General features: G+C 44.1%; 2 protein-coding genes across 3 annotated transcripts; one reads left to right on the top strand and one right to left on the bottom strand.

Moving 5' to 3' along the window:
* Window positions 1–68,940: 68,940 nt before the first annotated feature.
* Window positions 68,941–122,533, top strand: kug (FAT atypical cadherin kugelei). 2 transcript variants are annotated; one of them, XM_076116391.1, is made up of 31 exons: window positions 68,941–69,373; window positions 84,595–84,703; window positions 84,843–87,907; window positions 87,993–88,067; window positions 88,455–88,977; window positions 89,119–89,327; window positions 89,544–89,684; window positions 90,544–90,705; window positions 90,779–90,983; window positions 91,083–91,222; window positions 91,430–91,710; window positions 91,803–92,457; window positions 92,579–92,911; window positions 92,991–93,515; window positions 95,326–95,604; window positions 95,680–96,037; window positions 97,155–97,178; window positions 97,725–97,961; window positions 108,875–109,485; window positions 109,592–110,048; window positions 110,248–110,562; window positions 110,636–110,794; window positions 110,875–111,426; window positions 112,162–112,331; window positions 112,402–112,623; window positions 115,249–117,705; window positions 119,422–120,028; window positions 120,103–120,600; window positions 120,676–121,002; window positions 121,083–121,184; window positions 121,265–122,533. In XM_076116391.1, the coding sequence occupies exons 3-31, from the start codon at window positions 84,863–84,865 to the stop codon at window positions 121,396–121,398; spliced, it is 13,803 nt and encodes a 4,600-aa protein (XP_075972506.1). In that variant the 5' UTR covers window positions 68,941–69,373; window positions 84,595–84,703; window positions 84,843–84,862; the 3' UTR covers window positions 121,399–122,533. The 2 variants fall into 2 exon arrangements, with proteins under 2 accessions (XP_075972506.1, XP_075972507.1); XM_076116392.1 differs by lacking the exon at window positions 97,155–97,178.
* Window positions 122,534–140,672: 18,139 nt separating this feature from the next.
* Window positions 140,673–142,316, bottom strand: LOC142974177 (uncharacterized). Its single transcript, XM_076116339.1, has one exon. The coding sequence runs from the start codon at window positions 142,314–142,316 to the stop codon at window positions 140,673–140,675; it is 1,644 nt and encodes a 547-aa protein (XP_075972454.1).
* Between the last annotated feature and the right edge of the window lie 1,863 nt (window positions 142,317–144,179).

The following is a 144,179-nucleotide window of genomic DNA, read 5'->3' as shown; positions in this document are numbered from 1 at the left end:
ACAATTTGGACAGGGTTTTAATCGACGTATGGCTGTTCTCAAAGTCTACACTAGACAGTTTTTTTTTTTTTTTTTTTATTTATTTAATGAGTTTAATAGCTTAGCGATTTAGACAGTACTTGGATACTTAACCTTATTAAAAGCGATCATTCCTTCGCTACAAAGTTGCGTTTATGTCGAGATGGACTTTCCAATGCTCAAAGCATAAAGATCTTAAACACGTCGGCGCCAATCATGTTCAGAACGACCGCGCTAACTGTGCTCTATACATGATTGCTTACTGAGATAAGAGAAAACTAGTTATAAGTAATGGGTAGACGATTCTTTAACATTAATTTGTTATAACAGAACTCCAGAGAGCTGTTCTACAGTTAGTACTATTTTCTAGTAATATTCGTCAATTTAAAACTTTCACGACTTGTACATACCTATAATACAACTGATCTTAGACGATGACTGTCGGTCAGTCCGAGACCACAGTCACTGCAATTCGACCAAACAAATAAGTTATCCTAACCTTTAATATTCGATCGCGTTTAAGACCCGTTACGTTACAGGTAAGAAGCATTTGACATTTAAAAAACTTCCGAGAAAATAGTTCTTGCGAAATATGTTAGGGGCGCTGATTGATTCTTCATACAATTTTTATCTTCATTATTCATTTTGGGTACTAAATCGGTCTACTGTGTCGAGTATCATCAAGTAAGCAGTTTTCCCAAGAGTATTAGGGTCACATGTCAGTCTCACCGGATAGCTCTCATTACTGTATGTTTACACGCGGCTCCTGCCCCACCTCGTCTCTCACGTCAACACCTAACTAGGATACCAGCTAATGGGCCATTTGTTATAGCAGTTTAATACACTAGTTTCTATAAACTGTGCCTTATAACCCATGTGACATTTGACAACGCCCAGAAAAGCTCGTTGGAGTAGTCACCACACGACACGTGCACTCGGAAGTCATTAGTTACGTTTTCATACGGAAACATTATTCTATAATACACCAATTGTTGTTTCCCCAGTTGTAGCTACTCTATCGGCACCAGAATGATTTTTACCCCCATTTCTTAGGTTTCAAGTTGTTCTGTGTCATTTCCATTTTGATAACAGTAATCTTTAAGGTAATATTTACTAAGTTCCGAAAGAAGAAGTAATTATGTTCCTTTAAAAGTTTGTATCCATCGTTATGTTCGTACTGAGAATCAGAGCTAAAAATAATAAACATTAGCATATTCAAATGAGCGAAGTGAAAATTGTTGGTAGTTTGAAACTGGAGTCGTTGAGACGACCCCCGCACTCGGCCTCGCTCGAGCTGATAGCAAAAACCAAATTTTAATGTGAAATATTATACAAAACTAACTGGGTATTGGTGATACTTTAAAACGTGAAACCAATCTAAGGTTAAATAAATTTAAGAGGGTTGAATCAGAAATTTGTTCTCTAAAAGACAGAGGAACTGACTGGGACTGAGGTCTGAAGTAAACTTTTTCGAGAGAGTTAAATAAAGGGCTAACCTATTACCTCGATTTGCCACTGTAAGGTAGGATTAAAAATATATATATATACCACTCTGAAGTTAAAATATCGCTATTTCAAATTCCTTATGAGGCATTTCTTATTGCTTTAGTATAAACACTATATTATTTTTTCCCAAAGTTTTCTCAGATACTTCTAACTCCCAGATAATAATACTAAGAAAGCAAGTGACATTGTTTGCTGCGAGTCGTGGAATAGTGCCAAAGGCTTTTGTGCCTTCAGCGATTCTCACTACGAGTAGAAGTGTTTCTACGTACAACAATATGAAACAAGTATTTTGTTTGCAAATATCTTCTTATTTATTAGGTACGGCATTTCAAGGAATGGAATTGGAAGGTCTATACTAGGTGACCTCCGAAATTACTAGCTCTAAGGTTATCCTTCGTTGAAGATATTGTTGACTATGTCAATATATATTTGAAATCTCTATATTGGCATAATGTTTAATTTTTTCATAAGATTCATAAACGATGCCCAACAATCGATGACGTCACGGCCCCAATTAATACCACTAACTTACTTAGTACTTCCAAGTTCAAGATACTGGACACAGACGAACGTCTGAGACGAGGCGAGATCACAAGGGAGGTGGAATTAGTTGCAGGTGTAGCCGATGTAGGTCAGCCAGCTGTAATAAATCTCGCTCAAATATTCTTTGAACGCCAGTCTCTCATAACGATTTTAAAATCTTGCGATTTGTACACATAATATTATAATATTAGGTCAGGGAAAAAGTCTTTTCGCATTATAGACTTCAAGAATCACAAATGAGTACACAGTTTATTAGGTTTCTTTCAGTGAGCTCGTGAGGTTCCCAAATCTCGATTTTATTACAAGTTCATACATACTATAATGCGAAAAGACGTTGAGGTCACGGGCTGACCGAAACGTATCTTATCTTTAACTTTCAATCGCGTGTAAGATCCTTTACATTATAAATATTAATTTCTTTATAACGTTGTGTAATGTTAACTGCGAGCTCTTCACCACTCGCAGCTCTTCGCAGACAACTTGTAGGTCCTGCTGCTTCTGCGCTAGACATACTAATAATGTTATAAAACTTTGCACTGCTTGTCAGTCAAACAATAAACTCTTGAATACAGTTTATGAAAATATCTTGCATCCTGGCTTAACTACTCCATAAAATTTCTTGAGATTTTGTGAGCTTCAGAATATAACCAGTATATGTACATATGTATGTATGTCAATCACACACAGGTGTCAGTAAGTAAAATATGCTTTCGCGTAGTGATAGTTGTACAGTATATACATATACAACCTATTTAAATACACAAGTCATAAAAACAGAGACTTGAATCAATTTGAGCTACATAGCACATGTGACGCCAGTGGCGGTGGCTAGTTTATCACTATGAGCGTTAACAACATTGAAGTAAACAATAGTGTGTCTCGGGGACAATGCGACAAGTTGCGATGTGTAGCAATATGTTGCACCAATAACAATTATACGGCATAATTGCCTCGCCCGGGAATACTTCCACGCAACATACGAAGCCGCTGCGCGCTGTGTTCGTGTGTGTTCGTGAATGGCTTGTATGATTCAGTGCTGGAATATTGGCTTGCTAGGATATTGTCAATAATGACATTTAAGTGAATCAGTTAGTTGCTTTGTTATTTTTTTTGCGGTTCGTGGCAGACAATGTACGCGGGATTTTATTCTATTTCGTTTTATCGTATGGTTAGTGGACAACCTAGTACGTCTTAAAGACTGTTAACTTAATTAACAACAACCGAGACCGACTTTTAACGTGTCGTCCAGAACACGGAAACGCTCAGTTTAAACTCCACTATGCGGTCACCCCTCTATAGATTGACCGCGCCGAGAGTTACTTAACCCACAGATCGTTTTCAGACCAGTGAGCAACTGACTATGATTTTCTAGTAGGTGTGAATAATTCCTTATCATTGTCATTTCTTTTCAGTAGGTGACTACAACTTAAAACAATACTTTGCAATTATACCATCCTTAAAAAAAGATTAAAAAATTCGTTGAAAAAGTGTTAAGTGTAAAGCATTTAGTTTGAAATTGTGGTATTAATAGTACAATTATAGTACATAGCTGTTTATAGTACTGGTAGTTAGCGTCTGGTCTCGTCTCGTGGCGTCTCGTCGCGTCGTTGTCTGCGACAGATAGAAGCGACAATTAAGTCATACATCATTCTTTATCTGCGCGTTCATTATCTCTGTAATAGGCGTATTGTTTGCGCTTATATACCTACTGTTGTGGATATAGTTAGCTGTGTTGGTTGGTTGAGGGGTGCTTGGCACGGGAAGAATATCTTGGTCATATTATTTTAATTGGGGTTTTTAAATTATAACTAGTATTAATGGCATTTACAGGAGGCATTGGCAGGCGATTAAACTAACTTATCAAAATCAGAAACTTAATGTTGTTTAACTACAATATGTACTATACTATAATACTTTCCGTAAGTAACGGTATAGTAAAGATGATATATTTTTCAAACAAACTCAGAACAACACTGAATGCTATCGTTTATCTTTTTCTTTTATTATTGCAGATATAAGGTTCGAATCACTTGAATCTCACATGTAATTAACAAGATAAGCAAGGTGAATGACATTATTTTTATCTTCTTCCAAGATAATCACAAACGGTCAAATTCGGTCAAAAAAACAAATACGCTGTACCTATCGACTATCAACAATCAAGCAGCGAACGAGTTTTATGGACATTTATCGGTAGCGCGATTCTCTACAGTATCTAAGTACCATCGAGCATCGAGAGTTTGACATTTAAAAAGTACTACAAAAATAGTTCTTACGGAGCCCGTCAGAGGCGCTGACCAGATTATCATACAAAATTTCTCGATGACAAGCCGGTTGTCGATAGTGGTAGAGAATATAGCTTCAGTGCTCCTAGCGTATTTTACAAGATCTATATTTTATGAGCTAATAATAAAATCGTATCACAGGTTTATGATCTACTCCCTGGCGGTGTACTATCATTGGAGTAAACACCAGTAATGAGCTCAGATAGACAGCTGTTGATGGATGGTGACACTCGCAATAAACATATTACTTCATTATCCCTCATAATAACTGTTATCTATCGCTCGTCGTATGACATTGTGCAGTAGAGCAATTCTCTACAGTTCGCACTGTCGAGTATCGAGAGTTTGACATTTAAAATGTACTACCAAAATAGTTCCTACCGAACTCGCTAGAGGCGCTGATCAGATTTTCGTGCAGAATTTTTCGACAGCTAGCCGGTTGTCGATAGTGGTAGAGAATCGAAATACAGGTCAATGCACATGCATTGTAGGGAGAAAAAATGCCTAGCGTAAACTTGCGGACCACTGTTGGAGTCATTCTAAAATTTCCATACTTTTACCTTCGTTAACTACTTAACAATATTATCTTTGATCTTTCACCTTACTTTTCGCTAATCGTGTTATACCGCCCTACATGTTTGTTAGAGTGATGAAAAATATAGAGCGTACCAATGTATTGTGCACTAAAACGCGCAGTTGGCTAGTTTTGATGGAACTGACCGTTAGAGCTCAATATCGGCTTGCAGGATACTACTTGGGAACTTGACTTTAGTGTACCTAAGTAAATATGTTAATTATAATTATAATTGATCAATGCGCTGTCAATCCATCAATCTCGTTGAGCCGCCTTGATTACTTGACGTAATCATACTAATTATATTAATCGAATGTCAGTTGCACTTGAATTATTAGGCGTTATGATTGGGCTAGTTTTACTAAAGGTCATAGTGCCGATAAATACCTAAAAGATTTTTCTTATCACTTACAATATTATCTAATTGTCCGATACTAATTAATACGTTGTGCAATTTTGAAAAGCCACATCTCACGTTACAATGACTCCATATGGGTCCTTTTTAAAATTGCATATTCCAATGCTCTTTTACTTAAGTTAACATATCTAAGTAAGTGCAGCAGGCTGCGTGTCCGGCGCGGGCGCCGCCTGACTCAGCGCAACTCAACGGAACTTAGCATTCCCGAGTAATTCCTCACACACCAACATATTGCACATTCCTCACTAAACATACTACTCAGTAAGTTTACACTCAACTTGCAACCATTTCCGTTTTATTTGATAACGATCTTAAATGTCAAAGTTAAGACAAACGTACCCTCTGAGATGCTAAACAAAGTAAAAAATGTCTGATATTTTATTGATTCGGTTTCAATAATGAGTCAAGGACTTAAGGATGCAACAAAGTAATCCATTCGTCCTATACCTTTTTTTTAAGTGTATTATAAAAAAGAATATGAGAATAATCATGAACACGCATTTCACCTAAAAATGTCTGACCTTTCCCCGCAGTTTACTGCCTACTGGTCGTGGTCGCAGGCTGACTCTGAGAAATAATTTATTTAAGTGACAAAAATCAAATCTGTCAATGACAAAATGTTAAACTTGATTGTATGAACCACGTCCAAGATTTTCTGAAGCTTACTTTCGCATGTAACGGGCAGCTATAAAGAATATTTCAACATTACAATAAAAATCTTTAAATCGTATTCGATATGAATATTAATATGTAATATACATGAGATACTTAATAGCTTTTTCGTGTTTGTCTGGAGGCTTCGTCCTTGAGTGTACACTTATAATGGAGCTAGGAGATTGTAGGTCGATCCCAGGATTAAGGCGAACCTAACGATCTCGATCACACCGATCCTTCAATGAGGTCTTACGAGATGATATAGGAGCTTCATGTTATTTGATGAAGCTGATAAAAATCTATACATATATAGAGGGCTACAAACAACTTCACAGGACTATATTAACTAACATCATAAGCAACAACTTTTGTTCTACGGGTTCTCACATAACTTAAAACATGAAAAGAAACGATTCTTTAAGTTAAGGTCGTAACATAATGTAAGGATGTGTTTCTTTTTATTTGTATATTCATTTCTTACTTGTATTAAGTATAAAGGTTGTTAGTATTTTACAAATCACCCTGTATACTTGCTGGTATAAAAATATACGTAAATACGCATGTAGTTCTGTCTGTGTCTGTTTGTTTGTCTTCTACGCTTTCACTAAATGGTTGACCCGATTTAAATGAAGTCTATTTACATTTTACATCCTCGTGAGAACAGCCGTGAGAAAAAGTTATATATAAATTAAGTATGTACGTACGTATGTATATTGCTTAAAAGTACACAACATAATAGCAACCGTAGCACACCGAGACTCAGTTCCAAGCAACAATTGGAAGAAAGTAGTTTGTTTGTTGTCCATCAATTTCAGTGCTTTAGCGAAATTATCTGTGCTTTTCTTTCAGACATATCAAATATAAGTTCAATAGAAACTACTAACTCTATGACATGAAATAAAACATAGTGTAAGGAAGAAATACATCTCAAACAAACTGTTGTACAAAATAAACCGTTATGTTATTTTTACGTCACAATTTCCTTTGCAATTTGAACGTGAACCTTAAAATTTTTATTATTTCAACATCGTGTTTTTACTACACAGTCGACGAGTGACGATTTTTTGATAGACGCTCTAACTTCTTTTAGTGAATTCATAAAAAAACTGTGATAATACACGAACGCTTTAACTAAGCGATTACTGAGTTAAGTACTTGAGAACTTAAACGTTTTTCGAAAGCATTTATCTCACAAAATGAATTACGTGATGCTAAAAGTAAAATGTGAAAAGTATTCAAAGAGTACTTTACGAATTTCGTTTGCTTTATTGACCCGATATGATTGCTGAATTGTACTAGAGCGTAGAGCGTAGTTTAGAAGTGAAAAGGGGACATTGGTCACGCGTGGAGGGGGGGGGGGGGGTACTATTAGAAGCCACACATAAATAATGATTGTGCATTACACGTACGCATCGTAAACCATAGCTTGTCTCATAAATTAAGCGAAAATCTGAGCTTAATACCGCCGCCAAATTACCCATATTGAATAATATTATTGAAAATGACTTCATTCACTAACCTCCGGTTTCTGAGGTACATTTAGCGGTAAGTTATCTAGTCAATAGCGTTTAAGCTCATATAAAAATGTAAGTTTGAACAGATAAACTACCAATAAATGTACCTCAGAAACTGGGCATAAGTCACCATATTGAATTTCTTTTCTCGCGACTATTAAGAATACTGTCAATAAGCGAGGAGGCCGGGGGAGGGGCGCGGGGAGACGCGTCGCTAGAACTCCGCCAATTATGTTAATTGATCGAGGCTCGTAATTAGTTGCACCTAGCAGCTGCGCCGCGGATCTCGCCGACCATCATTCTTCAAATATTTTATGCCACTGTCACACTAAACTTAATGATTAATGATGCCTAAGAGGAGGTTGAAATATTTATATTTTACCAGAAGTCACGAAAAGCAATGATTAGATAAAAGGAAGACATGTAAGAAATACTATTCTGTTTCTTCATTTATGTGTAGAAAAAGGGATGGTCCCTGCACAATCTGTAAGATAACAGGTCACCATATAAACAAAACAAAAACAGTTAAATTGCTTTGCTTGGTTAAAGTCTTACATAATTTCATTAGCCTTGACCACAGCTACAAAGGCGCCTATGTTTATTCAAAGCCAGTTGATCCGCGAGTGTAGTGTTCAAAGCGAGAGACGTGCAAGGCCGGTACTAATGGCGGCTGCATCTCGGCCGGGCCTGCGCCAAGGACAAGTGAGCCAACTATACACTCCGACGCCTCGGGGGACGCCGAAATAGATCACTTTTGACACCTCTCCAGGGAAACCTTGTATACTGTGCACTTATTAAGAGAATAGGCTAACTGGAGAAAGTGATACGAAGGGTTAAGATGTGTTATCTGCTGCAAGAATGGTTCGTAAAAACGTAATATTGTCGCAGAGCTATAAACTGACTACGGCAACTTTTTTTTTCAGACACTTACGTCATACAAAAAATCACAAGCTTCACTTAATTTACTAATCGTGTGCCCCGATTTTACAGCTAAACTGTTTAAAGCTTGCATACCATAAAATATGAATTTGTGTCAAAGCCAAACCACATCCAATGGATAAGAAAGACATAACGTAATATTAATTAACTTCCATAATGTGAGTCAGTAAACGGGTGAAAGAGTAGTAAATAAAGTCCTTCAAACATGATAGTTGGTGGCAATCTGATTAAAAGCAAAACACTCGCGCTAGTTAACAAACTAAAACTGTAATCAAAACTTTGAGTAGCAAAACATTAGCACGACATTAAAAATTCTCAGCTAAAAATACGTAGGAAACAAGTTGGTGAAAGTTAAATGAATTTAAACGCTTATTACAAGGGTTGAGCCAAGTTTCACAACTCTTGAAGGCTTTCACCTGAACTAAGAAGATGCACGGGTTTGTGTGTTCATAGGAATTAAGTTAAGATTACTATAAGTTTCTTTTTGCTGATGAAATTCTTCTACTATAATTTTATAAATTAACGATTATTGTTACGAGTATAGTAAGAATCAAAGTTAAGTTGTTGGCGTCTTTATGTTACCCCGTTACAATTATGTTGCGTTTGGCAAAAACTATGCATTTAGAAAAATCTGTTTCGCCCACATACAAGTTAGACACTAAGCTAAAGTATTACTAATTAAGCACCTAGATGCTTTTTCATTTTGATGGAGTACTTTTGTGATTCTACATTATCTGGTTCACCGTCACGTGATCCATCACGGGTGTAACATCAGCCTATTCACTCTCATCGCAGTTCATAGTAGTTCGTATTAAAGCATTAGTGCGGTGCGAGTGGCAAAGTCGCGATACATTCGGCGCGGCCTCTCGCAGCGTGCCCTAATTAGTGCGGGCCAAGGCTTGCTTCCTAGAAATGCTGTTATATCTAGATTATTCCGCGGTTATCTGATACTCTAGCACTCGTTTATCTTATCAAATGTATTTATTACATTTGTACGAATGGTAATCTAGTCTATACTATTATTTTTGTTGAGATAAGTAATAGAATTAGGCGCCATGTTTAAAAACAAACAAGTAACTAAAAATATTTTTTCAGTAGTTCGATTCTCTTCTACTATAAACTACCGACAACGGGCTAGTCATAAAGAAATTTTGTACGAAAATCTAATCAGCTCCTCTGACGGGCGTCGCGTCGTAGGGTGTATTTTGGCAGTACACTTTAAATGTAAAACTTTCGGTACTCGATAATACCGACTGTAGAAAATCGCGCTACTAGTAGTGTGGTAAATGACAACTGTTGCACCATTGTTTAGAAAATAAACTCAAATATTTCTGAAGTCTCCCAAATTCTTTCCCTCCTTGCGTTTTACACAGCGTACCTTTTGGGAAATCATTCATTGGGTTATCATTTCCCTAATATAACTATAACTTAAGCCCAACATAAAACAAAAATAAAGAAACATAATATAAGAAGCTTAATGTATCGTATGTTTACCAACAAAGTAAGAGCAAAACGAAATCAAATCATTGTGCAGAGTCGACAGATGTTCGACACATTAACATTACCGACGTCGCATCTGTCCACGACTTCACGACGTTTACGACCAATGTCAACAGCAGGAACGATCCGAGCAGTACTTATGCCAGCTAATTACATTCCAACATATTAATGTCTCGGCTTAGTGTAGTTGTACGTCCACATGTGGCTCCAATACTTACTTGATACGCGTGATCTGATTACATGAGGAAAGATTTTGTGGTGATTGATGAGTTGTCTCATTGAAAATTAAGTGATGTTTATTCTTTCTTGTTTTAGTAAAGTTATTACTTATGCTGTCTTTATTACTTTGAAATTAACACTGAATAACTATTTATATGCATACATAACATCACGCCTTTTTCCCATAGGGATAGGCAGAGAGCAAAGAACGCCATTGCGTACGATCCTTACAAACTTCCCTCGCCGCATTCATATCCATACCTCTTGTCATACAAGAATAAATAACCATTTAATCATTACAAATCTAAAAAACCATCTTCAGTTACATGATTTATTTAGGTATACGGTGTAAGTGAAATAAAACAGAACAGTGAGTTTCTGATAAAAATTGTCTTTAAAACGTAGTTTTCTGCTCGACTTGTGATATTTGTATTGTTAAACTGTAGCTCTAACAGAAGCTCGGTACAATTCCATCCCGACATGTTGCTTTTCAATTCTACAAACGTCAAATTACCAAAGCGCCTTTTGTATAGTTTCGTTGTGAGCGAAGTAGTTTGTTCTAAAGCCGGGCGCACGACGCTTGTTATCCTCACTCTCGACCCGAACTCACTCCGTCTTCACGACTACTCGATTTAAATTCAAATCCTGAGTGTATTTGAAAATGTTTCTTTAAGAATATCATTCTCGCTGGCGGATTGAAAGAATACAGCTATGAGAGACTTACTACGAGTATAATCTTGTACCTATTCTTTGTAATAATGTCTATGAAAAGTCATTGTTACCTAAACTGTGTAATCAATATATACAAAGCTACGTTTTATTTATTTAGAATTTCTTCTTCCTCTAACCTTATGCATCGATGACACCTCCATTCCATAACTATATTTAGTATAGGATAAATTACGCCACATAATTTAAGTAGTTGTTGAGTAAATCTACCGTTGTGAACAGCTAAAGAAATACCACTTAATTCAATTTCAACAGGAACTCGATAACCACAAATAAGAGTTGTAATGAATGTGCAAAGTTCTCGGCGCGGTGGTCGAGCAATGCGCATGTAACTCGATACTATTGTAAATAACGCTGACGACTCGATCGTATCGCCACTCCGAGCAACATCGGTCGAGTGCCGACGTCGGCGTCGTGCGACAACGCGCATAAAACTTATACAACCTGTATTTACAATTTATTGTTTGATGACAAATTATGGCTTTTATTAATCAGATGGTTCAGTTATCTTGTTGACAAACATGTATCTTATGTAATTAATATCTGTCTGATAAAATATTGTATTCAGAATAAACGTTATCGCAAGATGACAAGACTGTTTACGTGTATATTATTTTGATCAGTTATCACCGAAAGGTAATAGTAGAAGTAGCTATGTAGAGATAACGCCTCATAGATCCATGGTTTTAACTGATTATCCGTGAACATCAAAAGCGTAGTTTAAAGCTTACGACAGTATCTTTCATAAAAATACACCTACGTATATAGTAATAACAGATTAACCTATTTCTTCTTATCTTCTTATCGTTTGGTTAGTGGTCAACCTAGTGTCAAAGTTGTTCAAGCCGCCCAAAGGCTTTTGACATGGCTTAACGACTGTTATCTTAATCGACAACAACCGGGACCGACTTTTTACGTGCCTTCCGAAGCACGGAGACGCCCAGTTCAAATACCACTATGCGGTCACCCATCTATGGAATGACCGCGCTACGGTTGCTTCACCCACAGATTGTTTACCGACCGGTGACCGCAACTGGCTATGGGCGCCTCATTAACCTACTACTATCCTACTACCAACCTAAAGATGTAACATTAACACGCAGTCTTAACAATATATGTAAGTTTTTAAAAAGCGAGAATATTGCTTTAGTTCCTAGCCCTACATCTTTTTACCAGGAAAAGTATAATATATTTAGGTATAGTTCAGTACTAAACTGCTGACATCATAACAGAATATCATCAAAGAAGATCCTTGAATACAAAGTTCCCTGAGTGGCGCTGGTGTAATGAAATTCAATAAGAAAACTTAAAAGAAGCCCTCACTGGCCGCGGTAATTAATTATATTTATTAACGTACTTCTATTACGCCCCGGAGGTTCGAGGAAAGCCTAGTTTTTAAGAAGTGACTAGAATAAATCTATTCCCACTTGTACTGAACGTGGGAAGTAAATCTGTCTCTTTGTTACACGCCTACGACTGACTGCTACATTGATTTGAACGTTCATATCAATTTTAACGAACTTATATAATAGTGTAGAGGATCATTCTTAATTTTCTTAATTAGCCGTGTATTCAGTAGTGGGTTTTGAAGCTTTTGATTGAAGAATTTGTGTGTTGTTACGTTATTAAGTTAACATAAACATATTAAATCCGGTATAATGACTTCTACAAAATTCTGCTTCTCGGAATCTTATATTTTTAGTATGGAAATAATACTCACGTATGGAATAGTACTAAGACCCTATTATCGACGACAAACGACATACGTAGGTTGTAGAGAAAGTAGTGGCAAGTTCCATTATATTTGTTATAAAAGTGGCCATTACACGTCTAAGATTGGATGCTATTCATCGGCGACACTACTTATCTGAAACACTGGCAATAGAACTAATACGAGTAGGAGCCTAGTGTTGTGTGATGTAGGTTTGTTAGCAACAGAGCTTTACACCCCTCGATACGTGGACAGTTATAGAAAAACTTCCGCGCTGCGGTAACGTCACACTTTAGTATTAGACCTCTCTAACACTCTGATGGATATCATGCTATGGCGTCCGATTCACTTTTCGTATCGAGTTCAATTTACTTTTATTTCAACGAACTCAAGGCTCGAAAGTAGAAGCCACACGTATTGAAGACGCGATGAATTAGAAATATTTAAATGGGTTAAACAAATTCTACAACTTACAGCAAATCACTGAAGCTACTACGCTATTTAGACAATTACTTCTGCTCAACTGAACGCTATAGCCGCCCAGGCGCCCGCAGTTCTCTAGTTTTAGATCCAAAATCGAATTTCCGAGGCAATAGTTTCAAATTCTTGTCTACGAACGAGGCTTGAAATTCCGAAACATGGGTGATTTCCCCGAGCTCCGGGCAGATCCGCTCCCGACGCACCTACTGTTAGTTCCGGGTTAACAGCTCCCGCCACTCCCCACCACTCGCCTGCACTCATCTGTACTGTGCCGTATTAGCACATTTATGTACCAAATATAATTCTCATTTATCCTCTAACAACTAGAGAAACGGAATTCCAATTTGGGAACTGCTAGCTGTGAAACTTTGCATGCGAATATCTGACTTAGCTAGATATACATAAGTCGAGAAGCTAGAAAAATCGGTAGAGAAGATACGATGTTCCAATGGATTTAAGTAATAAAATAAATCCATATTTACATCCGCGTCTTTTTCCTACGACTGCTTACCATAGTTGGAGAACTCTATAAACTTCTTGCTGTCTTTCGCGTGCACTCCATTCCATTCCTCTTCTTTTAACACAATCTATAATCTAATCTAAGTTCAACACATAAGCATTTGTATTATTCAGATCTAAATTGTAGCTTCATCACTTTCCAACTGCACCTATGCGCTTTGTAGCATTATCTTGAAGTCATATCCACACAATCCTTCAGTGGAACAACACACGTATTGTTATTATTACAGTACTCAGTATTACTAGTGTACGTGTATTGTGTATTGTGTAGTTGTGTAGTGTAATAGTCAATTATAGCGAGCTCTGCAGCCTCCGATACAGTCTCGCGGTTCACTGCTAATTGTAATTGTTGAGATTGATACGAGATCGCTGCTGCTACGAGCTCGCTTATTAATATTGAACACGACCCACTCACACTATTGTTGTTGCCACCAAATGTGGATTCATGAAATTGTCGACATGAATAACTTTACATCTTTTGTTTTTGTAGCTGAAAATTGTTTTATTTATGTTCTGTGTGCAGTTAAGAGATCGTTGCGTATATCAACTGACTGTTATTTATATAATCAGTATAAAGTAATTCAAAATGATAAACGTGTCGTGATGGTGGAGAGTCCCGCACACTCAGTGCTCACTCTCACGGCGCGCGGCGACAAATCTTGTTTGCGAACTTTAGATGGAGCTCGTCGCGAACCCTTCCAACTTAACAAATTAACAGTAATCCCCGACATACGCACTTCACTAAATAATTCACCCCGAGCCGGCGGAACCTTATCTTACAACTTTTTTGCGGAACTTGAGCGCTCTCCAATTTAAATTCAATTTCACACTAACTGGTCGAGTTTCACAAGTTTTTATTAAAGATTTACAGTTCATTCCAGAACTTTCGAGTCGCGAGCGTCCGCACCCCACCTGCCCCGCCCGCCCCCTCGCCTCACCTCACCTCGCCTCGCTCAGCTCCGCTCCGCACGCGTCCTCGCACACATTTCTTTCCAGTATTGTTATTCGGCTTAGAATTATTAATTCCCCGCTCGCACAAAATGAATTTCTTTTTTATACGCCATTCAACGTGGAGCGAATGAAAGATGTTTCAGATTACATCATGAGAAGTAACATTTTGCGTGGGAGGATGTTTTATTTTCGGTTTATTTTTACAATTATTACATTGTACCGTTGTAGGGCGAGTACACATCTGCGCCGAGAGCGGAGGCCGAGATAACCGTCTGGATACGTGTAATGAAATCAACGAGAACGACCTCTCTTAGTGAATTCATTGTACAAGTCCTGGAACAAATTACGAAACAGTCGCGGACAAAAAGTCTGCGATCAATTATTGATGGTGTATCGTGGATCGCGCGCACTTCGCTCCGACTTCGTTAATACTTTTGGTTAATTAATCTACGCGCAGTGAGCGCGGCTCCACGCGGCGCGGCACGGAGCGGCGGCGCGGCGCGGGGCGATGCCACTCGATGTTATTTATTCACGCACGTCAATCGTGAACAAATAACGAACGTTCAACGCCGTCACTACTTCAGTCTGTTAATCACGCGTTTGTATAAATGTACACAACAACACACTTTCAAAACATCATAGTCTATCTAAACCACAAGAAAAACCGCCATCATTTTAGCAGCACTTTCCATGTTAACATAGCAATTTCGATATCGTTTAAAAACCATAAATTGTAAAAAAAGGTATTCACACTATACAACATAGATTGTAGTTTTGTTTTGTGTGTAGATTGCGGCGCAGCTTCGTGTAAAATAGAAATTGGATCCATCGAGTGAAGAGTTGCACACACTCCAACGTCCCCCTGCCCTCTATTCCACCTGTATGATATGTACTCATCCACGGATATATGGAGATTTATAATCAAACTATCTGTTGCCTGTTGATCGACGTTATATGATGATGAGTTTTGATAACGATTTGATTTGAGTTTTAAAGAAGTTGTGTACCATCGCAAGACTGATTAGAGATTATGATATTATGAATCTATATGTTTGTTGATTGGTTTTGACACTGTATAGAAATCAATTTACTCTGATCTTCCTCATTCCATATAAAATTTTGGTCTGTTATAAAAATATGTAACACAATTTTCAGTAGGCTACCGGGCTAGAAACTTTCCGCAGAATAAAGCTGACCGCGCGTGAGTTTCCTCCACTCAGCGATATTGAATAGGTTTAGAGTCGCGTGCATTATTCCAAGCTCCGGCTCGTACGGTCTCGTACAGTCGCGTGCAGTTTATACAGACGTGGAGCACGAAATCGCAAAGGCATTCACTCGCTGCGAGCGCCTCGCGCATCAATTGTTCACAAATCGAACGTCCTTTCTGAGAGATACCGCCGCCGGTAAATCCTTGTGCACACTGCGACGAACAGACACTAGGACGGCACCTACCAGTATTCACGTTTCAACTTTATGAATTCCCTAGCTTTCGATTCCATTTGATGGAAAAACCTGGAGATAACTGCTTCACTTTGATGTTTTAGGAAATGGATCACACTTTTCTTCATGCATGCAACAAACTTATGGCTCTATCTTAAAAGGTAGACAATATTTTTCTCCACAATTTGTAATTGCAAGTTTAGGTCTAATTTATATTTTTGTCTACGAGTATAATTTTATAAGTAAAGTGCATATAACGTGCTATTGGGGTGCACGGCTGGAGCGGCTGGAATGGCGGGTTTGGCTGGCTCCGACAAACAGACGCAAATAACGAGTCGCGTGACGTTCTCAACTGAGCGACAAGTTTGCACAAACTCTTCCTTACATTGTGATGCACACTACTGCAGCGCGGGACTGTACACTCACCTACATTATAGCGCCCTACACTGAGCGTTTGGAAAATATAGATAACCTGCGTCAAATGGCTTTGGACTGGGCTATTGGATAGATATGGAAGTGAAATAGATTTTGGACCATATAAAAGAGTGAAGTGGTAATAAATATATTATGGCTTGTCAAAAAGATTTAAAATATGGTAGAGTCGTATATTTTGGGAGGTTTTCTATGTATAAAGTTATCATTCTTGTTAGTTTCCTATCCCACCTATATTTAGCAATGTTTGTGTACAGAATACACATAAGATTAAAAATATCAAAATATACTTTGCTTTATGATTTTTTACAAATATATCAACAACCAATTTTATTAAAAACCGATAATATAATCGATCTCTATCATGATATTGGTGGTGAGTGTACATCGGAGTGTTTTTCTGTCCGCGTGGCAGCAAGTTAGTGAACAACGAGGGACGACGCGGCGAGTTGCCGCCATTATACGTGTTAACTACACAGATGCACTTACAGTTCCGACAGCGAGAGAATACTTGCACCACGCTTACTGTGCACGACATTAGTAAGAACTGCATTGACTATAGTATTATTTTTAGGGTATTTTTTGTTTACTGTATAATGATAAAGTAAATTTAACTTACGAACCAGGGTGCTTCAGTGAACCGAGTAATATTATCGTTTTGGTGGAATTTGAATATGCATTTACCAAACAACTTGCTACGCTTCTAAGACATGGGATCCACAAATATACAAAACCAAATACATACATATTATTATGTAATAATGTCTTCCTAGCCAATTTTCAACTACAGCGGCCAGTTTCATTCAAATAATTTGGAAATATAATCATTAAGATCATTAATAAGACTTCTAAATCTTACCAGTTTTCACGTACACAAATAATAGCCGTATATGTTCAATGCAAGTTGGATTATTGAACGATTGTACATGGCGAGTAAACGGCAACTAGTGCTCCATTTCAGCGTGCACCCGCGACGCAGTTTTATCCCTGACTCGACACTCGACACTCGACACTCGACGTACACTCGCACTAACAATCACCCACGGTATTGATGCAAAACGTGTTCCATTCAAATAGCTGGCTTTTAGGTTTTAGCTCGCTAGTAGAACTAAAATATTACGCAGTTTTCGTTATGATATCGAACTCGAGTTAGATAATAGACTTTCTGAACGGTGAGAGGTTTATTCATCGTCGTATTTTTAATACCCTCTTTATGAGTTTTGTTCTACAGACTCTGGAAGTAAAGCAATCAAATTTCACATATTGCTGTCTCTTATAATCAAGAGATCCTTGTATTTTTAGTTGGCGCACTCAAGTTAAACTAGACCTAAAAATATCTGCTAAAATATTGGTCACACTAAAGTTGATCCCACATCAAAATTCGTTTGCTATTTTTGATTCCAAAGCGTAACAGTCATACAAACAGGCAGTTAAGTCGCCTGTATTTCTCCCCTACATTGGTTCCTGGCTAGTATCTACAAACACTGGTAACCCATTACACCGGCGTGTTATTACCGCGTACCGCGTGGGAACAAACTACTGTTTTTCCTTCAACTTAACACTTAGTTTCTATTGTATCATTTGTTCCAGCAAATGTGTGTTAATGAGCTTCTTGTACCAATCACGAGGCTGGCGTATTGTTTGTTTTTTTTTTTATTAGGTTTAGCGCTTGAACAAATTTGAATGCAGATTGACTTTGTATCAAAGATGCAAAGGTGAAAGGGTTGCTATTCCCATTACATCATTTAAATTCCCACTGAACAATGTTTCGTCAATGAGACAAAGAATTGAAATGCGTAAGTAGTCTTATTTTACTGACTAAATCGTTTCAGGATGCACTTTTATGCACCAGGAATCGTTATTCGTGTAGAGTAACTTAATCTCTTCTATCATTAGTTCATACAAATAGCATTGCATCAGTGGACTCATAACCACTTGTTGTTCGACGGACTTGCGATGATGGAGAGAGGAGCTCGAGAGGTGATCTCTCACCGCATATTGCTTCCCACGTTCACGTGAACGTTCCCACGTGCACGACATTCCCTGTAACACTAACTGTGCCTCATATACCTTGTTCTGAAAACTTCGTTGAACAAAATAGTTATGGTTGTACCCACACTGCTCTTATAGCCTAAGGGATCGTGGTTGTTATACTTATGTGAAATAAATATTTTTGTGACAGACAAATGTGTTTACCCCTTATAGTTTTGCCTTATATATTTGGTGTCCTAAAAATGTGTTTATTGAATACCTTGTAACACTACAGGAACAGTTATTACTGCGTCTAGTAAAATGTTAAAATCCCATACAAATTTTTGTCTTGACCGCCATATAGAAAGCTCTTGACACATTAGTAGTCATATGAGAAAAATAGTTTCGTTAGCTATACTTCAGGTAATGTCTCGGTGACGGTAAGTCGGTTGCGCTTGGAGTGAGTGGTGTGGAGGCTCGAGGCGCGGTTACGTAAGCGCGGCGTTTGGCGGCGCTCGGCGGCTGTAGCGGCGGTGTACTCTGAATACACGTCATAAAATCGATACACCTCACCGCTACACTGCCCTTACACTCGCCCACTCCGGCTTTATTCACTCGCAGCCTTTATGGGGCCTATGGGCTTTCCATTCATACTTCAAGCTGATTAGGTACGCGTAAAAACAATGTTGTTAGCAATGACATCCTACGCTTTCATGGCTGGATGGAGATTAGCAGGAAGAAAGCACAGGTACAACATTGCGTTTAAATGCTAGTGTCTATAGCTACGAGATCATTATAACATTTTCGCATACCTGGGAGCTGTACATACAATTATTGTTCAACGTTAGTTTTTATTACCTAAAACTATAATGCAAATCGGATTTCCAAATGACGCTCAAATACATTATTATATTTTTTTGAGAAAATCTTTTCCACGCAGACGGGTTAGCGGGTTAAAGTTAGTCAATAAATAAATCGCGTCATTTTAGTTAAATACATTGTAAACGATAAGCTCCTTGTATTACAAGCAGTGGCTGGTAGTCATAAAGTGCACAACACGCGGCCGCTACTTTCATTCACTGACAACTGACTTTCAAGCGGAGACTGAATATTGTGAATAACTTTCACTGCATTACGCATTTCTTACGCCAATTTGTGATTTTTGTTTATCGACGGTAGTTACGTGTTTATAAACGGCCTATTTGAGGAAACGACGCACGATAGCACGATTTTCTACATTGAGAATCGAGGGATTGACGTTCAAAAAAAGGCGCTGATCGGATAGTCATACAAAATTTGTCGTCGCGGTATAGTAGCACGATTCTCTACAATTAGAAACATCGAGTATCGAGAGTTTGTCATTCAAAATGTACTGCAAAAATAGTCTCTACGACACCCGATAGAGGCGCTGATCAGATAGTCAATCAATTCTTTTTTTATAGCTAGCCGGTTTTCGGTAGTCGATAGAGGTAAAGAATCGCGGTAAACATGTAATAATATACACATAACATGCGTAGTAAAGGTCAAGTATGACGACAACAAGTCAGTTTACACGCTGGAGGCGTCGATTAGGTTGCCGAAAACAAACATTTTACTGTGATTGATGACGTCTTGCGAGGACTAAATATTATTTGAGGATTAGTAAATGACAAGTTAGTCGGTTTTCTATGCACCATACTTTATTTATTCAATCGACTTTAACGTTGAATCGGCAAAGGTAATTTTCGCAAATATCATGCTGTTTCAGTGTCGACCCATAACCAATTTCATAAAATGTAAGTAAAGATATAGCGCGTGCATCAATCTCATTTCAGATAACTGTCATTTTCAGTATCAGTTTTCAGAAATAAAAACTCTTTTTTGCTTGAGCAACATAAACAACACAATAACAAGCATATGAATGAAAGTACAGCCTATTATGGCAGTGGGTCACTAGTGCAGTATTTGTGAGGTGGTGGAGAGGAGCAGGTTGAATGTTAGCACAGAGAGTAGGTACAGTGACCAGAGCCGGGGCTCGGGGCTCGAGGTGGCTCGAGGCGGATTAGTGGCGGCTAACTGTCCGCGCTCTACCACCACTTGACTAACATCACACACTGAATTTAGCATCTCAATTGACACACGGTTCCTACATGTTTTACTTTTTATTCGGGATACTTTGTATAGCCTTCGCTTGCTTTATAAATTGTAAAGAGTTCTTGCTTTTTTTGAAAGACTTCTTATTGATTTGTTTTTTTTAATACTAGGGATGAACTTATTGTGAAAAGTTGTGAATTTGTTGAGATGAAAGTTTTACCAGCTTACGTAGGATCTGTGCCCGGGCCACAATACGCCCATAAAACAGTTAGTATCAAGTCTATTCGAGTCTCTATATTACTTGAATAGTATCGTTGTAGCGTCGTGTGTAATGGTCTCAATGGTGGACATAATCAGATGCTCAGCTCCGGCCGCACGCCGACGGGCGCGCCCTCATTGTACATTACATCTATTGTATAGCACAGTATAACAGCTGACTGTGTTATGTGTGTGGTTATGACGTGGATTTTACAGGAACTTGTAAATAGGTATTGAATCAGGTTGATGAATGATTTCAAACAGATATTATATTTAACAAATTATGTATTTTGTTTAATGAAATATTTAAAAATAAAAGACCTAAGACCTAAAATTAACATTGGACATTTGATTCTAGAGAGCAGTTAAGTTTGGACAGTAGCGCAGGAGAAAAAAATAGCCTTTAGGTAGTTACCTAATACCGATACCTTCGATTCCACGTATCTATTTCAGATACAAATATTGTTCTTAAATTTGTACCTTCAATACAAGTTGCGTGTAATTATGTACGGTGACCTTTGTGTGACCTTTACGTACAACATTTTTATATAAATACCAAAGAAGGAACACCTGCGGCCATGCGCGTAATGTCTTTATTTATTTTGTAATTATAACACAATTATTTGTATGTTTGTTACCGCCAGCTTTCCATTAATATACTCATTAGATTACCTTAAACAGAACAGATTGGTAAAGGTCAGTTGTGTAGGATGAATGGTAAAGTTTTGGCATGATCCTATAATTCGAAGTTTGGATTATTTTAAAATGAAGCAGTGAAAATTTTACATGGAGCGACTACCTATCAGACTTTCAAAACCCAGTTACTTGGTTTACAACACTATAAAAGCTTACAAAACCTTAATTTCAAAGCACGAAGCTTTTACGTTTAGTCATCCTGGACATATGACATCGTGCGCCGCATGCGTCTATAAAACGCAATGTTTTTATATACTTTCTGTGAGTCGCGTGTTCATTAGAGCTCATTAGTTGCGTTATGTTGTTACTTGTTTAATTATCGTCGACGGCGGCTGTCTTTAACTCTCCCCCGTACATTATGTACGCAAGCTTAAAGGTTAGTGCGTGTTCTTAGTTGCTTACATACATATCTAATGAGTAGAACTAAATAACTAATATTATATACTAACTTATAAACTAACCATCACTTGACTTTCTGGTGATTTTAAACAAGTAAAAGGAACTTTTCCAAACATAAATATCCGGTATAAATCTCTATCGACACTATTACTTGACTTGCTAACAGTAACCACTAATCAACCTTAAGATTGAAATATGCCCATTTTTTACCACCGCTGGTACTCTACCATCGAGATAATTACAAAGTCCCCGGCTGTGAATATTATGTTTTACTGAAAATGTAAACAACGAATGCACCTTGTGAAGTTAATGTTAGTATTAGGTCACAATAGTAGCGCGGTTACATTCATTACGTCCTCGTAACAAGGGCAGCTGTGGGTCCGCTGAGCCTCTGCTCCGCGGGACCGTGGATGTTCCCCCGCCGGGAGAAGGGCAAGGTCCCGTACGTTTCAATCCGACGGCTTATCTCCGCGAGGTGAACAGGTATAAGTTCTAGCTATCTTCCTATATAATTATCCTCTTATTCAGCTTTACCATTCTGAGAATAAAATCGTCATGAGTTTATTTATGTAGCAGAATAATCGTAAAGGAATTGTAACATGACGATGGCCTGTTTTCATCCATATAACAAACAGTGATAATACCAGTATAAACTTATAATACATGACTACGCTTCACACTTTTAACATTTCTATTAATCATCGTATAAAATGTGACAGTTAAAATAGTGAATGTACATCAAACTCAGCATTAACATTCAAGAACCACCCTTCTGATTTGGACACACGTGTTTATGAGCTACAACTTGTCGTGAGTCGTAAAACATTATCGTGATTATCAAACATTAACGCAGTGCGTGTTCTCGCCGCTCGATCAAAAACTTTGCTCAAAGTGACGTGGCTCAACGTGGCTCCATGCTCCGAGTGGCTCAGTCTCAGGCGACTGGCCGCCGGTCGATACGCCACTGTTAATCATTCATGTTTATTGCACAGATTAAACTCCAAAACTCTCGCTTTATAAACTTCCCTCAACTTCTTGTTCCTTATGATTTTCAGATATTTACATTCTCAACGTCTTTCTAAGAAATAAATTCAATTTTAGCAAATAGAAAAGTTTAAGTTCTAATTTACGTCGGAGAAAACTGACAAATATAAACTGAAAAACTTGATTTTTGGGAAATTTACACAAACTTAAACTATTAGTTTTATTTTTCTGTTATTTTAGTGATATAATTACGTATTATTTTTGTATATCAAATCATCAAAGACTAAATACTGTTCTCAGTATGGTCACGGTTACTACATGCCTTTACCTTCATGCACAACAAAATGTTCTCTGCTAAAAAACCAGCTATCTGAAACAATATTCGCATCACTGAACTTTATAATTACTTGATGAAAATGTAACTGAGACCGACAAAAAACTCCAATCCCGCGCGGGTTCATACACACTGCCACACTGCACGCACGCTCGTGTGTCGTGCGGGCTCGTGCGTCTGTGCGGCGCGGGCCTCACTCGATACATTTAATATTAACTCGTCGCAATACAACGCATCGCTGCGGCTCTCATCGCTTACAAATAATACAGCGGACCTGCAATGTCCCTTGTATTAAACATTCACTACTATCGGACGGTACGTAGCAACACACATCTGAATAGAACGGTTTTTTTCGCCTTGTCTGAGAGGTTCGGTTCGCTTTTATTTGGCTTTTAGTGTAACTAGATAACACTGCTCTTAGGTTTGTTCACTATAGTCGCTTTTATTCTAATTCTTGTTATTGAAGGCTTTTGTGTGGATGTCTGGCTGACCATCGTTTCATTAGTTTGCTTGTTTTGTCAAAATGAGGAATGTAGAGGTAATTGTAATGGAACAACTCTTTGGTTTCACGTGATGTAACCTATCCATAATGAAATAATATCCGTTTCTATTTAGTCCTGTCTATTCGCTCTACGTCACCAAAAAACAAAGTTCTCTGTAAAATGTATTCGATATTGTAAAACGCCACGTCAGGCTCTGTGTCCCGGCTATCGGCTGTGTCCTTGATCATCCCTCGCTAATATTAAGTATAATGTGCGCCCGACTGTGCTCCGGAATTACAAACTGCTCAGAGGGTCACTCCGAGGGGGAAGCAAAACAATCAGTGGCCCAACTCTTGTATGAATCTGGACGTCAAACTGAGTGCTCTCATAGAATAGGAAAATATTATTGAGTGTCAGAACAAAGACGCGTCAGTCACAAACGAATTACTTACTATCAACCGTAAACAGAAAGTTATAGACAGGATCACCATGAAAACTGATTTTATATTCTCTTTAAGTGTCAGTATTTGACCTACATAAGTGAATAAGAGTTTTGTTCAAAACTCGCATTCAAATAAAATGCAAAAAGTTACATTACAATAAATCGTTATCTTCTTAAAGAATTGACTCGTGATTGAAGATTCACAACGATTTCACTTGGAATAAGCTAACACGGATTGTCGAGGTACCGTGTCGCCTGTGTCGCCTGTGTCGCGGTCTCGTGCGGCGGTGAATTAAACCGAAAGCCGAACACTCGGAATTACAAGTCCTCGTCGTGCATATTTAAAGCGACGCTTGTTGCCGTCTTACCAAATTATTGTCAAGTTTATTTTTCAAGTTTGTTCAGCTTTGAGTGTACTTTTTGGGGAGTGGACTTATGGTTGTAGCGGGAAGGCCGGGGGGCTCGGCACAGTTGGAAAGTTCGCCAGTTTCGTCCGGTCACGCCGCCCGCGCCCGCGCCCGCCCGCTACGTTCTACACCGACTTGTATAAACAGTCAGACTGTTTACAAACCGACTGAATCCGTCTCAAACGGCTGGAATAAAATACTTGCTAATATTAAAAGGGGAACGCAAGTTTGTTCCGCTTTTACAACACCTGACTTTCGTAGCATTTTACTGGCAGCCTGCAATATTTTGAAAAGAAGTTATTTTTTATAAGACGAAATTTTAAACTTTGTTTCAAGAGATCTTGATAAGCGAAAACCGGTCGTAATATTTTTCTGGTGCATTGATAGTAGGAAACAATGTTCTCCACACGCCATCAAATATAATAACATATTTATCAACAGGAGTCAAGCCGCTATATTATTATAGTTAAAGGGCGCGCATGGCGGGGGAGCGTTCGGGAATTCATTCACATTCATGAACTAACAATGCAATTACATTGTTTGTATGAGCTCCATACAAACACACACATGTGTAAGTGGAGAGAGGGGTCTCTTGTACGGGACAGTTGAAGGATACATTCTCTAGTAAAATCACCGACTGTAAGAGAAATAAGAAAAATATCTAGCTGCTTCGTAGTACACAATTTATGCTTAAGGTGAACTTCTCAAGACGTTACAAATTAATACCATTATCATCATCCACGGGAATATTTTACTCACTTCAAACTATGAGCTTCCTTTCATTTACGCTATATGCCACCAAATAGGTACCGCTTGCTGCCAAAGATAACAACCGATAATAAACCAAGTCAAAATTTTCATTCCACTTGAAATATTTGCCTTGACCTCCTGAACGCACGTCATATTTGGTCCAAACCATCACAATAGAGGGAACGATGGCAACAAGTAGTACAGTCACCGACACAAGTCACACGACGGAGCGACTAGTGACACGGAGGTCAACGGATCAGCTGCTTGTTTTAGACGATAGAACTTTGTCACTTGAACAGTAACGGATCAGCGTTTCCATATTATGTGTGAGGATCACTTAAGCGTAGAGGCGTGATGTCAATAGTGTTGTGATTAGCTAGAAACCCATTATCAATGATTATGACGTAATATCTGTAATAAAATTATTGCATAAAGCTTCCACGAACAAGCTCTTCTCATTGACTCTTCTTTCAAATTAACTGTAAATATAATATGAATCGTAACATTGACTTCGTTTTGACCTAATAAATATGAATAAGATACAATAAAATATGTTTAATGAGGTTCTTTACAATTGTATGTATTCTTCGCTAATTCACAAACACGTGGTTTAAGAAAATAGACCAGGAAAATTGTATCTAATTGGGTTTTTCCATAAGGAAACTTTTTTGTAGCAGCCCGATAATGCTTCGTTTGGTTCGTAAAATGTGGTTATTTAATATTCCCCACTGTCTTTCCTTCTGGGTTATATATAAACAAGGCTTTTGTGACTCAAGAATTGCAGTGGCAATAATTGTCTCAACCACTGCGCTATCCATTGGAGTCGAGTGAGGAACGCCAGAAATGTAATAGTAGAATATCGATTTATAGATAGCTACTAAAAATAAAATCCATCGAAGATCACAATACTCGGGGCGCCAGGTGTAGTCTCACATTATCTTGTAAATCCTTCAGTCTCTCGCCGACGGAGATGAATGAGCTTCTATATTTAGAGCAGTACCTGCGTCTAGCTGCAACTAGCGGCGCCCCGCCACTCGCGGCCACTCGGCCACTCAACACAAACACAACACTGTGTTTACAGCAGAGAGTAAACATGAACATTCACCTGAAACTCCTGAACAACTATATTTAGCCGCGTTTGAGTAATGTTTCAGTTTACGCGCTCAATGCCAGCTGCACTCGCCGGTACATGGCTGAGGTAAGCTATTTTACTTCACTGCGAAGCTGTTTTTGAAGTTACCGTTTCAATACTTTGAAAGGTAAAAGTCGAGTTTGATAATTAGGATTTATTGTCTACTGTTTAGGCATCTAAGTAAAAAAAATATACTGTTTGTTAATTTTATATCAAGAAGTCTTAATATGTTATTAAAACCTACTTATTCTGGTAATAGCTAATGTCTTTCCGATATCAATTACTTTGCGAATAGAAATCGAATTACTAAACAAATTCCATCCTTTCCACGAAGTATTGTTATTTGAAACTTGAGCCTCGTACACACTGCAGTGGTTGAGTGAGTGCAGGTGCGCGCAGGTGTACGCACTGCTACGACTTCAAATCCCGGCACAATATCGCATTACGCACTGACGCGTATTATAAGCACTGCGTTTACATTCACGCTTAGAGGCTGATTTACATGAAGCCATCTGTGTCATTAGTGTATCAGGGGAGCTCAGATACAGCTCGGTGATCAGGATAAACATGCCTTCACTTAATAGCACCTCTTTTTATGAAATGTGTTGAAAAAGTTTTCGAAAAAAGCCTCTAGTAGCCAGTCACTGTGACCGGGCAGTCGAACGCAACTGGCTTCGTGTAAATAAGCCCTAACTGACGTCGTAACGTCGGCTATTCTTCACACAAGCTCTGACAAATTGTATCGAGATCGCATCTGAACGGAAACAAATGATCTCATAACACAAATGTGCCGTGTCTGACGACTTCGCCCGAACTCCGCCGAAGGTGGCCGAACTGGCCGGACTGGCCGGACTGGCCGGCGCTGATTCATGATCACCAAATCCGCTGCAGGAATTTATTGACTAATAAATGTACGTGAATGTTGATTGTATGTGGGTTCATTAAAAGGGTTGTTGAATGGCGGCGGTTACGGGTGATTAATCGAGTGCATGTTCAGGCGAGGCGGCGATCAATCAGTGATGACGTCACGCCATTGTTGCTTTATTGCTGGAGGGCCCTTGTCTTATAGGACGCTCACTCAACATGTATTAGGGTCACGGACTGTTACATTCAATCATCGCTCGATAGGGTTCAATAACTTTGACACACTCTACTCAGTTTGGTACAAATTAAGCTCGACACTATTTTTGAGCCATTAAGGCGAGTGTTGTTTGAGAACTGAACTTGAAACTTGTACGTGAGATTCGATTATAGTACTCGGCTGTTACTGTTATTAGCGCAACAATTTCAAGGTAATGTTATGACCTAGCTCTCAGATATAAAGGCTAATACGATTGGTTCAGGTGGCTTCAGCAATTTTATTAAAACTTTAACCATTTGGCGTAAACACGAAATGAAACAGAATTAAAACTTAGCTACAAACTGTAGGCTTATTTAACGGTACACTTAACTAGATTTAACAATCGTTACTGGGATACACGCGTGTATGACGAGCCGCATAAAACATCTCCGCAGGGGTGCCGGCGGGGTGGGGCGGGGTGAGGGGGGAGTGGGGGGTAGCACCACTTACTTACATTAAGTGGGCCATTTGGTTAGACGCGAGCGGCGCGCATAAATGCCCGAGTTATGGCCCACCAGCGCTGTAAGTGCTGTAACACGCGTACACACGCGTACAGCGGCGTGCGACGCAGGGAACTGCTCCACGCACATAAACAACAGCTATTGGCTTTTGATACAGCTTGGAGGATATAATGGCGAGGGTACTACACTTTCAATGTATCACGTATTAAAGCGTTTTGTAGCGGTTTACTCTGACACGCCGCGCTCTCAAGTGTATATATAGCTCGGGCAGTTTCGTTACTAAAGATATTAATTTCCCTGCTTTGTAGAGGTACAAATTTGGTAATTTCGGATTAAAACCCGATCTATTAACTTGATTACTTTTACGAAAACACACAACATTCCGCAATAATTTTACGAGTAACGACGATTGCATCTTTTAATTGCGCGTTTATTGCGACCACTTTATAATGAAATAAATGTTGTTTGAATATTACGTATTCATAATATAAATGATATTTGGTGGTATTATCGAGAGCTCGTGAAAACGTTTTGCGGTTAAAGATAGTGTTACAATCATATCATTTGCATACAAATTAAAACTATCATTATTGAAATATAACTGCTTCACAATATCGATTGAAATATAACATCACGCTCGGTATTCCGCGAAATGGTAAGCAGAAATGTATTAATATGTTTCAATTGACCGCCCCCATGTCCGCCAATGCGTGCGTGAATGTTCAAAATACACACACAATGACAGGTCGAAGTTTTAAATGTAGTTTTACTTAGCTTCTACTTATTTTTACTAAAGTTTCTCACGGTATAAGAAACAAAAAAGTAATATCTAATCGGATTCCATTAAGTAAATCGTCATTGCCTTTCTACTAAACAGATTGCTAAAAAACCTAATTACACATTTCCCCAGCCGGGTATCGAACCCCAATAAACTACCTCTTGCACTACAAGACAGTCACGAGCCCCTATCAATAAAACGAAATGAATGGCTGAACTAGTGTTAAAGGCTCAGCGCTTGGTGAAGGGTTGGATTTCATCCCCTAACTATTGGACATAGTAGTTTGGGACCACACGGGTATGGGAGACTAAGTTTAATTTTATTTTGTTCATGTATATGTTTTATATTAGGCTTCTATCAAAATGTATTTTTGAAATGTAATATTTCAGTAATTAAACATACAATTTTTTTCTCATTCTATATGCTCCTCATATGCTAATGCCCAACTAACTTATGTTTGTAGCTGTCACTACATAACAAACTAAAATAAAAAAAAATAATAAAATATATATCGTATTTCTCATTACCGCGAAACAAAATAAAAGTAACATAATTAGGTTGTGCACAAAACATGAGTATATATTTCCAACGATCGATCATTAAGTTAAACGTGGGGTGTCGCCGAGTGCCGTCAAGTATCGTGACGGAAACGCGCCACTTAACTGAGGAATCACTTTTTCTAATGAACATACATTTGTCATAGCGGTGCGGGGCGCCACCGTCCACCAACTCTTGAGGATTTTATTTTTATTTGTGGCCAGTCTCGCGCGCTAATAAAATAAACTTTTTTAACATACTGAATTTTCGTGGAAAAAGTTTCTGCGTTATTCTGCATATTTGCCGTAATTGAAAGTATCAAAATGACAGCAATACTGTAACAGTTTTTAAGGGACAAGATTTTTACAACGTCGGGTAGTATTAGAAATTACTGAGCAATAGATACGTGCAATGTAGTAGACGGACTTGTACCAGCAAGCAAACGTCATGAGCCAAGAATTTCGCAATAAAATCGTTACAAAAATCTGTTGAATTTTCCGCAACACTGAGAGAAAACAAGGCAATAATTCAGTAGAATGAATGTATCCCGTCCTCAGCGATCGTCGGAGGGGAGTTTAATAGAAACATTATGTGCGCATTAACGAATAGATGCGTCCCTCTGGCCGCCGCCACCGCACCGCGCTCGCCGGCCTACATACATTCCCGCAACATACCTAGCTTATAATGAGCAAATATGTTTATAACACAACCAATACAAATATTTTGAAGACGTCGTTTTGGATATGTCAGCAAATTTTCCGTCACGATGCCTCTGTTCTTCTATATTTACGTAGCTTGTAAGAAAATTAAGTATCAACACTACGTATCTAACCTGGTGCCTTATTTAACAGTCGTTGGGACTGTCGTGATAACTGGCAGACAGTAGGCACCAACGCATCCGTACAACATTTTCATAACAGAACCGACAACCGACCGGTAAGTGCGCTTCCTCTAAATCGTTCAAATGTCCAAAGTCTCCAACAAACGGTACCAGTTGCCAACTCAAATAAAACTACTAAACATGAAACATCCAAACTCAATAAGACAATCGTCTGGCTTTAAAAATATCTGTAAGACGACGCAGCCAGTGTTCAGACAACATAAATATTCAAGTAGTTTTAACACCTAATAGCGTTTGCTTCCAAATGCAATCACTTATTCATGTACACAGATGCTCCGCGCGCTCGCACACAAACACACGGCAACAGAGAAAGACTCGACAAGTGCAGCACTCGAGCACATACATACATACATACATAAATACACAACACATACACAACTACATACTACTCCACCGTGCGAAATTTAATCTTGAATCCTTTGAAAGTTTAAGCCAAGTTACTCTGCTTGCCTGATACATTCTCAGGATTAAATCACTAGCACAATTTGATAAATCTGAATAGGTACATACAAACATAATTTTTAAAACACTATTTCTAATTAATAAAAGTATATTGCCGTAAAAAGTTACGGCAATATACTTTTATTCATTAAAAATATAATAAGAATTGAAGTTAACATTTACAAAGCACATTCTTTACTGTTTATGAGAATAAAAAACAGAAAATAAACAAGTATCAAACGAGAACATAAACCTATTTTTCAAAAACCAACGCAAACTTGAAGCATGAAGTATGGAAAATGGTATTTTCTCAGTGATTCCATATCCACACGGAGTCGCGAGCAAAAGCTTCAGCGGCAAAATAAAAGAGCTCAGTAATACAGTTGCTTTGAGCCAAGAAAGTTCGTGCGTTGCATCGGTATCGCTTGTTGCGAAATATTTGCGGCCGCTGCGTTACTTGAATTAAAAACTATATTTACAGCGCGCTGTTTACGTCTGTTGTTTACTAAAACGATGTTTTTCCTTTGAGAACTATTTTCTAGGAATTCTTGAGACTATGACGTCGGTGCTGCTCTAGTGTAGTTTGACGATTGACTAGTTGTTACTTATCATAACAATTGGAATGTTTCTGGAATATTTTTAGCTTTTATTAGAAGAAACCGTTAGTAATGTTATACAAAAATGATCTCACAGAACATTTTTCTTGATAACAATTTGTGGAACTACCAGAAAAACTTTTCAACCCCTAGAAATATGTCACTCCCACACTTATTAATTCATTTCTGAGTATCCATTATTATTCACCAATATTAGGTATCTCCTCTTTGTTCATTCAAGTTCATTATTATTATAACCTCCATCTATTATATCTTAAGTAAATGTTTTATGTTTTTTTTAGTGTTGGCAGGCCCCCCACAAGATGGACCGACGACCTGGTAAGGGTTGCCGGAGTCCGATGGATGAGGGCGGCTCAGGACCGGTCCTATTGGCGCTCGATGGGGGAGGCCTTTGTCCAGCAGTGGACGATTCCCGGCTGAGATGATGATGATGATGATGAAATGTTTTATAAAGACTTGTCACCTTTCCATAATCTGAACTATGCAGAAGGTCAGTGAACATGAACAGTTTGTGATTGACCTATCGCGGCCATCTTAAATGTCATCTTGTTGTTTAAAGCTGTCATGATAATGTCTACGCTATCTAGACATTGTTAGACCTGTATTAATAGAGTATTTATTTGAAGAAAGATAACTTTATATTTCAGACATTGAGGGTTGCAAACTTGCACGTGTCTTGCAAATTGCTCTGAAATAATATTGGAATCATGTTTAATATGAAAACATCGTGATGAAACCTTGCACGCCTAAAATTTGTTTTATACATTGATTGAGGGCATGCCGCACTTAGCCAAGTGTGGTGGACTCAAGGCCTAACCCTCGTTTCTGCACTGTAGGGGGACAGTAAGGGGTTAAAAATAATTACTGTAATAGTATCGCAGTATAACACTGCAATTCTCTCTGCGCAAGCGCACGCGCAGTCACATTGACAGTCGGCGTGACATCGTGACGTCACGACTGCTCACAAGCGGCGCGGGCCCGACCACGCTGACACAACTGTATATTCTCACAGGTTGTACGAAGGACACACGACTTTTACTAGAGATTATGTTTCATGGGAATGCCGAAATACCGTACTAATCGTGCAACCAAAGATGATCTGATAAGAAACTTTTAATGTTGCCTTATAACTATGGAACTTTTTGTGTTTGATTATCTTAACCATCTTCTTCTTGTCTTGTACGGTTTGTAGTTAACATAGCCTGAAATTGAGTGCGCCTGATATACTCGTAGAGGTATCTGGAAACAAAATGTTAGGTTTGCAAGTTATTCGTACTAAAGAGAACAGAGTACATAGTTGCAACTAGTAAATATCAAAAACTTTATCTATACGACAGAATAACGTTAAAAGCGACCATAAACGTCCTTTCAGTTGGAAATTGTCGGAAACAGTTGCGACGGTAACTAAACTGACATAAAAAGCGTCATAGCGTTCATAGCGAGTCGACAACTATCGTATATTCGTTCATAAAGCGTTCACGGAATTTTGTTTGAAGCGAGTCATAAAATAGTGCGCGTCGCTTCATTCGGCGGACGGAAGCGATCGCCAAAGGAACCGAGACTAAATATTGAACTGCTATCGACAAACACACAAACATAACGGACGGCTACTGAAGTACAGGCGGCGTCGTCAAACGATCGCTGAAAAACAAGCGATACTTCCTTAATTGGGCGTCGCGCTGATGTTGCCAACTATCTCCTGATTGAGCTCCTCTGTGCAAATTGTGAGACGAATTATTTCCTCCAATAGGTATTTTATCAAGACTGTGTAAACTGTCTTAAATATATTTGTTTGTATTTTGTCTGCAGGAGCTAAAATGTTATTAGAGTAGAGTCTATTCCTATATCTGATAGTCATGTCTCAAAAATTTTAAGTCTTCGCTACATAATTTAGTTTATTAGATAAATCCCTTTTTTACAAGAAACAAAACAGATCAGTGAGGATAATTTATAACGCCTAGAACACCCACATCAAACAATAGCCGATACAAAATGTAATCACGCGAAATAATATCTTCGAGCAATATTACATTATACACTATCTATGTATAAGAGAGGAGACGCTTCACCTCAGTACTCAGAAATGATTGGAGTCGAGTGTACAGATTACAGGCGTAATTGAACAGTGAGTACACTCGGTACACTCGCGCGCACTATTACTTGTGTAACTAGCTATTACGGAGCCGGGATTACCTACAGGGGAAAAAGGATATCACGGGCTATGTATACGTTGTACGGGCACGTGTACGTGCGTGCGTGTGTGTGTGTGTGTGTGAATACGAAATTGGAATGTGGTGTACATTCAATATTTTATTGGAAAACTGTATTTGAGATCGAATATCGAAAGGTCTATTATGTTACTGGAAAAGTTGTTTTTGAAATGTCTGGCCATTTAGTATTAGTAGGTACTTACTCAAATGAAGTAAATTGCCAGGTTTTGTGTAAAGCGAGATAATATATTTTTGTTCAATTAACTAAAATATCGAAGTATTTTCAGGCGGGCCAACTATTGTATAATCACACTAAATTTTCCGTTTCGCAACTGCAAAAGCTGCAGGCAAACCATATATATATCTGTAGGCCTATACTAAGTATCTATGCATGAATATGAGGCACATGCCACTTGTGCGGCTCTAAACAAATAAGTAGGGGCGTGAGATTGGTTCCGTCGGCGCGTTAGGGTCGGCGTTATCGCACTAATCGACTCTCTGCGAGCTACATTACAGCCTTCACTAACGCATTAATTGAATACCAACCCCCTCCCTTCACCCCCCAGCCCCGGAGCTGTCCCCCCACGGTCCCACAGTACGGCTGCTGTCGGCTACATGTTCCCGTCATCACAATACTTAGCTCTTTAATACATTCGCGGAGATAAATTCAAGCAATGATTAAAAGATAACATCTCGTAATTTAAGGAAATGTAGCCGAGACGCCGGAGATGTAACAAATGAGGTTTTACGAAGTGCCGCGACAAAAATTCTACGACGTGATGAATTTCAACACTTTGTGACTGTTATTTTACTTTTACGTTCTGTTGATATACGTACTCGTATATAGCTCGTACATTTACATAGAACGCTGTACGAGTATGTACGAGTCTTCTGATCAAAGGTTTTGATATCATGCCTGAATGTGTCGTCATTGTATTGAACAGAAAGAGAACCTCGAGTAACATGCCGAGGCTGTAAATATGCTGTAAATGAAAAAAGGTTCACCAGTTATTACATTACAACTGCATAGTTTAACAAAATGCAGGTTCTGTATAGTAAGTTCGACGTTATTTCAAAGATAATCGGTGATTATACTCTGCATGCACAATGTTCGGCGCGCGGCGAGTCTTGACGTCGAACTGTTTGTACGTTTGAACACGACATTCGCGAGCTTCGATCACGATAGCATGCAAATTACCAAGTTCCCAACAATACCAGTTTAAAACACACGCCAAATTGTTCCTTCAATATATTGTTCGATAATTACGTAAATTGCACTTTAATTTGAGAACACAACCATACTGGGTAAAGACATAAATCGAAGTTCGAAGTAGTACAAAAACATTATTGCACGAAATGTTTGAGAAATTTTCTTAATTTTTTATGGTTATTTTAAGCCATAGCGACAAGATACTTGAAAACTTGTCAAAATACTTCACTACCGAAAGGAAAGTGTAAAGTAAATCAATGATTGAAGTGTCATGGGAACTATTCCCACCGGACACAAACAGTTTGTTCCTAGTGGGCGTACTTTGTGTACACTAAGTTTATTTTTAGTGCGGAAGTTTTTGTTGAACACTCTATTAATAGAGTCCTGTATACATTAGATAAGGGCTTTAGTGGACATCTTTTGGCTGACATAACGACGACATGTTTCCTTTAAACAATCCATGTGAAAGTGAGTGCTCACCTTTATGTCTAGAGAGTGTCGCTGGGTGTCATAGTCCAGTCATTTAAGCTTAGATTAGGTAAGAATCTCGGAATTCGAGATACCCAGCTGTAAGTCTGTAAATATTTGTATATTGACACCCTAAAAGTTGTCCATAAGAAAGAATGAGTGAGCATTTTCCCCGTTTTTGTAACATTTTTTATTGCTACTCTGCTCCTATTGGTCGTAGCGTGATGATATATAACCTATAGCCTTTCTCGATAAATGGTCTATCTAACACTGAAATAATTTTTCAAATCAGACCAGTAGTTCCTGAGATTAGCGCGTTCAAACAAACAAACAACTCTTGAGCTTTATAATATTAGTATAGATTTAAACCTAATTAATATTAATAACCTCTTACATAATAAAAAGAAGCAAATAAATTATGAATTAATATTTTTATTAAAAAATATCATTCAAAAAAACATTAAAACATTTCTTTTATAGAAAGTAGTGGAAGAATTTTAAAATTTACAGATTTTCATGAAGATGCACTTAATTATTTTCTATTTAAAATATCATTAGTGTAAATAGAAATAAACTTATAATATGATTTAAGTTTCTACTTTAATTAATTTTTAATTTTAGGAAACGGTTATCAGTATTATTGAATAGATATAGATTTAATATATGAAGAAAATGATAAAATGCAATATAATAGTAAATAGAAATTGACAAATATTTATAATCATTGATTCATCAATAGTTCATCAACTATATAGGTATGGCGCATTTTCGACCGGAGGCACCGGTTGATCTGAAATGATCCTGTGACCGCGCGCTCTCCGCCCTATATCTCGAAAACGGTTCACCGTAAAAAAAAATTTTTTAAACAGAATTTGTAGAGAATTTTATACTGTACAATATTGATAGGAATACAAATAGCAAAAACCCCATAGGAAATGAGATATTTACAAAAAAAGCGCAAAAAACCGGTTTTTGTGACTTTTGACCTTGAAATTTTATAGTTGCGTACACCCTACCATATGTAGGTTTTGAGACAACTTTTAGGGTGTCAATATACAAGTATTTACAGACTTACAGCTGGGTATCTCGAATTCCGAGGTGAACTTACTATAATGACTGGACTAGTCAGTCAAGTGTCGAGGTGTCGCGACACAAAATGTCGCGCGACGTCGCGGTTTCATTACCGCTTGTATCTTGATGCCTTGCGGTGCGCCTCGTTCTTGTGACGTCACCGATAGTCAACAGTGAACAGTCTCCCACACTGCCTAACCTAGGTAGTTACCTAGTGTAGTACTAACGTTAGCTTTAAGAACTTACCCGTCATATATTTTTAGAAAGTACCTGCAAATATTGTACAACAAATGTAATTAAGCATTGCATTGCAAAATATACGTAAGTTACTGTAAAGTACGAAACATTATGAAAGACAAAGATTAAAATATTTGTTGTGAGCACGTGATTATTATTATTATCGTATTCAATAAATTGTTGACTATAAATAGAGCAAGAGTATTAACCCCAAGTCAGTTTGAGACAGACAGTTCACCACAACACAAGTTGTTTACATCATTAGTGATTATTTCATACAAGTACGAATTTACAAAGAAAAAGACTTGAAACTATCTGTATAATAATAACTGTTCAGCAATGAGTAATGTCTTACCCACGCGCTACGAACAACGCCTCCGATAGGCTACAGCGTCGTAGCGCTACGACGCGTAGCACGCTACGAGATCTACACTCAAATAGTAAATAGATTGACTTTAATTTTATTCTTAGAATTGTTTGTATTTATTTTTAAAAAATATTTGTGGGGTGGAGAGAACTGTTCCAATTGTGTAGAATTCTTTTTCTGTGTGTTCAAACGTAGGCAGAATCGCGGTTTAAAGTAAACACTTAATATTCGTGTTATTCCATTGATAGTATAATAGTATATGTATTATGATGATCACGTTGTCTCGTCGTAGTCGCGAGTTAATTACGGTGAACTCGTGCGCGATACATATCTGATTAATATTCGCTCATAACGCAATACTAATCATTGTCTTCCGCCGCGGTCCTCCGCGACCCGCCCGATACATGCTCGTTAACTAACTACAGACATAACAATTAAATCAACACTATTACAATAATTATGTAAATATCTACCTTTTATGAGACATCATTCAGTTCGTGTAGCAAAGAGAAAACACATCTCCATCTCAATAAGAATGAATGATAAATACAGATATAATAAATGTTATGTCGGAAATGCTGAGTTTATAACAACCTTGTTCTAGAACCTGCGTTGATTAAACTTACATTAGAGGCGCATTTGTACAATAATCTATACTAATATTATAAAGCTGAAGAGTTTGTTTGTTTGATTGTCAAATGAAGTTGCGCGGGACAGCTAGTAATAGAGAAAACTGTAGCAGATTCAATGGATTTCAAATCACAAACTTGAATTTAAAGACCAGTAAACACAACCCCGATTCATAAAATGTAGAATGCACCTCACAACAGGATATGACACAAAAAGCTCGTACAGTGGTGAACTAATCAGGCGCACGCCCTCACACCTCGGCTGCAGTCCTCGGGGACGCAGTACAACGCTGGCATTACAAACAGACACCAGATGAGCAAAAAACACACCTTCATTATCACGAGGTCATCACTGTTGTGGTAATGTGCAGCTATAGAGAATGTACATTCTTATTTCACATTTTGGGAACACGTTTTTCAAAACAAGATTGTTATAACTTTAAGAAATCTACCAATACTGTAGTGATTTGAAACAAATAAATACGTGTTTTGATTTAGCGCCAGTATCACTATTATCCTGTGTTTATACTATCATAAATATCAATATCAATAACAGTATCCAATCTTAGCTCAATTCTCACTTAATCATCAATAATTTAACTTGCATTGAAATACACCTGAAATACCTCTTAACTCGGACACTCATATTATATAGACATACTATATCACCAAATCTACATGAATAGTGACGTCACACCTAACGTCATATTCGTCAAATGACATTCGCCGGCGCCGCCGATTGTACAAGTAATTAATGTTGTGTACACACGTCGCGACAGCGCGCTGCGACCGGCGACACTCGGCGACATTCGGCGACATTCAGCGACACACGGCGACACCAGGCGACGTGTGACAAGTGCGTTACGCGACATAAAGTTATAATCAATATACGATCAAGTTATCGAGTCCCGTCACGTGCCAGTACGACACCAAGGTGACCGTTACATCATATTAAACGTTAAAGCAATGGCGGTTTAATACTAATCAAGGAACAGGCAGGCACTTGCCAGGAATGTTAATACTCGTTTAACGAATAATGAAAGCGATTCGGTTGTACCAAACCAAGAGTTTTAATTGATATTTATTGAGGCAATTTTTCAATTGAACTTCAATGCTTATCGTAACGTCAAGATGATTACGATCACAAGAGGAATTAAAATGAAAGCACGCTATTTTTGTCAATAGAGTAACAGTCTTCATAATTTTTGAAATACATATAGTTAGGAACATATAGTTAAAAAAGCAGTGATAGCCGAGTGGTTTAAGTTGGCACCTCCCACGCAAGTGGTCGCAGGTTCGAATCCGAGGCAACACACCAATGACTTTTCGAAGTTATGTGTGTATTAGAAATAATTATCACTTGCTCTAACGGTGAAGGAAAACATCGTGAGGAAACCTTGCATGCCTAAAATTTGTTTAATACATTTATTGAGGGCATGCAAAGTCCCCAACCCGCACTTGGCCAGCGTGGTGGACTCAAGGCCTAACCCCTCCCCCTCGTTCGGGAGGAGACCCTTGCCCTGCAGTGGGACAGATATGGGTTATTAAAAAAAAAAAAAAAAAAAATATAGTTAGGAACATTATCTCGTAGCATGTCATGTGTTTCGGAATAGGAACATTAGCGGTCTATTAGGAGTGTTGTGCGCAGACACGTCGTCGGCGCTCGGCGGCAGGTGGTCGCTGAGCCGCAGTTCCGTGTAATGTAAACATCGTAAGCAGTTAGCGGTCACATTGAGAGGCCCTCCCGCGCGCTCCGCACATTATCGGAATGTGTTTAAGAACGTTACCACCCGCACGCCGCCGCACGCCGCCGCACGCCGCCGCACGCCGCCGCACGCCGCCGCACCCCATCGCATCGCGCCGCAACGCATCGCCTGCCAAATGAACCAACATTAACTTGGGCGATATTTGCACACATTCACTGAACTTTATGTGCATGTCGTTTATCTTGTACATACTGCATTATTACAAGCAACAACATCTATTTAGAAACAAGCTTTTTTAATATTTAAAACCTTTGCAATCATAAAATAAATAACTCTTCTTAGTTTAAAAACATTTCAGTGAAAGTCAGAATTGTAAAGCGTCCAATAAGTCCAGATACTTTTCTCATTCCATTTGTTTAAAGAGTCGTCTTTGAAATATCAAAAAAAGAAACTTAAGACGCAACACCGGTTCATTGTCCTTGGAGTCATAAATATTGTCAAATATTAAAACGTCGCTTCACGGCTGCTTTATAAAGGAAATGAATGTTGTAGTAGCGAAAATAACTGAGTGTTTTGTACCGGAACATCTATATTGTCTGGCGAATGTCTTCAAGAGCCCCAAAACGAGTGTAACGTACGAAGTTGGAGTAAATGTGTAGTGTAGAGAAGTGTGAGGAAGTGGAGGGAAGTGGCAAGTTGGTCGGCTGCTAGTTTTAATTACAGGATTGAGTTGAACGCCAAGTTAATGTTCGTGGCAATGGCGTGTGATTCTCTCTGATACAAGTGTTTACACACTACTCTGTGTCACACACGATACTACTTGTGCTAACTGAATTACACAACTTGTAGGTTTTGAAGTTGATGGTTGGAATTTAGAAATCATTACTTTTCTCTTTGAACTCTACTTTTTGATGGTAGTAAGTCGATAATTATAATCGACTTTGTCAATCAGTGTCACCGTTTGACCTAAATTAATAAATGGTTAAATTTTTCTCAAAATTTAGGAAATTTCCATATTGTAATTGATGAGTCTTTTAGCTAGAAATTAACTATTGTTAATACTTTCGCACGTATTCATAGAGTTGATAATGCCTTAGCGGAACGTATTTTAATTATGAGGGAAAATTCCATTCCTTGCTTACTACTCTTACTACTGAGAATTACCCACCATCCAGGAATTGATTTCGAGAGGAATCCTACTTGTTTTCTCGTATTAGTACACTATGTGAACCACGCGGCTCCACTTGCCTACAAAGCTTTTTCCACTATTTCAACCAATAAAGGTAGAATACTATTAAAAATGTTTAGCTTATGTTTCACCTCGGGTCTTCAACGTTCGCGTGAAAGAACAACAACCAGTCGTTCAACCTAACAAACTTTCGCTTTTATAATATTAGAAGTACTGAGCCTGTCTGCCTCAGTGGCGCAGTCGGTAGTGTATGCAACTGCCGCGCAAGATGTCTCGTGTTCGAATCCCGAGTAGAGCCAAAAATATGTTTCCTGAGTTTTCTGTAAGAAAATCTCAGAAAATTGCCCGGAGTTAGAATCTTGATGTCGTAGACCTCCGTGCTTCGAAGAGCACGTCCCGCGTCTGACCTTTCACAGGTCTTGTTAGTTTGCCATCCCTCCAGACGAAGGGATTAAAAGAATAGAGGGTGTACCTGTGTATTGTGCACAAAATTGACCACTACCTCTATAAACAAAGTCCTGCACAGTTGACTGGTTTCAATAAAACTGGCCGCTGTATCCGAATATCGGTCAGGAAGACATTATTATTATCAGTGCTGAGCCTACTGGAGCATTTCTAAAACACAACCTTCACTAATTGATTGGTACCGCGAACTAACTAAATCTGACGTAGAAACATTCTTAGTACAAAACCGTTGTTGTCAAGCTGTTCTCTGTCGTATGTTGTCTGTGAGTGTGTTACAAACAGTTACAGGGGAAACATGATTAATGTTCGCTTCGTAGAAGTAATAATTATACAAGCTTCATGTGACAAATAAATACTAGCATTAATTTGCCTGTACGTATCCAGGCGAAGCGAAGCGAAGATTTGAAGCAATTCGTAATCGTTTAGACTTGCTACACACATATTAGGTTCGGTATTAATCGTCCTATCCTGGTGGAAAAACCAAATATGTGTAGTTGAACCCGATCGGCACAAACCGGACAAATGAGTCGAGTCGGTTTTGTTATTCGCTAAATACTAGTATTGCCGAACCGAATAAGTGCGTAGCAAACCTTACTGTCTGAATACAGTTACTGATTTTCTCTAGCTTTACTTATCAACTTCTTAAATATTATAACTAGTACATGATAGTTGTTAATGTAACCTGAATAAATGAATGTTTTATTATGCATGCAGGTCTCCGACAACATTCTTTCCTTGGAGTAGAGAGCTCTTTTTACTGAAAATGGTAAATTGTTTGTATTTTCCGATCTGTCTTCTAAGCCTTTAGCAATCCAGCGATCATATTCTTCATTTATAAGCTATATTTAAAACGTAATACGTGTAAAAAGTATGTGTATTGATATGATAGGAGCTCCCTCACCACGTCGCGTCGCGGTGGCGGGGTGCGCCCCCGCGCTGTGGGGCGACAAGTGTGTCAATGTGTCTGTGAGACAGCTCGCTCGCATCACCGCATCACCGGCGAGACTACTCTCCCTACACTCAGCCGCCGGCTGCTATCATTACCTACTACTATCAAAGTATGCGCTATTATAACGTTATGTATTAATGCTGTATGAACGCCTAAAAGCTTTTAGTTTTCTGCTAGAGTGTTATTGAAACGTATCTACCGCAGTGTAAGAAAACCTCATCATTATGAAGTAAATAAGTAGTAATAATGTAATATACTGTTAGCTTGGAAATCTAAATTCACCTAAAAATAGAGGCTCTACTGCATCAATATGTTTAAAGGAGAGCAGTCGAAAAGTTAATACGCGTTCGTTGAGATACTAGACAATATAGTCACTGCATCGTACAATGTGATCAGCAGATTGATTGTATGCACAGTACAAGCTGCAGTACGGCGCGGCGTCCCCCGGGATACGCGCGCCAATCTAACGCTTCCGCGCCGCGACTGTATGACGCGACGCCGCACCTACCAGACGGGAGACTACACCAAACTCGTACGTAGTGCAATGAGTACATATTAATAGTTACTATTGATTATAACAATAACAGTGGCCACCATGATGGCTGTCGAGGTTTTGATTTCCACAGAAACAACAACGTCTTTCAAACAAAACATAACTTCAGTTCCAAGTTCGTCGATTCTTTAAATTAAATTAAATTAAATTTATTCAAATAAATTAATACATAAAGTTTAATATAAGTCTTATAGTTAGAATATTAGGTAGGTACATAATAAAAACATAGGGAGCCTGTATTAGGATAAATAAATCCTGTATCACAGGCTCTTAGATACGGCGAGCGTTATTGATAAAAAACAAAAATTTACTTATATAATATTTAGATATTAAATAATAATAGTTAAAATTTCTGGCAAAGTAAAGTTTAGATAGCACTACAGAACTGTATCATACTCCAGACCAACAGGACATTATTCCCCAGCTCCCGTGCTAGGTTTGTACCTGTGTTACGGTGAGACAGAGAACAAGGCCGTCAGAGTCTTTGATAACACAATTATTGAAGTACTATGTTAATATAAAGATTATAATGGACCTATACACTATCATTATATAAAAATGACAAAATATGCTAATATGTAACTTAAGTAACGAAACATGTATATTGAAACAAAAATAAAAATCTAGGTCAAGCATTTAATGACGCAGTTCAGAAATTTGCTAACTAAGGAATCGAGTGTAAGTGGGTCAGTAGTGTTTGATGGAATGTTTACATTGATGAAAAATGAAGTAATATAATAACTGCCTCCGTGGCGCAGTGGTTTAGGTCGCCACGCCGATACCACGGCAACGGGAGGTCGTGGGTTCGATTCCCACACGGGACAATTATTTGTGCGATCCACAAATAATTGTTTCGGGTCTGGTTGTGCTTTGTGTCCGTTGTTTGTATGTTTGTAAAAGTCCCCGCGACACAAGAGCAATTCTTAGTGCGGGAGTTGTCTTTTTAAAAAAAAAAATAATAATAATAATAATGAAGTACAAAGTTCACACACATAATTATTACGAAAAATAACTTAATTAAACGCCTATGCACCCTCATAATCAACAGAGTTGATGTATCTCTGTTCAGCAGCTTTTCTAGCGGGACACTGCTATTCCTGTTTGGTGTTTATTGGGCTTATTGTAACGTGTGCAAGTAGCGCATTTAGGCTCCATGGTATGCTTCATTATACAAGCGTCTATTTTATGTCCCGTAGCCGCACAGTGTCCACAATTAATGTTGTGACTTTCACGGCAAGATTTTGCCGCATGCCCGTACTGCTGGCACTTGTAGCATCTAGTTACAAGTGTGAAGTCCCTAACAGGACAAGAGGTCCAGTTTATGAATATACGAGTCTGAGTGATGAGAGCCTTGCGAATATTAGCAGGGAAAAAAATTCAGAATGTAGTAAGAATTATTAATAGCACGTAGTACATTAACAGCTGTGGCACACCGATCCTATAAAATACTTAAATGTTTAAAGCTCTAAAATAACAAACAATTAAGTGTTTAAGAAGTATTTGAACACTCTCACATGTTCTGTTAAACGGCAACTAATTTACGTAAATTATTCCTCACTGAAGTTTCCAGACGTCGGCATTTGGAATCAACGCATTCTCGAGCAGTAACGTTCTCCATAAAGTATCAATAATGTGGTGCATACTTGTGACGTCGCCCTCCACGTTCACGTTTACAGTTAAAATAACACGAGCCCTCCCGAAGAATGGAATTTACTTGTCATTTAAAATTCCCTAGAGCTGGGAACGCCACGAATGAGCGGCGAGCGGTCGCGGGATCAACGGGAATGTACCGCGAGTGGGACTAGCGACCATGTTATAATTTCATTCGTAAACGATTGTAGGTACTACTAATTTCACGTGAAATACCTTAGAGATGTAGAGTAGAGGATACACTACCGGGTCTTTCCATTGATTGGAATAAATGCTGGGAAATATTGTAATAGAAAATTGGAAGCTCTTTTTGCTTTGATGACGTTTTAACAGAGCAGTTCGGCAACATGACAAAGAGTTTAGTTTAATTTGACCTATTTAGTAAATATAAACAGGAGCATCGTAGTTATAGAGTGAGTTAAATCAGCGCTAGCGTCGGCGCCGGCGCGCCTCGTCACACGGCACGCGACACTTGGTGTGCTTCCTCACACCTGTGCGCTGCACTCTCTGTGTCATGCACTACACTGTGCCAGTATGACAGCAACACCAATACTACTATTTGTTTTATTTTATTTGAACACTCGTTCAGTCGCAAGGCTTCACTTCGTCTTTGCAGGTGTGCTGCATTGGTTAAATCGTCGTCTCGTATTATGATAATACCTCTAAACGTGACGAATCGCGGTTCAGAGCCGACACTTTGCCTCATTCAAGAAGTATGGTTGACACTGCTGAAGACTGCAAAATACGAAGGAATCACCCATTCTGAATATAACTTTATCCTTTCGTGACAAAAATGTATACAAAGTAACCCGTTCAACAGTAATAAGGAGTAGTAAAGATGCGTGTCGGCACTTATTACCATTCCTCATTGAGTGGAACAGCTCTGAGCGAGTGCGCGCCGTCCCCGCGCGGACGAGAGCGCGCGTGAGTCATGTGTCGCGAAGTATCGAGAACACGCACCGAGTCACCGTGGTGAGACTGATGAGCGTGCGACGCGAGGGGACGCCGCGCATACCCTCATAGACTAGCACTGACATCTAGAATGAGTATCAACTATTATTTACATACTTTCAGTCTGTTGCAGTCGCTACAATATAGATATACTCGTATTCTGGAACAGGTGTTCAGGATGTTGAAAAGTTTATAACGAGTATTAAGCGTTGTGTTCCCGAGACGTAAATACATTTTGTCAGCAACCTATAATCATGTCCTTTTCTGACTGTGGAATGAGAAAGCTAGATATTCAGTCAGAATATTATAAAGTGATTGGTTATAGATAAAACTACCGCATTTGCGCCATAGAAGTGTGACTTCTTAACCATGATTCAAGTATTGGTGAGAATTTAAATGCTTGTGTCAAAAACCTTTAAGTGATACCCAAATATATTTTCTTAGAGAACGGTTAGCACATATTAGCCGCTAATATAAACTACAGCGGAAACCTTTCAAACAAAATCTGTTCAGAACTATAAATGTTCTCAAACATGGGGCTCGGTGTCTCGCATTAGTTTCTAATAATGTTACGGATACATTTCAACGTGTGAAGTGTAAACATCGCGCGTGCACGCCGCAGGGAGGGCAGCGAGGGGCAGGAGGGGGGGGGAGAGCAGGACGATGATATAAATAGAAGAGTTCATCGGCTTCAGCGGCTTCCTGAAGATTGCCCTTTGATGTGACGCGCCGCTGGAAATATACCAGTCGGATGTCAGGAACAGGACACGAATGATACTTGTACTACATCACCGAAACTAAACAACCATTATCCTCATCATTTTAGCTATTTACCAATTTAAAAGAAATACTAATCACGCTAAAGAAAGCCCACGTCCAAGCGTTGGTGTTACTTGGAAATTGGAATCGCATTAGTACACCTGCTCCGTAAGTTGTACTCTAACTAAGAATTACTCTCGTAGTAGAGAGCGTGTTCATTAATGAAAGATAAGTAATACGAACTATAGATCCTCGTGAGTGTGAGCACAAGTCTCTCGTACATCACATCTCGCAGAGCTGAGAACGTAAAGCTCACGAAGTAATTAATGAACCAGCAACCACAAACACTACGTGTTCCAGTACTTCACGTGATTAATCACTTTCTGATTGATTTTCAATACACTCACATGTGACTGTCAGTACTCACTCGCTGTTTGTACGGAAACTACTATGACGTATGCATAGATTGAGTTAGATGACTATTAAAATACTTTCCACTTGAAGCGATATTTCTTAGAATTTTGTGACGATTCTAAATGTGATTATTTCACTTTAAAGATCAGTTATGATAGAACTAAGAATATGTTGAAGTTCCAAGGTCAATTTTCTGCAAACCTCGACCTTGAAGCTTCACTCAGACAGTCCTAGACACATTTAGTAATGCTTTGTTAGTTTTAATTAGTTCATATGCAGTTTGTAGCGCGACCTCGCTGTGAGCCAATTTAAAAGCAATTATATTCCTCTGTCTTAGTTTACATTTGATTGAAATCATTTGTGTAAGTAAGACGGTTTGAACTTTGACCTTCACCTTCACCTTACAAGTGGAGACATCACACATAAGACGTATCATTGGGGATTAGATTAGTGCAGTGTTACAATGTCTTATTCTGGTACACCATCGTGTTTTAGATCTGAGGGGCTATTTCCAACTACTATCGACAACAATTTGCAAGCCATTGAAAAATCTTCATAAAAATGTTATCAACGCCTCTAGGGGCGCCGTTGTTTCTTTTTTTATAATACTATTTAAAAAGTCAAACTTTCGATTGTAGATAGTATCGTCAGCAGAGAATCATGCTACAGACATTTATTGACAAGGGCTCTGAGACAATTTAGCTTTTCTTTAATAAACTTTACGATAGAAGTATTATTAGTTGGACAGTATGTCGTGTCGTTTACAATTACTATCAGCCAGATGTTCGACGGTTGCACTAGAGTGGTGTAATTGTACAATTGTTACAATTAAAGTTATCGCCGTGAGACAGCGGCGGCCACTTCTAAACAACGCTCTCTATTCTTAGACACATTACGCATAGTCCACTGAATACGGGAAACGATGTTTTTAAACACAAAAACAGTGAGTCACTTATTTGAACTATAGAAACTTAAAGTCTTAACGACTAGTTGCCAGTGCGTGATAGGTTTTAAGTTGCAAGAACATATTATTTGTTGTTATTCTCCAAAAATACAGTTATATTGTATGCCACAATAATATTAGTACGAATATTGAGCTTATTGTTCGAGACTAATGAGAGAGCTACCGAGTGTCGGCGTCGCATCTACGACGCGAGCACGAGTGTCAGACACCTTTGACACTCGACACTCGCTCTCAGCTCACGTGTCACAGTTCCTCGAGTAGATCACAATATTGTGCCAATTACTAACTGAGAGTTGCACCGTTGCTTCTAAACTTACATTGTTATGCGCTTTTTGACAGAAATATTCTCTTTTTGGTTTATTATTTTGCACGTTGATAAGAGTCTAATAAACTAGAGTTGTCTCTCACTATTCAACTACTTTTGAAATTATTCAATGATACTGTTTTAGTTAGCGACATGGCACGTGAGAAAAGCCCATTAGCATAATACGTAGTCACCACAATATCTCCAATAACCGCTTACTCTACTAATCGTTAAGTGTTGTGTTCACCTGACTATAACATTATATTGAACAACATGATAGGAAATAAAAGTTTATAGCGCGTTAGTGATGTCGCAAGTGTTCTAACTGTACGAGTATGTGCAGCGCGACACGTAGCGAGCAGTATCGATAACGATCTGTATCACACGCGACGCCACGTACAACGCTAGTTCAGCGCCACTACCATGCCTACTGATACCATCCACACTTTCTACCAGCTGTGGAGTAAGGCAACATATTTTATATTTAATAATATTATATCTTCAATCTCTGAAATAAAAGTTTATAATAGCGCAAATTATAGTCAGTAGTCTTGTATACTGAAAGCAATTCTACAATCCTACTTCAGATAAAATAACACTAGGTCCCGCATGTTGAAATAAAAAAAAATAAACCTACAAATAGCCAGCTACTAACACTCAGTGAAGGCCCCATGTTGTTACCTTGTCCATGACCGAGGCGCAGTTATTTTTACCTCTCCATTGATTCGCGAGTCCTCCGCCACCGCCGCTCCTTCAAACGTACTGAATTATTCGCGACTAAATACATACATACAAACATACAAACACACACACACGCAGGGGCCCTGCAGACGCCGCGTCGTGGACGACTCACCTCTGACATTTAAGCAAACACTTCAACTCACGCTCAGTTCACCGATATTCTAATATTATACGCGTTATATGCAACTGTGTATTCATATCTACGAGAACCCAGAATTGCTGTATCAAGTCGACAATATGAATATGATTTCGTGAATTCGGTCACAAAAGTGTATGAGAATGGTTTTGTTTCTGGGAAAAGTGAGACTGAAGACTGTTCTTTCTTCTTTCGCAGGTGGTCTATCGGATAGGTAGGCATTGTGCGCATAGAACCAAAAATAGATATCAGCAATCGCATCTTACGATCATGAATACTCAACATTTCCAACCTGCAAATAAAATATAAAAATATGTTCCTACCTCTTTAAACGTGAAACCCTCTCAAATATAGTAAGAGTGAATGAAAAAATCCTTGCAAATTAATAGAAAGTACGTCAGCAACAATGCGTCTAATTAGTACGAGTCTGCAAGGATGTTGTGTACAAGTGAGTGCACAACTGCACTAGCTCCACGCTGCGTTCTGCCATGTTCGGGAGATGCTCCAGCTTTTGTTCATTATTTGGTGTTTACTGCGCGCTGTGAATCACTCGGGGGCAGGTTGCGTTACTAATAACAGACGTGCTTGCTTCTGCTTCTCGATGGAAGACTTTGTTGTCATTATATTATCAACAAGTAAAGCAACAGACTGAGGTGCCTTAATTCTCTGCCAATTACAATTTGATTTGGTTCTTGACTGTGGCTCGTGACAGGAGAATAACGCTGCAAGCTGCTCTTTCCATGAAGTCACGATACAAGTCCTACTGAAGAGATAAGTCTGGCGATCCGATAGAGAATATCGAATCTTTTATATTACAATAACATTTTATCCGACTCAAAATCGGCAAGATTTATAAGGAATAATACGTATATCTGAAACGTTAAGCAATAGAGGAAATTTTGGGCTTTGTTCCGTTCATCGCCGCAATTGTACAGAGGTGGATGGTTCGTGTCGCGGCGAGCGCGCACGTTCAGTGGTCGCAGGACACGTCTGGTAATGCACCTCCATACTCACATTATTTATTATCATTGTTTTATTGTAGTTATACTAAAAGTGTATTCACACTTACATACGTCTAATAAAAACTCTCCATTCGTAGTCAATTATGACATCATAGTTATTCATGTATTTTAAAAACTTTTCTAAAACCTAGTTGACTTGTGGTCACATCATACTTCTGCTTCGATGACCCTTACTGCAACTTAAACTCACTTGGAGATGTCCAGCTCAATTCCCCTTCAAAATAATGCTTAACTCCCTGAACATTAAATATGCGAAAATCGCAATTGTCTTCGAATATTCTATTTATAACTTGTATCGTAGTCGTATCGTTTGTTGAGAACATGTAACAATTCGTAATAATAGTAAATTGTGTGTACAAAGTGCAAGATAGTTGTTCTCGTAAACGAAGTGTTATGATCTTGAGCGCCGGCCTGAGTGAGTGCGTGAGTGAGTGAAGCGCCTACAATTGTGGCCACTCGCACGGTGACATCAACTCCTAATAGATCTGTGTACACAAATAACTCCACGCTATCGACGTAAATCAATTGAGGAGCCGATGACATTGAGGAAGCGCACTCGAGCTCACACATGTATTAGTAAGAGCTCCATACTTCATATTGAGCTATTGCTCGGTTTGGACGGTCCGGGACTCCGAGAGTCAGCTTGGAATCTACAATTCAAATAAAATTTTCTGTTTCAGACAGTTATAGACAGTTCTGTTCGGAAAATACGTATGTACGTAGACACTGCAAGCAACAACCGCATAGAACTCCCGCTCATGCCCTTGATAGCTAAAGGCGGGCACCAGCATGTTGGTAATAAACATCTGCCTAACCCTTTGGTGAAACACACGTAGAAGCACTCATGCAAACACACACACATACTAGCACACAGGCTGGGTGCGCCCGCGCCGGTACAGCTGCCTCTCAATTGGTACAATTATCTCGGCAACTACTTCCCATTACGTGAGCGCAGCGCTTCCATCACCGCGGCTATCTGCGGCCAGTAGTAACGCGTTCAAGGCCACCTCGTTATATGACAACTAATGTTTACTTCACTAACCGCTATGTAAATATTCATTGCAGTTACTTCCTGCTTGCAATTACCTAGATTGCAGAGAATTTAGCTGCAAGTGTGATGCATTAGAATGCTGCCAATTACTGTCATAGGTGTATCCAAAATATGACAGTTTGTGGGCCCCGTGACCCGTTCAAGTAAGAAAATATTCAGAGAATATTGTTTACATTTTTTTCGGTCAAGAGTATTGATGTAAATTATGCACATTTTATGATTGCTCAAAGCGCGGAAGTAGTCAAGAAATAATTTATTCTCCTATTATCGACACCATTTATCATAGTCGACTCCCAGTTAGCAATAATTACAGTGATTTCATTAAATTAATATTCTTGCTCACGGACACCTTTCTAGATCTAATCACTAGTTTAACACTTGCAATAACGTGATGTCACTTATCTACTCAATGCACACAAGAACAATAGCACAGAGCACTGCGTCTACTTTCTTCTGTGAATTCTAATTGCAGTGCCCGGCAACATGAACAGTACAGTCCACATGTACGATGTATATCACGCGGTGCGTATACGCACGCATCGGAAGTACCGGCGAGGTGTGATCGCTAACGAATATAGTCCACGAGATGCAGTCAGAGCTGGCGGAGTTGGCGCGCCGTCTCAGAATACTCGAGTGAATGACCTGCGCCCGCGCCACCACCGCGCCACCACCGCGCCACCACCGCGCCACTAGTACTACGAGTAAACACACGCACTGATAATGTTCCGATGTCACTTGCACTTCTCGATACACAACGGCATCAAACCTTTGTGGCTTGGAGCAGTCTTAAGAACCCTACTGACCTATTACTCTACTACTAATTAGCACTCTCCTTTCAGATTGGCATATGTCGCTGAACAATTGTAGCTGCGTATGCATAATAAACTTATTTTGCATCCAAAACCTTCAAAAAATGCATCGTTAGTTGTTCATGCCGTATCTAATTATAGAAAAGTTCTTGACTATCAAACTTTTCAACGTATCTTCGTTTGACTCTTATTTAATTACTAGTCGTTCTAGCGGCGAGCTTATTAAAGATCTGCCTTTGAAGTTAACCGACGTAAATATATACATAACATTCGAGAAAAAATATTTCAGTGTTAGGGATATTTGAGTACCAGCCATCATTGGCCATCTATATAAGATAGCTGGTAAAACATACACAGGCATGATTCATGGGAACCTTTCTCTTAAAACATGGTAGTGCAAGGTGCACTGTGCGAGCAGTGAGCGCGGGAAGTGATGCAACGTTTACCAACAGACCTTATAGCGCTAACCTGTGCTAATTGACGCCGAGTGAGTGCCCACCGTGCGGGAACATAGCGCAGGGGAACATATAAGACAAGCTGATACATAAGTTCAATCTTTTTATGTAGCTTATTACATTCATTTTAAACACAATTGCAGCAATATCTTGCAGTAATAACATGAATAAAATAAAATAATATCCCTCCATTTCTTGGAAACATTTGTTTCCAAAAACACGTTACAAAATTGGTTTTTAAACGAATTTTCGTATTTTTACATTTTTCATGCCATATTTGCCACAAAAATATTTTTTTTCCGAATTCATTCACTATTCACGCAGCTGAAAGGTTTATCTTCCAGCTTCCATGAAATTTGTTTGATATTGAAGCAAAAATTACTTCAAAATTAAGTTTTTTTAAATGTATTAAGAACTGTTTGTTGTGTACTACAACAGTAGAGAATTCCGAGGCAAATTGAATCTCATGTAGTAAGTAGGACGGTTTTTTCTTATAAAAAAAAATATATTGTTCTGTAGTAAACAGAATTTCATTGAAAATTATCCATAGTGAGTCATATACTAGTAGTTTACGCAGTGTTAGTTATGGCGAGTGTGGCGCGCGCGCGGCGTGTTGCTGTCCGTCAATGGCGCACCGGCGCGGGCACGGTGACGCGGTGACGCGGTGTGACGGCGCCGGCGCCACTCAGCGCCACCGCGCCGATGCGAGCGCGCCGATTCCACCACACGCGGTATTTTTACTCGCGTGCATCACCGCCGCGTGTACGTCGCTGCATCGGCCTATGAAACACCACACCAACACACAATGCGATTTATTGCTCACTAAATTATTGCTCTCTAGTCAAATTTATAGCCGCTTGTTTTGAATAACATTAAAAATAAACAAATGTAGTCTTAGAGCATTAGATGCGATCGTAAATATAATTTCACGAGCATATTTTATGAGGCTCGAGATGGTCTGACAGAGTGATACGACCACGTGCCGCTATTCATTTCACTAAAACGAACTAGTTATTATTTTACAACGCGCTGCAACTGTAAAGCTAGTAAAAACCGACTAACTGAAACTACAGTCTGACTGACACTAGCGTACTAATTATAAACTAGAAGCGCAGTTTTATTCATCATTGAACTCTATTTCGTTCGTCAAATTAAAAAAGCTTCTACTAAACAAAATCTCGCTAAATTCGTGGCCCGAAGTGCATTTGTCAACGTCGCAGAATGAAGAAAACATAATAATCAATTACAACATTGAATCACAAACGTATTACAGTTTTATTTTTAATCAAATATGAAAGACGTCTTGCACATTTTAGATTAAAGACGAGTTAGTCAAGTGTCACAAAGTGTAATACTTACCAATGAATTATGTGGAAGTAGATCTCAAAAATGTTCTTTTGATATTTCTCGTGAACGTTAAAAGGAATATCATTGAATGTTCTTTATGCAGTAGCGAGTGCATCATTCGGCAGTAAGGCGTGATGCACGGAGCGGCGTGGGGCGGCGGCGGCTCTGCGTCTGTGAGTCTCGGCGAGCTTTTGATAGCAGGAAACGTTTTAGTACTGCAGTAGTGCAGTTAACGGTTATTGCGCCATAAACCCGCGCCCTTCTGCCGTACCGCACTTTCATAAATAGCGCCAATTGCATCGAGCCCTCAAATAATATATATTTGTATACTTATGCAATAATTAACTGTTTATAAACTGCTTCTAACCTACCTTGTAAACCTACTTAGCAAAGTGCAATCGTTATTTAAAGTAGGTACGTTATATCTATACAACATGGCATTCGTTAAAAGCAATCGCAATATTTTCAGCGGGTTTCCTTTTAAAACACTTTGCTGTAGTCATCACAGTCAGTGTTGTGAACAGTGTGTCGGCGGCGTCCATGTGCCTGTATCTGTTGGAGGAGCTCACTCGTGCGGATCATTCGGAGGCTCTTTGTTTCAGCACAAGTAGATGTTGATCAAGTGAGGCACCTCGCCGCCGCCGCCGGCCCACAGCCTCCGCGCGCGTGTCACACGCAGTTACCGCTATTCAGTTATTCCACGTGATCAACCACTTGTAGTGTACAACTACAGTCTCCAGACTCATAGCTCCGAGCTAATATTTAGTATGTTTTAATAATAAAGTGAAATAGAACAAGATGCAGTCAGAGAAAGCGCAATTCGCATTTGCTGAAATCTCTAAGGAAACAGTGCTCTATGCATAATTTGCACAGTTGAGCTATGTTTGAGAGCAAATAAGTCTATTTATATTTCGAGCTCTATTGTAGACCTCAACGTCGTCACGTGCAATGACATCGCTGAGCAGTTCGTGTCGAAGAGGAGGGTTATCTCCCTCTCCCTCCTCTACCTCTTCACTCCTTCAGAAATCATTTCCATTTCCAATAATTACTAATAGCGCAGCATCCGTCGGTGGCGCGCGTCTCAGATTCAATTTCCTCTCATAATTCATAGGTGTGTTGGTTTTTGCAGCGCTACATAGTGATTTGTAACTATTACGATTTGACACGTTTTACACCTTTGAAGGATTTATGAAGCAGGTGTTCATATCAAATGTACCTACTCATTGGTCCGGTAACCAAGAATTGCAGTACAAGTAATACCGTGGATATTTTTATTTGCGCAAAGATACTCAAATAACAGTCCAGAGTATTTTCGTTAAACAAACCAAAAAAAAACATTCAGAATGTATTCGAAAGGTGGGGCAGTAAATGTAATAAAAAGTAACATGTTTAATCTTATCAGAACACACATACCTACAGGCCGCAATAAAATCGGTAAAAAGTGTTAAATATGAGGAAAGTGGCGGTAAACACTCGATGATTACCGCTTGACCTCATTGTTACGTGCTGTTCGTTACGAACACGAGGTACGTACAGACATACACAGTGAACAGTGCGTGTATCGATACGATTAGCGGCGCTAACTCACTTACACTGAAGCTCATCTAATCACACGGCAATTGTGTTATGTTCACAACATCACAACGTCACAACGTCACAACGTCACGCGCCGCGCACGATGCACGCCGACCTAATTACATGCACTTCATTGTACGAAAAAGCTCACTGCTCTAAATACTTTCACTTCTGAGTAGAGCTTAGTATTGTGTTATATTGTGGCTACAATATTCTTGAGTAGCTTCGAAACATTTAATATGTTACTCGATTATTGCCTTGACTTGACGTTTTTATTTCAGAATATAACGTTTCATTCTATTCCTACTACGTAGGTAGAGCTGCAAAACCAATATAAACAGATTCACATAACGTGTTGCACGTCACTCCTCAGCCGAGTTATCCTTAAAGTAGCGCATCGTATACTCCTTCGAGGACACGGCACGGCACGTCACGGCACAGTACGACACGCCACGGCACGGTCTCCCGTGACACTTTATTTTCGATCCCGAGATTGCATTTCCCTAAATATAAACGTCCCCTCGCATCCCGAGGACGTCGTTAGGGTTGTCTCACGTCACACCGACGTGTTTCACTTGTCACTTGTCTCAACTAGCTGTCTTACTTTTTGTTCAAGTTATCAAGTTACTGAAATAACGACATGAGATTAAAATAAGATGGTGAACAAGGGTTCTTCCAAAGTAAAGGAGACATTTGATTCTCTATGTATTTTTATTTACAAATAAAGAACAAATTTCACACTAGTTTTAAACATCTGTACTGAATGCACAATTATCTGTATCGTGTTGACTGAACACAGATTACCATCTTAAAGAACTTTGAATCCTGTAAATGCTGTGTTAGAGATAATCAAACGGTCTCTAGATCAGTCAGCCCTACACACACGTAGTTGCGGTGCGCACATATTCCGTAATTATTCGGTAAACATGAATGTGTGCGGCGAGTGGTTCACCGTTCACTTAGCAGTTAACATGCACTTCACACGAGACAAAAAACGACACCATATCAAAGACACGGTGCCGCCGCGACACGACACGACGCGACGCGACGCCCCTTATCACTCGACCGATGACCCGCTATCTGTAAGGCTCGACACTCACTTACACGCACATTAGCGTAAACTATACCTGAGCAGAGGTCACCTGCTGTTTCTTATTTGATTCGGGATATTGTGACATTATCTAGTTAAACATCCGTTGTTTTTTAAGCAAATTTTTCTTATGTGTCGTCTATGACCTTTGAATACCGCACTGTACTAAAAGAAAGCTGTCATTTTTTGACGTTGCCTATGTTATGATAACAATTCAATAATCACTGCTGCTACCATGTGGTTATTTTACAATATGAGCACAGAATTCCGTTTAGTAGACATACCATAATAAAGCTTGTGGGCCATGGTATCAATTACATGACATGTGACATGTCGTTTGTGTAAGTGTGTCCGTGTCCTTAGCGGCTGATCACTTAGCGGCGGGTCATCGAGAGAGCATGTTTATGAGCATGGGAAACAAACCGAGCGCGGTCCCGTGATACTGTGATGCAAACTTAAATAACTTGGACAACTTGAGTAACGGCGTAACGGGTCTGCACTCTGCATGTTTATATTTGACGCACGCACTGCATTTAGAATGAAGCGTCGGCGTTTTATCTGGGGTTTTACCAAAGTGACCAGGGTAATCGTAAACAATTTAGGCATCTGCAAACTGTATGCGGTAGGATTGTAGCTCATATACCTAATGTGAAACCACTTCGATTCTTACATGCCATCTTAGTATAGTTTGCCCCAAAAGAAAAGGTTATATTGCCTCACTCCAAGGCAGGCTGGGCGCACTGGTCCGCTTTGCAAACTTCATGATACGTAGAAATCACCTCTAGACCCAACGATTTTCTTCTTGATAAACACATACCGAAGAAGGAATCAACACGTCTCTACAATTATATTATGATAGGAAGTCAGTTAGCATGTAGACTTAACAATAAAGTCTGGTATCAAGTGCGGCGTGTTTGTCCATGGTATCGGGCGCGACCCGCCGCATGCCGCCGCATGCCGCCCGCGACACCGCGCAGTACACCTCACCCGCCACAGTCGTCGCACACTCATACACCGCCCTTACACCGCGCCACTACTTCCTACAAATATTAGTGATAACTCACTGATAATTATACACTTGGTAAACACACTCATCCGGCTACTCTGTATTCATGATAGTTATGTAGTTGATAGAAGATATCATATTTATTGCTTAGTAGGTACTTATATTTACTCCCCCCCGACGGGTCTCCACCTTGCTGTGGTGGGGGGGCTTAGTAGCCGCAACCTTGAGTCCGCGGATTCGGTTGCGGTGAACCAAGAGGGACCCAGTGGAGAGGCCGCTTCCCCGACTGGGTGGTACCGCTGTAGCCCGGGGGACCAAAGCGGCCGGCCGGCTGGGCCTAGGCGACGTAAGCCTGGCCGGTTTAGGAGAGGCTAGTCGCGGAGGAAGGGAGGTAGTTCATCCCTATCCTCCGCGACTGGGCGGGGCCGTACCGCGAGATGCGGCAACGGTGGGGCTGCCGTGGGGAGCCGGGGGTCGGGCGGTCGGACCCGGCTCTTAACCCATGGCGGCTGGTGGAGGAGAGGCCGCTTCCCCGTCTGGGTGGTACCGTTGTAGCCCGGGGGACCAAAAGCGGCCGGCCGGCTGGACTGAGTGGACTCAGTCTGGCCGGTTTTGGAGAGGCTAGTCGCGGAGGAAGGGATGTATCCCATCCTTCGCGACTGGGCGGGGCCGTACCGCGAGATGCGGCAACGGTGGGGCTGCCGTGGGGAGCCGGGGGTCGGGCGGTCGGACCCGGCTCTTAACCCATGGCGGCTGATGGAGGAGAGGCCGCTTCCCCGTCTGGGTGGTACCGTTGTAGCCCGGGGGACCAAAAGCGGCCGGCCGGCTGGGCTGAGTGGACTCAGTCTGGCCGGTTTTGGAGGGGCTGGTCGCGGAGGAAGGGATGTATCCTATCTCCGCGACTGGGCGGGGCCGCACCGTGAGATGCGGCAACGGTGGGGCTGCCGTGGGGAGCCGGGGGTCGGGCGGTCGGACCCGGCTCTTAACCCATGGCGGCTGGTGGTGGGACCGTAGGGCCCGGGAGCGTTGGGATCTCGCTCTCGGGCTCGTTGGTCGGAGAGGAGGTGGCGGCGGCCTACACATCTTCCGCCGCCGGCGGCCGGGACATGCTGCGCATCTGCGCGTGGCCTGTCCCGGCTTCCGAAGGCCCCCTGGCTGGCGAACTCGGGGGAGTTTGCTGGCCATTGCACAAGGGGGCATAGTGGGGGGACGGTACCCGAGTGTTGGGGTGTCGTCCCACACTGTGGAGGAGTCCACGTGTGGACGGCCGCGTCGGGGTCGCGGATGTGTGCTTAAAGCGTTCCCGTGGCCTCGGCACTATGCGGCGAGGAGGAGGCAACACCTCGGTGGTTTAGTGGGTAGGCCTAGCCCTTCTGGTTCGGAGAGCCCCACATACCCCAGCGCTCCCCCGGGCGCTGGGGATGCAATTTCATGCATTAACCGAGTTAACAAAAAAAAAAAAAAAAGGTACTTATATTTACTGCAGATAATCTATATTACTCATTTGCGTTAGGTGCAGGTGTCAGGAATTAACGATGTCTATTGTCTACTCTATACATATATCTGTCTTTAATTCTAAGTATGTATACAGTAGTATACACCGAAACTCAATGTTACAGTCGTTTTTGTTCAGGTTCATTATATAAACCTATTAAAAACCGAATGTCTTGTTGTCATTCTTCAGGTCCGTTTTTATCTTTATAGATTCCTACTCCACAGAAAATCTTATCAAAACTTAGTAAGTAGGTACCTACTACAGAAAATTTTTTTTTTGGTTTTAGTTTGAAAAGCGAAATTCTACTAGGATTCTATATTTAACGTGTGCTTTAAGTACGAACACGATACATTCAACTCAAATACTTATAGCAAAGGAGACCCTTCTATGGACATGCAACGGGGCGGAGTGCTTACCACACAGATCATTCACCGGAGAATGCAGATGAGTGTGACCTGTGAGTGCTAAAGACAATGCCCTTATAAAGAACATCACCGCTCTGGAAGGTTCCAGATAAGCTGCGTATGAGTGGTGGACAGTGGTGGTGAGTGTGCGCCGACGACGACGACGCGCTGACTCAGCGGATTACCACTAACTTGAGTGAGTGGACAGTTGGACACCACGCGCGACAACATCACTCGCAGACTTTGTTTCACTACACTATTTCGTTACAGCTTTAGCAGATGGCAACGTCCATATAACACGTATATCAATAAATCCCGCTTCCTGACAAAACTACGAGTTTCAGAAACCATAGACTTTTGATACTGATGGGTACCCTTTTTTGCACGATAAGACTTTTGTTTCTAATTACGATTACACAATGAAAATGTTCAGTATTTTCTTTGATACCTTTAATGACTACTTGGAACGGTATTTCTATAATTTCTTTGAATTCCGTAATTCGGTGAATGATTAATCAGTACATTTAGCATTCAACCAGCAGTACATGAACTCATAGCTTTAATATAAACTTCCCTATTAATAACATAGTAAGTAAGATTATTTTGACAAGTGGTGCACGCGTCACAGATCTACAAATCCGTTTTTAATGTAGTGTGCGTCTGTGTGCAGTGTGTGCAGTCTGTGTGCAGTGTGTACACTTAATGTATTATTAATTAGAGCTTCCACGAGACGGCGATGACACACGCGACACGTCACGCCGCTCTCGTGGCCACACCTTCTTATTGCTTGCTACTGTCCTGCACATGTGTATGTGTGTGTGTGTGTGTGTGTGCGCGCTTTCAGCTCTGTCCGCCACTGTCCGGTAATGAAACAGTTCCAATTAAAGTAAATCTTAATGTTTTGTCGAGTGCGAGTCATTCGACCGTGATTTGTTCAAGAGCTGTGGGTGTTTTAAGATAGTGACGTGAAGTTATAAGTGCTGACTGATCACAGTGATCACTCACCGAACTTGACAATTACAGAAACGTGTATAAAACACGTTTACTTGCAGATTCCTAAAGCGCATACATGCTCATTATTATAAGCAGACACATACATACCTATACATACATACATACATGTGTAATCGGATTCGATCAAAGTACTTCATTTCTATATGGAGAAGTTCTTAATCACACACATTAATCGTAAGCAAATAGGCAGTGGAGCCAGCCTCATACTTGACGAGAAGCTGTTACGAGCGATCCTTTCTTATCTCCTGAGGGAGAACTGGCGGGACACTAATAAAACGCTATTTGTCTTTATCCGACAAAGGAGACGAATTTGAAGAACGTTCTTCCACAGTCATGTATCATCTTTTTACAGCTTTTACTAATATTTGTGTGACCGATATCTGTGAGAGCATTTATCTCAGCGAGATAGTAGCGCCGTCCGTCGGAGCAATTAAACGATATTGGACGATCTCTGCCCCACATCGTCCACGACCAGACGCTCTGTGAGAGATGTTTGCTCCTCGTTTTACTTCAAGTTTCAATTAAACTACGACCATTAGGAATTTAACGTCGGCACGAATACAACACGATATTGCATGCAAAGAAACAGTACTTTATGAAACCAACTTGATACTAGATATTTATATTCCGAGTGTCACCGAGTGTCACTCGCTGCACCGGTGAGCATCTCTGGAGGAATTACTCAAATTGAACACTAACGCGGAACATGGGCGGTTATCATACATAGAAATGTTTTAAAGCTTTACACACAAAATGGCTGACTGATGACCGCCGGCGCCTCGTCACCGACATTGAGCTACTGGTCACGAATTCATTGCTCGCGTACAATGACTGCAACTATAACTATAATGGCGCGTCGCAGCGTCACGTTTGCTGATTATAACTTTCAGTTTGCGAGATATTTTGTTTATTGTCTTTTGACTACCGTCATGAAAAGCGTACAGATTCTTGCCCGTTTTTCTCTTTGACTCTACTTTTCCAATTATTTTTTTAATCACTAATTTCTTTTTCAAATTTTTACCCTAAGAGCTGAAGAAATTGTTACTAACTGGTTATAGACAGAGATAAAAAGAGAATCGTTATCGATATATGTGTATTTAATTCGTAGAAGTAATAATGTGGACAGTCAATACGCTGGTGTCGGCGTGTTTGCCGCCGGTGAGCGATGCTCGGCAGATAGTGAGCGCAAACAGACCGCGGGTGCAGCCGATACCGACTAATTGAACTGACACCATTCTACCGGGCCTTAACCACGGCTTATGAGTTTAAAATTACTTTAAAACTTAACCTGGACTACTAAACTGTAGGTTCCCGTTGTTAATGTTATATGTATAATTAAACGCAGTAAACTTTCTTCTTTTCTATAACCACATATTCTTGAGTCGGGTTTTTGGCCTGTGGTCTTATTCCTGATACAACTTTGGGTCTTTTAGTTTTATCTCTTAGAATCTGTCCATATCTGAATTATCTGTGTTAGGTACAGTGAAAACTCTAGCTACTGTCAGCCTGCAGCCACGGCGAGTGCAACCTGCGCCGAAACGTTAGGCATTTTAAGGTAAAAAGCGTGTTCGCGCTTTCACGCCATCTTTTCCCATATAGTTGGCAGAGTGCTCGCATCCATATTGCACCAATATAACCTTAGAGTCAGATCCATCAAACCGTGATAGACATGAATGACATGATTACAGTGACATCACCGCGCGTGACGCGAGCGACGCGGCGGCGGCGAGGCGGCGGTGCTGCGCGGGCGCACCCTACGGAAGTCATGCTCCATGAACCAGCGGTATAATGCTCATAGACTCTATTGATTTTTACATCAAAATAGAGCGTTACATATAATATATACAAATCATTAAATTTGATTCTATTTATACCTCAGCGATTAAATTAAATGAGGCAGCCTCAGAACTTAACAATGACCCTTGTATGCTGCTTAAAATTGGCCAGACTTGTCTTTTTAGAGAAGAAAATAATGTGTGCACGATACTAATTACAGTTAAATATATAATCAAATTATGGCATTATGGCAAAGGATAGAGAACAAGTTAAGTGTTTAATAAAAGTAATGAATAATGAAAAACAAAAGTAGAGCAATGTGTAGTGTCCAAGCATTGTAGAGAGTGAATCAATGTAGCGCGCTGCACTCGCGGCCGCCGTCGTCGCCCCGCACTCGTGAGGCTTCAGCGCTGGAGGCCTTACACTCACCGGTGTAAGCGTAACTAACACGTTACAACTATTATAGTCATTGTCATATTACATCTACGGCTATGTAGGATAATTAGCAGTTTTATAACGAGATGAAGTAGTTAAGTACCTACGAGGAGTGGACATTTTGGCAAATCGTATCTTTTTTAACAAAAGGCAGCCCAGTCTTACAGAAACGCTGAAAAATGCTATTATTCATTCGCAAACTAACTTAACTTTCACATTACACTGGAAAACGACAATATCTCTTCCTCTAAATTGCAAAAATAAAGTAAACTAAACCTGAATGTAAACAATATTTTTCAGCTTTCTTATTTGCTAAGATAAGAGTTCATCGCTACCAACATTATAGTATTATTACGTTAGTAACGGTAGTATTGAGATTATCGCATGTTTATACAAGTACTCGGTCGTTTATCAATGAATCGAGGGCACGCTCGGTATCGGCGAGCGATGAGCAAATATCACTTAAACTACAATTTACCTCTGTCGTCCTCTGTGCACGACGCCTCGTGTTATCTTGGCGTCGGCGTCGCGTCGCGCCTCTATCGCGATAATTGTTCATACGCACATAATCTGGAACTACTTACTACTTATTACATATTGTTATTGCTAAAAAATAATACGCCGGGAGTTTTACTAACTGGGCCTACTCTGAAAAGAGAAGAGAGCCTTCCGAAGGGGCTCTGAAGAGGATTAATAAAAACGGTCAGTGCCTGTAATCTCACTAATATGAATTTTGTACAACAAAAGTACACAAGTATGTTATCTATCACCGATCGCTATTGTTCGCACTTGCCACGCAACGTCCCTACCGGTCATCACCCACATACATCGTGAGTATCGCTGCGATTAACTCAATACACAAACGCATTTCTCAAGACCTCTCTAGTAATTCCTAGAGATGCGTAGTAGAAGACATGATTTATTTTATTACTTGCTTTTTGTTCTTCCCCATAACCTTTTTATGCTACCCTTAACACGATCATCAACAAAACGTCTTGTTATGGAAGACACGAGACAAATTTTATGTTGTTGTTCGTTTATTCATGTTAATTAATAAAGCTTTCATAGACTTGGTAGAGTCTATGTCGAACTGTCAAATTAGCGCTGCGTGCTGCCGGATATGTCGAATTGCAGTTGGCAACAGAATTTAGCATAACGACCGTTAAGTTCATCGACAGATCTGTCCATAAATCTATTGTCATAACTGTGACACCGAGACTTGAATTAAATAGTTTTTGATTTGTGATTCATCGAACGTAGAGCTTGGTCGAGTCACGGCGAGCTGATAGCCTTCAGATAGTGGCACACGATGATGTAGTAAAGAGATTTGTGTTTGCGCGACACGTCGTCGTCACCGCGCCGCCCGCGCCGGTGCTCGCTCCAAATGTCGCGCCCCCGCGCGTTGTCGCCGCGTCGCCGACGCTTGCGCAACGACCAGTCTCACCGCTCACACCGGCGGCGGCGGCGACCATTGATACGACACCAACGTAATGTCTTGCATACAACAATACTATTGCAGAATAGCTTGAGGCCTGATTGAAGCTGTGGGCGTAATCGGCGTAAAAACAAAAGTCCCATTCGAGTTACTCATAACTTCACCCCAAAAAAAATATGACGAATGCTAATTGATTGCAAACATAACATATTCATATCTATCGGTTATTAGGTTTTATAATGGGGGGCCCGGAAATGACAATTTCTTATTGCCATTCGCTAGAAGGTGACAAGCTTATGCTTCTATGTGAAGGAAAGTTTATTGCCATATTAAGCACAAGTACACTCAGTGTAAGTTGTGACCGGTAAGATGTCAATTATTATGGGTTCTTTTATACGAAACCTCCTCCTATCAAAAATTTAAACAGCGAAGCAGAAATTACAGCATTCCAAGACTGTATAACCGCAAACATCCCTGAAGGCCTACTGGAAATGGACGATAATACATCTGTACAGAAGTACTACGACAACATAATATACTGTATAACTACAAGTCTCCAGCAGGCACGAGTCACACGAGCACACAAAACAAGAATCTTATCAGAGCGCACTTTAAAACTTATAAGCAGAAGACAAGAAATACAAAAATTTAAACCTAAAACCCGAGCAAAAAAGAACGAACTTAGGGCTCTCTACAAACTTATAAGTAAAAACATAAAGATAGACTACACTAACCACCGACAAAAAACATTGGAAAAACATATAAACGTAACAGGAAGTACAAAAAAAGCATATAAAGAACTTCGAACATACAAAACATGGATAGATGGCATACAACGACAAGAAACAGTACTAAACAACCAGAGCGAAATAATTACAGCTGCAACCGATTTCTACAAAAAACTATACAGCATCCAACAACCACAAGATTCTAACAACGCTTATCACCATACTAACATTGAGAATGAATCCGAAATAGTTCCACGCATAGAAACTAACGAAGTCGCATCAGCCCTCAAGAACCTAAAAACAGAGAAAAGTCCCGGACCAGACAATATTACCAACGAAACCTTGAGATTAGCCTCGGATATGCTCACCGAACCTTTGTCAAACTTGTTGCACCTCGTCTTAAAAACTGGGGAGACACCTATGCAATGGTCCGAGTCTAATATAATCCTAATCTACAAAAAAGGAGACTCTAAAGATATCGCGAACTACAGGCCGATAAGTCTACTTCCATGCGTCTATAAACTCTTCTCCTCAATTATAAACCAGAAAATAAGTAACACACTTGATGCGAAGCAACCTGTAGAACAAGCGGGCTTCAGGAGGGGTTTTTCGACGGTGGACCATATACATACGTTGGAACTTCTCATCGAAAAATACAACGAAATGGATAGACCACTCTACTTAGCCTTTGTAGACTACCAGAAAGCATTCGATACATTGTCGCACGATAGTATATGGGAAGCTTTAGAAACACAAAATGTAGAAAATGAATACATCCAAGTTCTCAAGAATATCTATAGCAAAAGCAGAAGTAGAGTGAAACTGGAGAAAACTGGTCCATGGTTCCCTGTTAAAAGAGGGGTAAGACAAGGTGACCCGATATCCCCAAAACTATTTATAGCAACATTAGAAGCCGTAATAGGTCAACTTGATTGGAGTCGGTATGGCATAAAGATTGGAATGAAGAACCTAAACCACTTACGATTTGCGGATGACTTGGTCCTAATTTCAGAATCTGGGAAACAACTCCAATCTTTGATAGATTCCTTGAACCTAGGCAGCAAGAAAGTGGGTTTAAAAATGAACCGATCCAAAACCATGCTGATGACAAACAGTATCAAAAATACAATATCGGTGGGAAACGAGCCTATTACATATACAGACCAATACTTGTACCTAGGCAAACAAATCAGCTTCACTGGAAAAAATAACGAAAGAGAGGTCGATAGAAGAACACAACTCACATGGAACAAGTACTGGAGCTTAAAAGAAATTTTCAAAGGTTACTTCCCTATCAACATGAAAACAAAGGTCATGAACTCTTGCCTCATACCATGCCTAACATACGCCTGCCAAACGTGGAAGTTCAATACGAGTGTAAGACACAAGATAATAACATGTCAACGAGGAATGGAGCGTAGTATGTTAAATATAAAGAAAATCCAGAAAATTAGGCACACAAAAATCCGAGACACCACTAATGCCAAAGATGGACTTGTACAAGCTCTGTCTCTCAAATGGAAATGGGCCGGACATGTGGCACGTCTACAGGACCAAAGATGGACCAAAAAAGTCACAGCCTGGAAAGGTCCACTTGGAAAGAGGAGAAGAGGAAGGCCCAATGCACGATGGGAAGACGACATAATCAAAGTTGGTGGGACACACTGGCTCCAAAAAGCCAAATCAAGAGAGGACTGGACATCCTTGGAGGAGGCCTTCACCCGCAGAGGGGTTCTAACAGTTCAGTAAATCGTAGAATGTAGTGTTTTTATTTTAATTTAATTTAGTTGTATATAATTTTATTTTATCTACTAGTTTAACTGTTACATATAAAACAAATGTTACATTCCTACTGTCTAGAAATAAAAGGCTTTTTTATTTTTTTATTTTATTTATTATACGAAACAAGATTACAGCACCGTGCGCATAAGACATAATAAAACCTATAATCAGTACAAAAGCTACGAGCAGTCATTTCACGAGGTTGACATTTGCATGAGAACATTACGCAAGTTGACTTGTTTTCTTAAATGCACTCAACTGCAATGTGACCGCAATTATGAGCCGAGTCAACTGTTCGTAATTGCTTACTGCTTGTTATATGGATTTTATTTTATTGAAACATCACAAGGTCGAGCAGACTGATGCAGAGCTTCTTTTGATTGTCAATAGTAGTAGAGTACCGAATAACGAGACTAGTATCCTGTTCTATTAGCAAGGACACAAGCAAGCTTACCTCTTTGAGGAGACAGAATAATACTATATTATAACATTACACCCGACACTAGATTCTCCCTGGAGGTTATAAGATGTTCTGTATATTGGGTGGCACATTCCGCAACGGTTGCATCACCCGTGGTGCGCTTTATTGATTCAATTGCAACCTGATACGCGAGCTATTAAGGCAGTTGTGCGCTCCGTCCGTGATCATCGTCCACTGCTTACAGTTACTATCTCAATACTGTCACCGATCAAAACATACAAGAAAATTCAAGAAATAATACTTCTTAGTCTATTGAAAAACTTTAGAGTACCTAAAAAACAAACATGTTTTGTCCTGATAATGGGTAGGTAAGCCTTTTGTAATTTGTAAGGTTTTTGTAGACCAGATATTGATGATGATCAAACTTGGAAGAGCAATCATACCTTAACTGTTAATAATATAACAGTTCGCAGACGCAACCAGCTGACTGGTCGCCCAGTTCCAGTATGTCCAGTGTGTCGACGCCAGCCATCTGTCTAATTACTTCGCGCTGCGGTGTATAGCGCGGCTCCAGCCCTTACTACTTTTAATAACACATTATGAGCTCTCAAAGAATTTCAATTTTCTTCGTGTCGCTTTATTACTAGCCGCGGACAGGTCGCCACAGCGTCGCCGCCGTCTCGATGTCGATGCTGTGATCGACATCACGACGTATTTACGATCTACAATTAACAAATATTTCCACGACGACGGATATTCTAATAAAAGAGGAGTGGAAATAAGCCGCCGAGGATTATATCAGACTGCGCCTATCTCGAGGGGATCATAAATGTGATCAAATTGAAATGGAATAAAATCGTAGCTACCTATCGATAAAAGATGCATATCCGTTGTCATCGACGATGATATTATTTCGATACAGGGGTTTTTGTTAAACTTGTCTATTTGAATCAATTCAATGTGTACGTTTCCAAACGAGGAGTATAGAGAATAGATGTTACGTCAGTAGCTACAGTTACTAAGTGAAGCTCGTAGAGTCTCAGTCTCAGTCAGGCTAAACATTAAAATCGTTTGGTGTGCGCGTTTACGCTCCATTAAACGTTTGTTTTTTCCGCGCGCTAATGTTAATGAAGGGCGGGTGGTAATTACGTCGGCGTTGTCACGATCATCCGTCGGTGCTCTAATTCCTCGCGCATGAAGCATTACTTCCGCGCCGCTCCGCGCCGCTCCCAGCCCGCGGGACCCTCACCGCACCACTGATACTTTCTTCTCAGATCATAAACTATTTTAAGATGTTTCAAGTTGTCTCATAAACACATTTTGTTCACGATTAATTGCAAGCGAATACGTATGTATCCTCATAACCACTTATGACCAAAAGGTTCTTCCCATTGGTCGAAATAATAGGTCTAGGTCTCTGGCAGTCTACTAAACACCGACTTGCTGCGGACATATGGAAATACCCTTTCAACGTTTATTCTCATTCACAGTACACAGGTATTCATGTAAATGTAGTTAAGTAGAAACCTCGTAGGTGCAGTCCAGTAAATGGCACAGAAAGCTCAGACGCCGGCGAAAGGCGACCGCGCTGTAACTGCACGCCTACACACAAACATACACATACACACACACACACACACGCAGACACTTGAACCGTCTGTCTGGTATCCTATGATCACCATGGTAGGTAGGTAGTACCACCTGCCTTAGTTGATAGACTTCACCACCAAACAAACTCTATATACCTATGTATTAACCGCTATATGGAGAAAGGTACCTGCCATTTAGGTTTAGCATTTAGTCAATTTTTTTAAGTAAACGATCTATGTATATACGATAATTATAAAATAACTGAGAAAAATCACAACGGACATGAGCAACACCGACTAAACGCAACTACTTACCTTCTTCAATGAAGATTTTTCTTGGTTGCAACTACCTATTTAGCATTTGACTTTACAAATGAGTAGTTTGCTTGGTTATGTACCTATACCTATTTCTATAAACAAGTTCTCTTGCATCAATTACTAATAGTAGGTACTTTGAGTCATCAAGCTCTGACTCCAGTCTATGTAAAAAGTGAAGCAAACGAAACAAAACCCGTCCATACTTTTTTCCATTGCCTACAATCGACGTAGATAAATACTTAAATCGAAAAGCCAAATCAGTGCACAATTTCTCCGCTTTTCCCTTTAACCCACTGGCTTTCTCGCGATAGAACATGACTTAGAGACATGTGTCCGAAAATAGCAACTTCTTTATTTAGCCAAGTGTGTGTCGATCACGGGGCGTTGAGCTTTAGAGTGGTGCCCCAGCGGAGTCAGTGGGCCTGCGGGCTCTGTGGGCAGCAGGCTCGAGCGCTGACCGCCGCCCACCGGCGCCCACTCGCCCTCTCTACCGACACCATTCACTAGAACAATATCACACATGCTTCCGATTTGATTTAGCTCTTTTCAAATATGAAACAACCGGGTGGTTAATCTCTACTTAACAGAAAAGTACTTTTAAGACGTGAAGCTTAACTAAATGTACAAAGGTATAATCCCGACCACCTACACAGTACGCAGTTATACATCTATTGAAGTTTAGCAAACAGGGCTCGTTCCGCAAGCCTCTCGACTCGACGGATACAAACGGCCTATGTACAGCGTGCACACTAGTACACCAGTACACTAGTAGTATAAGCATAAGCATCGAATGCAACCTCGCCGATGCGAATAATTTGCCTTTCACAAAAGTGCACGAGGAGCCAGTCAGCCAGCCTACTCACGATATGAGAGCGGCCAGAAAGCAAGTTTATAGGGCAAGCTGCGTGCGGAGAGAGCGGCGGAGCGCCCCGCGCCGCGCCCGCACGCCGCCGCCGCCCCGCGCCCTACGTTCCCGGCCGCCAACCGGTCTTTCTACAGCTCGCCGATGCAGTCCGGCCAGTCAGCCGTCGGCGGCCCCCAGTGAGACACGCGTCGCGCCGCGCGCGCCCCCTCCCCTCACACCTCTCCTCGCGCTCGCGCGACGTCGCTCACACCGCGACTCGCCACCGGACCGATTACTTGTGAAACTTGAAGCAAACCTCTGGGAGTGTAGTGACTACTAGTGACGAGTGTGACGAGCACCTGTGTGCGCCTCTAGTCTGTGTACTCCGTGTACTTGTGTACTGTGTACTGTGCAGTGCATTGTGTGAGGCCTGTTCACCTCGTGAGCGAGGCCGGTTCCGTGTGCCGCCGACGACGGCAGTGTCTGTGTGCCGCTCAGGCTTAGTGCTTTCTAAACGAGTCCCGATACCGCTACGGCGGTGTGCATACTATCCTTGTAATAGTGTGAATCTGAGCTACTTATTCGAAAGGTGAGCACTAGTGAACAGTGGACTCGACTTGTGAAACTTTTAGCATTAAGTATCTCTCTCCCCCAGTTCCTTTCTGAAATTCTTCATCGTAAACTATAAACGTGGTTCAGGTGACCAATTAATAAAGGATAGTGTAAGCGTTTAGTGGTGGCTGCAAGTAGCCATGAAACAGTTTGTCTCGGTTGACTTACGACATAATATAGTGATAATTGATTACGAGTATTTAGTAAGTCAGAAGTGATGAAGTTGCGCAGTGCGTGTATCGTAGAGTCGTACACACACAGATTTGTGTGTAATTAGCAGTGCGTAAGTAGGCGCGTGTAGTTTATTGTGACGACGAGGAGCGAACATGTGTTTCTCGATCGTACAGCGGCAGGCACGGAGGCAGGAGGCAGGAGGCACGGTGCGGGCGTGCTCCGTGTGCTCAGAGTGCTCAGTATGCTCGCTCTACGACGCTCCGTGACCGCCCGCATACTCACTAATCAATTCCGATACAAGCCCCGACATGAACCGAGACGTTAACATATTATAACATCATCAAGGCCAGGTTCTGCACTAGCACTAGGCAAAAAATTACCATAAAAAGTTACGTTTCGGCTCATGTTTTCGCTCTGCAATAAAACACTTAAGTTACCTCTCTGGATGTTTAAATTTCAAGAGGAGACCACGACTAGGTTGATACGTGGTTATAATTAATTCATTGGATCAGATGTTGAGTGTAGTCGAGCAGACGATATGAATGTACGACTACAGACAGTCATACATTAATCTTTATTGTTTGTTCTTGTGCAGTGTGCATTACGGCACAAGTTCAATAGAAATAGAACAAATGTGAGTAAGTGAGCAGCACAAGGTCAAGTGGCTGCCGGCCGCTGACTGAGCACTACCTGCCGAGACTGCACACTGGTCATATAATATACTTCCACGAATATCGAACCACGAACTCCCTTTTAAAGATTGCCCATAATTGCCAGAGACTTAATTCATGCTGCCTAAATATAAATATTATAGTAGGTATAATAAAAAAAAATAAGTAGGTAGGTATAACTTCAAGACTCTGCGTGAGAAAAGTCTATTGTCAGGCTGGAGACACTAATTCATACCCGAATATTCTGCAGTAGATACTCTTAAGGATGTTCACTACATTCTTAAATCTAAATACCTATAGTAAGATATATAATATAATAATCTAGATATTTGCACTCGAATAACAAACGGAGTTGTTAGAAAAGGGTGTCGATTTTAACTATTCAGTTAATTTGAGATGGTGCACAAAATATGCCATTTTGGAAAAGAAAATAACAAAATGTACGCTTAAAGGAAACACAAATAATTTCAACAAACACATAACAATGTGTGCAAACAGATGTTAAATGAAACTTCAACGAAGTAAAAAATTATTAAAGTGGCGCTAACATTACTAATATCATCTAACACTTTTATGTTTTAATATTTGAAGAAGAATTAATTTGACTAAAGAAACACATGTAAAACATGGAAAGAAACTTGACGAAGCACACCATACACACATTATGATGAATACGTACCTCAACACCTGACAAAAAAATAGAAAGGATAATAAAGGGCGATCCCTCGGTCGTATCCTCACGACCCTCGTGGGAACGCGCGGGATGAGATGTTTTAAGCACAGACCTACCCAAATATCTAATTAACCTTCGTAATAATTTGATATTACGAAAGATAAGTTCATAACCGTAATGAAGACAAATCGATGCAGACCTGCTGTACCTACTGCTATCTACTGCTCTACTGCTACCGACTGCTGAAAACTTGGCATACATCATTATTGATTTCATTCTCCGATGCGCTATGCTTAATAATATACGAGTACCAACACACACCAACTAATGTGCCGAATATTACAAAGCTACTCCATAATGTTTCCAACTTCAACGTTTGAAGCTACAGATCGCAAACTAACACAATTTATAATGACATACAACGAGTCTTACAGATAATTCACACACGAGTATTCCGGTAACAATCCTTGCCAACTCGTACAGTTTTTTTCTGTTAACAAAATGATAAGTAAACAAAATCTGAAACACTGGCATGAAAGCTAATTTGCTCTGACTACTTTGCTATAAAAAACACAAGTGTCTTACAGTGAGCAGATGTACTGCATGTGTTGTTGTGAATGTACGAACCAGAGATTGGATAATACATTTATTATGATTTACGAAATTGCACAGATTTAAAATCGAACAGCGAAATAAATAATAATACCTACCTACACTAAAAAGCCATACAAAATGGTATTGTACTGATCATTTTGAGAAGAAATATTGAGGAGCCAGCTTTTGAAAAGTTCTCCCCTTGTAACGTAGACACTATAAATAACTAGCGCGGATGTGTTAATAGATGTCTGCCTCTCCAGGGGAAAACTTAATGACTTAATATGATTAGGACTCTACCCCTCTTAAACCATCCCTGCGAGTTGCTATTAGAACCCTTTGTAACACGCAATATAACAACAATTTAATAAAAATCCTGAACAACTAGGTAGTATTATTATTCATTTATGTCCTGTGAATACATAGATGACAGCTTGGTAATCAGTGACACAGTGCATGCAGCCAGGGGCACGTGTCGAACAATCTATGAATGAGCACACGCCAATGTTAGCGGTAATTACACACAATTGCCCTAATTGCCGAAATGTTCAATGTGTCTGCAGCTCTAATAAAAAGACTACCTCGAGGCATAAACCCGCTTCACACAGAAGAAACGAACGAAATTACATGCAGTAGGTACAGTAATTGCTAATCAATACGTTTTGTACGTGGTTCAACATAAATAACCACGTGACCACCATCAGAACTTGACGTGACCACAGTGTAACGAAAATAACAATAATCATTGTACTGAAGGAGACACGTGGTGTTATATATTATATAAGTATTATGTTATAAAAACTAAACCTAATCACGTTAGGGTTATATCAGCTAATTATTTTGTCAGAACATTACGCTTGTTTTACGAAATAAGTGATCAAAGATTGCAAAATTGTAGAAAACAATGTGTGCAAGGAAATATTGATACAGAATAAAAATATAGAGCAAGTGGTATGTTAATAAAAGAGCGCGTTGTGAGTTTAGACAGCGTGTAGTCGTCGCAGTCACTTGTATAGTTAGTTGTATTGTCAGTGAAGGCAGTGGATGTAGAAACAAGTCGGCCGCAGCTGTTGTGCGCTCGCCGCTGCTCGCTGTGTGTCGCTCTACACAACTCGACACAACTCGACAGTTGGCCATTACGTTTATTGTTTTATTGAGTCCGCCGATACTCAGAACGGACTCTGTATTGTGCAACGTTTCAAAACACGACAATTGCCCCAACGACCTGACGGAAGCGACATGCGACACTTCTTGTTTCTTGTTTGTCAAATTATTTTGAAATATGTTGTGTGTTGGTGGAACTAGCGACTACTAAATAAATAGAGAGCAGAGAGATGTGACTAATGGGATTGCTGAATTATTCTTTATTTTTACGAGAACACTGACTCACACTTTGACTCATAGATCTACAGTGACAGATTACTAAAATTTGGTCAAAATTGAACGATAAAGCATTTTTAGGGAAATGAGTACATAATGAATACCTGGTCCTACCGTAGTAATCCATATAATGGAAACAATATTCTTCTGAAAAAGGAAATAGAAAGGCTTCAAATCATAATAAACTTAAAAATATGCGAACAATATTATCAGAGTACAAAACCAGCTCTTTGTATTCAACGTTATTATTCCCGTGAACATTTCAAGAGCGTCGATCCTCTACAACCTGAGCCTTAATGTGTACTATTCTATTTAGACACGTTGAATGTTTCTATTACTAACGACGAGCCATCTGTGGAGAATAGACGAGGCGTGTCTGCTGCAGTCAGTGCTCACAAGTGACACTCAATGGTTAAACATCACGGTGATTTATTCGTTCCCGGAATCCTTATTGTCCTTTCGGCTGCAACGTTTTATGTAACACTTCTGAAATAAACGAGCTTATTATGAATGTGGGTCGTGGGCTCGTGCCGCAAGTGACGTCACGCGCTATATTATCACTCACAGTACACTCTCCTTACAAACTCCTTACGAAATATGTGAACAATAAGCCGACTCGATTCTAGACTACCTACGATACTTTTTACGACTTTTTTTACTTTTCAATTATTTTATAAAGCAGTTTAAATACTAATAACTCTAATAAGAGACGCCCTAAATAAAGTACTGTCTTGTAACGCAAAAGTTGTTAAAGAATAAAACTACCTACATAGGGTTTGTTTTTTGTAGCGTTACCTCAACATACACAAGTGGTCATTACGGAGGGAGGTCTCTCTCCTTTGTTTTATCGTATTCTTTGCTTTTTCCTTCCTGGAAGGAAGACGAGATGCATTAAAATTTGTTCCTGTATTGTAAAAAAATAAAATCCTAGAGAAATGAACAACTTTTTTATGGAAACTGAAAAATACAGACACATACTCAGAAACTGTTTTCTATAAATGCTATTTTTAGAATTTAAGTGTTGTTGTGTGGATAATTTCCAAGTTCAGACCTAAGTAAAACTGTTGGTTTTCAACGTGGATTAAGAAGCACAAGTGTGTGTGTGTCGTGTTGTGTCAGTCGTCGTTCATATTTGCTTATCGGCAGATAACGCGCTCTATTTCTAGAAGTGCTGTGACACAGACACCGCTCATACAGAACTCGTCATTGTTTTCACTTCCTTATACCTACATATACAATATACAATATACATACATACGTGGTATGTGAGCTATCATGACACGTTCACGTTTTTGGATAATCTTACCTACGAAACTTACTTTATATACCAATACCTTAAACCAAATTGTATGAGCCTGGTTTTCCTTAGTTGGCCCCCTCGTCATTTTGTCTATTTTTTACAACTTGGTCTCTAATTTAGACCCAAAGGCAGAAATGCATATCACGATCACATTATGTTAATTTTGGACTAGGTATTTAATATTTTAAGTTTTGTTCCATTTGTCAAGTACTTATTAATAACTGAGTTGTTGTTCAATTAGAATCCTATAGAATAGAGAAAAGCTCTACGTTACATTGTCATCTTCGCATCTTCACTACTACTATACAACTAGGATACACGAACCGGGAACCAGGTATCTTAATTTATAAAAAGAAAACGATGTTATAAGATTTTGCGATCACACTTAATAAAGTTATTTAAGAGTGTTTCAGTCCTACAATAACCGTTTTCTCACGATGTTTTCCTTCACCTTTAGACGAAATGTCAAAGGTTCAAAACATTTAATATTCTGTGCTTTAAATACAAACACTCACAAATTGTACGTTTCTTTCTGAATACCAATAAGTGAAAAACTGGACTTCTTCATTACTATGAGTATGAACGACTGAGCGTTGTTATCATTACACGATTTAATATCACTAATTTACTGTACAGCATCTACTTACTGGTTTACACGCAAAAGCTTTGTTATTGAAAACTTACAATCAGTGGTAGGTACTTCTTTTGGGTAATGGCCACCAGAGCCAGGTGGGATGTTAACACGCCAAGCTGTCTTAATATGATGACACCTGGCCGAATCTTGTAACTTTGAGATCGACTCTACGCAGTGTTCCAGCTCTCTACAGCTTCTATTCGGTTAGAAAAATTGTATTTATACGAGAGTATTGATATACCATGCACAGATTTGATCAGTATATTGTTTACATAGTGAAGAGAAGTACATAAACATTACGATAAAGTAAGAGTAATGTATTGGCACATGTGAGGCAGAGGGGCGGCGCGGCGACAGTGTAGCGCGTTGATAACTGGTGCCACTTGACCCCTCGCCTAATTCCGCCGCGACTCCAGGAATGTCGCCGGCGCCGCTCGCTCGCCTCCACCACTCGTAGCTCATTACTATACACTATACAGCATGTGGACTACGCACTGAACACGACGCACGCTGCACGTCACCGTACTCACTTTGCTACGCTACATACAACTATTCCATACGAGTACAATGTTAATATAAATTGTCTGAGAATTTAGTGAACCACACTCGCTTGCCGATTATCCGATTAAATTCTTTGGTAGAAGAGATAAATACGTTTCTAAAAAGTCTTTGACTGAGCTGTAAGCCTGAAACTGTAACTTTATCCCATAGATTGTGATATTTAGTAAGATTCATTTGTTGTCAATGACTGACGAATGATTTGTTCCTAAAACATTAGCGTATAGCCAAACAACGTTGTTGTGAGTGTGACGCACGTTGCATACGTTGTACACACATTCTGTAGTTCTGTGACAGGGCTCTGTGTCCAGCAGGAGTGGACAATCGAGGACAATTACCGTTTAGATGTATTTAGTAACTAGGACGATGAACTATTATTGTCAACCACGCCCTCAAACTACCACGAATAACTAATGAGTTACTCATCTGTGTAGATGAACGTTTTGTTGCTGAATTGATGAGTTTCTGTAGCATGACTAGAGGTGGAACCAAAAACAACGATATCGTAACGATATCGTAATAACGTGTCAGTCATCTTGAGCCGAAATGTCAAATGTGAACAGTGTCGTATGATTTCGGAAGAAACCAAAAACACTAAATACATAATATGTAAATGTGTTTAAAATACATATTTTTCTAGCAGATTGATTGCTCATACATAATTTAAAACCTCAACATATTTAGTTTAACAAGCTATGACCGTGCATTTATAGTAAAGACTTAAACGGCAGTAAGTTGTCGTATTTCCGCCGCAGAAGAATGTATTATAAGTGAAGTTGCGTAAGATGCGTGCTTATCAATGTATGGCCTCTTGAGTGGTGCGCGTTCACCGCGCGCCGAGAGCCACGTTGATTTATGCTCAGTTCATCGGCCCCCGCTGTAATAAACAGACGCCCCGCCGCCCCCGCACCCCGCACAGCCCCGCACGGACCCGCACCCGCGCGCCAGACACCTTAGCCGCAGCTAGACGCACTAAACGTTAGACTTGAAGCGTCCGCTCGGAGCTGCACTAACACCTGTACTTGTGTTCAACGGTCAGACATCACTTCCTCTTCCTTTACGATCGCTTATGTCTATTACTTTGGCCTCAGTTCACTGCTCCGGGATCTGTGCTCGGGAATTGTTGCTACGACTGTAAAAATATATTACTTGAAACAGTATAAAATACCCACACGACTTGTAAAGCACCAAACTCTACATGAACCGCTTTTGTCCTTTATTGAGAGTCTGTTCAATGTTCAGTTAACACGTGGTCATTAGTATATTATGAGTGTGTTGTAACGTCAGGTACGTTACCTGGCCTACAGTCTACGCACCACACAATGACACAACACAACACAACGTCACGACTGGTCCAATTAACATCCTCTCTTCTGTTCACTTTAATGGAAGTACAACTTCCTGTCAAGAAAGCTCGCGTCCATATTTCCCACGGACGCTATACATCAATATAAAGTGATTTAATGCTTGGTCAGGTGCGAACAACCAGATTACCCCGGAAATCTGGGAATTTTGTTCAATGATCTGTGAAGTTTACTCTCTTACGGAATCCGTTCAATGCAGAGACACCTAAAAATAGAAATGTTATTATCAGTTTCTTTTGTAGAATTACTCTTATCTTATAGGATCAACATCATAATTTCGACGCATGTTCCTACTTTGATACAAGTGATTAAAATATAAACTGCATTGAGTAATCACATTGCCTAGCTGCTCGAAAGGATTTAAATCTCTTTTATTTTAATTTTGTACAGACGTACGTCATAATAATCGCAACTTGTGAACATTATGTAGAGACGATCTCTACACTTTTTCTACGTAGCGCACAGCTTTCAAGCTGTCGGTTGCAATAAAATTATTGTGCACTCGTACACCTGTTTCTTTCAAGGGGTCCTTCTAGCCAAGGTGATCTTTGTAGGTACTTTCGTGTTCAACGACCAGTTCTCACTCCTAAAACAAGATGAAATAATCGACAAGTAAATAGTTCGGATTGTACGGGAAACACTTCAAAACGTGCTCTAAGATGCTGAGCGAATAGCGCTGCGTCGGTGCGGAGTGTGCGGCGCGGCGCGGCGCGGGGCGCGGGTGCACAGCGCGCACACCACCGCGCGCTAGCGCCGCGTGCGCCTGTTTGTAAACAAGGCGGCCGCGTGTGCGTGCGCGCAGCTGCCGGCCCCCGCCCCGCGCCGCGCCTGCCCCGCCCCTCACTCGCCCCTCACCCGCCCCTCACCCGCTGCGCACCGGCCGTTTGTTCGCCGCCGAGCGCCCGCGGGATGTTATCGCGCATACCTGAGCGAGAGACCGCTCACTACCAAATTCGTCCTTCACTCACACCACTAAAGAAGTTCGTGTACCTGAGCGAAATATTTCTTTAAACATTACCCTTAATCTTTTTTATTTGCTTATTATTACAATGCCTGAGTCTGCAAGCAGTAGGTAACTAGGTATGGTTTTGGTTTATTTAGGCTTGCACATTGCATATCGGCTACAAAACAGTATAATATCTCTACATATAGACAAATAAAAAGACAATAATATACTTACTGATAGCTACCAACATCGTTATCAGCGACAGATTTCAACTGACCTACATTTTAAATCACAAACATATTATCTTAGCGTAAGGCTGAACAATGAGCCGGTGCCATATACAGATGATCTTATTAGCATTACTGCTTGATTACATGACACGTGTCGACGATCAGTGGCCACAGTGCTGACTCCAAACTCGGAGAGTCGTAGTGTTAATAACATGTATGTCAGATGGCGAGGAAGGTCAGGCCGATGACCCCGCGGTGAGACCGCGCCGTGTCCGCGCCGCACACCGCTGACATCATCACACGTCTTCCTTACATCTCGTACAACCAAGTCTCTGTCTCCACCGGCCGCTCTACTTCCACACTCCTTAATATAGTTAATATAATCAACGATGAACAAGCTAACTACTACAAGCAAAATAAACAGATATTATGCATGAAGTAAGACGAACTCTTCTGTGGATTCTCTCAAACTAGTTTACCTAATCCGTCGGATAGGTCTTTAGGTAGCGTGCCGTGTTTCATAAACTTGCATAATAATAAAATAAACAAAGCGCTGGCATCTGGCACCTGGGCCGTTATAGAGTACGTGTGAATTTGTAGAGCAAACAATGGACGAGCGCGAGTCGCTCGCGGCGATAGCTCACGACTTAGCTTATCAGAGTCGCGAACAAAGCGGCGCGGCGCAGCGAGGTGCGCGTGAGTCAGCGGTGACGTCACCGTGACGCGCCGGACCGCGACGTGTCGCGCCGCGCCCGCAGCGTGCCCGCGCCGTCAACCGTGACGCTCTACTTCCACGCCATCGTCGGCCTCCACACGCTACAAACAAACACTCATCCAACCCATTCCGAGAAACAAACAATAATATCTTCCTGGTTCAGCTGTTCCCATGATAGCTGGCGTGCTGGTGTGCGTGGGAGCACTGTCACAATGAACTTAACGAGCGCGACCTTGAGCCCCCGACACACATGTGACCCTCGCCCCGGTATCATCGAGCCAGCTGTCTCGTGGCATCCTGCTCTAAGCCGGGGACCTATTGTAGAACGCAGGTTTGTGCGCGGAATTAAGCGCACAATTTCAACTCTACGTTAAGATACCTCCTTCACACATTGTACAAATATAAGTCTATCAAATAATTCGTAGAAAAGACCCATGTCCAACACACTTACTGTTGGAGCAAATTCTGAACCTTAACTAGGGGAAATTTCATTTTGCATTTAATTTTACTACATACTGTTTTTCCACCCTTCGATTCTTTAAATGAACATCAAATGTCCTGTAAACCATTACAAAGACTCATTTCCGAACAAACTTGGCCACCACCAACTGGCAACTGGCTTATTGTTAACACTTATATCAGGGAGTTATATTGTTGACTCTCTGAACCTGAATTATAAATATCTACAAAGTAAACGTTATAATAAACCGAAATAATTGAACATAATGACGCTACACGATTGACTAAAACTACCTCCGAGAGATCTATTTATTGTAGACTGACGTTTGTCATGCAACGTTTTGCCGATGGACATTTACAAATGATGAACATGAACCACAGTTGAAAGACGCCAGGCGCCAGCACCGTAGTGTGTGCTGATAGTACATTGTAATATGACTTCATCCTACTTCTCTACCCCTGCATTCTGAGCGATGAGGACATAGTAATACAGTGCCGTGAGTGCCGTCTTTCATAAAGCAATTGTCTACTTACTACCAATTTTCAAAAAAAATTAAATAGTGTAAATTCAGCGATTAAAACGACTCTTCATTGTTATGCCTAACTTTTTTCACATATTAGAAATTAGAAATATTTTTATGCCCAAACACATTTAGTTGATCTAGGAACAAACGAATATACTATCTGTTACCAGTATTTGTGTCAAAAGGAAACTATTGCTACAACACTGCTTACTAACGCTTTACAAGACAGGTTGACGATTATGCGCATAATCTGTCGTTTAGCTGTTATCAGTTATTAGGAAAGTAGGACGACTTAGACGCCATGTTCTATTCACTACGTTCTAGAGGTACTATCTATCTCGACCACGTGTAAACAAAATATGTGATTTTGAAAAATATTTATTTCAGTCTAGTTTTCAACCTAAACGTGGCTTGAAATAATAGATAATGTAAGCATTGAGAGTTCTGTTGTTACAGATTACTAAAGCGTCGTATGCAGGGTTATGTATTAATAATTTGTGACTTTGCAATGGATTGTACTCCCAGCGACATCTAGTGTCGCTAGCGAAACTGCCTGAATTTCAGGAGTTCCTTCATATAAGCGCTACTCAAACGTTCTCCATAGCGACTACAGAGGGCGTGGAACAAATATCTACTCTTTTACGCTCGTTGGCGTTGTATGCTCATAATAATTAATTGTCCAATGAAGAAGTTATAATATCGGATGCTTGGTGTAGTTAGATAGCACAGCACACAGTATGAAAGTACCCTAACCGAGGAATGCGAACATTTGCACGTGTGTCACGGCGTCACAGTGAGTCCGCGATCAAAGCGGTGCTGATCCTTCAGGTAAACGCGCACCCCTCCCACTTCCCCTTCCCCTCTCCCCTGACTTCATCTCCGTCTCGCGGGTTGAAAACGTTACCATTATGAATCCACAGGATTGTAACCGACCACAATACGGACGAGCTCACTCGTGAAAGCTGCAACACAGCAAGCAACTCTTGTATCATACCAAATATTGCAATGTATAGAGTATAGTTTGTCTCACAAAAACATTTTCTATAACAAGAAGAGCCTGTACCGTAAAAAAGTAATCAGATCTCATTGTAGAGTTAAGCTACTAACCCTCCATGCCCAACCCAACAAAGCAGGCAAAATAATAATAAACTCAAGGATGAGAATGGTGTAAAAGTCTTTAATACATTTTCATAATTTATATCTTCCACGAAATCTATAAAGAGAACTGCATAAGATGCTTTAAATGATTATGAATTAAACGTAGTTATCGCGCGTTCGTGCTACTACAGTCTGTATGTCTGCATGTACGAGCGCGGCCACCACGCGCGAGCACGTCTAGTCTAACTGCACAGACACTACCTACATGCTGCATCTGATATGGTACTTATATATATCTGTAGTAAAGCTAGTATCACCATTCTACACTATACACTTCTACACTGTACATTAGTTAACACCTACAGTTTGGTGAGCAAGTACTACCGTGGACTCTGTCATGAGCAGTTGTAGTCATTTTTCGTTATTAATATTGTGAACAAGAATGTTCAACGACATATTCCTGCCGCACTAGTCTTGAGTGTTATTATAAATTGTCTCAAAACTGTTGATGCTTATTGAATTTGGTATCGTGCAATGCTCCCCGTGATTGATGGAAGTAATCGTCTGATAAGTTATAATGTTAAACGTGTTACTTCTATCTACAATTCTTATTTTTTCTAACAATCCAATATTTCAATCAAAGGTTTACTTACGTTCTAAACCTGCAAAAGTTAAGACCATTGACCAGGTAGAGTGACGATTTAATCAATTTCATTATTTATTTGTAATGAAACCGAAGAAACACTTATGACTTTTCGGAGATACGTGTGTATTCAAAATTTCACTTGTTCTAACGGTGAAAGAAAACATCGTCATGTAACCCTGCTTCTTTAACACAATTCTTGAGGGCATGCAAACTCCCCAACCTGCGCTTAGCCAGCGCGGTGAACTCAAGGCCTATCTGCTACCTGAGGCTACCTCATTGCGGGGAGACACTTGCACGGCAGTGGGACAGAAATGGGCTATTTTTTTAATAGTGTGTAACAACGGCTGCACGGATTGGTCTGTGAGGTTAAGCTTCAACGCACAATAAAGCATTAATATAGCAATGTTATGTACACGAAGATAATAATAGTAATTATTAGCAATTAAAGCCAGTTTGCTCAGCTCAACTCAGCTGTGAGTTTCTTGACATTTCTCCTCATGACCAACAGCGTTTCCCAAACGGTGGTAGATTCAAAACATGTTTAGTTCGTTTAGTTGTAAGTATTATTCAGACCTAAGATACTTGTAAGTTGTAAAAAGTTTACGAAATAAAAGATATTTGAATTCGATAGCATCATCAAAATGTTTTTTGACATATTTCTTGCTGATAATCCTCGAAAATTTTAACCTACCTATAAATATTATTTTCAGTATGCTAACTACAAGTATTGTTTTATGTACCTACTTAAATAATTATAAATACGAAAACTACTTTATGCAAATACAAAACCAATGTTTGTGCTTGGAGATAATTAAGACACTGATTAACAACAGGCAAATTTTCACCAAAAACACCAAGCGAGTGAATACACAGGAATTATGCAATGCTACCGATGAGGATTAGATTTGGATTATTTCACATCAACTGTGGCCACTAAGTACGCACTACGCACCTAGCGTAGGCTTGCAGTGTTTACGAGTTTTACGACCAACTAGACGAAGGAGTTCGAGCATCGCAGTACAAATAACATGACTTTCATTGCTTTAAGCATTTACTAGTTAGTAATTGAGTTAGTGTTTGTGCCTACACAAGTAAATAGTGCATGCATTCATTGTTACTCAATATGAAGACGAAAAGCGCAAGTAATGTGGGTAACCTGCGACTGTACGCAGATGACGTCATCGCACTCGTGTCCGTATGTGTGTGGATCAGCTGTAGTAGTCGCTAGAAGTCACTACGAACAGTATCTACACTGTACGACTCTCTAAGAACACAATGACATTACATTCATTATCCATTGATGTAAATTTTATTTTCATATTTAATTCTACTAATTTAATAATAACAATACACCTAAAACTACCTTAGTTAAGAACATATGCAAAACTAAACTATAAATAACTTTTAACATTAAACTAAACTAGAAATAATTAACAAAAAACAAAATATTTACAATTATACAATATATTTACAATCCATACTAATATTATAAATGCGAAAGTAACTCTGTTTGCCCGTCTGTCTATCTGCTACTCAATCACGCCTAAACTACGGAACCAATTTGCATGAAATTTGGTATGGAGATATTTTGATACCCGAGAAAGGACATAGGCTACTTTTTACCCCGGGAAAATGACGCATTTCCCGGGAAAATTCAGGTGGCGAACGAAGACGCGAATATTCAATATTAAAATAACATTGAATTGACAAAAATGTTTTAATGGCTGATTACCTTAGCGCGACTTCGTTATATTATGAGATATAAATAATTTTGAGAATATTTTTTGTGAAAAAGAAAGCATATTTTGTTGTTAAGGAATAATTAATTATTCTTTAACAACAAAATATGCTTTGTATAAGTAACAAAAAATCGTGAAGTAATTCAGTGGTTTTAGAGAAAACCCTACAAACGTATCATACAAAGTATTTATTAACTAAAATGCAACATTCTATAAAGGGCTATGTTAAACAACTGTCGCCATGTCATTCCTCATGATTGTTTCTTTCAAAATACCTTCACACAAGAACTATTGAAAAACTTTGATGAAATTTGGTAGACAGATCCTACTAATTTTATAAATGTGAAAGTTTGTGAATATGGATGTTTGTTACTCTTTCACGCATATACTACTCAACAGATTAGGATGAAATTTGGTATTTTGGTATATAGGTAGCACATAACACATAGACTTTTTACCCCGGGGAAAATTCAGGTGGCAGACGAAGTCGCGGGTAAAAGCTAGTATAAAATATGGATACAAAAGGAGTGCGTCACGCGTCGTAGAATTTCTCTTCACCATCGTCGACTGGTAACGTACCCAGAATGCTGGCAGCATTGCCACGTTGGATGGCAATGCTAATTCTTTGACCCAAGTGAAGGCCAGCACTCTGGGCACGTGTAGCATCGACGAGACGCTTCGCAATCTCTCGGTAGAGACTACGAGCATTAATTTTCATTTTTTTATCGATTTGCTTCATTGCTTGTAACATTCCTGAAATGTAATAGTTACAACACTTGACGTTTATAATCGCGCTATGAATCTGTTCGTCTAACAGAGTCTAACTAATACATGTAGTTGCGCGACCACAAGTAATAAGTTTGCTTCTTGTAACAGTGACATGTTCTGTTACGTGAGACATACTATGTATGTGGCGGTGTTTCTGCTGCGCGCCCACAGTACCCTGCACGGTGTTGCATGGTCGTAGGACCTGCGCCAGTGCCTCGCTCACATGCTCACATACACCCACATACACTCACATATCTGATACACACCGCACTCTGTCAGATATTAGGTCGGGGAAAAAGTCTTTTAGCATTATACTATGTATGAACTTGTAATAAAATATCTTTGGCTTCAAGAATCACAAATGAGTACACGGTTCATTAGGTTTCTTTCAGTGAGCTCGTGAGGTACCCAAATATCGACCTTTTTTGTGTAGAGAAAAGATTTTATTACAAGGTTTTTTTTGTTAGACTTTTTCCCCGACCTAATATGTTGCGTCACTAGATCTGCTGTTCATCACTTAAATTTACATCTACTACTTTTTTGTCCACGGAGTAATTTTAATACTAACGAAACTTAAATCTTAATAAGTAATACTTACTATTTACATAGCGAAGAGTAATGAAATCCTTGAATAAAATAACTTAAAGGCTAATATAAGATTTAATTATTCAATGTATATTATTATGTTTCGAATAGAATGTTAAATAGAGCGCATGTTGTTTCAGAGAGAGCGGACAGCGCGCTGTTTGCCATGACCAGTGAGCGAGCACTGGGAGCAGCGCGCGCGTGACGTCAGCGAGCCCGCACCCGACACGCGCACACACGCTGTATGAGGTACGCACTCGTCACGCCACACTATATTGCTGCTGTTACTTTACCTCGGAACAGACCACCTCTTGATATTATGACGCAATTAAGTGCATGTTACCTAGTTCAAAATCTAATGCAGTATTGTTGTGTCGGCTCTCGGCAGTGCATCGGAGTGTGAGCGGCATGTGCGTGTTTCGCGCGTGGCTGGTGCTGGCGGCGCTGTGGGGCGCGCGCGCCGGCCCCGGCCCGCCCCAGGCGCCACCCGCCGCGCCGCCCGAGCTGCGCTTCGCACGCTCCCTCTACAACCTCAGCATCCCGGAGAACAGCCCGCCGCGCACGTACGCCGAGCAGCCGCCCGCCGACGAACCGTTGGGTGTGCGCCTGCCCGCGCCCGACGCGAGAGTGCGCTTCCGCATACGACACGGCGATAAAGACAAGTTCTTTAAGGCAGAGGAGCGCACCGTCGGTGACTTTTGCTTTCTGTCAATCCGCACGCGCGCCGGCCACGCCGACGTGCTCAACCGCGAGCGGCGCGACTCGTACCGGCTCGACGTGCGCGCCACCGCGCACCTCCCCGGCGGGCGCACGCTCGAGGCGGACGCCGCGCTCGCCGTCACCGTCGCCGACGAGAACGACCTGAGCCCGCTCTTCTACCCCACCGAGTACGAGGCGCTGGTGCCGGAGGACACGCCGCTGCACGCGAGCGTGGCGCGCGTCACCGCGGAGGACGCCGACCTCGGCCTCAACGGTGAAATCTACTACAGCCTGGCGGAGCCCACCGACCGATTCGCCGTGCACCCCACCACCGGCGTCATCACCATCACTCGGCCGCTGTCCGCCGCCGAGGCGCCCCTCCACGAGTTCACGGTGCTAGCGCGTGACCGCGCTTCGCTGCTGACGCGCGGCGAAGAAGCTCCCGCGGCGCGCGCCACCGTCAAGGTGCGGGTCTCGCGAGTAAACCTGCACGCGCCCGAGCTGCGGGTGCGACGTATGCCCGAGATCGTTGAGAACTCCACCGCCGAGATATACGCCATTGTGGAGGTAAGCGATGAAGACGCAGGCGAGCACGGGCGTATCGCCAGCCTGGACATCGTGGACGGCGACCCAGACGGACACTTCCGCGTGCGCGCGTCGTCGCAGCCGGGCGAGTACGACGTGCTAGTGCACGCGCTGCTGGACCGCGAGACGGCGCCCGCCGGCTACAACCTGACGCTGCGCGCCGTGGACGCCGGCCACCCGCCGCGCGCCTCCTACCTCACGCTGCCCGTCACGCTCGTGGACGCCAACGACAACGCGCCCGTCTTTAGTCGTGAGGTGTACGAGGCCAGCGTCCCCGAGACGGTGCCGCCCAACACGCCCGTTATCAGGCTCAAGGTCAGCGATCGCGACGAGGGTCGCAACGCTCGTGTCTACATAGAAGTCGTCGGTGGCAACGAGGGCGAAGAGTTCTACGTGAATCCTGACACGGGCGTACTCTACACCGCAGTGCCTCTCGATGCCGAAGAGAAAGCTCTCTACACGTTGACAGTGTCCGCGATAGATCAAGGAAACGCCGGAACAAGGAAACAATCTTCCGCAAAGGTGAAAATTACCGTACTCGATTCGAACGATAACGACCCTGTATTTGAAAGAGAAGTGACCGAAGTGACAGTACAGGAGAACGGGCCCAGTGGAGCCGTGGTCGCGCGGGTAATCGCGCGCGATGCTGACTCCGGTGACAACGCCTATATATCCTACAGCATAGCTAACCTTCAGCCCGTTCCTTTCGACGTTGACCATTTCTCAGGTGCGGTGCGTACTACTCGCTTACTGGATTACGAAAGCATGCGAAGAGAGTACACGTTGCGAATCCGCGCCAGTGACTGGGGCACGCCGTACAGAAGGCAAGCGGAGATGCGCCTCGTTGTACGACTCGAGGACGTGAACGACAACAGGCCGCAGTTCGAGCGCGTCGACTGCGTGGGCTATCTGCCGCGACGCCTCGCCATCGGCTCAGAAATAGTGACGCTTTCCGCTATCGACTTTGACGCCGGCGACGTCGTCTCTTATCGGATCATCGGCGGCAACGAGGACAACTGCTTCGCTCTCGACTCGGGCACCGGCGTCATGAGTCTATCCTGCGATCTAAGCGACATTCGCGCCGACTCACGAGTGCTCAACGTGACGGCGACCGACGGCACGCACTTCGCGGATGCAACATCGATGACCCTTCACCTCGTCACCAGCGGCGGCAGCGGCGGAGACACGGGCGCTCTGGAGTGCCGCGACACCGGCGTCGCGCGCCGTCTTACCGAACTGCTAGCGGCCGCCGAGCGCAGCAATGCACCGCTAGACCTCGCGGACGAATTCTCCTTGGCGCCCTCTCGATACGGTGAAAACTTACATGCGCCAGAATTTATAGATTTTCCCGTGGAGGTAAAGGTAAACGAGTCGGTCGCGCTCGGCACCTCTCTCGTCAAGTTAAAAGCGCGCGACCGCGACCTCGGCTACAACGGACTACTCGTATACGGAATCTCCGGCGGTGACGCCGACTCCGCCTTTCGCATCGATCCCGACACTGGCGAGCTGCAAGTCATCGGCTACCTAGACCGCGAACGAGAGAGCGAATACTATCTGAATATCACCGTGTACGATTTAGGCTCGCCGCAGCACTCGGTTTCGCGGCTTCTGCCCGTCACCGTGCTCGACGTCAACGACAACCCACCGCGCTTCGAAAAAACGTTGGCCAGCTTCAGAGTGACCGAAAATGCGCTTAACGGTACGGCGATATTCCGCGCTAACGCCACCGACCGCGACGCGGGCGCGTTCGCGCGCATCACGTACAGCGTGAGCGGCGCCGGCGCGGGCGAGTTCTGCGTGGACCGCACGTCGGGCGTGCTGGCGGTGTGCGCGGCGCTGGACCGCGAGCGGCGCGCGCTGTACGAGCTCACGCTGCGCGCCACGGACGGCGGCGGGCTGCACGCCGACGCGCTGGTGCGCGTGGCGGTGGACGACGTCAACGACAACGCGCCGCGGTTCGCGCTCGCCACGTACAGCGCGCGGGTGCGCGAGGACGTGCCCGCCGGCACGCTGGTGGCCGTCGTGGACGCCTTCGACCCGGACCTGGGCGCCGGCGGCCGCGTCTCTTACTCGCTCCCCGACCAGGGACCCGACGACCTCGTGTTCACCGTCGACTCCACCTCCGGCACACTGCGCACCGCCAAACTCTTGGACTTCGAGGAGAGACAGGTAATGTAGCTCGTTAGACATTCGAATTCCTCTTAAGATTTAATTATACAACAGACGGCTGCGAATACTAAAGTTTACGTCGCAGGTGTACGGCGTGACGGTGCGCGCGACGGATGGCGGCCAACCGGCGTTGTGGGCCGAGGCGACCGTCATCGTCGAGGTTTGTGGTTTTATAGTAATATGAGATGCGTGATAAGTGTAACGATGATGTCGTTTCCGTCCTCAAGGAAGTTAATAACTGACTGCCTCCGTGGCGCAGTGGTTTAGGTCACCACGCCAACACTACTGCGTCGGGAGGTCGTGGGTTCGATTCCCACACGGAGCAATTATTTGTGCGATCCACAAATAATTGTTTCGGGTCTGGTTGTGCTTTGTGTCCGTTGTTTGTATGTTTGTAAAAGTCCCCGCGACACAAGAGCAATTCTTAGTGCGGGAGTTGTCTTTTTTAAAAAGAAAGAAAGAAAAAAGAAAGAATAAATTGTATACGAAAGAGGCGGTATATTTTGAAATGTACTAAAATACCATTAAGCTACTAAGTACGGTACAGGTGGTGGACGTGGACGAGAACCAGCACGCGCCGCAGTTCGCGGCGCACGGCGTGCTGACGTGCTCGGTGCGCGAAGACGCGGCGCGCGCCACCGTGGTGCTGACGGCGGCCGCCAGCGACGCCGACCCGCCGGGCCGCGACTCGCGCCTCGCCTACTACATCGTGGCGGGCTCCGGCATGGCGCACTTCTCGGTGGACGACGCCGGCGTCATCCGCACGCTGACGCCGCTGGACCGCGAGGCCGTGCCGCACTACTGGCTCACGCTGTGCGCGCAGGACCACGGCCTGGTGCCGCGCCACGCCTGCGTGCAGGTGTTCGTGGAGGTGGCCGACGTCAACGACATGGTGCCGTGGCCCGAGCGCGCCGCCTACAGCGCCTCCGTCCCGGAGCAGTGCGCGGCCGGCACGCGCGTGCTCACCGTCACGGCGCACGACGCGGACGCCGCGCCCGTGCCGCCCAACATCACCTACTCTATCGTGGCCGGCAACCCCGACGGACTCTTCTCTATCGACGAACGAACCGGTAATTAGAATTAGATAAATCAGTGATAAGTGCGTTACCTCTCGATAAGGTGTAAGTGAATCTATAATCTATCGATTCACCTACACCTTTTCGAGCTTGGGTGAAGAATGACAACAATTTGGTGAGTTTGAATAATTCCAGGCGAAATAGTGACGACGGGGCGCACGCTAGACCGCGAGGCGGCCGCCACGCACGCGCTGGAGGTGCAGTGCTCGGACGGCGAGCTGGCGAGCACGGCGCGCGTCACCGTGCGCCTGCGCGACATCAACGACCACGCGCCCGCCTTCGCGCAGCGCTTCTACGACATCCGCGTGCCCGCGCCGCTCGCGCCCGACCACGCCTTGCCGCAGGTAAGCGTCTCGTCCGGCACCCGGGCCGCTCACAGCGGCGCGCCGGCATGCCAGCTTTCTTCGATTGATGTGTGATGTGTGCAGTGAACTAATTACCGAACGAGAATATTACCTTAAGCCGGCTCCCGGGGAGGGCGCGACCGCAGCCGGATTAGACTCATTAACATTAAGCCTTAGCGTGTGGAGTGGTAGTGTGTAGCGCGTGCGCTTCCGCAGGGCGACGCGGCGGGCGGCGCCGAGGCGCGCGACGAGAGCAGCACGGAGTGGGACGGCGACGACGACGACGAGGGCTCCGGCGCACGCGCGCCCTGGGACTTGTACGACGACCCCGCGCCGCTCGGACTATACGTCGCCACGGTAACTCGCCACACAGCCTCCCAGCACCGATTGTACAATTTTGCCACTTGTTACCTCGAGTCAAATGAAAATCTAGAATCTTTTATAGTTCGCTCAAAGAATACTCCAAAAGCGGGTGTAGAGTGCGTGAGCGGAATCCTAAGCAATTTCTTCAGAAATTGGTTCAGAATGTTTAGAGTGTAAACATACAAAAATCCCCGCCTTTAGGAGGGGCGCCGGAGTGGGGGGAGGGGGCAGACAATTTTATCAACTTTCATTATGTAGAAGACACTTTTTCTCTACGATGAACCATTTTAAAAATATTAGTGAAAAACTAAAAAATGGGAACTTTAATCCCCCTAACCCCCCCCCCCTCTCCGGGGCCCCTCCTAGAGGCGGGGATTTTTAATATGTTTACACTCTAAGCATCCTGAACCAATTTCTGAAGAAATTTCTTTGGATCCCGCTCACGCACTCTACACCTACTTTGTTAAGTGGACTATTACTTTACATACACCTTATACTTATACCCTACACTGCGTAACGAAAACATATCGCGATCTATTTCGATCCTAATGTCATCTATCAAACCCGCCGCCAACAGTTTATGTTGATTAAATATGCATAACAAATGAATGGCAATACGACCGATCGCAATTTGAATACCTATGATTTCAACCACCCAACATGGTCACCCAAGAATACACAGTATAGTAAATATTATTATAGTAAAAAACACTAGTGTAATAAATGGTTGTTTAAAATAATACAATCAATAGAAAATTAAGCCCAATGACCATTCGCGACACGCTATCCACAGTGGTGTTGACAGTGCGACACATATCCCACAATTTGTGAGACTCACAGTGTTGTTGCGCAGGTGGTAGCGTTCGACAGCGATGAAGGCGCTAACGGCACCGTGCGGTACTGGGCCAGAGCACGCGGCGCCGCGCGCGGCCTGCTGCGCGTGCACGCCGACACCGGCCGCCTGTACATGGCGCCGCGCCTGGCGCTGGCCCCCGGCGACTCCTACGACGTCACAGTACGTACTCGCGAGTGAGCAGACCGGAGTGACGTCACCGGGCACTGCAGTCACAGCGCGTGTTTGTGTGCAGATACGAGCGTGTGACGGCGGGCCGCGGCCGCGCTGCGCCGTGTCCCGCGCCAGCGTGCGCGGCGTGGCTCGCGGCGGGGGCGCGGCGCCTACGCTGCCCGCGCCGCCGCCTCTCCAAGTGGCGGAGCTGGACGCACCGGGCTTCCTCCTCGCCGTGCTGCAGGCGACTGACCCCGACAACGACGCCCTTTACTACACCATTTCTGGTAAGTTCGAAAGCATCGAGGAACCGATAATGCATACGATAGAATCGAGCGATACATCCACTTTATTTATACGCTTTATTGACATGACATATGTGACAGACGGCGACCCGCGACAGGAGTTTTACATCGGCCGCGAGGACGGCAGCCTCGTGCTGGCCAAGCGGCTGCTGTGGGAGAGGCAGGCGCACTACTCGCTCAACGTGTCCGTCACGGATGGACTGCACGTCGTCTACGCTACGGTCAGTTCACAATTTTATCGACAATACATAGATAAATTATATCAAAATGGACACCGCCCGAGAGACATCATTTAAATTACGAAGTGATTTAATCGTTCACAAGAAATTATAACTTCTTTTATACCTCGTTTATCACTAAAGCACCGAAATCTTTAAAGTTCTGAAGTGATTGACATTAAAGATTAACATAAAACGATCGGGCGACAGGTGAACGTGAGCGTGATCAACGACGCCAACGAGGGCGGCGTGTCGTTCGTGCGCGACTCCTACTCCGTGGAGACGTCCGAGGCCACGCGCGTGGGCGAGGCGCTGGTGGCCGTGCGCGCCGAGCCCGCCGGGCCCGCGCCGCCCGCCGCCCCCGGCGCCGCGCCCGCGCCCGGCGCGCGCCTGCTGTACGGCATCCACGCCACGCGCGCGCCCGCCTCCGCCGCGCTGTTCCGCCTGCACGAGTTCAGCGGAGTGTTGGAGCTCGCACAGCCGCTCGACAGGTGAGATACCACCATATAGCTATTCAAACGAATACTCACTCGACGTACAAACGATTTAGCATGAAATCGAATTAAAACCTGAATCGGTACAGGGAGAGCGCGGGCTCGCACGAGCTGACGGTGTGGGCGCGCGACCAGGCGCCGCGCGCGTCGCGGGCCTACGCGCGCGTCACGGTGCGCGTGCACGACGCCGACGAGCACGCGCCCGAGTGGGGCCGGCGCCTGGCCGAGGCGCGCGTGGCGCGGGGCGCGGCGCCCGGCACGCTGGTGGCCGCGCTGCGCGCCGCCGACCGCGACGCGGGCGACGCCGCGCGCATCGTGTACTCGCTGGCGGGCGGCGACGCGGGCGGCCTGTTCGCCGTGGACGCGGCGCTGGGCGACGTGCGCCTGGCGCGCGCGCCGCCGGCCGCGGGCCCGCGCGACTACACGCTGCACGTGCGCGCCGCCAACCCGCCGCCCGCCGCGCGCGCCTCCACGCTGCCGCTGCACGTGCTGCTGGTGGAGCCCGACTCGGCGCCGCCGCGCTTCCTCGCCGCCGAGCTGTCGTGCGAGGTGTACGAGAACGAGCCGGCGGGCGCGGCGCTGGCCACGCTCGAGGTGCGCAGCGCCACGGCGGTGTGGTTCTCGCTGCAGGGAGGCGCCGGCCTGTTCCGCCTCAACCCCGCCGCGGGCCTACTCGCCACCGCCGCCCCTCTCGACTATGAAACGCAAGACTTCTACAATTTAACGATCACCGCTATTAACATGGTGAGTGACAGTAGTGATAAAACTGTAGTCCATAAAAAAATATAGTTTTAATGAGTGCGTCATGTGTAATACTGTATCTTCGAGAATCGCCTCCGCTGACCAAATTTTATAACGTATACAGGGCGGCGGCACGGCGACGGCTCACGTGGGCGTGCACGTGCTCGACCGCAACGAGTGGGCGCCGACGCTGCGGCGGCGCGCGTACCGCGGGCGAGTGTCGGAGGCGGCGGCGCCGGGCGCGCTGGTCATGGACGCGGACGCGCCGCGCGAGGAGCCCGCGCCGCTCGTGCTGCTGACGGACGACGCGGACTCGCCCGCCAACCGCCAGCGCGCCTACGAGATCCTGCAGCCCGCCGCCGCCGCGCTGTTCCGCGTCGACTCCACCACAGGCGCGCTGCACCTGCGCGCGCCGCTCGACTACGAGCGCGCCGAGCGCCACGAGTTCAGCGTCAGGGTACGTTCCGTCGACCGTCTCCGACGCGACTCGTCGCCGCGGCACCCGCCCGTTATACATAATTTCCATTCGTCGCCAGGTGATCGACATGGGCACGCCGAGGCTCCCGTCGGGGAGCGTCGCGAAGGTGTTCGTGGAGGTGATCGACGTGAACGACTGTCCGCCGGAGTTCTCGCAGGCGGTGTACGAGGCGACGGTGCTGCTGCCCACGTGGGCGGGCGTGACCGTGGCCAGCGTGGCGGCGCACGACCCCGACCTGCCGCCCGGCGCCGCCGTGCAGTACGACGTCATGGAGGGCGACGCGGAGGGCGCGTTCTCGCTGGCGGCGGACGGCACGCTGAGCGTGGCGGCGCCGGCCGCGCTGCGCGACGCCTACCGCCTGCGGCTGCGCGCCAGCGACGGCCGCTACTCCAGCACGGCGCGCGTCGAGGTGCGCGTGCGCGAGGCGGACAACTCGGGCCTCGCCTTCCAGAAGTCCGACTACTACGGCTCGGTGGTGGAGAACTCCACCAAGCCCGCCACCATCGCCGTGCTCAACGTGCTCGGCGCCGCGCTCAACGAACATATCGAATTTCGCATTCTGAATCCGATCGACGGTTTCGAGGTTAGTCGGTGAGGGAGATGAGAACACAGTTCGCGCAAAAAAATATTTTGTGTTATAATATTTTTAGTCCAGTCATTTGGTGAAAAAAAAGGGTGTTACCTGAAAAGTTTTCCAAACATCCAATCTAGCGTATGTATACTGTATAAACATCTAATATATAATATGTGTATAAACATCTAACGTATACTGATGGCTTACCGTCAGACGCTTCGTTGAACGTCGAGAGTATGGAACTATACATATACACTGTGTAGGTGTGTAGTCTCAATAGTCGAGAGACAGGGACCCGATGCAAAGGCAACATGTTACCCTTATACCTACTTCTTCAAAACCGGCGGCAGTAATATAATATTTTAGAAAAATATACGAAAAACACGCGGTTGTGCAGATGAATAACAAATACTTTGCGGCGCTCCGCTCGTACGCCAAAGCTATTAATTTTATGAAAAAAAATATTACGCATAAATTCTAGGAAATTTCTTCTACTTACATACTTAGTTTAATTTTGCGTTGTAAAAATGCGTTGGAATGCTTTCCTACCTAGGGAAAACTATCAAATGCCTAGACTATTTTCCGCGCGTGATAGTATAGACTAACTTTTTGCGGTCACAGTTAATTAAAAAATATTTTATATGTTACCGGTTTAGTCCTTGCAGTAAACTATAAATGAACGACAAAGTGCAGTAAGTGTAATATAGCTCCACCTCTACATCTTACTGTGTTAAAGTACGTACGTATAAAATGACATGTACTGACTGAGACTCATCGCAGAGCCGAAACTACGGAAGTTAGAAGCATAAAATGTACTATATGAGAGTAGTATTTGAGAGTATCCAGAAAATCATCCCCTAAGGAGTAAATATACAAGATGACAGATTTTATGGGTTTTCGCACTTTGGCGGTAGAATCTCGAGGCCTTTGATAAGAGATAAAGAAATAAGTAGGCGTTTCAGTGTTTTTAGAAAATCTTCCTTATGCTTAGGAGTTCTTTCATTTTGGAAATAAAAGAATAACACTTGATGCGCGGACCCCTGTTTAGTGTGTATCCGCGTGTTGCACAATCCCACTCTAAAAGGTGGCGGTTTGCAAGCGAGACAGAGACAGGAGAAGTGCTTCATGAGTAGGTGTATATGTTACGGTAAATGTGAGTAATCGATAAATACCGGTAATTGTAGATAATTCCCAACGCACATGCTAAATGTAGTGGAGTGTACGGTTTTTTGAAGGACGCTATTTTATTTTTGGTACAGGTGGGGGGTTTAATATTAAAGTTAAATTGAATAAAAAACGAAAGAAGTTATAAGCAAAGAAGAGAGAAAATTAATGTTTGAGCATAAACCAGATACAGCCTGCGGACAGACGGACATACAACGGAAGCCTAATAGTAGGGTTCGACTTCTATATTTTAAGCATGAAACCCTATTAAATTAAAATTCATGTAAAAATCCCCCTTTTACTCTTTTGGGGGAGGGGGCTATTTACTACTGCTCTACACTTCCTTAGGAATCTACATGCCAAATTAAAAATTTCTACGTTCAGTAGTTTCGACTGCGTTGTCCATCAGTCAGTCACTCGGTAAAGGAAGTCTTATTCATATTTATTTATTTATCAATGGCAATCCTAAAATATACGGTTATTGTCGCAGAAAGTCTTCAAGATCCTTAGACGCTTAGACTTTTTAACTTAGACGCTTCAAGATCCTTAGACGATATTCATTTCGCTTATTAGACGCGAAGTGAATATGATATTTACAATACTAGGAGCCATTTAAAGCTAAAGGCCTAACATTCCTCTGCTTGGTTTACGACAGGTCGGGCTGACTTCGGGCGCCGTTCGCAGCAGTGGTCTAGCGCTGGACCGCGAGACGCGCGACTCGTACACGCTGGTGTTGGAGGCGCGCAGCGGCCCGCCCGGCGCCGAGCCGCGCGTGGCGCGCGCGCGCCTGCACGTGTCCGTCACCGACGTCAACGACAACTGCCCGGTGTTCGTGGACCGGCCCTACGCCGCCGCCGTGCTCGCCGGCGCCGAGCCCGGGACGCCCGTGCTCAAGGTCAAGGCGATCGACCTGGACGCCAACGACAACGGCGAGGTGAGTGGCGGGGGAGCGACGAGCGCGAGCGACACAATAAGCGACCGAGCGGTTCTGACGGGCGGCGTTTCGCAGGTGCGGTACGAGATGAAGCGCGGGCACGGCGAGCTGTTCCGCGTGGACCGGCGCAGCGGCCAGATCTCGCTGAAGCAGACGCTGGACGCGCACAACCAGCTGTACGCGCTCGTGATCGCGGCCTTCGACGGCGGCGTGCCGGCGTGCGGCGCCGACGCGGCCGTGACGGTGCGCGTGTGGGGCGGCGGCGCGGCGCCGGCCTGGGCGCAGGCGCACTACGCGCTGCAGGCGCGCGAGGACGCGCCGCCCGGCGCCGCGCTGGCGCCGCCGCTGCGCGCCGTGTCGCCGCTCGGCCGCCAGCTCATCTACACGCTGCTGGACGACGCGCAGGGACTCTTCGAGTTGCACTTCGACACCGGTACGTGCCGCGCCGGGAGTGCGTCACGAGCGCTCCGGCCCGACGAGCACGCGGCCGGTGCACGATTACCGACCGCTGTCGCTCACGAACGTCACGGTGTATGCATGCGGGTATAAATGTCACCGGGTGATCACCGACCGCCTCGTACGATCTTAGGCTGGTTTTATAGCTACGCGTTTCGACAGCTCTCGAGCAGCGCTGTTAATTAAACGCGCGCTGTTCGCCGGTACGGCGAAACGCGCGGTGTTAATCTCGTTTTACAGCGGACCGCGCGCTTTTCAAACGCGCGCTGCTCAACGGCGCGTCTGACAGCGTAGCTATAAAACCAGCCTTAACGTCTGCGACTCTCGAGATTATGACGAATAATTTAATTCAAATTATATGAGTAATCGAATCGTAATTTTTGAGTGATGTTTTCCTAACAACATGCTTGCTGGCTAATGAGGATGTTCAGTTAGCGACTTCGCGTGGCCTTATTATGTAATGGCTACTTTTATAAATATAGGAAAAATACAATAATATTTCTGTTAATAAGAATATCTTCAACATAATTCTCCCATAAACTACATATTATATACTTACCTAAATATAAATTAAAACCCTAACCTTTAAATCACAAGCGCCTATGTAGTACTCTAGATAATGAATATAGGGGACAACATGAGAGAGGCGACCCCGTGAGACCCCAAACAAAAAAAATTTAAGCCTCCCTCAAATTAGGCGTACCTACGAGAGCGAAGTGCTGGCGTCGCGCACGCATGAAACGCACACATAATGTAAATGATTACCAGATATCATTACATGACATAGGTTGGTTATCAACTACACCACAACTTTCATAATTGTCCTCCATGATATTATTATTACTATATTATATTTGTTGCATGTCAGTACGCGGCCCGATAGTTTCGATTCTGATTGAGAAAGCGATAAAAAGAATATTTCTATGAAAAGAACAATGTTCCGCGTACTATACTCGTATATAATATACTTACCATTAATAGTGGCACAGAGGTTAGTCGGTGGAGTAGAGTGAATGTATTAACGCACGGTACGTGGTTGTCCGTAGGTGTTGGGTTCAATGATTGCGTTACTAACGTATTGGTTTTATCCGCAGCACCCGACAGAGGCAATAGTCCATGTGAGTATTCTGCGTCACAACCCCGCCCTTCACCGCTGCCACCCCCACGCCCCTCCCCCCCTCTCCCCCTCGCCGCTCCCGGTGGACGTAGTGCCGTCGTGCGCTCTTCGCATGTCACTGTGCTTGTGTCCCACGCGCCTCGTCGATCACGTCACTCATACATGTAGTACCCGCGGGCAGCGGCCACTACCGCGCTACTGCACTGCGCCGCTCGACTACCGGCGTCTATCCACTCGTCAACCTGCAATTTTTATACAATATTTTTAATATAACTACTAATATTGAAACCTTACATCACACGTACGCGGCGCGTCGAGTGGGATTCGCACCCGTAGTAGACGCGACAGTGCGGGAACGACGACCATCCCTCACGCTATCCTATCGCTCACCAGTGGCGCTCGCTCGATCATAACGACGCATTTCGCAGCCGGTATCGGTCCACACGCGGAGGCTTTGGGTGTCTGTGTCATATGGAGAAGGCGCCTTCTCCGGTGCATGCTCGGTCATGTGGCCCGTGTGACGTGTGTGACGCGTGTGTGTGCGCAGGCGTGCTGGTGGCGCGCGCGGAGCTGGACTACGAGGCGGCGCGCGAGCACGCGCTGGTGGTGCGCGCCACGGACGGCGTGACGGGCGCGTACGCCGACGCCGCCGTGACGCTGCGCGTGCTGGACGTGAACGACTGCGCGCCCGAGTTCCCGCAGGACGTGTACCGCGCCGCCGTCAGCGAGGCGGCCGCGCCCGGCGACCTCGTGCTGGCCGTGCACGCCGCCGACAACGACACCGGTGCGAACATATTGCCTATTATCATAATTACTCGATTGTTTTCATTATTTGGAATCCCTACAGCATTTTAGCATTCCCTACATTAGTGTTGCCGACGTGACGTGACGCCCTACTATTTGGCAGTCCCCGACGATATCATTTTTTTTTACTACTATTGTTTAATTAAAACTCAGGTGTCTCATCACATTAGGTGATAATCATACGGATTAGTGCTTCAAAACTTTCAGTGCTTGGATAGTTTTCGTAACCGGCAAAATAATAGTGATGGATGAAAAGATAGCATATTGTACAATATTTATTTATTTATTTGTATGTTACAATATTTAACGTACACTTTTGTAATAACGACGGTGACGATCCCTTTCCGAATTGATACGTGTGCTACGACCTTAAATCAACTTCAGAGCGGTCAGATGGTGTGTACAGTTTAGTAACCGGTACACTACTGATAGTTTAAGAGTTAAGTAGTTGTGAGTGCGCAAGTGAAAGAAACTTCTTCCCGTAGTAATTTATTATTCTAGTTACGTAAATACAGTTTTAGAGTTGAAAGGTGACTCTCACACACGTGCGGACGCTCGTTTGTTAAAATGCACACTAAATATAAATTAATTATAATTACAAAACAATCAGCCGATTTGTGTAAGATCAGCGGAATATCAACTAAGTGTACGTAAACCGTACATATTCCCAACCCGGAAGTAATAACAAAAAAAGTATTTATTAATTAATGAATGAGAATCACCCGTACAAAGAAGAAATTGTTGAAATGTATAAACTAAAAATTCATAACAAAAACATTGGTTAATAAGTTTAGGTATCTAAAATTTAAATTGGATATCCGAGGCAGACTTCGAACAGGCACATTCAGCATCGACCGACGCCTCCGCTCGCGGCTTTGGATGCGGGCGTATGCTCCTCGAACGGGAACCGAACAACGTCTTTATCCCAGTAGTTGGTGTTACAGTCTGCACTTCGATGTCCTCGGTTGTACCCGTAGGGTTACTGATGTCACACGTATTGCGGTTGCAGTAACCATGTTTACTCGCCACCCATACGGCTATCGCCAATCCTACGATAGCCAGTAGTATATAGGAAATGGCATAATGGTGTATATCGTGCGTTGTTAACGTCGTCGGTGCAGGGAGTTGTTCATTGTTCTTTAGGGATCGTAGACGATTTTCGACCACAGCGATGTCTTCGATGTGTGTCGGTTTCAGCAGCGAAGTAGGATGTGTGTCAACTATGGCATTTATCGTTTTATCCAGCGACGGAATTTGGATGTCGTAGTCCTGCTTAACATTGCTGTAATATTGGTTGTGAGAATGTATTTTTAAGTCTCTTGTTTGGAGAATACATCCTTCTTTCAGAGATACAATCGATGACCCGTTGATGACGTGCACTCTGACTTCACCATTACACACGGTACGTATATTGCACTCGTCACAGCACGTCACTAGCCACGTGTTCGTGTTGTGTAACTCGACCCAAGCCGTGTCGCATTCTAATTTCTTTGTATTGCAGGTTGATGTTGATTGATGTCCTAATAATTTGGCTTCACAGGGAGCATTGATGTTTTGTAAATTGAAGATTGGCAAGTTCAACATGCAGATGAAATTATCCCTTCGCCGTTGAATGCAGCGACTTAGTTCCTTTTCGCTAAATCTGACGTAAGTATTCTTCTCCAAGTTTACAGCGATGTATTTGGATGACACGGAAACCACTACTGTATCGTTTGATTCATATAAATTCTTCATAGGCAAAGGATAGATTTGGTAAACAACGAAGTCTTCATCGCTCGCCAGTGGAATGTGCAGCTCATACATAAAATAGGTATCCGTAACTCGAGCCTTGACGTAAATCAATTCATATATATCTTTTAATTCGTCTTGGATGTTCACTATGGGTAAAGTCAATGTCTTGGGCAACTGGCCAGAGATAGTAGTGAGCTGTTGGATCAAGTTGGCTGGAGTAAGCAGGTGAATGTCGATCCGACCTTTATAAGTATCCATTAGTGTGCTAAAAAGAGTTTCTTGAATGGTTTTTAAGTTAGATAATAGTAAATGTGCAGCAAGTGAAGCTGAAGTAAAGTAGGAGGTTGCCATAGCCACTTCGATTGCCGATTCGATCTTCGCCAGCTTAAAGTCAGTTTCGTTCATGAAGGTGTCGATGAGTGTAAACTGGTTGTTCATGTTTTGCTCGTTTTTCTTCAAAATGTCATTCTGAATTTCGACAATAGAGGTTTGGTTTCGCACAAGTTCTAGTAGATGGTTGTCGTTGTTCTGAATAGTTTGAATATCCTTCTGATATTGTTGAACAAATCTCTGATCTAGAATTCCAAAGAGACTGTTCGCGACGTAACCGACTCCGTCAATCAACCCCCGTTTGTTGCGACCCGACAAATGTTTGTGTGGGGCCAGTAGTATGTTGTTGTAATGCTGTAGAAGGTCCAATTCGTGTGATAGTTGACGTATTGTTGTTTCACAATATCTTGGCTCCAAACTTTGACAAAAGTGTAAAATATCCTGTAAATAGTTTTCAAACTTTTGAACTCCGTTCCAGTAGGTAGATAAGTTGTAATACATAAGCAGTCTCCACTCGTTATGGATCAATTGTGCTTTTCCAATAGTGTCGTAGTATATAGGACGATCCCTGCCCAAACTTGCGATTTGAACACTTGAGGTGGCAACTCCCAATAGTTGGGTGCGACCAGTTGCGGAAGCAATCAGAAGAAGTACGGTTGTTAACATCTTCTCAATTGTTTTAGGCTCGTAGATGTAGACTGTGTATTGCTTAACTTGTGCGATAATAATGAATTTATTATTATATTGTTTGTAGGTTATTGCGTAGTTTCAAGTGGTAGCAGCGACAGTTTCGTAATCGGGCGCTTCAATATGCTAGCTTGCGTTTTTACAGTTGCAACTCGCACGTGTCCGTCGCTACCAGAATGGACTTCGATCACGCGCCCTAGAGCCCACTTTCCTGGCGGAAGGTTATTGTCCTTGACTAAGACGATATCATTGATTTTGATGTTATGTGTGGGTTTTAACCACTTGCTTCGGGCTTGTAACGTTGTTAGGTATTCCGAAGACCAGTGTTTCCAAAACTGATGAAACATGTTTTCGGTTAGCTGCCATCGTCTGCGTAAATTGAGATGGCGGTCATCGTTGTAGTCTCCTAGTGGCAGCGTCATGGTTGGACTACCTGTCAGAAAGTGTCCGGGCGTCAAATAGTAGTAGAATTCGTCTGGGTCTTCTGAAAGTGGGCAAAGCGGCCGTGAGTTCATGCACGCTTCTATTTGACACAACAAGGTTGAAAACTCCTCAAAAGTAAGCTTTTGTTCGCCAAGTACGCGCCGCAAGTGGTATTTCATGGAACGCACCGCTGCCTCCCAAATCCCACCACCAGTTGGCCAAGCCGGGGCATTGAAGTGCCACTCTACTTTCATTTTGCTTATTTCATTGAAAAAGTCAGGAGACAGTGTAGTTTTAAATATTTCGTATTCGTGATTTAACATTTTCGATGCCCCAATAAAGTTTGTCCCACAATCTGAGTAAACATGGCCAGGTGTTCCACGTCTGGCACACATTCTTTGGAAAGCACTGATAAAAGTTTCAGTACTCAAATCAGAAACTAGTTCTATGTGCACGGCTTTTGTTGCCAAACAAACAAAGATCGCAATATATCCCTTGGACGTCTTAATCCCTCTTCCTTTGTTTAATTTGACATCCACGTGACCCGTGAAGTCGACCCCCGTGTGCGTAAACGGGCGCGAAGGTGTCACGCGCGGTGAAGGAAGATCAGCCATTAGTTGATAGGTTTCGTTAGGTTTAAATCGATGGCAGCGTACACACCGTCGTAGTTGTGTTTTAACAGCTCTGTTGCCCCCTACTATCCAATATTGTTGACGGATGTAGACGAGCGTAAGTCGGGCACCCCCGTGTAAAGTTGCCGCATGAGCTTGGTTTATTATCAACTCGGTTAATCTGCTAGTCCTAGGAACAATTGCGGGGTCTTTCATGCCAGGTGGTAGGTTCGTTTTATTTAAGCGTCCGCCCACACGCATAATGCCCTCTTGGTCCAAATAGGGATATAGTTTGCGTATAGAACTTTTGATAGTTACAGGTTGACCTTTGAGTAATAGATCGTATTCTAAATTGAATTCAAGTCGTTGAATATTTCTTGTTATTATAGTCATTGCGTTCTCAAGTTCCAATTTTGTTAAACAATTATTGTGAAGCGTGTGCCGAGCAGCGTCAAATTTCTTGTTTGTTGTAATGTTATTCAGTGCATTTGTACTGAATCGTGTTATCCAAGCAATAATCCGCGTAACGTGACTCAACGTACTATGTTTATTTATCAAATCACTTACAATATTATTATTTTGTTGGGTTAAGGTTGAGACTTCACGTTTTTCGTCTTCCGTTGTTGTAAATACACAACGCAGTTTTTCGGGTTTGCTCGTAAATGTTTTTAGCATTTCAGGACCTGACCACCATAACTCAGTATTCACGAGTTGTTTAGGATATAAGCCTCTAGTTGCACAATCCGCGGGATTCCTTTTTGATTCTATGTAAAGCCAGTTGGATGCGGATATAACCTGAGTTATTTTCACGACGCGGTTTTCCACATATTTTTCGTATTTGGACGCCTTTCCCTGTAGCCAAGCCAGGACCACTTTTGAGTCACACCAAGCCCACACAGTTATATTGTACCCCGAAAGGGATTCAGTTACCTTGTTAACCAATTGTGTTAATAGCAAGGCACCGCTCAGTTCAAGTCTCGGCAGCGATAATTTTTGTGCCAGTGGGGCAACCCTAGTTTTCGCTACCAGCAAGCTTACCACCGGCTGTCCGTGTTGATTAATTGTCCGTGTATAAATTACGCTTGAATAAGCTTTTTCACTTGCGTCGCTGAATGCTAATAATTCTATGTTGTTCTGAATGCTTCCAATCCAACGACTTATTTTCACAATTCTTAGTTCTTCAAGTTGATCTTTCGTTTTCAGCCACTCGTCTTGTATGTCTTTAGGCAATGCCTCATCCCAAGCAAGTTTTTTCGTCCAAACGCGTTGGAAAATAAGCTTAGCTTTTACAGTGACAGGGGAGAACCAGCCAAGGGGATCGTATAGTTGTGAAATTTCCGACAGTAGTGCGGGTTTAGTAAGTATTCTCTTTGAGTTTGGTTTTAAGTTCCAGCTAAATGTGAATATGTCTGATTTGGGATTCCAACCGAGGCCAAGTGTTTTCATTGAATCGTCTTGTTTGAAGTCGAACTTTGTTTGTGAAATTTGATCTTCGGTCAATTGTTCTAGTAGCTCGGTAGCATTACTTGACCACTTTCTTAGGTTCATACCCCCGCATTTTAATAATTTTATCAGATCTATTTGTAGTTTTTTAGCAGTTTCTAAACAGTTATTTCCGCTTATTAGATCGTCGACGTAGAAATCATGACGTAATAGGTTGGCTGCCTCGGGGTATAAGTGACCGTGGTCAGTTGCCAACTGTTGTAAAGTTCGCATTGCCAACCATGGCGCGCTTTTCGTACCATAAGTTACAGTACATAGCGCGTACTCGCTTAATTGATCGGTAGGCGAGTTTCTCCATATGATCTTTTGGAGCGATTTCTGCTCGTCTGCAATACACAAGAAACGGTACATTTTTTCTATGTCAGCAGTAAATGCGTAACGGTACGTCCTCCACTTTAAAATGAGTGCTTGTATATCCTTTTGGAGATTGGGGCCTTTCTCCATCAGACTGTTCAAACTTCTGCCACTAGAAGTTTTTTGTGACGCGTTGAAGACAACCCTTAATTTTGTGGTGGTGGATTCTTCACGTAAGACGCCGTGGTGCGGTAAATAATATTCAGGTTGGTTAGATGTTATCTGAGTCGCCGGCTCCATATGTTTTAACGTCAAGTATTCATTCATAAAGTTTCTGTACATAGTCAACAGAGGTTTGTTTTTATGTAATCGTTTTTCTAGTTTGAGAAATTGTGCAATCGCAGTAGATTTCGAATGTCCAAGGTGTTGTTCATAACCCTGGATCATAGGCATTTTTACAATATATTGGCCTTCAGAACTTCTTTTTGTTGTTTGTTGGTAATAAGTTTCACATTGATCGTCTCGATGTATGTCTTGAGAGCTTGGTATAATATCTTCAATTTCCCAATACTTCGACAAATCAGATGTGATAGCTAAAGTTAGATGACAGTTAAAGATTCTTAGTTTCCCGCATAAGATCCACCCCAAACGAGTTTGCTGGGCGATGGGTGAATGCTGATCACCTTTCAACACTCCGTCCAAGATGATATCCGCGTAAACATCAGCTCCCAGAAGAAAATCTATTGAGCCAGACACATTATAGTTCGGATCGGCGAGTTTCAAGTTTTGAAGATGTGTCCAACCTGTGCTTTGGAAAGTGCTGCCAGGCAACTTATTGGTTAAGTTAGTCAGTATCAAAGCTTGTACATTGAATGTAAAATCTGAGTGTATCGACTTGCAGTGGAGCTGGAGAAGGCCCTTGCAGTTGCGTGACGTAGAACCAATGCCGGTTATAGCAGCGTCAAATTTGCTTCGAGGTAAGCGTAGCAGTTGCGCCGCATTTTCAGATATTAAGTTTGTCTGTGACCCTTGATCTAGGAGGCCTCGCAAAGTGACATAGTTTCCGTCGGCAGATTGCACCTTGATCTGAATGGTAGTTAATAAGACTTCTGTGCCATCGGTCGCTAAGTGGTGAGCGCCAGGTGTAGTTGATGTTGTAGGTCCTGGATTCGAATTCCGATCTTGATCCCTTCTAACATTTGAGTCATTATAGACAGGTTTATTGAAATGTAATAATGTATGATGTTTCAAATTACATTCGCGGCACGTTTTCTTCGAACTGCACGCGACATTGCCGTGGCTGTATAAGCAATTTTTGCAAACTTTGAGTTTTGCAACAGTTTTATTCCGTTGCGCAATGTCCATGTCGATGAACTTATCACACTGCATCAACACGTGATCTTTATAGCAAAGAGGACATTGTCCGTACGATGCATGAAAAATTTTAGAGTAGCCTAATTTTTTCATGTCTTGCTGCTTGTTAGGAAAATTATTGGGCTTATAGTTGTTGTTCCATCCTCTATTGTTAGGCCTATGAATTTTGTTTTCAATGGTCTCTTTAGAGCAGCCCTTTGCAGTTTCGTAAGCGAGAAATTTGAGTTCTAGGAAACCGAGGAATTCCTCCAAATTCGGCAATTCTCTGTTGTTTTGAGTTTCTTTTGTGTACTCGTTAAGAGTAATCGAATCTAATTTTTGTGACATGTTGTAAACAATCATTGGTCCCCAATTTGACACCTCAACTCCCATGTTGCCAAGGCCATTCATACACTCTGTAATTACATCGTGCATGCGTTTCATGTTGTTGGCGTTAGGGTGTTGGATAGCTGGTATATTCTGCATGGTACTCATGAAAGATGTGAACTGTAGTCGACGGTTGTCATATCTGTGCGATAATATCTCCCAACATGAATCGTAATTATCCCCACTAATAGATAAGTGTTGGACGAGGCGCTCTGCTTCACCCTTAAGTTTTGTCTTCAAGTACTGCATTTTTTGTGCCTTAGAGATACTGGGGTTGTTGTGGATGGTTTCCATGAAGATGTCCTTGAACGTAATCCAGTGAACATAATTTCCAGAAAATTCCGGGATGTCGATTTTTGGTGCGGACCGCTGATAATGTACACTAGACCACATTTTACTATTTAAAGCCCGTTTTATGTTGTCATATTTCTGTTCAAGAGCTTCGTACTTTTGACTGTAGTCCATAATCAAATTGGACCCTTTTAGTTCGTCTTCCAACTCCCAATGAGTTTTGTCAATCAGCTCCCATTTTGACTTTAAAATGGTAATATGTTCTTCGAACTCCCACTTCTCAGTTATGCAATCAAGGTCAATCTTCGACATAGCTCTGTATAACGCCTTAAAATTTCGTTCTTGTTGTATGATTAGTTTTTGTTTTCCGTCGTCCATAGCGACGTCGTCCATCAGTCCGCTTAAGTCAAAATTCACGTTTATTTGTTGTTTTCGTTGAAAGGAAAGTAAATCCACCATATTCTTCTTAGTTGAGTCGTACAAAGTCTTAGTTTTCCCGTAAATATCGTCAGTGAAATATCCAATATTTTTATTTTCGACACCTTTCACTAATATCTGATGCTGTTGTTCAAAGTTTACCCATAGTTTTTCTAAGTTCTCCAAACGTTTTTCTAGATAGTCGATAGTTTTTCGAGAACTGCTGTCTTTCTTGTAATTGGTACATAAGGTTTTGATATCTTCAAAGATGCCGCCTTGTTTGGTTAGTTGTTGCTCCATGGTACCTTAAGTTAAGTTGTAGGTTCCAGGAAAGTTGTGTCCAGGATACGAAGAAGACTGTAGGTTCCGTAGTTCTACTGGTCTTCAATTTCCAGTGTTTCTTCGTAACTCGTCTTGTTCGCGAACCTCGTTGAAAGTTGAATGTTATTGATGCTAAGTTAATCTGCGTCCTTGTGATGACACACGACTCTCAATTTGGACCGGTGAGACCCGCTTGTGGGAGGCCGACCAAACCGATTCGCTATCACAGTTTATGAGACACAGAGATCCTCAGCATCCGGCTCGAAGGACCATTTAATGTACAGTTTAGTAACCGGTACACTACTGATAGTTTAAGAGTTAAGTAGTTGTGAGTGCGCAAGTGAAAGAAACTTCTTCCCGTAGTAATTTATTATTCTAGTTACGTAAATACAGTTTTAGAGTTGAAAGGTGACTCTCACACACGTGCGGACGCTCGTTTGTTAAAATGCACACTAAATATAAATTAATTATAATTACAAAACAATCAGCCGATTTGTGTAAGATCAGCGGAATATCAACTAAGTGTACGTAAACCGTACATGGTGAATTCTAGCACTATCAATCATAATTTAATGTTTCTCAGCACTTTCAGAGAAAAATAAATGTTTGGAAATGAAAGGAAACTCGGTTGAAAGCGATTCTTCAACTTTTGTGCCATACTCGTAATTGCTCCAGGGTTGTTCTACCTATCGATATCTGCCATTATTCTTTGTAGGCCGGCACTTTAAAAAAGGCCCAAAAATGTATGGAGCATTAATGGTCTCCTTTATGCAAACTTTCACCCTCATTTTACCCCCTTAGGGGTAGAATTTATCGAAATCTTTTCTTAGGGAATACCTACGACACATTAGCTATGTGAGTAGTTGAGTACAAAGCTTCAGCCCGATCGGTTTAAAATTGACAAAGCTTCATACAAACTTTCATTCCCTATTTTAAATTCGTAAATCTAAGAAGACTCCTTGACTTCCTATTTTTTCCCTTTAGGGGTAGAATTTTTCAAAATACTTTCTTGAGGGACGCTCGCGTCATAGTAACTTTATGCATGCAAAGTCTCAGCCTGGTCGGTCTAAAATTGACAAAGTTTCATACAAACTTTCACCCCCATTTTATTGGGGGGTAGAATTTAACCAAATCCTGTCATAGCGGATGCCTACGTTATAATATCTACCTGCAAGTAAAATTTCAGCCTGATGCGTTCAGTGGTTTGGGCTGTGCGTTGATAGATCACTATGTCAATCAGTCACCTTTGAGTTTTATACAGATATACAGGGTGTCCCAAAACTCAACGATAATCCGAGACAGGATGAAAGGCCAAGTAATACCGGCTACAGGAAAAATAAAAAAAAAATTCCATATCACTTAGTTCAGCAATAATAGACACTTTTCAAAAAAGTTGAAAATCCACACCCTTGGTCGCATTTTCAAGTCCTGTTATCACCAATGTCACAATTTCGCTGTGTTTTTTGAATTTCGGGATCTTAATTAAATATGCTATTAATCGTATAACAAATTAATGCACAAAACATTGTTAATTTTATAAAAAAAGTTAAGTTTTAGTGAGTCACCTTTCTCAAAAATATCGTTAGTCAACTTTGACGCTTCATACTGAAAAAAAATGTACTACACTACCCTTGGCAAGTTATTTCAAAAGTTGGCGCATTTAATCAAGATTTCAAAATAGTATAACACTTGCCACTTTTCTTGCCATTAAAAATGTTATTTTTATTTGAACGAAGAGTATCCTCGCAAATGGATCGGACGCAGTGGTACAATTTTATGGCTCCCTTGTTCTCCCGATCTAAATCCAGTAGATATTTTTTACTGGGAATGCATAAAAGAAAAAAAATATTCGAAATCAATACAAAATCTATCATAACTTAGCCAGAAAATTGACACAGCGTCAGAGGAAATAAATGCAAGGAATTTTGATTGACCGGTGCAAAGGTCTTTTGTAAGGCGTTGCAGAGCCTGAATTCATGCTCGAGGGGATCGTCATACAACCAATAGAAGCCAAAAATAAGATTTAAAAAAAATTTGTTTGTCTGTTTGTTGTCCGCTTTTCATCCAAATCTACTGGACGGATTCTGATGAAACTTTTTTTGTTATATAGCCCTCGCTAACATATAAGCTATCTTTTTTTTGGAAATTCGCTCTTTAAGGGAGTAAAAAGAGGGGGGGGAAATTTGTATGAATGTCCGTCAGTTTTGAAGCTAATTCGATTAAAATTAATATTTGGCTATTTGGTTTCAAATTAAAAATGACCTAATAAGGATTTTGGAAATTCTGCCTTTACGTGGGTGAAAAAAGGGGGGTAAGTTTCTATGAAACTCCGTCAGTTTGACACACTAAATCGATGAAAATTAAAGCTGTTTAGCAAGCAAGTAGTCATGATCTCCTGGTAACTTTGAAAAAGTTTATAGAGAGATGAATAAAAGCGTGAGCGGAGCTGCGCGGGTCATATCATATATTGTTTTTGCAAGATTTTGCAAGTGTCAGAATTCGAATGACGAAAATATATACAAAAATAAATAAAATGTATTCTTAGGAGAAAACGGCGAGGTGACATACTCCCTATCGGCGATAGAGGAGGGGGCCGAAGGCGCCTTCACCGTGGACGAGAGCACGGGAGCCGTGCGCGTGGCGGCGCCGCTGGACCGCGAGGTGCGCGCGCACTACCACCTCGTGCTGACGGCCAGCGACGCGGGCCGGCCGCCGCTGCTCACCACGGCGCACCTGTTCGTGGCCGTGACGGACGTGAACGACAGCCCGCCGCGCATGGAGCGCGCCGTGCTGCCCGCGCTCGTGTCGGCCGAGGCGGCGCGCGGCACGGCGCTGGCGCGCGTGGCGGCCTGGGACCCCGACGAGCGCGACGCGCCGCGCCTGCTGTACGCGCTCGAGGGGGCCGCGCCCGGCCGCGCCTTCGCCGTGCACCCGCGCACCGGCGTGCTGGCGCTGGCCGACACGCGCGCCTGGCCCGGCGCGGCCGGCGCGGGGCTGCGCTCGCTCAACGTGTCCGTGTCGGACGGCGCGCACGCCGCCTTCGCGCGCGTCAAGCTCTCGCTGGCGCCCGCCAACCGCGCCGCGCCGCGCTTCCCGCACCTCGTGCACGAGGCGCGCGCGCTCGAGAACCAGCCGCCTCCGCTGCTGCTGACGACGGTACCGTGCGCTCCGTTCGTCTTATATCATTAGAACACCGTGCGATTCGACATCGGACGTTCGTACGCACGCGACGCACGATTCGAAACGAGAGTCTTTCCCGCAGGTGAAGGCGTACGACGACGACGCGGGCGAGTACGGCACGGTGACGTACTCCATCCCGTCGGCGCGACTGCGCGAGACGTTCAGCGTGGACGCCTCGAGCGGCGCGCTCACCACGCGCGTGCCGCTGGACCGCGAGCTCCGCTCCGACTGGGAGGTGCCGGTGACGGCCAGCGACGGCGGCGGACTGCTGCGCCACACCGTGGTGCGCGTGCGCGTGACGGACGTGAACGACAACGCGCCCGTGTTCCCGCTGCGCGAGTACCGCGCCGCCGTACGCCACGACCGCGCGCCGCGCCTGCCCTTCCTCACGCTGGCGGCGCACGACGCCGACAGCGGCGAGCACGCGCGCCTCACCTACTCCGTGTACGAGGGCGACGCGCGCTCCGACGCCAGCGGCCTGTTCGACGTCGACCCGCACACTGGAGCCTTGTCCTTCGCGAGGCCGGCCACCGAGTTCGGTGCGTAAATTTGACGCGAAGTCACAAATAGCAATTTATTAGTACGAAATTAAAACTTTCAAAATTAAAAAGCGGAATGTCACAAGATAGCCAGTAATATATCTACGAGGCGTACAGTATTTTTTTACAGTGATGTTCGAGGAGCTCCTCTCTTGTGCTTTTCTTTTTCAACATTTAACAAGCGCTCGATCGTGTGCAGCTTCCCGCAGCGTGCAGGTGTGGGTGCGGGCGCGGGACGGTGGCGGGCTGGCGGGCGAGGCGCCGGTGCTGGTGTTCGTGCTGGGCGAGCGCGACGAGGCGCCGCGCGTGACGCCGCCGCCCGCCGACCTATTCCTGCGCGAGGACGCGGCGCCGGGCACACTCATCGCCGAGCTGCGCGCGCCCGGGCCCGCGCCGCCGCGCTACCGCCTGGCACCAGCGCTGTGGCCGCGCGACCTGTTCGCCGTGGACGACGCGGGCCGCCTCGTGCTGGCCGGGCGCCTCGACCGCGAGACTCAAGCCGAACATCTCATAGGTGCGTACGCCGGCGGGGTTCGCGCCGCTCGTTGCGCCGACGGAACGGTGAACTAACCCAGTGTGTGTCGCAGGCATCATCGCGGAGGGCGCGGGCAGCCCGGCGCCGGCGACGATGGTGACGACGCGACTGCACGTCCTAGACGTAAACGAGCACGCGCCGAGTTTCCACTCGCAACCCTACGTGATACACGTCGCTGAAAACACACCGCCGCACACGAGCCTCGTTCAACGTGAGTTCCTCTCTTTATGAAGACTTTATGTAACGACCGCAAAGTCTCTACTATAAATGCTGATCGCTCGTACCGTTCAGTGATGGCCGACGACCCCGACGCGGGCACCAACGGCGAGGTGCGCTATTCGCTCGCCACGGAGGAGGGCGAGGCGAGCGAGGGCGAGGGCGCGCTGTTCGCCGTGGACCCGTACACGGGCTGGGTGACGACGCTGGGCGCGCTGGACCGCGAGGCGCGGCCCGAGCACCGGCTGGCGCTGCTGGCGGCGGACGGCGGCAGCGAGCGGCGCGTGGCGCGCGGCACGCTGGTGCTGCGCCTGCTGGACTACAACGACTGCCCGCCGCAGTTCGGCGCGGCGCAGTACGCGGCGCAGGTGCGCGAGGACGCGGCGGCCGGCACGGTGCTGCTGCGCCTGGAGGTGCGCGACGCGGACGCCACGGGCGCGCCGCTGTCGTTCTTCGTGGCGGGCGGCGACCCGCGCGCGCGCTTCCAGCTGCGCGCCTCGGGCGAGCTGTTCGTGGCGCGCGCGCTGGACCGCGAGGCCGAGCCCGCCTACGAGCTCAGCGTGGCCGCCACCGACGGCAAGTTCACCGCCACCACGCGCGTCTCCATCACCGTCCTCGACGTTAACGGTCAGTCCGCTCGCACTCTTCGCCGCTTTCTCGTCTCCTATATTATTATATCACCGAATAACAGAATGACCATTGACTAACTGCTCGACAAGCAAAGTTACTAAAAAAAACGAGAACCTATGATATAATCAGGAATTAAACTGCACGTTTGGCGCAGTGGTTTAAGCGGTCGCCGCAACAACCGTAGCGCCGCGTGTGGTGGGTTCGAATCCCACCCGGGACAAATCTTTGTGTGATGAGCACGAGTATTTGTTCTGAGCCTGGATGTTAATGTATCTATATAAGTATATATTTAGAAGTATATAAGTATGTTTATCAGTTATTTGATTACCATAGTACAAGCTCTGCTTAGTTTGAAATCAAAATGACCGTGTGTGAGTTGTCCACTAATAATAATATTTATAAGAAATATTTGTCCAATAATATTTAATTATTAAATTCGTGATCGGTGTAAAAGAGTTTTCTGTTAGAATATTGTTTTTGGTTGATTTTAACATGTGTTCCAAACTTACATTTTTTTTCTTCACATGCAAGGATTTGTTATTGGTAGTTGGCTAGAAAAATAATATCAAAATCGCCAGACCACCGTCAAACAAAAAGCATGTCAAACGTACGATGCACATTTTAAGACTTTTATAAATCGATGTGGACCAAGGCTAAAATATTTTTGTCGCGGTCGCGCCAGTTTTCAACTCGGGACACTCGATGTGCGAATAACATAAGGTGTGTGTGCAGACAACCCGCCGTACTGCGTGCGGCACCGCTACGTGTCGCGCCTGCCCGAGGACGCGCCCAACGGCACGCGCGTCATGACGCTGGCCACCGGCGACGCCGACGAGCCCGCCACCTCGCGCCTGCGCTACTACCTCACCGGCGACCACGCGCACCACTTCGCCATCAACAAGGTAACCGCGCGCCGCTCCCTCCCCCCTCCCCGGGGCGAGGGACGGTCGCGTGACGAGCGCTCGTTTGCAGGAGACGGGCGAGGTGGTGGTGGCGGCGGCGCTGGACCGCGAGGCGCGCGCCACGTACCGGCTGCGCGCGCACGCGCAGGACCGCGAGCGCGCCGACTGGGAGTGCAGCTCCGAGCTGCTGCTGACGCTGGACGACGTCAACGACAACGCGCCGCGCTTCTCCGCCAACACCTACAGCGTCACGCTGCCCGAGGACGCCGACATCGGCACGCTCGTCGCCAAGGTACTGCCGACACTCACCTTTACTGCACTACAACTACACTACACACGAGCGTGTGTATAATAGTGTCTAAAGTCAGTAGGTCAAGTTGCGAGCCGGTCCTCACGGATTTCACGTCGCCCGGGATCTTGATGTTAAAACTAGACGGACTAGCGGACTGGCACGACTTCGTACCGGTATAGTGCAATTTTATCCCGTTGATTCTACTCCAGTGGGAATTTTGATCCCATCGATCCCGTACTTACAGTATATTTAAATAATCATCTGATTTAGTTTACTTGTTCAAAAGTTATGCGCGTACATTATGTACATTTCTGTGATTCGTGATATGATAATGATAATGATATGGATTAACAGTAAGAACGAGGAAATTGAGGTAAAATAGAGGGGGGGGGGCGGGGTCATGTATATTTCTGTTATGATTATAATATTTTATGCATTATGTATATCACGTACACATGATACTTCGTAGCTTAGGGTATTGTATAACACATATTCAAATGCCAGTCGTAAAGGTTGAACGCCCTGCGACATAGATCACGAAAAATGTTATGATAAAATAACATGATTTTATGATAAAAAAACAAAAAAAAATTACATCTATTATATATATATATTCGCTTAGCCTTTGTTCCAAACTATGTTGGAGTCGGCTTCCAGTCTCACCGGATGCAGCTGGATACCAGTGTTTTACATGGAGCGACTGCCTATCTGACCTCCACAACCCAGTTACTTAGGTATTAACACGATACCCTTCGGTAAGACTGGTTGTCAGACTTTCAAGCTTCTGACTACTGTTAACGACTGTCAAAGATCTTCGAAAATGACAGCCGGGACCCACAATTTAACGTGCCTTCCGAAACACGGAGGACTCGATATGTATAAGATGGTCACCCATCCACGGAACAACCTCGGCAAGCGTAGCTTAACCTCAGAGATCGATCCGTGCGGCTGTTGTTAACTAAGCCACGAGCTCCTCTAAAAAAAAGACTCCTCAAAAAAAAATTACATCTATCCATTTTAAATATCATTAAAACAATTACCTATAATACCAGCAGGACATTAACACTAAAGCGGCGGCCGGCGCTGATTACAGTTGTGCGACTCTTGCCTTACGCCATGTGGATGTGAGTCACTCCTGCAGTGATCATTATAAGCATTCATTGTCGCATAACTACTAACATGGCTTCACAGATAAATTAAATATTTTTCAAATTTACGTATAAGTTGGTTCGCGTAAGCGATTAACACGATTAACACGATGGTAAAGCACGGGAGATCACAAACTTCGGAACTTCAAAATATTTTTTGTATATTTTACTTTATTCCTTGATAAGAACCATGCATATTGACGGGCTTTGACAAGTATGTATTGACAGAATGTGACAGAGGCGAAAAGGAGGTATCGATAGACGCGGTGGTGTTGGTATGACGTGATATGAACCACGAAATAGCTAACACATTTGTATTTTGAACCTTAGTGCGATGTTTGTACGCTCGTCACGACTCACAGGAGTACACTAATAGTTTTCTTTGAACAATTGAGTGAAATATCAAGTGGCTACTTTTATAACATATTATATTTAGAAAGACTATCATGTGCTGTGTGCGTTCTATCAGTACATCCCTATAATTGTGTGTCAGGGTTCTATTAAAATATTTCATTTAGATTCAGCTCCACCCGTGGTGAATTTATTCAACCTTAAAACACCTCACTACTTTAGTACTTATTATTGTGTGACCTCACCCGGCTTGTTTAATAGAAATCGAGAGAGACCGGATATACTAGTCTTGCAGATAGAACAACTAGTCTTATATATATTATTATAGGTATATTTATCGCAATTGTAACGGTAGATGCATCCATGACGATTGCCCGAACCAATCAGGCATCGAGTGTGGAGTGCTGCCGACAATATCGTATCATTTACCTTAAATCTAGCCTCGCCGTTTCGGACACATGATACTTTAAATTCTTCATTTTGAGTTTTTTTATTTACACCGCACTTCTATTTACAAATTTACTTACTCAAAATTTAGTTGTATATGGTTCATAATTTCAAAAGGTACTTACGACGAACTGAACATTTGTTTAAGAAATTAAAGACTTGGATAGATTTTTGTGGAACAATACGATAACTTTTGATTTGTAGTTTGTCGCTTACAATACATTATAGTCAGCACCATGCCATTATAACTATCGTGTATGTGTCCTTGTGTTCTTAATAAAACTTGTAGTTCTCCGACCGAAATGTTCGGAGAATTACAAGTATTGGCAGAATAATGGACGTAGTGATTCTTTTGAAAGTATATCTTTTATTAAGATTGAAAAGTGAACAGGCTAATTGAAAAAAAAATGCTCTAGCCGAGTGCGAGTACCTCACGGCATATCTCGAAAGAGCTTGTTTAAACATATCCACTGATAACGCAAGATACGTATTCTGTCGTATTCCAACTACTTAAGGGTATTTTTATATATGTACTTAGTTATATACTACTTATCCACTTAAACACAGAACAAGTCAATAATTATTTTAATTACTGGATATTTTAAGTTTTTACTATAAGTATATGAATTACTGTATAACTTTGAAACGTCATTGTAATAGACATTCTGTCACGTTGCAGGTGCACGCGACGGACGCGGACGTGGGCGTGAACCGGCTCGTGCGCTACTCGTTCGCGGAGGGAGGCGACGGCGCCTTCGAGCTGGCGCCCGACAGCGGCATCATCACGCTGCGCGCGGCGCTGGACCGCGAGACGCAGGCCGAGCACCGCCTCGTGCTCGTGGCCAGCGACGCCGGCCGCCCGCCGCGCTCCGCCACCGCCACGCTGCGCCTCACCGTCGCCGACGTCAACGACAACCCGCCCGAGTTCGAGTTCCACCAGTACCGCGCCGCCGTGCCCGAGCTCGACGCGCCCGGCACCGAGCTGCTGCGCGTGCGCGCCACCTCGCGCGACGCCGGCGTCAACGCCGACGTGTACTACTCGCTCGTGGGCGGCGACGACCGCGACGACTTCGCCGTGGACCGCGCCTCCGGCGTGCTCAGCGTCGCGCGCCCGCTCGACTACGAGCGCCGCCGCGAGTACCTGCTCACCGTGCAGGCCATCGACGGGGGCACGCCGCCGCTCAGCGACCTGGCCACCGTCAACGTGTCCGTGACGGACGGCAACGACAACGCGCCGCGCTTCTCGCAGGCCTCGTACGGCGCGCGGGTGCGCGAGGACTCGGCCGTGGGCGCGCGCGTGCTGCAGGTGGTGGCCGACGACGCCGACTCGGGCGCCAACGGCCGCGTCACGTACTCCATCGCCCGCGGCGACCGCGACTCGCGCTTCTCCATCGACGCCGACACCGGCTACCTGGCCGTGGCGGCGCCGCTGGACCGCGAGACGGCGCCCGCCTACGTGCTGGAGGTGCACGCGCGGGACCACGGCCTGCCCGCTCTGGAGGCGACCGCCCTCGTCAACATCGAGGTGGTGGACGCCAACGACAACCCGCCGCTGTTCGCGCAGACCAACTACAGTGCCGTAGTACAAGAAGACCGGCCGCTCGGACACACGATACTCAAGTTCGCGGTGGTAGACGCCGATGCGCCGCCCAACGCCGCGCCCTACACCTTCGACTTCCAATCTGGCAATGAAATAGGAGCTTTCCGTCTGGAACCGGACGGTTCCCTCTGCTCGGCGACAAGGTTCAACCATCGTATAAAAGATCGCTACGTGCTGCAGGTGCGCGTGTTCGACAACGGCATTCCGCCGCTGTACTCGGACGCGTGGGTGTACATCAAGGTCATCGAAGAGTCCCAGTATCCGCCGGTCGTGACACCACTCGAAGTAGTCGTCAACTCTTACCTGGACGAATTCCCGGGCGGAGTCATAGGGCGCGTGGTCGCTTCCGACCGCGACGCCTACGATACCCTCGCATACGCCATAGCCCCGAGTGACGGCGCGCCCTACCCGCCCACCGACTTGTTCGAGATCGACTCCACCGACGGAACGCTTCGGGCGGCGCCGCGCCTCGACGTGGGAGAATACAGACTCAACGTGACCGTCGACGACGGCAAATTTCTCGGTTTCGCTACGGTCAAGGTCACGGTGGTTCTCGTGTCGGACGAAATGCTCGCGCAGGCGATAGTGGTTCGCTTTCGAGAGGTCACCGATCGCGACTTCGTGCTCAGCCACCGCAAGGGGTTCGTGCGCGCCGTCGCCGAGGCGACCGACTGCGAGCCCGGCGACGTCGTAGTCGTCAGCGTGCAGCCGTCCGGCGACGACGCCGACGACGACGAGGCCGGGCGCGCGCGCCGCCAGGTGGCGCAGGACCTCGACGTGGCCTTCTGCGTGCGCGCCGCCGGCGGCCTGCTGCCGGCCGACGCGCTGCGGCGCCGCCTGCACCAGCACCTGGAGCGCCTGGAGGAGCGCGCGCGCCTCGTGGTGGAGGAGCTGCTGCGCGCCGCGTGCGGCGGCTGCGTGCACGGCGCGTGCGCCGAGCGCGTGGAGCTGCGGGCCGCCGCGCGCTGCGTGGCCACCGACGTGTTCGCGCTCGTGGCGCCGCCGCACCGCCTGCGCGGCCGCTGCGCCTGCGAGCGCGGCTACGGCGGCGAGCGCTGCGACCGCGCCGCGCCCGACTGCGCCGAGTGCGCCCGGCCCGCGCCGCCCGTGGCGCTGCTGCAGGGCGACGGCTACCTGCTGTACCGCCTGGAGCGCGGCGTGGTCGACGGCGCGCGCCTGCTGGACGACGAGCTGACGCTGTCGCTGCGCTTCCGCACGCGGCGCGAGCGCGGCACGCTGCTGTCGGCCGCGGGGCGCGTGGACTACGCCGTGCTGGAGGTGGCCGAGGGCTACCTGCAGTTCCGCATGGAGCTGGGCGCGGGCCCGGCGGCGGTGCGCGCGGCCGTGCCGGTGGCGGACGGCGCGTGGCACGCGGCGCGGCTGGAGCGGCGCGGCGCCAGCATGCGGCTGACGGTGGACCGGCGCAGTGCGCTGGCGCAGACGCCGCCGCCCGCCGCCGTGCTGGACGTGCGGCCCGACCGCCTGCTGCTGGGCGCCGCGCTCGTGCGACACGCGCACGCCTTCGCCGCCGAGCAGGTGACCCGCCGCGGATTTCATTTTTAAAATCTTATATATAAAATTTCCATGCCACAATGTTTCCAAACTCAAAAGTTGGGATTGCCAGTACTTCCAGCTTGTGCCGACCGAAAAAATACCTAATTATATAGTTTTCAACTATACCTACGTAATGCCCGTCACGCTGAAAAATTTAATGCTCGAAAACTGATGAGAATTTCGATGAAGAAACAAAGGTTGTAGACAATTTTATTATCTTTCATTATGTAGAAGACACTATTTCTCTACGATGAACCGTTCTTAAGATATTAGTGAAAAACTAAAAAATAGAATGTTTAACCCCCCTCCCCCCTCTCCGGCCAAACCTCCTTGAGGCGGGGATTTTTAGTACGTTTACACTCTAAGCATCCTGAACCAATTTCTGAAGAAATTTATAGGATCCCGCTCACGCACTCTACACTTGTTTTTTTGAATAGACTATTTATTGAGGAAGGGTTAAGACCATGTAACATCAATAATATAATCATAAATCGCGGAGTAGCAATGAAAAATGTTACAAAACCGGGGAAAATTATGACCATTCTCTCTTATGTGACAAGTGAAGTTGCGCGGGTCAGCTATCTTTATACAGGGTGTCCCAAAACTCAACGATAATCCGAGACAGGATGAAAGGCCAAGTCATACCGGTTATAGGAAAAATAAAAAAAAAAATCCATATCACTTTTATATCCGTTTCCTCTGGCATGAATTCAGGCTCTGCAACGCCTTACAAAAGACCTTTGCACCAGTCAATAAAAATTCCTTGCATTTATTTCCTCTGACACTGTGTCAATTTTCTGGCTAAGTTCTGATAGATTTTGTATTGATTTCGAATAGACTTTTTCTATTATGCATTCCCAGTAAAAAATATCTACTGGATTTAGATCGGGACAACGAGGAGGCCATAAAATTGTACCACTGCGTCCGATCCATTTGCGAGGATACTCTTCGTTCAAATAAAAATAACATTTTTAATGGCAAGAAAAGTGGCAAGTGTTATACCATTTTAAAATCTTGATTAAATGCGCCAACTTTTGAAATAACTTGCCAAGGGTAGTGTAGTACATTTTTTTTTCAGTATCAAGCGTCAAAGTTGACTAACGATATTTTTGAGAAAGATGACTCACTAAAACTTAACTTTTTTTATTAAATTAACGATGTTTTGTGCATTAATTTGTTATACGATTAATAGCATATTTAATTAAGATCACGAAATTAAAAAAAACACAGCGAAATTGTGACATTGGTGATCACAGGACTTGAAAATGCGACCAAGGGTGTGAAATTTCAACTTTTTTGAAAAGTGTCTATTATTGCTGAACTAAGTGATATGGAATTTTTTTTTTATTTTTCCTATAACCGGTATGACTTGGCCTTTCATCCTGTCTCGGATTATTGTTGAGTTTTGGGACACCCTGTATATATAATTCTTCTGTAAGTGTGTATGTCACTGAACTTCTCTTAAACGACTGGACCGATTTTGATGAAATTTTGTGTATGTGTTCAAGGGGATCTGAAAATGGTTTAGATTCACAATTTAGTCCGCTGGACAATGTTTTTTTATGAAATTTTTATGGCAAAACAACGTTTGCCGGGTCAGCTAGTTACATATAAATTATAATATCACCGCCCTCGCCCATGAGAAGGCGGTGAAATAATAATAATAATACGTTGCTAACGCAAAAATCGCGATCGCAGGTGACTTACGGCTTCCACGGGTGCATTTCGGACGTGAAACTGGGCGGCGCGGCGCTGCCGCTGGAGGAGGGCGGCACGTCGAGCGACGGGCGCGCGCAGCTCGTGCGGCGCGTGCGGGCGCGCGTGGCGGCCGCGTGCCCCGCGCTGGCGCCGCCCACGCCCTGCGCCTCCTACCCGTGCCTCAACGGCGGCACGTGCCGCGACGTGCCCGACCTGCTGGAGGGCGACGCGGACGAGGGCTACGCGTGCACGTGCCACGCGCGCTTCGCCGGCCGCCGCTGCGAGCTGGACACGGAGCCGTGCGCCTCGCAGCCGTGCCTGCACGGCGGCTCGTGCGCCGCGGACGGGCGCGGCTTCCGCTGCGCCTGCCCCGCGGGGCTGGCGGGCGAGCGCTGCGAGCGCGGCCGCTGGTGCGGCGCCGGCGTGTGCGCCCACGGCGGGGCCTGCGAGGAGGGCGAGTGGGGCCCCTCGTGCCGCTGCCGCGGGTACTACGGCCCGCGCTGCCAGTACGACGTGGACGAGTGCGCCGGCGAACCCTGCCTCAACGGCGCCACCTGCCTCAACGAACCCGGCTCCTTCCGTTGCCTGTGCCCGCCCGACAAGACCGGTGCGTTTGCGACGGGCGCCTCCCCCGGTGTTTCATAGCCGATAAGAAGAATTTAACGATTTATTCGTTTTAAGGAATGAATTGCGGCAACCCGCTGTACTCTGACGCCGTGGTGGCGGGCGGCGCCGGGGACTCGACGGCGCGGGCGCTGCGCTCGGCGTGGCGCTGGGCGTGCGAGGCGCGGTGGCCGCTGGCGGCGGCGGGCGCGGCGCTGGTGCTGCTGCTGCTGCTGGCGTTGGCGCTGCCTCTCGCTTTGCGGCGACGCCGCGCCTCCGCCCGAGCTAAACCCGCCGACGCTTCGCCTCTCAACAGCCACGCTCTAGACAAACTGGCGCCGCGCGCCTCGAAGCTGTCCAACCTGGAAGCGGTGCGGCGCGAGCGGCCCGCGTCCTGCGCCGACCCGCCGCCGCTCAACAACGTCGATACGCTGCGCAGCTACGGCTCCGCCGGCGACGAGCTCGAGGGCATCCCTCCCGACTACCGGCGAAACCTCAACATCGACGTCGCCGACCGCAAGCCGTGGTCCGAGCAGATGCACCTACACACTTTCGTCGACAATAAGATATACAACGGTGAGCGATCTGGACGAGACGGCCGCCGCGGTGCCTCGGTCTGTGCGTCGAATCTCATCCCTGGTCTTTCCGCAGATCTGAAGGGCTGCAAGCCCGCGGGGCGCGCGCGCTCTCCCGGCGTGGTGCGGCGCGGCCCCGCCGAGCACCTGGCGGCCGGCTCGTCGCCGGGCGCCATCCGCCGCGGCGGCGTGGAGCCGCACCTGCTGGGCGGCTACCACTGGGACTGCTCGGACTGGTGCGGGGGCGCCGGCGCGCTGCCCGGCATCAGCGAGGTGGCGGGCTCCGAGCGCCCCGACTCGTCGTCGGCCGCGTCGCCGCCCGCCTCCCCCGCGCCGCGCCGCCGCCGAGCCCGCGCCGCGCCGCCCGACACCGACTCGGCGCCCGACGAACGACCGCCCGACGGTAGGTTCCGCCTCGCGCCTCCGCTCGCCCGGGGCTCGCCCGCAGTCCGACGTTTCATTACCTCTTATCCCTGCTTGCAGCGTCGTCGTACCTCCTGCGCGGCGACGACTTCGCTCCCGACGAGCCGCTCCGCGCCCGCACGCTGCGCGAACCCGACGCCGCGAGTCTCATCACGATGTTGGGTCAGTGTCGCCCTCGCCTCGAACCGGACCGACCGTTTCGGAGATCCCTCGCCGCTCACGATTTCGTTTTCCGTCCACAGAGGAGCGGAACTCGCTGCTGGGAGGCGACGACGACGGCTCCGGCAGCGAGCTATCGGCGAACTTGTGCGAGATCGAGGAGTCGGACGCGGAGACCGAGATCCTGGCGCCCGCCGCGCGCCACACGGACGTGTGACGGCGGCGCGCGGCCCCCGAGCCGCCGCCCCGCGCCCCGCGCCCGCCCGGCCTCTAGTGCAGCGCCGAGTGATCGCGTGTGACGCGCTCGTGAATGCAGACTTCATTCCTAGTAGTTAGTGTCGCCGTGTCGAGCGCGGCCTCCACTGGCGGTGCGCGCTGTACGCACCGCGCGCCGGGATCGTGCTGGACGACCACATGGAAAATATAATTCTGTAAACCTGTTACCGATATTAAATTCTTATATACAGATCGAACGAAAAACATAAAACACACATTTTAGTGGACACAGCGCGCACGTGTACGCGAAAGTGTTGCACAGGATAGAGGTGACTGCGAGTGCGTGATGTTCCTCCAGTATGAACAGTGGGAGTAGGAAAATAAGACTTGTATATAAATATTGTAATTAGTAGATATTAAATTAATATTACGAATTAGATAGATGAACTTGTAAATAAATTGTAACAAAGTGATAAAAGAATGTCTATATAACATTTGTTTTCTACGATAAAGTAGGTACGCCGGGAACAATTTAGTCTTAACAGTACCCTGTAAGCACGACTGAAGGACGCGTGCCAGTGAGCGTGCGGTGGCGGCGTCCGCTTCTCCCGCCAGTACCTGTTGTTCCCTTGTTTGACTTACGTGTCCGGCGCCTAGTCCGTGGCGGTCTGTGTCTGTGACTGTTTGTGACTGTGTGCGACTGTTTGCGACTGTTAGCGTGTCAGTGCCGAGTGCAGAGTGCAGAGTGCAGAGTGAGCCGAATGTGCCGAATGTGCTGAGTGTGCGTGTTACGAGCGACCGACGACTCGCTCTAACGTTATATGTTAAAGAAATGGTGCTCCAATCGTAGTTTCATATCATACTTTAAACTGTGCATTTATAAGTCGAGTAGTCGATGCGTTCTCCTCCTAGACTAGTGTAAAGTAAGCGATCTATTTTTATATGTACAAAATATAAAGCGGGCACGGCTCTGTGAGAGGCTCCGTGTCCGGGAGACGCGCGCTCCGCACTCCAAGCGTGCGCGGCGCGCGCCTCCACCTCTGTATCTTTTTTTTATAAAGAAAACTTTATAAAACATAAATTATTGAATCGTTGTGTAAATTTTGACACGACCAATAAAGACTTAACAAACACTGGACTTGTTTTCATTTATTGAACCTGATACCTACTCCGCGTCTTCGCCCTGTTATATCCGAAATTAGTTAATAAGATTTGCTATGCAAGCAACATATAATTATTATAAAAGCATCACCGCCACGCGGCCAGTAGTCAGTTGTTGTTAGCAGTTAGCATCACTCAGTAATCACATTAACATCTCCCGGGTGCAACAGTTTGAGTTTAGAATAGTGTAATTTTGGGTCTCTTAATAAATGTTTTTTCGGGTTTTAATAAATAGTTTTTTTTTAAAACTCTCTAAGGACTTCGCGCAAAACAGCCCGCATCAATCAACATTGCACATCGAAACCTGACCACCAAACATTCATGAGCAAAATAAGAGAGCCTCACTCGGAGAATTCAACATGTTAGGACTATCGCGGCTTGTACGTTTAGGTATATAAGATGTACATAAGATGTACAACATCTCATAAGCGCGGTGAACATTTTAAAGGGGTCGACGGGTAATAAACAAGGTATCGTACCTTTATTTTTATTTTTTTTCTCCCTCTATTTGGTTCTACTGTTAGGCAAGGGTCTTCTCCCGAATAGAAGGAGTACGTACTGTACGTAATCAACTTTAGCATAAAGTTTGTTAACGGACTTATGAATCAATTAAGTACCGTAAAACGGGGTGAATAGAATTCGCGGGGTGAATAGAAAAAAAATCAGGAAAGTTTTCAAGCCCAATATTTGAGTACTCCTCGTTTAAGAATTTTGTTCAAATTTGAAATGGTTACACGTCGATATTACTTCTCTGCGGTGTCATAATTGTTTAAATGTTTAAATTGATATTTATACTCAAAAAATTGTTTCAAAGTCAACCGTCCTCGAATGCCTTAATGGTCCATACAATTTTTTCAAAACTTTGGATTTAAAGTGGAATTTCTTTTCTAATGAGTTGTTTGGAGTGTTTATCTCTTTAGGTGTATATTTATCTATAAAGATACAATATTGTTAACTGAAAAAACGTTTTAAAACACAATTTTTCCATTCACCCCTTTGGTCGTTTCGATTCACCCCTATCGCTGGGTGAATAGAAATTGACCATTTTTTTAATGAAATATCGTAAAATGATGCATATTTTTGGACAAATATGGTTTTAACTCTTTCTTCATGGCGCCGGACGGACATGATATAAAATAACCCGACAATAAAAATAACAAGTTATTCGCTACAAATTTTTAGGACAAAGTTGAAAATTGTTTCTATTCACCCCGTTTTACGGTACTCAAAGTGATTGGTGATAACGACTGACAATGAATAAGTAACAACATCTAAGTGATAATACCTCGTAAGTAGGTAGGTGGTGCAGCGTCAGTGTCGTACTGAGGACACAGGCTCGAGACGCACGCCGCCACGCCTATGCCACGCAATATAATTAATATTTTGTAGTCACGGCGCACAATGCTAGAATTTTCCAATTTGGTGAACATTCTATCAAAAGTGACAGTGTTCTTGTAGGTACACGTAGGTAACGTGGGATACTCAGAAAGTTTTGCAATACTCAAAAAAAATATTCTACAGTGTATAATATTTTTATTCCATCTTTTGAAACATCTTTTTACTACTGTTTATGCAAAGTTTCGTAAGTGTAAAATTTGTCCTAATACCTTTTAGACTCCTTCTCCTCAACCTATTTGTATGCCGCTACCGTATCTTCAAGCGATGGGTATGAAATTTTTTTGAGATGTTTTTTTTCGTACTGAAAACAAGTCACTCGGTATCGTATTAATGCTATCAGAAGAATGACCATAGATTCTGACTAGTGTGTAGTTCAGGGAGTCACTCGTGTCAAACATCAAGCGCGCGGGTGGTAAACCGGCAGTGTGGGGAATCCCGTACATGATTGTTTGTTATTAATAGAAATTAAAAGTTCTGGCACAGAATAATAAGTACTAAAGTACAGAACACGCACTTCCCGTAACAATTTATAGAAATAACGACTCTTGCTACTAAGCAACAAAGTCTAATTTAGCTCGTATAAGCGCTCCGTACCTAACGACATATTCACCTAAGTATTCCCGCTCTCTTTTAACGCGTAACTCTGTCACTGTCTGGCATAGAGTAACGCGTTACCTATGACGCTAGGGTTGTCGGCTCGCCGCATCGTTGCTACCTGTTTTGGTTTGTTTACATTTTTACTATTTTTTTATCTTCATATGTCCTAAACCTGTGAACCGATTTATATCATTCAAACGGATAAAATAGTTTTAGTCTCAGACCTTTCATTTGATACCAAAATCGTTGAAATATCTCCATAAACAAAAAGTCACATTTGCAAGTTGCTCTCGTAATTATAAAGTATCAAATTCCTTAATAATTCAGACATGAGTCCATATTGTTAGTATCAACAAAGTAACTAATTATAGTTAGTACTATTATTTTGTGGTAGGTAGGTACCTACTGTAAAGTTTTATAGTTTTTAAATGAATTTGAAACATCCATCAAATGAGTAATGCTTTAAACCTGCCATTCTATTTTAATCTCCCTGTAAGCTTATTACATTTACCTGAAATCTCATTATATCTCCCTGAAAACTTATAAAATCTCCCTGTAAGCTTATATCATCTCCCTGAAAACTTATAAAATGTCCCTGAAATCTCATAATATCTCCCTGAGAACTTAAAAATCTCTCTGTAAGCTTATAACATCTCTCTGAAAACTTTTAACATCTCCCTGAAATCTTATAACATCTCCCTGTAAGCTTATAACATCTCCCTGAAAACTTATATAATCTCCCTGAAAACTTATAACATCTCCCTGAAAACTTATAAAATCTCCCTGAAAACTGCCAAAATCTAACTGAAATCGCATAACATCTCCCTGAAAACTTGTAAAATCTTCCTGAAATCTTATAACATCTTCCTGAAAACTTATAAAATCTCCCTGAAAACTTCTTAAATCTCCCTGTAAGCTTATAACATCTCTCTGTAAGCTTATAACATCTCTCTGAAAACTTTTAACATCTCCCTGAAATCTTATAACATCTCCCTGTAAGCTTATAACATCTCCCTGAAAACTTATATAATCTCCCTGAAAACTTATAACATCTCCCTGAAAACTTATAAAATCTCCCTGAAAACTGCCAAAATCTAACTGAAATCGCATAACATCTCCCTGAAAACTAGTAAAATCTTCCTGAAATCTTATAACATCTTCCTGAAAACTTATAAAATCTCCCTGAAAACTTCTTAAATCTCCCTGTAAGCTTATAACATCTCCCTGAAATCTTATAACATCTCCCTGAAAACTTATAAAATCTCCCTGAAATCTTATAACATCTCCCTGAAAACTTATAACATCTCCCTGAAAACTTATAAAATCTCCCTGAAAACTTATAAAATCTCCCTGAAATCTTATAACATCTCCCTGAAAACTTATAAAATCGCCCTGAAAAGTTATAAAATCTACCTGAAAAAAAAAAAAAAAAAAAAAAAACAAAAAAACAAAAAAAAAAAAAAAACTCCCTGTAAGCTTATAACATCTCCCTGTAAGCTTATAACATCTCCCTGAAAACTTATAAAATCTCCCTGAAAACTTATAACATCTCCCTGAAAAAAAAAAAAAAAAAAAAAAAAAAAAAAAAAAAAAAAAACGCCCTGTAAGCTTATAACATCTCCCTGAAAACTTGTAAAATCTTCCTGAAATCTTATAACATCTTCCCGAAAACTTATAAAATCTCCCTGAAAGCTTCTTAAATCTCCCTGTAAGCTTATAAAATTTCCCTGAAATCTTATAACATCTCCCTGAAAACTTATAACATTTCCCTGAAATCTCAAAATATCTCCCTGAAAACTGAAAACTTATAATTCTCCCTGTAAGCTTATAACATCTCCTAGAAATCTTACATTATCTTCCTGAAAACTCATAAAACCTCACTAAACAATTACAAAACTTAAACGTGACGATAAACACATCACAGGTGTGATTTCGACGGCAACGAGGTGTGACAAGCGACTTGCATAAAGGAAGGTTAGGTTAGGTTAGGTTAGGTTAGGTTAGGTTAGGTTAGGTTAGGTTAGGTTAGGTTAGGTTTTTTTTTTTTTTTTTTTTTTTTTTTTTTTTTTTTTTTTTTTTTTTTTTTTTTTTTTTTTTTTTTTCCTAGCTACCCCTAACATGGAGGTCAGGGTCCTTGGCAAGCTATCTAATTTTTTATCGTCTATTTTTGAACTACCCGGAAATGGGCCTATTCTCCTCAATCATTCTAGTCCTCTATTACCATACCATTCTCGCTTTTTTGCCTCTCGCACTTCTTTTCCTCATCTTTCATACTTGCATACCTATTCTATTATTAATCTATCATTAAGTACACACGGGGGGGGCCTTAGGTTAGGGTCGGATGGTGGGATGGGAAAGGGGGGGAGAAGGGTCATTTATTTTATTTTTACATTGGTGTTTTTTACTTATAGCTACTATACATACATACTACCTATATACTTATGTGCCTATATACTATATATGCTACCTATATACTTAACACTACTTACATTACACTTTTCTTTATGGCTTACTTATTTTAACATTTTATTTACTTATGCTATATAACTATATGCTATTTTAATATATATGACAATATATTAAATAATCATATTTTTCTTACACTAATTTTTAATTTTAATACAATTATTCTTATAGCTACAATTTTTACACAGTTTTTGCCGGTTGTTTGGTTCCCAGCCAGTCTAGGCCAGTTTATGACGTGAGCGGATTTAGCAGGTTTTGTTTCAGGATACATTGTCAGGATGGGCTGAGAACAAACTGCTGCCACTCGGTGGAAAGTCGTTGACTGACCTGACCTTTTGTTGTGCGTTTTCTTTTCCTCTAGTTTAACGACACTTAAACCTTTGGAAAAGCTGCCACTCTCCGCGCGGGCCATTGCAACCAAGTTGGTCGTGTAGGTTTGTGTGCTTGTGTGTGTGTTTTGTGTTGTAGTGTAGTGTGTGCGTGTGTTCGTCTGCTTTTTGTTTCTCCTCTCCGGTGTGGTTATGTTGCCTTTTGTCCCCTTTTCCACCTTAGCAGTAGGCAACCGACGCTCGGGCCAGAGCGTCCCACTTCCTTCGCACTGGGCATTCAGCACTGAATGCGTTGTGCTGGACGTGGGCCGCGCCCGCCCGAGCGCAGTTGCGACACGCTGGTGGTTCTCCCGCTGCCATATCTGCGCACTTGTCCCTCATGTGAGGACCTCCGCAGTGGCTGCAGAGATCGGCCGGCTCCCTGCAGAGGCGCTTGCTGTGTCCATATGCGAGGCACCGGGTGCACTGCACCAGCGGCGACTGGTCCTCAACTCGCACGTTCTGCAGGTCGACCTTCAGTCTTCCTGCAGCCACTGCCCTTGCCCATATTGTCGGAGACACCCTCAAGACGATGTTTGCGTTGTGGGGGTTCCGCGCTTTCCTCCTATACTTGACTTCCATCCTGTCTTCCTCGTCGGCGAGGGCGCCAAAAACACCCGCATTCTGGCTCCGAAGGGCGCCCAGTACCTCCACATCGCTGTGAACGGTCAGGACGTCCCTCAGGACCAGGAGCGGGTCCTTGTTTTTGACCTCCTCGGCGACGAGTTGACCCCCGCTGTCCTTTAGCTTACTTATTACTTTTTCCCTTTCTTCCTTCGTCTTGCATCCTAGTACTATTTTCCTATCCCTAGCTTTCCGCACTCTTTCAACTTTCACCCATCCATTCTTAGCATCAATCGTCTTTCTTACCTTCTCTAATACTTCCTCTCCAGTATCCTCTTCATTCTTCGATGTCACTATGACTGAGTGGAGAGTCGCGGGCTCCCTACTGCTTTCCGCTCGGACTGCGTTGGCGTAGCTCAGCTGCGGTCTCTCCACCAGTAGGTCCAGGCGTTCCCTATTTTCCTTCAGGATCCTATTATTCTCTTCCACTCTTTCCATCAGTGCCCTGACATTCTCCAGGGAGACGGAGCAGGCAGGGGGGGGATTATCCTTCCCTATCTGCTCCGTCGCCCCGGTTCCCTCACTTTCGTCTCTTTCTGTCCCCCCTTCTACAGTGGACCCCGCTTCCGCCTCTTTAAAAAGTCTCATGAGGTGGCTGAGGGCCGCCTTTAGGGTCTCCTTTATGTCCCCCCTAAGGTTTCGAGACTCACAGAGGGCCTTGTGTCCCTTGGTGAACCAAGAGTTGGCTTCCTCTCTTCGGCTCTTGGGGGTGCTCAAAGGTGAGATTTGGAGCCTGGGGGGAAGCTCTCCTTCCAGGCACCGTGTGGGAGCCCGTTTCTTCTTGGTCACCGTAATGGTGGCCAAGGTTTGCATGTGTTTGGGAGACGGGGTTGTCACTGTAGTAGGGGGGGGCCTTCTTGTAGGGCTGGTAACCCTGGCAGATTCCCGCTCGCCGACACTCCGTCTCGCGTTTTGTCCCGCGGGTCGGTCTGTCGGACTGTTGGAGCCGGGATCTGCATTTGATTTGGACACCCTTTTCACGGGCGTCCTGTCTAGGGAGTATTGCCCAAACATCCTTCCCTCTTTCTACGCAAACCTTAGCTATTATCCTGTGTAATAAAGTTTTACAACTTTTGTTGCAGGTCGTATGTGTTGCTGTCCAGCAGCTGTCCGGTATCCCGATGCGAGATGTTGCTCAGGTGAGTCTGCGTAGGTGTGTGTCTCTGTGTGTATGCGTGTGTGTGTGTGTGTGTGAGTGTGTGTGTGTGTGTGTGTGTGAGTGTGAGGTAGGTGTGTGTGTATTTGTGGATAGTGGTGTGAGTGCGTGGGAGTGCCCTCAGTCCAGGATGTGTTCTATATGTAAAGGGTATAGAACGGTCAGGAAGGGGGAGGGGGGGGGGCGAGGGAGGGGATGTCTAGATAGTGAGGGAATAGGGGTAGCTATCCGTCACGTCAAAAACCGTGTCAAAAATTTTGGACTTCTGCCTAATAAGGCAGTCCAAAGAGGAGGTCAACTCTTTATGCCCAATAAGGCTAGTCTTAATCTAAATAATATGTATATAATGCAACTTAATATATATTGTCCTATTTACAGGTTCCCTGTGCTGCGCTGAGGTCTCCAGAGAAAACCCGGTGGAAATCGGACGACCAGTGCCGGAGTTATTCGGGTTTTTGTAAATCCAAGATGGCGGTCAAAATGGCCGTCACCTGGTAAGTATCCCGCGGAGTAGTGCTCGACGAGTACTGGTCTCCGGAAAAAATCCCGCGTCGATACGACGACCAGGGCCGGAGATATGGCGATTCGAAGTTTTTCAAGATGGCGGCTAAGATGGCCGCGCAAATGTCAAGTTATTTTCAACTCGCGATATCTCCGCCCCCAGAGGCCGCAGAAACGCGGGGATTTCGCTGTTCACTCTGGAAACCCCAGGCGCAGCAAGCGGGAAAGGAATTTTCCGGGAAAATTTTTCCGCGAATTTTCAAAAATTTTCCGCGCAATTTGTCAGAAATTTTGCGACGGCTCGCTAGCTCTAGCCGAGCGCACCCTAGGGATACCAAACACGGGGCAATTCGGTTCAGAAATGCCGGAGTTATGAGCAGTAGAAATTTCCAATATGGCGGCTGCTGGATCTTTAAACAGTTGTTTTTCCGGCTTCCCTTGACGCAATTTCCTCGTGTTTGGTATCGTTGGAATCGTCTCGACGAGCTCTAGTCCGCGAGCCTATCAGAACGGGACCGAAAATTTTCACGCGGAAAAATATTTTTGAAAATGCGCGAAATCGCGAGTTTTCATCGGAAAATTCTGCAACTTTGCACTTATAATCTAGGGCTTATTATCTATCTTAATCTATAATAAAAACTATGGGTCATAGATCTAGATTAGGAGATATTTAGGTCACAATTTTGGGAAATTTTAAAAGTCTATATCTCCCTCAATTTTCATAGGAAAATTCTGCTTGATGCTTCCCTTAGTAGCTCGCTGCAGTCCCCGTCGGTTCGCGTATCGGGCTCCAGCCGGACGCAGCTGGTTCGCCAAACACGTGCCACGTGGTTTTGGGGTTTTCCGTGAATAACTCCCCGGTTTTTCACGGGAAAATTCTGAAAATTTTCCCGTGGGTGGGGGCCCGCTGTGCACACTTTTCGACGTAATAAAAACGATATGTCGTCGATCGTTTTGCCGAGATAAATGAAGTTAAGTGTGCACTTTTTAGGTTATTTTGAGGTTTTCCACGGAAAACTCCACTCCTACCTCGATTTTGGTGTCGTGTGAGGTGTCCCTGGTTTCGTCTCAGCGCGGGGCACGCTGCTGCAGTGTTTGTTTCAGCCGGACTCGTCGGGTTCTGAAACCACGTGCCTCGTGGTTTCAGTGAAAAACTGTTTTCCTGGTCCGGGGCGTGTCAGGAAAATTCCAAAAAGTGTTGGAGAGGGTGGCCCGTCGCGGGGCACACCTTTTGACGACAAAAAATGTGTGGGTCGTCACTCAAAATCCGGAGTTATTTCCACTTTTCACTGACACTTAACCCCAAAAATAGGGTTTTTCACTTATAACTTTCACAATTTTCGTCCAATTTCACTGCGGTTTTCACCAGCGTGTAGGTCTTTGCGCGGCGCAACTTTTGATGTATAGCACGTCTAAATCCGTTCACTTTTTACCACTTCGAGGATTTTTCGAGCGCGGAGCGGTGTGTTTTCGTGACGCTCGGGACGGCGGTCGGGGCGCAACTGGTTAGGTTAGGTTAGGTTAGGTTAGGTTAGGTTAGGTTAGGTTAGGTTAGGTTAGGTTAGGTTAGGTTAGGTTAGGTTAGGTTAGGTTAGGTTAGGTTAGGTTAGGTTAGGTTAGGTTAGGTTAGGTTAGGTTAGGTTAGGTTAGGTTAGGTTAGGTTAGGTTAGGTTAGGTTAGGTTAGGTTAGGTTAGGTTAGGTTAGGTTAGGTTAGGTTAGGTTAGGTTAGGTTAGGTTAGGTTAGGTTAGGTTAGGTTAGGTTAGGTTAGGTTAGGTTCTCCCCCGACGGGTCTCCACCTTGCTGTGGTGGGGGGGCTTAGTAGCCGCGAGCCTTGAGGTGAGGGCGCACTTCGGCCGCGGTGAAGCGAAGAGAGACCCATTGGAGAGGCCGCTTCCCTGTCTGGGCGGTACCGCACTAACCCGGGGGACCAAAGCGGCCGGCCGGCTGGACCGAGGCGACGTAGGTCCGGTTGGTTTTGGAGGGGCTAGTCGCGGAGGAAGAGGTGTTCTAGTGTGTCGTTGCTGGGCACCCTATCCTCCGCGACTGGGCGGGGCCGCACCGCGTGATGCGGCAATGGTGGGGCTGCCGTGGGGAGCCGGGGGTCGGGCGGTCGGACCCGGCTCTTAACCCATGGCGGCTGGTGGTGGGACCGCAGGGCCTGGGAGTGGGCAGACTACCACTCTCGGGCTCGTTGGTCGACGAGGAGGTGGCGGCGGCCTACACACCTTTCCGCCGCCGGCGGCCGGGACATGCTGCGCATCTGCGCGTGGCCTGTCCCGGCTTCCGAAGGCCCTCTGGCTGGCGAACTCGGGGGAGTTTTCTGGCCACTGCACTAGGGGGCATGTGGGGGGACGGCACCCGTGTGTTAGGGTGTCGTCCCACACTGTGGACGGGTCCACATTGTGGACGGCCGCGTCGGGGCCGCGGATGTGTGCCTAAAGGCGTTCCCGTGGCCTCGGCACTAAGCGGCGAGGAAGCAACACCTTGGTGGTTTAGTGGGTAGGCCTTGCCCTTCTGGTTCGGAGAGCCCCACATACCCCAGCGCTCCCCCGGGCGTTGGGGATGCAATTTCATGCATTAACCAAGTAAAAAAAAAAAAAAAAAAAAGGTTAGGTTAGGTTAGGTTAGGTTAGGTTAGGTTAGGTTAGGTTAGGTTAGGTTAGGTTAGGTTAGGTTAGGTTTTTTTTTTTTTTTTTTTTTTTTTTTTTTTTTTTTTTTTTTTTTTTTTTTTTTTTTTTTTTTTTTCTGTACCCCTGGCGCGGGACGTCCAGGGACTTTTATACAAACTACTCCTATTTTATTTTTCTTTATTACTATTTCTTATCCTACCCTAAAAGGGCCTATTCTACCACATTCATTCCGTTCTCTAGTACCATACTTTCTCGCTTTTATGCCTCTCGTACTTTTATCCATCTTTCTTTCATTCTTTCATTCCTATGCTTTTCTACGCTAACATTAACAGAACTCGGGGGAGTGGGTGGGGGGGATTTGGGGGAGGTTGGGAATATTTATTTTATTCATATACATTTGTTTATCTTACATGCTATTCTTATATGCTATTCTTATTTTCTACTAACATTTACTTTTATTTCTATTTTACTTACACATAAATTCCTTATTTACTATTTTACAACTAAATGGCTTAATGCTATCAGTATATATGTTTAAATATATATGATACACATTTTTTCTTACCCTATTGTCTTATATTATTGGTCTCGTTTCTTCTGTTAACAATTTTTACAATTTTCTTAAGATATATTATGAACAATTCTCTTTTCAATTTATCCGTTACAAGTTTAGGCCAGTTTTTCGGTTTTAATTCTATTTCTAACTTTTGTTCGACCTCGTATCTTTCCTTCTCGAACTGGGGGCACTCTGACACTAAGTGCGGCAGTGTCTCCAGCTGCCCAGGTTCACAGATGCATGTTGGGTCCTCCTTGCACTTGAACCTAGTCAGGTACTCGGAGAACCCACCATGCCCCGTTAAGGCTTGGGTCACCTCATGGTCCAGATTTATTTTTCGCACTATCCTGTACGCGTCGATTGCGCTCGGGAAGTACATCCTAGTGATTTTCGCGGTTGTCCCTAAGCTGTACCTCCGGTCCCATTCGTCAAGCGACTCCGAGCGGATTATTCGCTTGACGTATGAGACCGGACACCGGTCGTATCTAGGCCTACACTTGGACCCCAGGGCGGCCTCCTTCGCGAGTGTGTCCGCTCTCTCGTTGCCCTCCAGCCCTGCGTGGGCTTTTACCCAGAACAAGGAGACGCTCTTGTTCTGGGTGTTACAGTTTTTAATAGCGTCTCTGGTTTCCACCGCGAGGGGGTGGAGGGCAGCGGGGTTTACGACTGTTTGGAGGGCCGCCATAGAGTCACTGTAGACAGCAAAAGTCGCTTCTTTACGTTTATTCGCTTCCTTTGCCGCTTCGCAAAGAGCCAAAAGCTCAGCCTGGTAGACGGTGCAGTACGTCGGGAGAGCAAGCTTGAGGGTTTTTGTCTCGGCCTCCCCCCTCCAAATGGAGAGGGCTGCTCCGACTTTGCCCTCAATCTTGCTCCCGTCCGTGAAAATGCGGACCGCGAAGTTGCTGTTGTTTCTGAGTTGTTCCTCGTCTACCAGTTTTCCCAGCTCTAGCTCGGTTTGCTCCGCGGGGTGGGGCCTAACTAGTGCCGAGGACATTCGTTCCACCTCCCGGTCGCCTATTGCCGGCTGGGGCACCCCCCTCTTGGCCTCGTAAAGAGTAGCCGATTCACGGACTCTGAGATCAAGGGGGAGTATCCCAGCCAGCAACAGCGTTGCGTTAAGAGAGGTGGTTCGATATGCCCGGCAAAGCTTTTGAGCGAAACTCCGCTGCAGCGCGTTAAGCTGCTTTTGCGCGCCTAGTTTCTTGGACGCCGGCGCCCACGCACTCGACGCGTACAGGACAATGGGCTCCACCACTGCCGTGTAAATTCTGCGGATGACTTCCGGGTGCAGTCCCCAAGTGACTTTCGCCGCCCTGGAGAGCTGGCCGTACACTGCCGCCGCCTTTGCGCACACATTTGTGATGTGAGTGTTGAAGGTGAGTCTGTGGTCAATGGTGAGTCCTAGAAGTTTGATTGACTGAGACATACCAATGCCGATCCCGCCCATGGTCAGTCGTGGGGTGTCGTACTTCAATTTATTTGTGATCACCATGGCACACGTCTTATGTGGTGCAAATTTCAATTTATTTTTGACACCCCACGCCCGAACATATTCGAGAGCGGCATTGGCACGCCTCTCTACCTCCTGGCCTGTGTCTCCCTCGAATAGCAGGACAACGTCATCTGCAAACGCTTGCACATAATTCCCCCCATCTTGGAGACCCTTTAGCAAGGGGTCCAGCAAGAGGTTCCACAGGATTGGGCCCCCTATTGATCCCTGCACACATCCTTTTTCCGTTGCCCGCCTATGCTCCACACCCATGTATCGCACCCCGACGGTCCTATCCCTCATGTAGTCGCCCATGACTCTCGCGAGGCCGGCAGGGCATTTTTCCTCCGCCAACCTCACGCTAATCATGGGCCACCAAGCGCTATCGAAGGCCCCCTCTATATCCAATGACACTAGCGTGGTGATTTTCTTTTCAGATATTTTGCTACGGATGTTTTTCAGAAGGATATAGAGGGCGTCCTCGGTGCTGCGCTGCGGCATGAAGCCGAACTGGACCGCCGACATGCGCGGAAGTACGTAATATTTAAGGCGGGCAACCACCATCTTCTCGTATATCTTGCCCAGTACGGGCAAGAGGCCGATTGGTCTGTGAGATTTGGGGGTGGCGTAGTCCGCCTTGCCGGGTTTTCTTAGGATGACGACGGTTGCCTCCTTCCAGGCTTTGGGAAAGCGTCCGAGCGCCAGGCATCTATTTAGGATGCCTAGGAATAGCTCGGGCGCTTTCCCAATCGCCTGGCTACATATGTCGGAGGTCAGACCGTCGGCTCCGGGTGCCTTCTTGGGATTAAAGGATGAGGAAGCCCTAACCAATTCCTGCAGGGTAAACGGAGGTTCGTTGCAGCTGCCCCCTGCTTCCAACAGCTGTCTGGCCTTGGTCCTTGTATTTTCGTGATAGGCGGAGTCTTCCTCGGTGGCGTCCTTTGGGTAGAAGGACTCAGCAAGCCATCTTGCTGATCCCTCTGCATCCAGCGCTACTCCGTTCTTCACCATCGGAATATCCTCGGTCCTCCTGCTGGTCCTGTTCAGGACCCGGTAGATCCCTTCCCAGACCCCCTCCGTGTCCTGTTTTCCGCAGAATTCCTTCCAACTCTCGACCTGAGCCTTCACTACCGCTTCCTGGTACTCTACCTTTTTCAGGAGGTACTCCTGAACAACCTTTGTTCTTCGGATTGGCGCGGCGCAGCGGATCCTCCTCTTCCTGGTCGCGACTTCTTTCTTCATGTCCGCTAGGTGCTGGGACCACCACGGTGTGCTCGGTTTTTCCGCCTGTGCAGCTTTTGGAATCGTCTGGTTGCAGGCCTCCTTGATGGCCAAGGTGTACTTTTCGACGATGTTGTCGAGGTCTCCTCCATCGTTCACCTTGGCCACTTCCTCCTTCGTGAGGCCACTTTCTTGCCAATACTGGCCCAGTTTCTCATGAAACTGAGGCCAGTTTGCCTTCCTCGTGTTGTAGGTCCTCGTGGTGCGGTGTACTCTGCAACCAGACGATTTCTGCAAGTTGAGCAGTATTTCTAGCGCGTTGTGGTCCGAGCTTGTGACGCCATCCCTCACGCTCCAGTCTTCGACCAGTTCTAGGACATCTTCCGTGCACGCCGTGACGTCGATGTGGCTGCTCAGGTACCTATTTCCTCTGACAACTTCGAAGGTAGGTTTTCCGCCTCTGTTCAATGTGTGAAGGCCCAGTTCGTCGAGAGTTGATAGGAGCTCCTCGCCCCTGCTGTCGGTCTCTGTGCCACCCCACCAGATACTCTTCGCGTTTACGTCGCCGCCCAGGAGCAGTTTTCTGGTCCCCGTGGCGAGTACCACCCTTCTGATTTCCTGGAGGTACGGCTCTATTGGCTTATCCGGCTCAAAGTAGAGGGAGCCTAGCGTGATCTCCCAGGCGCTTGTCCTGATCCCCACCACAACAATATTGTTGTTGGTGAGTTCTGGGTACTGAACCACGTTAAGGCTCGGATCGAAAACTGCGATCGCGGCCTTAACAGTACCCTCCCCGGGACTTGCGTTCTGGAAGATTCGAACGCCTCTAAACTCCTTCATACCTTTCGCCCCGCCGACGTACGGCTCCTGGATCAGTGCGGCTGCGGCTCGGCTGTTGACGGCTTCCATTATCAGCTCCTCGGTGGCGATCCTGGCTCTCTGCAGGTTTGCTTGGAGTATCTGGTATGGCTTCCTGCCGGTCTCCGTGACAATTTTAGCAATAGGCCACTGTCGCCCGCGCTATTTCGTCCCAGCGTTTCCTAACGCGGCACTCGGGACTGAAAGCGTTGTGGCCTATGTTCTGCTCCTTTGCCTTGGCGCAGTTTCGGCATTCCGGGGGTTCGCCTGCCAGGTGTTGTGGGCATTCTGCTCTTAGGTGCGGGCCGCCGCAGTGGCTGCACAGGTCCACCGCCTCCTTGCAGAGCCGTCTTCCGTGCCCGTAGCCCAGGCACCGGGTGCACTGGATCAAGGGCGACTGATCTTCCACCCACAAGGGCTGAAGGTCCACTCTCAAGCGCCCCTTTTCCAGCGCTCTCCTCCAGACTATTGGTGACGTGCTCAGGACCACGTTGCTGGTGTGCGGGTTCCGTGCTCTCCTTTTGTATCTCACAGAGATACGAGCGTCCTCCCCGTCGAGGTCGCGGAAAACGTCCCCATTGTTGCTTCTCAGGGCCGCCACTATCTCCTCGTCACTGAGGACTTTTATGACGCCCCTGAGCAGCAGCAGCGGGTCTCTGTTCCTCGCTTCCTCCACGTGGAGGTTTTGCCCGGACCTCTGCATCCTGCTGATCATTTCTCTTCTTCCTTCCTTTGTTTTGCATCCTACTATTACCTTCCTCTCTCTTCCTTTTCTTACTCTTTCTATATCTATCCCTCCAGCTTCTATATTCGCGGCCTTTCTGACTTTATTTAAGACCTCATCCCCAGTCTCCTCGGTGTTATTGGAGGTGACGATGATGGAGTGCAGCGCGGTCCGGATCGGTGCAGGGTTCTTCGGTTGCGCAGCTGCTACGCTCGCATACGTCAGCTTATGCTGTGTCTCTATTGCGCTGCGCAACTCATCTATCTTCTTCCCGTTCTCCTTTATCAGTTCGCGCTGCTCCTCCATTTTTCTGAGGAAGAGGTCGTCGAACTTTGCCGGTTTGGGTTCCGCGTCCCGCGCGGTTTCGGCAATCTCTCCCGTTCCTGTGGTGGGGCGACCCTCGTTCCCCCACTCTGCCTCCTTGTACAACCTCTTCAAGTTGTTGAGAGCCTGCTTCAATATCTCCTTGAGGTCGCCTTTCATATTTTTTGAGTCGGTTAGGGCCGCGTGACCCTTTCCGAACCATGAATTTACTTCCTCTTGCCGGGTTTTCGGGGAGGAGGGCATCAGCCTCTTAGGTATCAAGTCTTCCTTCCCATAGGTTGCTGCAGGTTTCCGTGCAGGTTTTTTGGTTAGGGGGGGAATGGTTGTGGATGGGATGGTTTTCAGGGGGGTTCCGGTAATCGGGGCACGTCCTAAAGGAGGGGAAGTTTGTCGTGGGCTGGTGGCCCGCGCCACCCCCAGCTCTCCTACGTTTCTACGTCCTATCAGGCTGTTTGGGCTAGGAGTTTTGGGGGCTGGTCTTGATGTGCCTGGTTGGCTGGCGCTCAATTTGTCTGACATTTTGGGTACAGAAAAAAAATCGTCAGTTGTGTGTGTATAAATTTGTGTACTAACCTTTTGTTCTGTTTCAGGTTGCTGCTGTCACCGGAATCACAGGCAGGCGGGTGTGTGTTATGGTAAGTGTCTAAAGGTAAGTGTTTCTCTGTTTTGTGTGTGTATGGTTTAGTTGCGTGCGTGTGTACGTGTGTGTTTGTGTGTGTGTATGTATGTGTATGTGTGTGTGTGTGTGTGTGTGCGTGTGTATGTATGTGTGTGTATATGTGCGTGCAATGTGTGTGTTTGCGTGCGAGCGCGTTTGTCAGTTGCCTTTCAGTGTTGGAGCAGTTTAAGGTAAGTACACTATGCCTTTTTACACTTAGTTAAATAATATATAATAACTATATGGTCACAGACCTGTCAATTTGCCCAATAAGGCAGTCCAAAGGAGAGGTCAACTCTTTATGCCCAATAAGGCTAGTCTTAATCTAAAAATATGTATATAATATAACTTAGTATATATAGTCTATGGTCTATGTCTATTTACAGGTTCCCTGTGCTGCGCCGAGGTCCCCAGAGAAAACCCGGTGGAAATCGGACGACCAGTGCCGGAGTTATACGGATTTTTGTAAATCCAAGATGGCGGTCAAAATGGCCGTCACCTGGTAAGTATCCCGCGGAGTAGTGCTCGACGAGTACTGGTCTCCGGAAAAAATCCCGCGCCGATACGACGACCAGGGCCGGAGATATGGCGATTTGAAGTTTTTCAAGATGGCGGCTAAGATGGCCGCGCAAATGTCAGATTATTTTCAAGTCGCGATATCTCAGCCCCCAGAGGCCGCAGAAACGCGGGGATTTCGCCGTTCACTCTGAAAACCCCAGGCGCAGCCAACGGGAAAGGAATTTTCCGGGAAAAATTTTCCGCGAATTTTCAAAAATTTTCCGCGCAGTTTGTCAGTAATTTTGCGATGGCTCGCTAGCTCTAGCCGAGCGCACCCTAGGGATACCAAACACGGAGCAATTCGGTTCAGAAATGCCGGAGTTATGGCCGGTAGAAATTTCCAATATGGCGGCTGCTGGATCTTTGAACAGCTGTTTTTCCGGCTTCCCTTCACGCAATTTCCTCGTGTTTGGTATCGTTGGAATCGTCTCGACGAGCTCTAGTCCGCGAGCCTATCAGAACGGGACCGAAAATTTTCACGCGGAAAAATATTTTTGAAAATTCGCGAAATCGCGAGTTTTCGTCGGAAAATTCTGCAACTTTGCACTTATAATCTAGGGCTTATTATCTATCTTAATCTATAATAAAAAATAGGGGTCATAGATCTTGATTGGGAGATATTCAATTAACAAATTTGGGAAAATTTAAAAGTCTATATCTCCCTCAATTTTCGCAGGAAAATTCTGCTCGATGTGTCCTTTTGTAGCTCGCTGTTGTCCCCGTCGATTCGCGTGTCGGGATCCAGCCGGACGCAGCTGGTTCACCAAACACGTGCCACGTGGTTTTGGTGTTTTCCGTGAATAACTTCCCGGTTTTTCACGGGAAAATTCTGAAAATTTTCCCGTGGGTGGGGGCTCGCAGTGCACACTTTTCGACGTAATAAAAACGATATGTCATCGATCGTTTTGCCGAGATAAATGAAGTTAAGTGTGCACTTTTGAGGTTATTTTGAGGTTTTCCACGGAAAACTCCGCTCCTACCTCGTTTCTGCTGTCGTGTGAGGTGTCCCTGGATTCGTCTCAGCGCGGGGCACGCTGCTGCAGTTTCAGTTTTTGCCGGACTCCTCTGGTTCTGAAACCACGTGCCACGTGGTTTCAGTGAAAAACTGTTTTCCTACTTCGGGGCGTGCCAGGAAAAATCCGAAAAGTGTTGGAGAGGGTGGCCCGTCGCGGAACACACCTTTTGACGACAAAAAACACGTGGGTCGTCACTCAAAATCCAGAGTTATTAACACTTTTCGTTGTCACTTAACCCCAAAAATAGGGTTTTTCACTAATAACTTTCACAGTTTTTCTCCGATTTCACTGCGGTTTTCGACACCATGTAGGTCTTTGCACGGCGCAACTTTTGACATATAGCACGTCTAAATCCGTTCACTTTTTACCACTTCGAGGATTTTTCGAGCGCGGAGCGGTGTGTTTTCGTGACGCTCGGGACGGCGGTCGGGGCGCAACTGGGTTAGGTTAGGTTAGGTTAGGTTAGGTTAGGTTAGGTTAGGTTAGGTTAGGTTAGGTTAGGTTAGGTTAGGTTAGGTTAGGTTAGGTTAGGTTAGGTTAGGTTAGGTTAGGTTAGGTTAGGTTAGGTTAGGTTAGGTTAGGTTAGGTTAGGTTAGGTTAGGTTAGGTTAGGTTAGGTTAGGTTAGGTTAGGTTAGGTTAGGTTAGGTTAGGTTAGGTTAGGTTAGGTTAGGTTAGGTTAGGTTAGGTTAGGTTAGGTTAGGTTAGGTTAGGTTAGGTTAGGTTAGGTTAGGTTTTTTTTTTTTTTTTTTTTTTTTTTTTTTTATTGAGCCATGATTTTGGATTTATAAGGTTTTGCTTCGCGTTTGGGTTCTGTTGACACCAGCCTTTCGCGATTTGATACGATTGGCTGGTGTCAACTTTTTTAATGTCGCATTTTGATATATTTGATCACATTTGATGGCAAATATATAAATATATCTATATAAATATACTAATAATATAATAAGATGCGTGTTGTGTAATTGTTTCATGTGCCATTGTAGGCTTTTAGTTTCGAGAATATATTTTTCGCGAGTTCCGTATAACTTGCTAGCGCGTCCTCCTTTTCGAGTAATTCAAGCAAGTTATACGGATCTTTATCGTGGAACCTGCATAACAGTTCATGTCGAATTCGCTCTGCAGCGAACCTTGGGCAGTCTGTCATCAGATGTGTTACAGTCTGGGGAGTGTTCGCGTTGCAGGGACAGCAGTCGTCTGGTGTGATGTGGAATCGGTGTAAGTATGTCTTGTGGAAGCCGTGATTGGTAAGTATCTGTGTTGTGTAAAAGTGTGTTTCTGTGTGTTTGCGGAAGTGTGCTATGTCCGTTAGACTTGGAAAGATGTTTTTAGTGTGCTGACCCTGTTCGCTGGACGTGTAACGTGTTTGCCAAAGGTCCGTGCTTCGCTTACGGAGTTGATGCTTGACGTAGGACATAGGGAACGAGCTGTAGTCAGGTGCCCTGTGTAACTGGGTCGCCAGTTTCGCCGCGGCATCGGCAGCCTCGTTGCCAATAATGCCCGTATGTGCTTTGACCCATTTCAAACTGATTTGTTTTATGCCTCTGTATGTTTGTATGATTTTGTGTATTTGAGTGACTAGTGGATGAGTGTTGCTTCTGTCTGCTATTGTCTGTAGTGATGCTTGGGAGTCTGTGTAAATGATGGTGTTCTGATATTTTTGGGTCGCCCATTTGCAGGCCTCCAGGATGGCCAGAAGCTCAGCTTGAAAGACTGTGCAGGAGTCATGTAATTTGAACTTTTTGGTTATTGTTGGTTGTTCCGTGTCACCTGGATCAAAACACACAAAGGCCGCACCCACAGCACCGGTTTCTTGTTTGCTGCCATCGGTGTATATTGAGTGCGTTTCGTCCGCTTCTTGGTGGTCCATGTCTGATTTTGTGACTCTCAAGGCTGGATGTAATAGTTCGCGGACGGGTGTAGGTCGCTCCAGCTTAACGTCTTTCGGTAGAAGGTGGGTGGTGTTGGTGAGTCGAGTTTGTTCCACGTGATGCACCTCTAGGATTCTGAGGTCGAGCGGCATGAATTGCGCCAATGCTAGCGCAGCGTTGGTGGACACTGTCCTGAATGCGCGGATGGCTTTCAGCGCGAACCCTCTCTGCAGGCTGGCCAGTTCTTTGCGTGCGCTCTTTTTGGTTACCACTCCACCCCATATTCCCGCGGCGTAGGTGATGATCGGCTCTATTACGTGGTGGTAAATTGTGCGCGTATTTTCAGGGTGCGTGCCCCAAGTTGGTCTTGCATATATACACAATTTGTTATAAATGCGCATAGCCTTGCCAATCACATGCTTCAGGTGCCTGTTGAAGAGTAGTTTTTCGTCTATTATGATGCCTAATAACTTAATTTCTGGCACGAATGTCAGGTTAGTGCCGTCCATGTGGATCTGTGCCGATTTGGCCTTTGGCGTGAAAGCAATAACTTGGGTTTTTGCTGGTCCGAAGTTCAGTTTGACTTTGCTTCCCCAGTTACTGATATCGGCTAGGATGGTGTTGGTTATCGTCTGTAGCTCCTCTTGTTTGTTCGCGGTGACTATTAGGAGGACATCGTCCGCAAAAGCCTGCATGTGGCAGCCCGCTGGCAGCTGCATATCAAGGAGATCGTCGAGGATCATATTCCACAGGACTGGGCCACACGCAGACCCCTGTATGCACCCCTTCGTGAGCACCTTGTTCGCGCGCACTCCAGCGTGATCCAGAATGACTGTCCGATCCCTGACATAATCTTTGATGAGCCCGTAGATGTTATTGGGTGTGCCAAGTTTAGTCAGACGTTGAAAGAGGGCGGGCCACCAAGCATTGTCAAACGCTGCCTTGATGTCGGTTAGGTTAGGTTAGGTTAGGTTAGGTTAGGTTAGGTTAGGTTAGGTTAGGTTAGGTTAGGTTAGGTTAGGTTAGGTTAGGTTAGGTTAGGTTAGGTTAGGTTAGGTTAGGTTAGGTTAGGTTAGGTTAGGTTAGGTTAGGTTAGGTTAGGTTAGGTTAGGTTAGGTTAGGTTAGGTTAGGTTAGGTTAGGTTAGGTTAGGTTAGGTTAGGTTAGGTTAGGTTAGGTTAGGTTAGGTTAGGTTAGGTTAGGTTAGGTTAGGTTAGGTTAGGTTAGGTTAGGTTAGGTTAGGTTAGGTTAGGTTAGGTTAGGTTAGGTTAGGTTAGGTTAGGTTAGGTTAGGTTAGGTTAGGTTAGGTTAGGTTAGGTTAGGTTAGGTTAGGTTAGGTTAGGTTAGGTTAGGTTAGGTTAGGTTAGGTTAGGTTAGGTTAGGTTAGGTTAGGTTAGGTTAGGTTAGGTTAGGTTAGGTTAGGTTAGGTTAGGTTAGGTTAGGTTAGGTTAGGTTAGGTTAGGTTAGGTTAGGTTAGGTTAGGTTAGGTTAGGTTAGGTTAGGTTAGGTTAGGTTAGGTTAGGTTAGGTTAGGTTAGGTTAGGTTAGGTTAGGTTAGGTTAGGTTAGGTTAGGTTAGGTTAGGTTAGGTTAGGTTAGGTTAGGTTAGGTTAGGTTAGGTTAGGTTAGGTTAGGTTAGGTTAGGTTAGGTTAGGTTAGGTTAGGTTAGGTTAGGTTAGGTTAGGTTAGGTTAGGTTAGGTTAGGTTAGGTTAGGTTAGGTTAGGTTAGGTTAGGTTAGGTTAGGTTAGGTTAGGTTAGGTTAGGTTAGGTTAGGTTAGGTTAGGTTAGGTTAGGTTAGGTTAGGTTAGGTTAGGTTAGGTTAGGTTAGGTTAGGTTAGGTTAGGTTAGGTTAGGTTAGGTTAGGTTAGGTTAGGTTAGGTTAGGTTAGGTTAGGTTAGGTTAGGTTAGGTTAGGTTAGGTTAGGTTAGGTTAGGTTAGGTTAGGTTAGGTTAGGTTAGGTTAGGTTAGGTTAGGTTAGGTTAGGTTAGGTTAGGTTAGGTTAGGTTAGGTTAGGTTAGGTTAGGTTAGGTTAGGTTAGGTTAGGTTAGGTTAGGTTAGGTTAGGTTAGGTTAGGTTAGGTTAGGTTAGGTTAGGTTAGGTTAGGTTAGGTTAGGTTAGGTTAGGTTAGGTTAGGTTAGGTTAGGTTAGGTTAGGTTAGGTTAGGTTAGGTTAGGTTAGGTTAGGTTAGGTTAGGTTAGGTTAGGTTAGGTTAGGTTAGGTTAGGTTAGGTTAGGTTAGGTTAGGTTAGGTTAGGTTAGGTTAGGTTAGGTTAGGTTAGGTTAGGTTAGGTTAGGTTAGGTTAGGTTAGGTTAGGTTAGGTTAGGTTAGGTTAGGTTAGGTTAGGTTAGGTTAGGTTAGGTTAGGTTAGGTTAGGTTAGGTTAGGTTAGGTTAGGTTAGGTTAGGTTAGGTTAGGTTAGGTTAGGTTAGGTTAGGTTAGGTTAGGTTAGGTTAGGTTAGGTTAGGTTAGGTTAGGTTAGGTTAGGTTAGGTTAGGTTAGGTTAGGTTAGGTTAGGTTAGGTTAGGTTAGGTTAGGTTAGGTTAGGTTAGGTTAGGTTAGGTTAGGTTAGGTTAGGTTAGGTTAGGTTAGGTTAGGTTAGGTTAGGTTAG

Source organism: Anticarsia gemmatalis, chromosome 7 (assembly GCF_050436995.1).
Source record: "Anticarsia gemmatalis isolate Benzon Research Colony breed Stoneville strain chromosome 7, ilAntGemm2 primary, whole genome shotgun sequence".
Classification (NCBI taxonomy): domain Eukaryota; kingdom Metazoa; phylum Arthropoda; class Insecta; order Lepidoptera; family Erebidae; genus Anticarsia; species Anticarsia gemmatalis.
This window is presented reverse-complemented; position numbering and strand designations above follow the sequence as displayed.

Bases quoted from the DNA above. Each gene is read 5' to 3' on its own strand.
- kug (XM_076116391.1), top strand. From the start codon at position 84,863: ATGTGCGTGTTTCGCGCGTGGCTGGTGCTGGCGGCGCTGTGGGGCGCG. The intron at 95,605-95,679 runs GTGAGTGGCGGG...GGCGTTTCGCAG, and splicing joins ACGCCAACGACAACGGCGAG to GTGCGGTACGAGATGAAGCG. The intron at 110,049-110,247 runs GTGCGTAAATTT...GATCGTGTGCAG, and splicing joins GAGGCCGGCCACCGAGTTCG to CTTCCCGCAGCGTGCAGGTG.
- LOC142974177 (XM_076116339.1), bottom strand. From the start codon at position 142,316: ATGATCCTCGACGATCTCCTTGATATGCAGCTGCCAGCGGGCTGCCAC.